The 144,179-nt window shown below is 52.3% G+C and overlaps 2 protein-coding genes and 1 long non-coding RNA gene across 4 annotated transcripts; 2 read left to right on the forward strand and 1 right to left on the reverse strand.

Moving 5' to 3' along the window:
- The first annotated feature begins 2,788 nt into the window (after positions 1 to 2,788).
- Positions 2,789 to 24,340, forward strand: LOC144510461 (uncharacterized). 2 transcript variants are annotated; one of them, XM_078239903.1, is made up of 3 exons: positions 2,794 to 2,904; positions 19,819 to 19,873; positions 22,405 to 24,340. In XM_078239903.1, the coding sequence occupies exon 3, from the start codon at positions 22,512 to 22,514 to the stop codon at positions 23,253 to 23,255; it is 744 nt and encodes a 247-aa protein (XP_078096029.1). In that variant the 5' UTR covers positions 2,794 to 2,904; positions 19,819 to 19,873; positions 22,405 to 22,511; the 3' UTR covers positions 23,256 to 24,340. The 2 variants fall into 2 exon arrangements, with proteins under 2 accessions (XP_078096027.1, XP_078096029.1); XM_078239901.1 differs by lacking the exon at positions 19,819 to 19,873 and having other exon boundaries at positions 2,789 to 2,904.
- On the forward strand, positions 19,818 to 107,394 carry aldh3b1 (aldehyde dehydrogenase 3 family, member B1). The gene is made up of 10 exons (XM_078239900.1): positions 19,818 to 19,873; positions 72,052 to 72,247; positions 72,760 to 72,870; positions 75,306 to 75,426; positions 76,744 to 76,829; positions 78,790 to 78,871; positions 82,076 to 82,462; positions 84,952 to 85,118; positions 88,566 to 88,665; positions 106,747 to 107,394. The coding sequence occupies exons 2-10, from the start codon at positions 72,086 to 72,088 to the stop codon at positions 106,941 to 106,943; spliced, it is 1,413 nt and encodes a 470-aa protein (XP_078096026.1). The 5' UTR covers positions 19,818 to 19,873; positions 72,052 to 72,085; the 3' UTR covers positions 106,944 to 107,394.
- On the reverse strand, positions 25,625 to 109,802 carry LOC144510462 (uncharacterized). The gene is made up of 3 exons (XR_013500634.1): positions 109,442 to 109,802; positions 109,206 to 109,306; positions 25,625 to 25,742 (listed from the first exon to the last, which is right to left on the reverse strand). It is a non-coding gene; the product is annotated as an uncharacterized LOC144510462 (long non-coding RNA).
- Between the last annotated feature and the right edge of the window lie 34,377 nt (positions 109,803 to 144,179).

Genomic DNA, 144,179 nt, shown 5'->3' on the forward strand with positions numbered 1-144,179 from the left:
GGACAGTGAGGTATATTATGATGGGGGTAGTGAGGTACATTATGATGGGGAGCAGTGAAGTACGTTATAATGAGGGCAGTGAGGTACACTTTGATGGATAGGGGAATAGTGAGATACATTAAGATGGATGGGGGGCAGTGAGGTACATTATGATGGATGGGCGCAATTAGGTACATTATCATGGGGTCAGTGAGGTACTTTATGGTGGGGGGCAGTGAGGTACATTAAGATGGATAGGGGAGCAGAGAGGTACACTATGATGAATGGGGGGCAGTGAGGTACATTATGATGGATGGTGAGCAGTGAGGTACATTATGATGGATAGGGGGCAGTGAGGTACAAAATAATGGGGGTGCATCAGTGAGGTACATTATGATGGCGGAGCAGTGAGGTACATTATGATGGAAGGGTGGCAGTGAGGTACATTATGATGGGGAGCAGTGAAGTACGTTATAATGAGGGCAGTGAGGTACATTATGAGGGATGGGGCAGTGAGGTAGGTTATGATGGGAGGGCAGTGAGGTACAATATGATGGATGGGGGGGGGGCAGTGAAGTACATTATGATGGATGGGGGCAGTAATATACAATATGATGGATGGGGAGCAGTGAAATACATTATGATGGATGGGGGCAGTAATATACATTATGATGGATGGGGGCAGTGAGGTAGGTTATGATGGATGCGGGAGCAGTGGGGTTCATTATGATAGATGAGGATCAGTGAGGTACATTATGATGGATAGGGGAGCAGTGAGGTACATTATCATGGGGTCAGTAAGGTACTTTGTGATGGTGGGGCAGCGACGTACATTAAGATGGATGGGGGCAGGGAGGTACATTGTGATAGTTAGGGCAGTGAGGTAGGTTATGATGGCTGCGGGAGCAGTGAGGTACATTATGATGGATGGTGAGCAGTGAGGTACACTATGATGGATGGGGGGCTGTGAGGTTCATTATGATGTGGGGGGCAGTGAGGTACATTATGATGGATGGGTGGCAGTGAAGTACATTATGATGGGGTGCAGTGAGGTCCATTATGATGGGGGGTAGTGAGGTACATTATGATGGGGAGCAGTGAGGTACATTATAATGGGGGCAGTGAGGTATATTATTATGGATGGAGGCAGTGAGGTACATTATGATTGATGGGGCAGTGAGGTGCATTTGATGGGGGGGTAGTGAGGCACATTATAGAACATAGAACAGTACAGCACAGAACAGGCCCTTCGGCCCACGATGTTGTGCCGAGCTTTGTCTGAAACCCAAATCAAGCTATTTCCTCCCTATCATCCCGAAGTACTCCATGTGCCTATCCAATAGCTTCTTAAATAATATACATTATAGTATACATTATGATGGATGGGGGCAGTGAGGTAGGTTATGATGGATGTGGGAGCAGTGGGGTTCATTATGATAGATGAGGATCAGTGAGGTACATTATGATGGATAGGGGAGCAGTGAGGTACATTATGATGAATGGGGGGCAGTGAGGTACATTATGATGGATGGGAGGCAGTGAGGTACGTTATGATGGGGGGCAGTGAGGTACATTATGATTGGGGGCAGTGAGGTACATTATGATGGATGGGGGCAGTTAGGCACATTATCATGGGGTCAGTGAGGTACTTTATGATGGTGGGCAGCGATGTACATTAAGATGGATGGGGGGCAGGGAGGTACATTATGATAGATGGGGCAGTGAGGTAGGTTATGATGGATGGGGGAGCAGTGAGGTACATTATGATGGATGGGGGGCAGTGCGGTACATTATGATGGGGGCAGTGATCTACATTATGATGGATGGGGGCAGTGATGTACATTGTGATGGGGGCAGTGAGGTACATTATGATTGGGGCCAGTGAGGTACATGTTGATGGATGGGGGCAGCGAGGTACGTTATGATGGGGGGCAGTGAGGTACATTATGATGGATGGGGGCAGTTAGGCACATTATCATGGGGTCAGTGAGGTACTTTATGATGGGGGCAGTGAGGTACATTATGATGGAGAGGGAGCAGTGAGGTACATTATGATGGATGGGGGCAGTGAGGTACATTTTGATGGATGAGGAGCAGTGAGGAACATTATGATTGGGGGCAGTGAGGTACATGTTGATGGATGGGGGCAGCGAGGTAAATTATGATTGATGGGGGCAGTGAGCTGCAGCATTACGGGGGCAGTGAGTTACATTATGATGGATGGGGGCAATGAGGTACATTATGATGGGGGGAGCAGTGAGGTACATTATGATGGATGGGGGCAGTGCGGTACATTATGATGGGGGCAGTGAGCTACATTATGATGGATGGGGGCAGTGAGGTACATTATGATGGGGGAGCAGTGAGGTACATTATGATGGGGGAGCAGTGAGGTACATTATGATTGGGGCCAGTGAGGTACATGTTGATGGATGGGGGCAGCGAGGTACATTATGATGGGGGAGCAGTGAGATACATTATGATGTGGGGAGCAGTGAGGTACATTATGATGGATGGGGGCAGTGAGTTACATTATGATGGATGGGGGCTGAGGTACATTATGATGGGGGGCAGTGAGGTACATTTTGACTGATGGGGATCAGCAGGTTTTGAATTCACTTGCGACCACAACAGGGAATTTTCTTGACCTCGCGCACACTGAGTCTCACTGCGGACGCTCTCAACAAGCCCACAAGTTTGGGCATGCGCGGAGACACTGAGAGAGAGAGAGAGACGTGCCTTCTGAGCATGCGCAGTGAGGCTGGGCCGTGCGGGTTGAGCACGCGCACTGAGGCAACTCTGCGCAAAGTGAGCATGCGCAGTGAGTGGTTAAGTGGGAGCGGAAGTGAAGCTGGAGAAGCAGAAAAGAGAAAGCAGCAAATCAGCGTGAAAGATGCGAAAAAGCTGCCGGAGAGGCTGCTGAAGGTGAGTGCACTCTAGCCTCTGTCCCTCGAAAAAAAGTGAAGTAATTTTTGCTTGTCTCCGAAGCCCTGCGTTTCCTGTTACCATGGAGATGCACTATCAGCGCGGAAAGGTCAATTGTAGTGTCAGGGTTCAAAATATCCCAGAAACTGGACAGCAATCACCCTGAGAGAGCCACACTGACCCTGAGAGAGAGCCACACTGACCCTGAGAGAGAGCCACACTGGCCCTGAGAGAGAGCCACACTGGACCTGAGAGAGAGCCACACTGGACCTGAGAGAGAGCCACACTGGCCCTGAGAGAGAGAGCCACACTGGCCCTGAGAGAGAGCCACACTGGCCCTGAGAGAGAGCCACACTGTCCCTGCGAGAGAGCCACACTGGCCCTGAGAGAGAGCCACACTGGCCCTGAGAGAGAGCCACACTGGCCCTGAGAGAGTGCCACACTGGCCCTGAGAGAGAGCCACACTGGCCCTGAGAGAGAGCCACACTGGCCCTGAGAGAGAGCCACACTGGCCCTGAGAGAGAGCCACACTGGCCCTGAGAGAGAGCCACACTGGCCCTGAGAGAGAGCCACACTGGCCCTGAGAGAGAGCCACACTGGCCCTGAGAGAGAGCCACACTGGCCCTGAGAGAGAGCCACACTGGCCCTGAGAGAGAGCCACACTGGCCCTGAGAGAGAGCCACACTGGCCCTGAGAGAGAGCCACACTGGCCCTGAGAGAGAGCCACACTGGCCCTGAGAGAGAGCCACACTGGCCCTGAGAGAGAGCCACACTGGCCCTGAGAGAGAGCCACACTGGCCCTGAGAGAGAGCCACACTGGCCCTGAGAGAGAGCCACACTGGCCCTGAGAGAGAGCCACACTGGCCCTGAGAGAGAGCCACACTGGCCCTGAGAGAGAGCCACACTGGCCCTGAGAGAGAGCCACACTGGCCCTGAGAGAGAGCCACACTGGCCCTGAGAGAGAGCCACACTGGCCCTGAGAGAGAGCCACACTGGCCCTGAGAGAGAGCCACACTGGCCCTGAGAGAGAGCCACACTGGCCCTGAGAGAGAGCCACACTGGCCCTGAGAGAGAGCCACACTGGCCCTGAGAGAGAGCCACACTGGCCCTGAGAGAGAGCCACACTGGCCCTGAGAGAGAGCCACACTGGCCCTGAGAGAGAGCCACACTGGCCCTGAGAGAGAGCCACACTGGCCCTGAGAGAGAGCCACACTGGCCCTGAGAGAGAGCCACACTGGCCCTGAGAGAGAGCCACACTGGCCCTGAGAGAGAGCCACACTGGCCCTGAGAGAGAGCCACACTGGCCCTGAGAGAGAGCCACACTGGCCCTGAGAGAGAGCCACACTGGCCCTGAGAGAGAGCCACACTGGCCCTGAGAGAGAGCCACACTGGCCCTGAGAGAGAGCCACACTGGCCCTGAGAGAGAGCCACACTGGCCCTGAGAGAGAGCCACACTGGCCCTGAGAGAGAGCCACACTGGCCCTGAGAGAGAGCCACACTGGCCCTGAGAGAGAGCCACACTGGCCCTGAGAGAGAGCCACACTGGCCCTGAGAGAGAGCCACACTGGCCCTGAGAGAGAGCCACACTGGCCCTGAGAGAGAGCCACACTGGCCCTGAGAGAGAGCCACACTGGCCCTGTGAGAGAGCCACACTGGCCCTGAGAGAGAGCCACACTGGCCCTGAGAGAGAGCCACACTGGCCCTGAGAGAGAGCCACACTGGCCCTGAGAGAGAGCCACACTGGCCCTGAGAGAGAGCCACACTGGCCCTGAGAGAGAGCCACACTGGCCCTGAGAGAGAGCCACACTGGCCCTGAGAGAGAGCCACACTGGCCCTGAGAGAGAGCCACACTGGCCCTGAGAGAGAGCCACACTGGCCCTGAGAGAGAGCCACACTGGCCCTGAGAGAGAGCCACACTGGCCCTGAGAGAGAGCCACACTGGCCCTGAGAGAGAGCCACACTGGCCCTGAGAGAGAGCCACACTGGCCCTGAGAGAGAGCCACACTGGCCCTGAGAGAGCCACACTGACCCCGAGAGAGCCACACTGACCCCGAGAGAGACCCACACTGACCCCGAGAGAGAGCCAAACTGACCCTGAGAGAGACACACTGACCCTGAGAGAGAGAGAGAGCGAGAGAGCCACACTGACCCTGAGAGAGAGAGAGAGAGAGAGCCACACTGGCCCTGAGAGAGAGCCACACTGGCCCTGAGAGAGAGCCACACTGGCCCTGAGAGAGAGCCACACTGGCCCTGAGAGAGAGCCACACTGGCCCTGAGAGAGAGCCACACTGGCCCTGAGAGAGAGCCACACTGGACCTGAGAGAGAGCCACACTGGACCTGAGAGAGAGCCACACTGGCCCTGAGAGAGAGAGCCACACTGGCCCTGAGAGAGAGCCACACTGGCCCTGAGAGAGAGCCACACTGTCCCTGAGAGAGAGCCACACTGGCCCTGAGAGAGAGCCACACTGGCCCTGAGAGAGAGCCACACTGGCCCTGAGAGAGTGCACACTGGCCCTGAGAGAGAGCCACACTGGCCCTGAGAGAGAGCCACACTGGCCCTGAGAGAGAGCCACACTGGCCCTGAGAGAGAGCCACACTGGCCCTGAGAGAGAGCCACACTGGCCCTGAGAGAGAGCCACACTGGCCCTGAGAGAGAGCCACACTGGCCCTGAGAGAGAGCCACACTGGCCCTGAGAGAGAGCCACACTGGCCCTGAGAGAGAGCCAAACTGGCCCTGAGAGAGAGCCACACTGGCCCTGAGAGAGAGCCACACTGGCCCTGAGAGAGAGCCACACTGGCCCTGAGAGAGAGCCACACTGGCCCTGAGAGAGAGCCACACTGGCCCTGAGAGAGAGCCACACTGGCCCTGAGAGAGAGCCACACTGGCCCTGAGAGAGAGCCACACTGACCCTGAGAGAGGGCCACACTGACCCTGAGAGAGAGCCACACTGACCCTGAGAGAGAGCCAAACTGACCCTGAGAGAGCCACACTGACCCTGAGAGAGAGCCACACTGACCCTGAGAGAGAGCCACACTGACCCTGAGAGAGAGCCACACTGGCCCTGAGAGAGAGCCACACTGGCCCTGAGAGAGAGCCACACTGGCCCTGAGAGAGAGCCACACTGGCCCTGAGAGAGAGCCACACTGGCCCTGAGAGAGAGCCACACTGGCCCTGAGAGAGAGCCACACTGGCCCTGAGAGAGAGCCACACTGGCCCTGAGAGAGAGCCACACTGGCCCTGAGAGAGAGCCACACTGGCCCTGAGAGAGAGCCACACTGGCCCTGAGAGAGAGCCACACTGGCCCTGAGAGAGAGCCACACTGGCCCTGAGAGAGAGCCACACTGGCCCTGAGAGAGAGCCACACTGGCCCTGAGAGAGAGCCACACTGGCCCTGAGAGAGAGCCACACTGGCCCTGAGAGAGAGCCACACTGGCCCTGAGAGAGAGCCACACTGGCCCTGAGAGAGAGCCACACTGGCCCTGAGAGAGAGCCACACTGGCCCTGAGAGAGAGCCACACTGGCCCTGAGAGAGAGCCACACTGGCCCTGAGAGAGAGCCACACTGGCCCTGAGAGAGAGCCACACTGTCCCTGAGAGAGAGCCACACTGTCCCTGAGAGAGAGCCACACTGGCCCTGAGAGAGAGCCACACTGGCCCTGAGAGAGAGCCACACTGGCCCTGATAGAGAGCCACACTGGCCCTGAGAGAGAGCCACACTGGCCCTGAGAGAGAGCCACACTGTCCCTGAGAGAGAGCCACACTGTCCCTGAGACAGAGCCACACTGACCGTGAGAGAGAGCCACACTGACCGTGAGAGAGAGCCACACTGACCGTGAGAGAGAGCCACACTGACCGTGAGAGAGAGCCACACTGACCGTGAGAGAGAGCCACACTGGCCCTGAGAGAGAGCCACACTGGCCCTGAGCGAGAGCCACACTGGCCCTGAGAGAGAGCCACACTGGCCCTGAGAGAGAGCCACACTGGCCCTGAGCGAGAGCCACACTGGCCCTGAGAGAGAGCCACACTGGCCCTGAGAGAGAGCCACACTGGCCCTGAGAGAGAGCCACACTGGCCCTGAGAGAGAGCCACACTGGCCCTGAGAGAGAGCCACACTGGCCCTGAGAGAGAGCCACACTGGCCCTGAGAGAGAGCCACACTGACCCTGAGAGAGAGCCACACTGGCCCTGAGAGAGAGCCACACTGGCCCTGAGAGAGAGCCACACTGGCCCTGAGAGAGAGCCACACTGGCCCTGAGAGAGAGCCACACTGGCCCTGAGAGAGAGCCACACTGGCCCTGAGAGAGAGCAACACTGGCCCTGAGAGAGAGCCACACTGGCCCTGAGAGAGAGCCACACTGACCCCGAGAGAGCCACACTGACCCCGAGAGAGCCACACTGACCCCGAGAGAGCCACACTGACCCCGAGAGAGCCACACTGACCCCGAGAGAGCCACACTGACCCCGAGAGAGACCCACACTGACCCCGAGAGAGAGCCAAACTGACCCTGAGAGAGACACACTGACCCTGAGAGAGAGAGAGAGCGAGAGAGCCACACTGACCCTGAGAGAGAGAGAGAGAGAGAGCCACACTGGCCCTGAGAGAGAGCCACACTGGCCCTGAGAGAGAGCCACACTGGCCCTGAGAGAGAGCCACACTGGCCCTGAGAGAGAGCCACACTGGACCTGAGAGAGAGCCACACTGGACCTGAGAGAGAGCCACACTGGCCCTGAGAGAGAGAGCCACACTGGCCCTGAGAGAGAGCCACACTGGCCCTGAGAGAGAGCCACACTGTCCCTGAGAGAGAGCCACACTGGCCCTGAGAGAGAGCCACACTGGCCCTGAGAGAGAGCCACACTGGCCCTGAGAGAGTGCCACACTGGCCCTGAGAGAGAGCCACACTGGCCCTGAGAGAGAGCCACACTGGCCCTGAGAGAGAGCCACACTGGCCCTGAGAGAGAGCCACACTGGCCCTGAGAGAGAGCCACACTGGCCCTGAGAGAGAGCCACACTGGCCCTGAGAGAGAGCCACACTGGCCCTGAGAGAGAGCCACACTGGCCCTGAGAGAGAGCCACACTGGCCCTGAGAGAGAGCCACACTGGCCCTGAGAGAGAGCCACACTGGCCCTGAGAGAGAGCCACACTGGCCCTGAGAGAGAGCCACACTGGCCCTGAGAGAGAGCCACACTGGCCCTGAGAGAGAGCCACACTGGCCCTGAGAGAGAGCCACACTGGCCCTGAGAGAGAGCCACACTGGCCCTGAGAGAGAGCCACACTGGCCCTGAGAGAGAGCCACACTGGCCCTGAGAGAGAGCCACACTGGCCCTGAGAGAGAGCCACACTGGCCCTGATAGAGAGCCACACTGGCCCTGAGAGAGAGCCACACTGGCCCTGAGAGAGAGCCACACTGTCCCTGAGAGAGAGCCACACTGTCCCTGAGACAGAGCCACACTGACCGTGAGAGAGAGCCACACTGACCGTGAGAGAGAGCCACACTGACCGTGAGAGAGAGCCACACTGACCGTGAGAGAGAGCCACACTGACCGTGAGAGTGAGCCACACTGGCCCTGAGAGAGAGCCACACTGGCCCTGAGCGAGAGCCACACTGGCCCTGAGAGAGAGCCACACTGGCCCTGAGAGAGAGCCACACTGGCCCTGAGCGAGAGCCACACTGGCCCTGAGAGAGAGCCACACTGGCCCTGAGAGAGAGCCACACTGGCCCTGAGAGAGAGCCACACTGGCCCTGAGAGAGAGCCACACTGGCCCTGAGAGAGAGCCACACTGGCCCTGAGAGAGAGCCACACTGACCCTGAGAGAGAGCCACACTGACCCTGAGAGAGAGCCACACTGGCCCTGAGAGAGAGCCACACTGGCCCTGAGAGAGAGCCACACTGGCCCTGAGAGAGAGCCACACTGGCCCTGAGAGAGAGCCACACTGGCCCTGAGAGAGAGCCACACTGGCCCTGAGAGAGAGCCACACTGGCCCTGAGAGAGAGCCTCACTGACCCTGAGAGAGAGCCACACTGGCCCTGAGAGAGAGCCACACTGGCCCTGAGAGAGAGCCACACTGGCCCTGAGAGAGAGCCACACTGGCCCTGAGAGAGAGCCACACTGGCCCTGAGAGAGAGCCACACTGGCCCTGAGAGAGAGCCACACTGACCCTGAGAGAACCACACTGACCCTGAGAGAGCCACACTGACCCTGAGAGAGAGCCACACTGACCCTGAGAGAGAGCCACACTGACCCTGAGAGAGGGCCACACTGACCCTGAGAGAGAGCCACACTGACCCTGAGAGAGAGCCAAACTGACCCTGAGAGAGCCACACTGACCCTGAGAGAGAGCCACACTGACCCTGAGAGAGAGCCACACTGACCCTGAGAGAGAGCCACACTGACCCTGAGAGAGAGCCACACTGACCCTGAGAGAGAGCCACACTGACCCTGAGAGAGAGCCACACTGACCCTGAGAGAGAGCCACACTGACCCTGAGAGAGAGCCACACTGGCCCTGAGAGAGAGCCACACTGACCCTGAGAGAGAGCCACACTGACCCTGAGAGAGAGCCACACTGACCCTGAGAGAGAGCCACACTGGCCCTGAGAGAGAGCCACACTGGCCCTGAGAGAGAGCCACACTGGCCCTGAGAGAGAGCCACACTGGCCCTGAGAGAGAGCCACACTGGCCCTGAGAGAGAGCCACACTGGCCCTGAGAGAGAGCCACACTGGCCCTGAGAGAGAGCCACACTGGCCCTGAGAGAGAGCCACACTGGCCCTGAGAGAGAGCCACACTGGCCCTGAGAGAGAGCCACACTGGCCCTGAGAGAGAGCCACACTGGCCCTGAGAGAGAGCCACACTGGCCCTGAGAGAGAGCCACACTGGCCCTGAGAGAGAGCCACACTGGCCCTGAGAGAGAGCCACACTGGCCCTGAGAGAGAGCCACACTGGCCCTGAGAGAGAGCCACACTGGCCCTGAGAGAGAGCCACACTGGCCCTGAGAGAGAGCCACACTGGCCCTGAGAGAGAGCCACACTGGCCCTGAGAGAGAGCCACACTGACCCTGAGAGAGAGCCACACTGTCCCTGAGAGAGAGCCACACTGTCCCTGAGAGAGAGCCACACTGTCCCTGAGAGAGAGCCACACTGACCCTGAGAGAGAGCCACACTGACCGTGAGAGAGAGCCACACTGACCGTGAGAGGGAGCCACACTGACCGTGAGAGGGAGCCACACTGACCCCGAGAGAGCCACACTGACCCCGAGAGAGCCACACTGACCCCGAGAGAGCCACACTGACCCCGAGAGAGCCACACTGACCCCGAGAGAGCCACACTGACCCCGAGAGAGCCACACTGACCCCGAGAGAGACCCACACTGACCCCGAGAGAGAGCCAAACTGACCCTGAGAGAGACACACTGACCCTGAGAGAGAGAGAGAGCGAGAGAGCCACACTGACCCTGAGAGAGAGAGAGAGAGAGAGCCACACTGGCCCTGAGAGAGAGCCACACTGGCCCTGAGAGAGAGCCACACTGGCCCTGAGAGAGAGCCACACTGGCCCTGAGAGAGAGCCACACTGGACCTGAGAGAGAGCCACACTGGACCTGAGAGAGAGCCACACTGGCCCTGAGAGAGAGAGCCACACTGGCCCTGAGAGAGAGCCACACTGGCCCTGAGAGAGAGCCACACTGTCCCTGAGAGAGAGCCACACTGGCCCTGAGAGAGAGCCACACTGGCCCTGAGAGAGAGCCACACTGGCCCTGAGAGAGTGCCACACTGGCCCTGAGAGTGAGCCACACTGGCCCTGAGAGAGAGCCACACTGGCCCTGAGAGAGAGCCACACTGGCCCTGAGAGAGAGCCACACTGGCCCTGAGAGAGAGCCACACTGGCCCTGAGAGAGAGCCACACTGGCCCTGAGAGAGAGCCACACTGGCCCTGAGAGAGAGCCACACTGGCCCTGAGAGAGAGCCACACTGGCCCTGAGAGAGAGCCAAACTGGCCCTGAGAGAGAGCCACACTGGCCCTGAGAGAGAGCCACACTGGCCCTGAGAGAGAGCCACACTGGCCCTGAGAGAGAGCCACACTGGCCCTGAGAGAGAGCCACACTGGCCCTGAGAGAGAGCCACACTGGCCCTGAGAGAGAGCCACACTGGCCCTGAGAGAGAGCCACACTGGCCCTGAGAGAGAGCCACACTGGCCCTGAGAGAGAGCCACACTGGCCCTGAGAGAGAGCCACACTGACCCTGAGAGAGGGCCACACTGACCCTGAGAGAGAGCCACACTGACCCTGAGAGAGAGCCAAACTGACCCTGAGAGAGCCACACTGACCCTGAGAGAGAGCCACACTGACCCTGAGAGAGAGCCACACTGACCCTGAGAGAGAGCCACACTGACCCTGAGAGAGAGCCACACTGACCCTGAGAGAGAGCCACACTGACCCTGAGAGAGAGCCACACTGACCCTGAGAGAGAGCCACACTGACCCTGAGAGAGAGCCACACTGGCCCTGAGAGAGAGCCACACTGACCCTGAGAGAGAGCCACACTGACCCTGAGAGAGAGCCACACTGGCCCTGAGAGAGAGCCACACTGGCCCTGAGAGAGAGCCACACTGGCCCTGAGAGAGAGCCACACTGGCCCTGAGAGAGAGCCACACTGGCCCTGAGAGAGAGCCACACTGGCCCTGAGAGAGAGCCACACTGGCCCTGAGAGAGAGCCACACTGGCCCTGAGAGAGAGCCACACTGGCCCTGAGAGAGAGCCACACTGGCCCTGAGAGAGAGCCACACTGGCCCTGAGAGAGAGCCACACTGGCCCTGAGAGAGAGCCACACTGGCCCTGAGAGAGAGCCACACTGGCCCTGAGAGAGAGCCACACTGGCCCTGAGAGAGAGCCACACTGGCCCTGAGAGAGAGCCACACTGGCCCTGAGAGAGAGCCACACTGGCCCTGAGAGAGAGCCACACTGGCCCTGAGAGAGAGCCACACTGGCCCTGAGAGAGAGCCACACTGGCCCTGAGAGAGAGCCACACTGGCCCTGAGAGAGAGCCACACTGGCCCTGATAGAGAGCCACACTGGCCCTGAGAGAGAGCCACACTGGCCCTGAGAGAGAGCCACACTGTCCCTGAGAGAGAGCCACACTGTCCCTGAGACAGAGCCACACTGACCGTGAGAGAGAGCCACACTGACCGTGAGAGAGAGCCACACTGACCGTGAGAGAGAGCCACACTGGCCCTGAGCGAGAGCCACACTGGCCCTGAGCGAGAGCCACACTGGCCCTGAGAGAGAGCCACACTGGCCCTGAGAGAGAGCCACACTGGCCCTGAGCGAGAGCCACACTGGCCCTGAGAGAGTGCCACACTGGCCCTGAGAGAGAGCCACACTGGCCCTGAGAGAGAGCCACACTGGCCCTGAGAGAGAGCCACACTGGCCCTGAGAGAGAGCCACACTGGCCCTGAGAGAGAGCCACACTGGCCCTGAGAGAGAGCCACACTGACCCTGAGAGAGAGCCACACTGGCCCTGAGAGAGAGCCACACTGGCCCTGAGAGAGAGCCACACTGGCCCTGAGAGAGAGCCACACTGGCCCTGAGAGAGAGCCACACTGGCCCTGAGAGAGAGCCACACTGGCCCTGAGAGAGAGCCACACTGGCCCTGAGAGAGAGCCACACTGGCCCTGAGAGAGAGCCACACTGGCCCTGAGAGAGAGCCACACTGGCCCTGAGAGAGAGCCACACTGGCCCTGAGAGAGAGCCACACTGGCCCCGAGAGAGCCACACTGACCCCGAGAGAGCCACACTGACCCCGAGAGAGCCACACTGACCCCGAGAGAGCCACACTGACCCCGAGAGAGCCACACTGACCCCGAGAGAGACCCACACTGACCCCGAGAGGGAGCCAAACTGACCCTGAGAGAGACACACTGACCCTGAGAGAGAGAGAGAGCGAGAGAGCCACACTGACCCTGAGAGAGAGAGAGAGAGAGAGCCACACTGGCCCTGAGAGAGAGCCACACTGGCCCTGAGAGAGAGCCACACTGGCCCTGAGAGAGAGCCACACTGGCCCTGAGAGAGAGCCACACTGGCCCTGAGAGAGAGCCACACTGGCCCTGAGAGAGAGCCACACTGGCCCTGAGAGAGAGCCACACTGGCCCTGAGAGAGAGCCACACTGACCCTGAGAGAGAGCCACACTGGCCCTGAGAGAGAGCCACACTGGCCCTGAGAGAGAGCCACACTGGCCCTGAGAGAGAGCCACACTGGCCCTGAGAGAGAGCCTCACTGACCCTGAGAGAGAGCCACACTGGCCCTGAGAGAGAGCCACACTGGCCCTGAGAGAGAGCCTCACTGACCCTGAGAGAGAGCCACACTGGCCCTGAGAGAGAGCCACACTGGCCCTGAGAGAGAGCCACACTGGCCCTGAGAGAGAGCCACACTGACCCTGAGAGAACCACACTGACCCTGAGAGAGAGCCACACTGACCCTGAGAGAGCCACACTGACCCTGAGAGAGAGCCACACTGACCCTGAGAGAGAGCCACACTGACCCTGAGAGAGGGCCACACTGACCCTGAGAGAGAGCCACACTGACCCTGAGAGAGAGCCACACTGACCCTGAGAGAGAGCCAAACTGACCCTGAGAGAGCCACACTGACCCTGAGAGAGAGCCACACTGACCCTGAGAGAGAGCCACACTTACCCTGAGAGAGAGCCACACTGACCCTGAGAGAGAGCCACACTGACCCTGAGAGAGAGCCACACTGACCCTGAGAGAGAGCCACACTGACCCTGAGAGAGAGCCACACTGGCCCTGAGAGAGAGCCACACTGACCCTGAGAGAGAGCCACACTGACCCTGAGAGAGAGCCACACTGGCCCTGAGAGAGAGCCACACTGGCCCTGAGAGAGAGCCACACTGGCCCTGAGAGAGAGCCACACTGGCCCTGAGAGAGAGCCACACTGGCCCTGAGAGAGAGCCACACTGGCCCTGAGAGAGAGCCACACTGGCCCTGAGAGAGAGCCACACTGGCCCTGAGAGAGAGCCACACTGGCCCTGAGAGAGAGCCACACTGGCCCTGAGAGAGAGCCACACTGGCCCTGAGAGAGAGCCACACTGGCCCTGAGAGAGAGCCACACTGGCCCTGAGAGAGAGCCACACTGGCCCTGAGAGAGAGCCACACTGGCCCTGAGAGAGAGCCACACTGGCCCTGAGAGAGAGCCACACTGGCCCTGAGAGAGAGCCACACTGGCCCTGAGAGAGAGCCACACTGGCCCTGAGAGAGAGCCACACTGGCCCTGAGAGAGAGCCACACTGGCCCTGAGAGAGAGCCACACTGACCCTGAGAGAGAGCCACACTGTCCCTGAGAGAGAGCCACACTGACCCTGAGAGAGAGCCACACTGACCGTGAGAGAGAGCCACACTGACCGTGAGAGGGAGCCACACTGACCCCGAGAGAGCCACACTGACCCCGGGAGAGCCACACTGACCCCGAGAGAGCCACACTGACCCCGAGAGAGCCACACTGACCCCGAGAGAGCCACACTGACCCCGAGAGAGCCACACTGACCCCGAGAGAGCCACACTGACCCCGAGAGAGACCCACACTGACCCCGAGAGAGAGCCAAACTGACCCTGAGAGAGACACACTGACCCTGAGAGAGAGAGAGCGAGAGAGCCACACTGACCCTGAGAGAGAGAGAGAGAGAGAGCCACACTGGCCCTGAGAGAGAGCCACACTGGCCCTGAGAGAGAGCCACACTGGCCCTGAGAGAGAGCCACACTGGCCCTGAGAGAGAGCCACACTGGCCCTGAGAGAGAGCCACACTGGCCCTGAGAGAGAGCCACACTGGCCCTGAGAGAGAGCCACACTGGCCCTGAGAGAGAGCCACACTGGCCCTGAGAGAGAGCCACACTGGCCCTGAGAGAGAGCCACACTGGCCCTGAGAGAGAGCCACACTGGCCCTGAGAGAGAGCCACACTGGCCCTGAGAGAGAGCCACACTGGACCTGAGAGAGAGCCACACTGGACCTGAGAGAGAGCCACACTGGCCCTGAGAGAGAGAGCCACACTGGCCCTGAGAGAGAGAGCCACACTGGCCCTGAGAGAGAGAGCCACACTGGCCCTGAGAGAGAGCCACACTGGCCCTGAGAGAGAGCCACACTGTCCCTGAGAGAGAGCCACACTGGCCCTGAGAGAGAGCCACACTGGCCCTGAGAGAGAGCCACACTGGCCCTGAGAGAGAGCCACACTGGCCCTGAGAGAGAGCCACACTGGCCCTGAGAGAGAGCCACACTGGCCCTGAGAGAGAGCCACACTGGCCCTGAGAGAGAGCCACACTGGCCCTGAGAGAGAGCCACACTGGCCCTGAGAGAGAGCCACACTGGCCCTGAGAGAGAGCCACACTGGCCCTGAGAGAGAGCCACACTGGCCCTGAGAGAGAGCCACACTGGCCCTGAGAGAGAGCCACACTGGCCCTGAGAGAGAGCCACACTGGCCCTGAGAGAGAGCCACACTGGCCCTGAGAGAGAGCCACACTGGCCCTGAGAGAGAGCCACACTGGCCCTGAGAGAGAGCCACACTGGCCCTGAGAGAGAGCCACACTGGCCCTGAGAGAGAGCCACACTGGCCCTGAGAGAGAGCCACACTGGCCCTGAGAGAGAGCCACACTGGCCCTGAGAGAGAGCCACACTGGCCCTGAGAGAGAGCCACACTGGCCCTGAGAGAGAGCCACACTGGCCCTGAGAGAGAGCCACACTGGCCCTGAGAGAGAGCCACACTGGCCCTGAGAGAGAGCCACACTGGCCCTGAGAGAGAGCCACACTGGCCCTGAGAGAGAGCCACACTGGCCCTGAGAGAGAGCCACACTGGCCCTGAGAGAGAGCCACACTGGCCCTGAGAGAGAGCCACACTGGCCCTGAGAGAGAGCCACACTGGCCCTGAGAGAGAGCCACACTGGCCCTGAGAGAGAGCCACACTGGCCCTGAGAGAGAGCCACACTGGCCCTGAGAGAGAGCCACACTGGCCCTGAGAGAGAGCCACACTGGCCCTGAGAGAGAGCCACACTGGCCCTGAGAGAGAGCCACACTGGCCCTGAGAGAGAGCCACACTGGCCCTGAGAGAGAGCCACACTGGCCCTGAGAGAGAGCCACACTGGCCCTGAGAGAGAGCCACACTGGCCCTGAGAGAGAGCCACACTGGCCCTGAGAGAGAGCCACACTGGCCCTGAGAGAGAGCCACACTGGCCCTGAGAGAGAGCCACACTGGCCCTGAGAGAGAGCCACACTGGCCCTGAGAGAGAGCCACACTGGCCCTGAGAGAGAGCCACACTGGCCCTGAGAGAGAGCCACACTGGCCCTGAGAGAGAGCCACACTGGCCCTGAGAGAGAGCCACACTGGCCCTGAGAGAGAGCCACACTGGCCCTGAGAGAGAGCCACACTGGCCCTGAGAGAGAGCCACACTGGCCCTGAGAGAGAGCCACACTGGCCCTGAGAGAGAGCCACACTGGCCCTGAGAGAGAGCCACACTGGCCCTGAGAGAGAGCCACACTGGCCCTGAGAGAGAGCCACACTGGCCCTGAGAGAGAGCCACACTGGCCCTGAGAGAGAGCCACACTGGCCCTGAGAGAGAGCCACACTGGCCCTGAGAGAGAGCCACACTGGCCCTGAGAGAGAGCCACACTGGCCCTGAGAGAGAGCCACACTGGCCCTGAGAGAGAGCCACACTGGCCCTGAGAGAGAGCCACACTGGCCCTGAGAGAGAGCCACACTGGCCCTGAGAGAGAGCCACACTGGCCCTGAGAGAGAGCCACACTGGCCCTGAGAGAGAGCCACACTGGCCCTGAGAGAGAGCCACACTGGCCCTGAGAGAGAGCCACACTGGCCCTGAGAGAGAGCCACACTGGCCCTGAGAGAGAGCCACACTGGCCCTGAGAGAGAGCCACACTGGCCCTGAGAGAGAGCCACACTGGCCCTGAGAGAGAGCCACACTGGCCCTGAGAGAGAGCCACACTGGCCCTGAGAGAGAGCCACACTGGCCCTGAGAGAGAGCCACACTGGCCCTGAGAGAGAGCCACACTGGCCCTGAGAGAGAGCCACACTGGCCCTGAGAGAGAGCCACACTGGCCCTGAGAGAGAGCCACACTGGCCCTGAGAGAGAGCCACACTGGCCCTGAGAGAGAGCCACACTGGCCCTGAGAGAGAGCCACACTGGCCCTGAGAGAGAGCCACACTGGCCCTGAGAGAGAGCCACACTGGCCCTGAGAGAGAGCCACACTGGCCCTGAGAGAGAGCCACACTGGCCCTGAGAGAGAGCCACACTGGCCCTGAGAGAGAGCCACACTGGCCCTGAGAGAGAGCCACACTGGCCCTGAGAGAGAGCCACACTGGCCCTGAGAGAGAGCCACACTGGCCCTGAGAGAGAGCCACACTGGCCCTGAGAGAGAGCCACACTGGCCCTGAGAGAGAGCCACACTGGCCCTGAGAGAGAGCCACACTGGCCCTGAGAGAGAGCCACACTGGCCCTGAGAGAGAGCCACACTGGCCCTGAGAGAGAGCCACACTGGCCCTGAGAGAGAGCCACACTGGCCCTGAGAGAGAGCCACACTGACCCTGAGAGAGAGCCACACTGACCCTGAGACAGAGCCACACTGACCCTGAGACAGAGCCACACTGTCCCTGAGACAGAGCCACACTGTCCCTGAGACAGAGCCACACTGACCGTGAGAGAGAGCCACACTGACCGTGAGAGAGAGCCACACTGACCGTGAGAGAGAGCCACACTGACCGTGAGAGAGAGCCACACTGACCGTGAGAGAGAGCCACACTGACCGTGAGAGAGAGCCACACTGACCGTGAGAGAGAGCCACACTGACCGTGAGAGAGAGCCACACTGACCGTGAGAGAGAGCCACACTGACCGTGAGACAGAGCCACACTGACCCTGAGAGAGAGCCACACTGACCCTGAGAGAGCCACACTGACCCTGAGAGAGAGCCACACTGACCCTGAGAGAGAGCCACACTGACCCTGAGAGAGAGCCACACTGACCCTGAGAGAGAGCCACACTGACCCTGAGAGAGAGCCACACTGACCCTGAGAGAGAGCCACACTGACCCTGAGAGAGAGCCACACTGACCCTGAGAGAGAGCCACACTGACCCTGAGAGAGAGCCACACTGACCCTGAGAGAGAGCCACACTGATCCTGAGAGAGAGCCACACTGGCCCTGAGAGAGAGCCACACTGGCCCTGAGAGAGATCCACACTGGCCCTGAGAGAGAGCCACACTGGCCCTGAGAGAGAGACACACTGGCCCTGAGAGAGAGCCACACTGACCCTGAGAGAGGGCCACACTGTCCCTGAGAGAGGGCCACACTGACCCTGAGAGAGGGCCACACTGACCGTGAGAGAGAGCCACACTGACCGTGAGAGGGAGCCACACTGACCGTGAGAGGGAGCCACACTGACCCTGAGAGAGACACACTGACCCTGAGAGAGGGAGAGAGAGAGAGAGCCACACTGACCCTGAGAGAGCGCCACACTGACCCTGAGAGAGAGCCACCCTGACCCTGAGAGAGAGCCACACTGGCCCTGAGAGAGAGCCACACTGGCCCTGAGAGAGAGCCACACTGGCCCTGAGAGAGAGCCACACTGGCCCTGAGAGAGAGCCACACTGGCCCTGAGAGAGAGCCACACTGACCCTGAGAGAGAGCCACACTGACCCTGAGAGAGAGCCACACTGTCCCTGAGAGAGAGCCACACTGACCGTGAGAGAGGGCCACACTGACCGTGAGAGAGAGCCACACTGACCGTGAGAGAGAGCCACACTGACCGTGAGAGGGAGCCACACTGACCCTGAGAGAGACACACTGACCCTGAGAGAGGGAGAGAGAGAGAGAGCCACACTGACCATGTCACTGACTCTGAGAGAGCGCCACATTGACCCCGAGAGAGAGCCGCACTGACCTTGTCACTGACACTGGGGGCGAGCCACACTGACCGTGTCCCTGACCCTGAGGGAGAGCCGCACTGACCGTGTCACTGACCCTGAGAGAGAGCCACACTGACCCTGAGAGAGAGCCACACTGACCCTGAGAGAACCACACTGACCCTGAGAGAACCACAATGACCCTGAGAGGACCACACTGACCCTGAGAGAGAGCCACACTGACCCTGAGAGAGAGCCACGCTGACCCTGAGGGAGAGCCACGCTGACCCTGAGGGAGAGCCAAACTGACCCTGAGAGAGACACACTGACCCTGAGAGATAGAGAGACACACACTGACCCTGAGAAACAGAGCCACAATGACCATGTCACTGACTCTGAGAGAGCGCCACATTGACCTTGTCACTGACCCTGAGGGAGAGCAACACTGACCGTGTCCCTGACCCTGAGGGAGAGCCACATTGACCGTGTCCCTAACCCTGAGGGAGAGCCACACTGACCGGGTCACTGATCCTGAGAGAGAGCCACACTGACCCTGAGAGAGAGCCACACTGACCGCGTCACTGACCCTGAGAGCGAGCTACGCTTACCGCGTCACTGACCCTGAGAGGCGAGCCACACTGACTGCGTTACTGACCCTGAGGGAGAGCCACACTGACCGCGTCACTGATCCCGAGGGAGAGCCGCACTGACCCCGAGGGAGAGCCGCACTGACCCCGAGAGAGAGCCGCACTGACCTCGAAAGAGAGAGCCGCACTGACCTCGAAAGAGAGAGCCACACTGACCTCGAAAGAGAGAGCCACACTGACCTCGAAAGAGAGAGCTGCACTGGCCCCGAGAGAGAGCCACACTGGCCCCGAGAGAGAGCCGGGCAGGGCAGTGTAATGTACAACTTGCATGGGACTTTTCATCGTGTTCAAGGGGGAATTTATTTTCTGTGGTTCAGAGCATACCTTGCTGACTGAGTAACACTCACTATCACAATTATAGTTACAGTAGAAGTCTAAACACTAGAAATCCTACAACACCTGGTCACAGAATTCAGGTATTTGTTTTTGAAGTTATTTTGATTTTTGTTTATATGTATGTCATGTTGGAGAATTCAATATCCCTCACCGTGTAGAACATTTGAACATTTACAGCACTGAAAGAGGCTCTTTGGCTGATTTGTGAGAGTGCGGGTGGAGTAATGCCCCCCCCCCCGCCTCCTCGCTCCTCTTTCGAGCAGTCACTTTAAACCTCTGCCTCCAATTCTTTGCCCTCTCTGTCAATGTAAATAGGTCCTTGTCAACTCAGCTTTGTACGTCTCAATCAAGTCTCCCTGGCTGCCTCTGCCAAAGAGGACAGCTGCAGCCTGTCCATTCCTTCTCATGGCTCCAAGTTTACAATCCTGACAATTCTCCTCCGTACTCTGTCCAATGCAGCAAGTCCGAATATCAGTTCAAAATTTCCATAACTAGGAGCAGGAGCAGGCCATCTGGCCCTTTGAGCCTTCTCCGCCATTCAATAAGATCATGGCTGATCTGTTCGTGGAATCAGCTTCTCTTACCCGCCCGCTCACCATGACCGTTAATCCCTTTACTGTTCAAAAATGTATCTATCCTTGCCTTAAATACATTCAATGAGGTAGCCTCAAGTGCTTCACTGGGCAGGGAATTCCACAGATTCACAACCCTTTGTGCGAAGAAGTTCCCCCTCAACTCAGTCCTAAATCTGCTTCCCCTTATTTTGAGGCTATGCCCCCTAGTTCTAGTTTCACCCGGCAATGGAAACAAGTTCCCTGCTTCTATCTTATCTATTCCCTTCATAATCTTATATGTTTCTATAAGATCTCCCCTCATTCTTCTGAATTCCAATGAGTATAGCCCCAGTCCATACAGTCTCTACTCATAAGCCAACCCTCTCAACTCCGGAATCAACCTAGTGAATCTCCTCTCAACCCCCTCCAGTGCCAGTATATCCTGTCTCAAGTAAGGAGATCAAAACTGTACACAGTACTCCAGGTGTGGCCTCACCAGCACCTTACGCAGCTACAATATAACCTCGCTGTTTTTAAACTCCATCCCTCTAGCAATAAACAACAAAATTCCATTTGCCTACTTAACCACCTGTTGCATCTGCAAACCATCTCCTTGAGATTCCTGCACAAGGACACCCAGGTCCCTATGCACAGCAGCATGCTGCAATTTTTCACCATTTAAATAATAGTCCATTTTGTTGTTATTGCTACCAAAACGGATAACCTCACATTTACCAACGTTGTACTCCATCTGCCAGACCGTCGCCCACTCACTTAGACTATCTATATCGCTTTGCAGACTATCTGCGTCCTCTGCGCACTTTGCTCTGCCAGTCATCTTGGGGTCATCTGCGAATTTTAACACATTACACTTGGTCCCCAACTCCAAATCATCTTATGTAAATCGTAAACAATTGCTGTCCCAACATTGATCCCTGAGGCACACCACTAGTCACTGATCGCCAACCAGAAAAACACCCATTTACCCCCACTCATTGTTTTTTGTTAGTTAAATTCATTTTGCCTTTGCAATGAGCATTTGATAATCTGCTTCAGGGAGGTGAATGGTTAAATCCCTCAACATCCTGAAGGTTACCCATGAGCAGAAACTGAACTGGACTAGCCAGATAAAAACTCTAGTTACCAGCGCAGGTTAAAAGGCTGGGAATCCTGTGGAGAGTAACTCGCCTCCAGACTCCCCAAATCCTGTCCACCATCTACAAAACACAAATCAGGAGTGTGATGGAATACTCTCCACTTGCCTGGATAAGTGAGGCTCCAGCAACACTCCTGACACCATCTAGGACAAAGCAGCCCATTTGATTGTTACCCCTTTCACAAATGATGGTGATGGTATAGAACTGTGGTCTGGAGTTCAGCCAGGGGTGAAATATCATTGTGTTCCGCCTTGACCACCCTCAGGCTGTTGCCCAGGAGAGGGTGGAGGTCAGTCACCAGGGAATAAAGTTGATGTTGGGGATTGAAGACTAGCTTCAATCTGGTCAACATTTGGAGGAAATTTCTGTTCCTCCAGAACTCGATGCCAGATACGTCAGTAAGTGGCTTGAAGGGAAATGTGGAAATGATGGCGTCCGTTTGCACATCCTCCTCTGGTCCTCTAAGAGTTGAGGATTGAGGGTCTCTGGGGTCCTGTCAAAGTTTGAGTTGCGTTTGTGACAAAATGGGATTAGTGTTCCTTTAGTGGTAGATATTGTTGGTGCAAACTCAATGAGCCAAAGGGCCTTTTCTGCAGTATATGTCTCTATAAAATCTCTCCTTCATGCCCTGTTTTGCTCCTACCTCTCTCTCTACATCTCTCTCCCCGCAAATAGAAGCCAGAAACTTATGTAGGTGCAGATTCAGTGGCAGGTTCCCTTTCCTGAAGAAAATCAGCGAAGCAGTTGTATTTTTACGACAATCCACCAGTTTGATGGTCACTGTTTATTTTCACGGTGTTGACCCCACAGATGTTGGGACTCAATCCGTTCAATTTTTTTGATGTTTCAATGGGTTCCTTCATACTCCCTTTCTGTTCCTGTTTTGACTGCATTGCTCAGGGTATCAGATCGGCAGGATTTGCATTCGGGAGCTCTGACGTCACATCAGGATCCAAAGTGGGAGGTCGATCGGCTTCTCGTGAGCTGAACATCGTCGGCTTTTGAACATGGATGGCGGAAACACCATTCACAGTGGGGAGAAACCATACAAGTGTTCGGTGTGCGGACGAGGCTTCAGCCAATCGTCTGCCCTGTCAAGGCACGAACACAACCACTCCAAGGAGAAGCGGTTTAGGTGCACGGACTGTGGGAAGGGATTCAGTTACCCGTCTGTGCTGGAGATTCACCGGCGCATTCACACCGGTGAGAGGCCGTTTGCCTGCTCCGAGTGCGGGAAGGAATTCACTCAGTCGTCCACCTTGCTGATACACCGGCGGGTTCACACTGGGGAGAGACCGTTCACCTGCCCCGAGTGTGGGAAGGGCTTCACCGGGACATCGGACCTGCGGGCGCACCAGCGAGTTCACACCGGGGAGAGACCGTTCACCTGCTCCGAGTGCGGCAAGGGCTTCACGCAGTTCGCCAACCTGCTGACCCACCAGCGGGTTCACAGCGGGGAGAGACCGTTCACCTGCTCCGAGTGCGGGAAGGCTTTCACGGTGCACTCCCACCTACTGGACCACCGGCGGGTTCACACCGGGGAGAGACCCTTCATCTGCTCCGAGTGCGGCAAAGGGTTCGTCAACTCATCTCACCGCCTCAGGCACCAGCGCATTCACACCGGCGAGAGGCCTTTTACCTGCTCCGAGTGCGGCAAAGGATTCACTCGGTCATCCTACCTGCTCAGTCACCAGCAAGCTCACCATTCACCACAGCAATTGGATTGCACTGTTAGTCACACCCAGGACTGAACCCGGCTCAGGCTCTGCTAACGTTAATAAACTCCAGCCCTCAGCCCAGTCCTCTATGTTAATACTCTGGGTGAAACACAAATAAATTAGCTTCATGTTAAACACCCACACAGAAATTTGGAGCAGAAGTAGGCAAATGCAGCCCTTTGAGCCTGCTCCGCCATTTAATCAGATCATGGCTGATCTCTCCCTGCTCTCAAATCCACCTCCCCACCTGTTCCCCATATCCCTTTCACCCATTTTTAAAATCAGGAATATATCAACTCATTCTTAAAACAATTTACACCTACGTAGTGGGACAAATGTTTTTTTTCTAATATCTTTGAAACATGTTGTGTTTGGTTTGCTCTTTCACCTCCCAGATCCCAGCCTATCTTTGCCAGAAAATCATGCTTGATTCCGTCCACTCAGATTTTTATCCCTGAAACGGCCCCAAAGCTTGTCTTCTCAAAGTCCCAATGACAAGCTGTGTCACTCCTGCCAGCTCCTTCTCGAGCTGTCTGCAGCCTTTAACACTGGTTAATCAAACCATCCGCGTCCCAACAGCTTGTTGGTTTGAACATGGAATTTTTAAAAGTGCCGTTTACAGTGGAGAAAAACCGTACACGTGTTGTGTGTGTAGATGAAGCTTCAGCCAATTATTACTCAGCTATTAGCTCAAACACTCTCCGAGCATTCCAATTCAGTGAGAGAAACAAGAACAGCAATCAACTCTTTAATTCGTTCAACAATCTCTCTCTTTATTTACACTTTAGGTACCAGCGCAAACTTAAAAAGCTGCAACACTAACTCTTTTACTGAAGTTAAACTTTAACTGAACACTGATGATAGGGCAGTGGATGTTGTCCACATGGATTTCAGTAAGGCCTTTGACAAGGTCCCTCATGACATACTAGTACAGAAGGTGAAGTCGCACGGGATCAGAGGTGAGCTGGCAAGATGAGTACAGAACTGGCTTGGTCAAAGAAGACCGAGGGTAGCAGTGGAAGAGTGCGTTTCTGAATGGAGGGCTGTGACAAGTGGCGTTCCTCAGGGATGAGTGCTTGGACTTTTGCTGTTTGTAATACATATAAATGATTTGGAGGAAAATGTGACTGGTTTGATTCGTAAGTTTGCAAAGGTTGGTTGATTTGCGGATAGTGATGAGGACCATCAGAGGGACATAGATCAGTTGGAGACTTGGGTGGAGAGATGGCAGATGAAGTTTAATCCGGACAAATGTGAGGTAATGCATTTTGGAAGGTCTAATACAGAGAGGAAATGTACAGTAAATGTCAGAACCCTTAAAAGTATTGATAGGCAGAGGGATCTGGGTGTACAGGTACACTGGTCATTGAAAGTAGGTGGAGAAGATAGTCAAGAAGGCATATGGCATGCTTGCCTTCATTAGCCGTGGCATTCAGTTTAAAAATTGGCAAGTCATGTTGCAGCTTTATAGAACCTTAGTTAGGCCGCACTTGGAATATAATGTTCAATTCTGGTTGCCACACTACCAGATGGATGTGGAGGCTTTGGAGAGGATACAGAAAAGATTTACCAGGATGTTGACTGGTATGGAGGACATTAGCTATGAGGAGAGGTTGGAGAAACTTGGTTTGTTCTCACTGGAACAATGGAGTTTGAGGGGCAACCTGATACAAGTCTACAAGATTATGAGGGGCATGGACAGAGTTGGTAGTCAGAAGCTACTTCGCAGGGTGGAAGTCAATTACTAGGGGGCATTGGTTTAAGGTGCGAGGGCAAGGTTTAAAAGAGATGTACAAGGCACTTTTTTTTTTACACAGAGGGTGGTGGATGCCTGGACCTCGCTGCTGGGGGAGGTAGAAGAAGCAGATACGATAATGACTTTTAAGGGGAGTCTTGACAAGTACATGAATAGGATGGGAATAGAGGGATATGGTCCCCAGAAGGGTAGGGGGTTTTAGTTCAGTCAGGCAGCATGGTTGGTGCAGGCTAGGAGGGCCGAAGAGCTTGTTCCTGGGCTGTAATTTTCTTTGTTCTACCAACTTTAATTATTTAACTGAAAATAGATACTACTGTAGTAGGTAAAAAATACCTCTGAGGCTGGTATGAGTCAAAATATTTCTCATAGGCTTGCAGGAGAACCTGACCCCTTGAAAGCGGAAGCCAAAGTTCTCCCTGAAGACAGAAAAGTGGGGATATATATACAGCATGGCTTCTAATACTGGTCACGAATCAACCCAGACCAGTCACAACTCAAAAATACAATTTACAATTGCTGGTCACGAAGCAAGCTTCCAGACCAACTACAAAAAATACATTGATAGCTTCTTGACCATAAACCAGTGTATCTGGCATTCTCAGCTCATGAAGCGCAGGTCTTCTGTTTCCTGTTCTTCCCGCGCGCGGTTTCCCTTTGAAGTTCCGATGCTCTTCCAGCTGCCCCAGCGGGAGTTCCTCTTCAAACGGCCGTATCGCACTCCACATCTTGTAATGCTTTCTTCCGTTGACATTTACCACGCAAGCCTGTAGAAAAGGTAAGACTTGCATGTCTGCAAACACATTCACATTTACATTTGACTATTTATTGTTATAAGAATAAAAGTTAACTTGTATTAATGTCAGAAGCAGTATAAACAAGGGGATTAGCCATAATGAAGGGTTATGCTTGTGATACATTCTAAGTACAAAGTTCAACCTTTTAGGTACAAAATACATTGAGTAGAAAAAACATTAACCCTTTCCCTTCACTACCAAGTTTAGGGAAAAACCTTGGCCAAAAAATATCCGCGATGTCGCATCTATCTTCCCTCTGAAGAATCCTCCAGGTCACACTTATTACAAAGGTGAATCTCTATAGAGTTGCCATTGCTAAACAAAGGACTGCACATTTCTTTTATCTACAAATTCCTTCACTTGCTTCCCGAAGATTCTCTGTCACCCAGCCAATGATGGAACCAGAAATCAATCACATGGCTCGAACAGCCAATGAAATTACTTGTAAATGACGCCGGTATGCTTAGTTCAAATGGCATGTCCCTCACATAACGGCAATACAATTCGATGCCATTGTGTCTACTCGAAAGTAAACAACTTCCCATATTTGTTGAACACAGGAATCATCAGACCACAGTTCCCAGACCAGATCCATGACTGAGAGTAACTTTATGACCTGCATCTGATTTTAATTAGAAGTTGACCAAAACTCCCAGCATGCTTAACTCTCAGCCACAATAGCCATTTTAAAACCACTATTGCCATTACTGTTGTTAAATTATTGTTGTCGTCGTTCTTTCTCCATCTACACAATCATCTGCCCAGTGGAAATGCAAGGATGTCCAAGGGGCAACATGGTGGCAGAGTGGTTAGCACTGCTGCCTCACAGCACCAGGGACCCGGGTTCAATTCCCGGCTTAGGTCACTGTCTGTGTGGAGTCTATGTTCTCCCTTGTCTGCGTGGGTTTCCTCCGGATGCTCCGGTTTCCTCCCATAGTCCAAAAGACATGCTAAATTCTCTCTTAGTGTGAGGCAACTGGGGCTTTTCACAGTAACTCCAGTGCAGTTTTAATGTAAACCTACTTGTGGCACTAATAAATAAACTTAAACTGCAAATGTGGCGACTGTGGGAAGGGATTCAGTTACCCGTCTGCTGCAGATTCATCAAGGTAGTCACACTGGCGTAGCCAGACATTCACGTGCAAGTGGCTTCTCTTCTGTCTTATGTCCTTATTTCTGATCGTTGAGTCAAAAGATTGCTCTTGTCCCCTCCTCCTCGACAGACTACTACAAGGTTCCCATCATATGAAAACACAGCAACAGTTTTCACATCTGGACATACAAAAGAGGAGGCCATTCAGCGCTTGAGCCTGATTCCCCAATTAATAAGACCTCCCATGTTTCTATGATTCTGTTGTATCACTACAATAAATAGAAATAGGAGTAGGCCATTCAGCCCCTCGAGCCTGCTCCACCATTCAATATGATCATGGCTGATCCGACATTCCTCACTTTCCTGCCCTTTCCCCGTAACCCTTGATTCCCTTCCTGATCAAAAATCCATCTATCTCAGCAGAAAATATACATGAAAAGGTGAATAATCTTACAGGTTTAAGAACCACACAAGCTACTATGGAAAAAAAAGCCGCCTTATAAGAGCCTTCACAGATAAGCACCAAGGCTATTTGTCTGGGCAAAGCTCATTAAATGAGGCAACTGGAACGAGAAAAAGGGAGTGATATTTAAACACCAGCACAAGCTGAGACGATGGTAACTTGTATCAATGATGTGTTAAGGCTTCACGATGATGGATAGTACAATGAGGCAAGCTTAATTGAAGCAAAGTGATTGTGATTGGTAAATGCCAATTACTCTTTAAACTGTCACCGCTCTGTGTTCCTGCTTTTTAAACTGTCACCGCTTTGTGTTCCTGCTTTTTAAACTTCTTTCCCAGTGCACTCTGAGGAAGGGGAAAAAGGGTTCAGTGTTCCATTGGAGCAATTCTTTTTCTTTGTAGCAGTAAGTTATATGGAGGGGATGGAAGTGAAGGCAGTGCAATGTACCTCCTGCAGAATGTTTGAAGTGAGGGACACCGTCAGTGTCCCTGCTGATTACACCTGTGGGAGGTGCACCCATCTGCAGCTCCTCCAAGACCGCGTTAAGGAGCTGGAGCTGGAGTTGGATGAGCTTAGGGTCATCAGGGAGGCAGAGAGGGCCATAGACACAAGCTTCAGGGATATAGTTGCTCCAGGGAATGAAAATAGATGGGTGACAGTAAGAGGGGCTGGGAGGAAGCAGTCAGTGCAGGGATCCCCTGTGGTCGTTCCCCTTAGCAACAAGTATTCCACTTTGGATAGAGGTGAGGGGGGCGACCTACCAGTGGTAAGCCGCAGTGACCAGATCGCCAGCGCTGAGTCCGTCCCTGTGGCTCAGAAGGGAAAGGGGGAGCGCGGTAGAGCTATAGTTATTGGGGACTCGTTTGTTCGAGGGATAGATAGGAGGTTCTGTGGCAACAAGAGAGACTCACGGATGGTATGTTGCCTCCCGGATGCCAGGGTCTGTGACATCATAGAAATCATAGAAACCCTACAGTACAGAAAGAGGCCATTCGGCACATCGCGTCTGCACCGACCACAATCCCACCCAGGCCCTACCCCCATATCCCTACATATTTTACCCACTAATCCCTCTACGCATCCCAGGACACTAAGGGGCAATTTTAGCATGGTCAATCAACCTAACCTGCACATCTTTGGACTGTGGGAGGAAACCAGAGCACCCGGAGGAAACCCACGCGGACACGAGGAGAATGTGCAAACTCCACACAGACAGTGACCCAAGCCGGGAATCGAACCCAGGTCCCTGGAGCTGTGAAGCAGCAGTGCTAACCACTGTGCGACCGTGCCGCCCTTTTTCTTTGTACATCTCCGACCGTGTCTTCAGGATTCTAAAGGGGGAGAGGGAACAGTCACAAGTCGTGGTGCACGTCGGCACCAAAGCCATAGGTAAGAGAAGGGACGGGGATTTAAAACAGGAATTCGGGGAGCTAGGGTGGAGGCTGAGAGCCAGGACAAAACAGGTTGTCATCTCTGGTATGTTGCCGGTGCCACGAGATAGCGAGTTGAGGAACAGGGAGAGAGTGCAGTTAAACACATGGATGCAGGGATGGTGTAGGAGGGAGGGTTTCAGCTATATGGATAATTGGAACACTTTCTGGGGAAGGTGGGACCTGTACCAACAGGACGGGGTGCACCTGAACCAGAGGGGCACCAATATCCTAGGAGGGAAATTTGCGACAGCTCTTCGGGGGGGTTTAAACTAATTTGTCAGGGGGATGGGAAAAGGAGTTGTAGTCCGGAGGTCAGTGAGTGTAGTGAGGTACTGGGAAGGGTATCATGGTCAAAGGTGGGTACCAGCAGACAAGAAAGTGGGTTGAAGTGTGTCTACTTCAATGCAAGGAGCATCCGAAATAAGGTAGGTGAACTTGGGGCGTGGATTGGCACTTGGGACTACGATGTTGTGGCCATTACGGAGACATAGGTAGAACAAGGACAGGAATGGTTGTTGGAAGTTCCGGGGTATAGATGTTTCAGTAAGTGTAGGGTAGCTGGTAAAAGAGGTGGAGGAGTGGCACTGTTAATCAAGGAGAGTGTAACGGCTGCAGAAAGGCATTTCGAAGGGGATCTGCCGACAGAGGTAATATGGGCTGAGGTTAGGAATAGGAAAGGAGCGGTCACGTTGTTAGGAGTTTACTATAGGCCCCCAAATAGTAATAGAGATGTGGAGCAAGAAATTGCTAAGCAGATTATGGATAGGTGTGGAGGTCACAGGGTAGTTGTCATGGGGGACTTTAACTTTCCAAATATTGATTGGAGCCTTTATATGTCGAATAGTTTGGATGGGGCAGTTTTTGTGCCGTGTGTGCAGGAGGGGTTCCTGACACAATATGTGGATAAGCCGACAAGAGGTGGGGCCACATTGGGTTTGGTAATGGGAAATGAACCGGGCCAAGTGTTGGATTTGGTTGTGGGAGAGCACTTTGGAGATAGTGACCACAATTCGGTGTCTTTTGTTATTGCAATGGAGAGGGAGAGGGCCGTACGGCAGGGCATAGTTTACAATTGGGGGAGAGGTAATTATGATGCAATCAGGCGGGAATTAGGAAGCATAGGATGGGAACAAAAATTGTCAGGGAAAGGCACTGATGAAAAGTGGAACTTTTTCAAGGAACAAATACTGCGTGTCCTTGATAGGTATGTCTCTGCCAGGCAGAGAGGAAATGGCCAAGTGAGGGAACCATGGTTCACAAAAGAGGTGGAATGTCTTGTCAAGAGGAAGAAGGAAGCGTCTGCAAGGTTGAGAAAACGAGGTTCAGTTGGCTCGATGGAGGGTTACAAGATAGCAAGAAATGAGCTGAAAAAGGGGCTTAGGAGAGCTAGGAGGGGACATGAGAAGTCCTTGGCGGGTCGGATCAAGGAAAACCCCAAGGCTTTTTACTCTTATGTGAGGAATAAAAGAATTACCAGGGTGAGGTTGGGGCCGGTCAAGGACGGCAGTGGGAATTTGTGCAAGGAGTCAGAAGAGATAGGAGAGGTGATGAATGAATACTTTTCTTCGGTGTTCACCAAGGAGAGGGGCCATGTTTTTGAGGAAGAGAGGGTGTCACAGGCTGATAGGCTGGAGGAAGTAGATGTTCGGAGGGAAGATGTACTTGCAATTTTGAATAAACTGAAAGTTGATAAGTCCCCTGGGCCTGATGAAATATATCCTAGGAGTCTTTGGGAGGCAAGGGATGAGATAGCAGAGCCTTTGGCATTGATCTTTGCGTCCTCACTGTCCACGGGGGTGGTGCCAGAGGACTGGAGAGTGGCGAATGTGGTTCCTCTGTTTATGAAAGGAAATAGAAATGACCCTGGTAATTATAGGTCGGTTCGTCTTACTTCGGTGGTCGGTAAGTTGATGGAAAAGGTCCTCAGGGATAGGATTTATGACCATTTAGAAAGATGCAGCTTAATCCGGGATAGTCAGCACGGATTTGTGAAGGGCAAGTCTTGCCTCACAAATTTGATAGAATTTTTTGAGGAGGTAACTAAGTATGTAGATGAAGGTAGTGCAGTTGATGTCATATACATGGATTTTAGTAAGGCGTTTGATGAAGTCCCCCATGGTCGGCTTATGAAGAAAGTAAGGATGTGTGGGGTTGAGGGAAGTTTGGTCGATTGGATAGGTAACTGGTTGTCTAACAGAAGAAACGGGGTGGTGGTGGATGGAAAATTTTCGGACTGGAAACCGGTTACCAGCGGAGTGCCACAGGGATCAGTGCTTGGTCCTCTGCTATTTGTCATTTTTATAAATGACTTGGAGGAGGGGGCTGAAGGGTGGATCAGTAAATTTGCTGATGACACTAAGATTGGTGGAGTAGTGGATGAGGTGGAGGGCTGCTGTAGGCTGCAAAGAGATATAGATAGGATGCAGAGCTGGGCTGAAAAATGACAAATGGAGTTTAACCCTGACAAATGCGAGGTGATTCATTTTGGTAGGACAAATTTAAATGTGGATTACAGGGTCAAAGGTAGGGTTCTGAAGAATGTGGAGGAACAGAGAAATCTTGGGGTTTATATCTATAGTTCTCTGAAGGTTGCCACTCAAGTGGATAGAGCCGTGAAGAAGGCCTATAGTGTGTTGGCGTTCATTAACAGGGGGTTTGAGTTTAAGAGCCGCGGGGTTATGCTGCAACTGTACAGGACCTTGGTGAGACCACATTTGGAATATTGTGTGCAGTTCTGGTCACCTCACTGTAAGAAGGATGTGGAGACACTGGAAAGAATGCAAAGGAGATTTACCAGGATGCTGCCTGGTTTGGAGGGTAGGTCTTATGAGGAAAGGTTGAGGGAACTTGGGCTTTTCTCTTTGGAGCGGAGGAGGTGGAGAGGAGACTTGATCGAGGTTTATAAGATGATGAGGGGGATAGATAGAGTGAACGTTCAAAGACTATTTCCTCGGGTGAATGGAGTGGTAACTAGGGGGCATAACTATAGGGTTCATGGTGGGAGATATAGGAAGGATGTCCGAGGTAGGTTTTGTACTCAGAGAGTGGTTGGGGTGTGGAATGGACTGCCTGCAGGGATAATGGAGTCAGAAACTTTAGGAACATTTAAGAAGCTATTAGATAGGCACATGGAGTACTTTGGGATGATATGGTGGAAATAGCTTGATTCGGGTTTCAGACAAAGCTCGGCACAACATCGTGGGCCGAAGGGCCTGTTCTTTGCTGTACTGTTCTATGTTCTACTTGTATTCAAAGTTGGAAATATAATTGCTTGTGTATTTCTGAATGCTGCACTCTGGCTGGTTACAGACAATGAGCTATGACGTTTCAGGGTCCGAGCTCTATCGCTGGATTAAAACATCGTTTCACAGAACGCCGCGACTTGGTCTGGTTACTTGAAGTGTAAAGTTGAGATCAATTAAATTTCAACAAGGCCTTTGACAAGGTCCCTCATGGGAGGTTAGTTAGGAAGGTTCAGTTGCTGGGTACACATGTGGAGGTTGTAAATTGGATTAGACACTGGTTCAATGGAAGAAGCCAGAGAGTGGTTGTGGAGGATTGCTTCTCTGAGTGGAGGCCTGTGACTAGTGGTGTGCCGCAGGGAAGGGTGTTGGGTCCATTGTTGTTTGTCATCTATATCAATGATCTGGATGATAATGTGGTAAATTGGATCAGCAAGTTTGCTGATGATACAAAGATTGGAGGTGTAGTGGACAGTGAGGAAGGTTTTCAAATCTTGCAGAGGGATTTGGACCAATACAAAAAATGGGCTGAAAAATGGCAAATGGAATTTAACGCAGACAAGTGCGAGATATTGCACTTTGGAAGGACAAACCAAAGTAGAACGTACAGGGTAAATGGTAGGACTCTGAAGAGCGCAGTTGAAGAGAGGGATCTGGGAATACAAGTACAGAATTCCCTAAAAGTGACGTGACAGGTGGATAGGGTCGTAAAGAGTGCCTTTGGTACATTGGCCTTTATAAATCAGAGTATCGAGTATAAAAGTTGGAGTGTTATGGTAAGGTTATATAAGGCATTGGTGAGGCTGAATTTAGAGTATTGTGTACAGTTTTGGTCACCTAGTCACAGGAAGGATGTAAATAAGGTTGAAAGAGTGCAGAGAAGGTTCACAAGGATGTTGCCGGGACTTGAGAAGCTGAGTTACAGAGAGAGATTGAATAGGTTGGGACTTTATTCCCTGGAGCCGTAGAAGAATGAGGGGAGATTTGATAGAGGTGTATAAGATTTTGATGGGTATAGATAGAGTGAATGCAAGCAGGCTTTTTCCACTGAGGCTAGGGGAGAAAAAAACCAGAGGGCATGGGTTAAGGGTGAAAGGAGAAAAGTTTAAAGGGAATATTAGGGGGGGGGGGCTTCTTCATGCAGAGAATGGTGGGAGTGTGGAATGAGCTGCCGGATAAAGTGGTAAATTTAACATTTAGCATTAAACTTTTAACATTTAAGAAAAACTTGGACGGGTTCATGGATGAGAGGGGTGTGGAGGGATATGGTCCAAGTGTAGGTCAGTGGGACGAGGCAAAAAATGGCTCGGCACAGACAAGAAGGGCCAAAAGGCCTGTTTCTGAGCTGTAATTTTCTACGGTTCTAAAAGGCTGGCATCAAAGCCCACAACAATTCACAAGGGGGTGAATTCCTGCCTGCCACGGGAGTGGGCGAGGGGTGGACCATCAAAAGTTGACCGCGGGTGGGTTTTTCAGGTTTCAGGGCGAGCATGGCCATAAAATCCTGCCCGTGGACTCCGTCCCCCACAGCTCTCTGCGGCAAAGAGTTCCAAAGACTCAACACTCAGAAGAAATTCCTCCACATCTCAGTCTGAAATTGGTGCGACTTTACTCTGAGACTCTGCCCTCAGGTCCGAGACTCTTCTCAGCATTGACCCTGTCAAACCCCCTCTACATTGCCAAATCTTTCAATGACATCACCTCTCATTCTTCTCAAACCCACTGAATAGAGTCCCAGGCTGTTTAACCTTTCCTCATAAGACAACTCCTCCACACTGGGGATCATCCCAGTGAACCTTCTCTGAACTGCTGCCAATGAAATAATATCTTTCCTTAAATAGGGGACCAGTCAGCTAGTGGGAGGACTCCTCCAGTATCCCAGCGTACACCAGTCAGCAGTGGAAGGACTCCTCCAGTATCCCAAGCTGCACCAGTGAGTAATGGGTGCAGCAGTACCCCGGGTTCCACCAGTCAGCCAGTGGGAGGACTCTTTCAGCATCCTAAGCTGCTCCAGTGAGAAATGGGATGACTCCTCCAGTATCCCAGGTTGCGCCAGTCAACCAGTTGGAGGACTCCTCCAACATCCCAGACATTATCTCCATCCTGGCTCCAGAGCTTTCACTTACGTGAGGCCTGGAGCCGGGACGTCCAGAATCGACCGCCTTTACATTTTGAGGGCGCACGTGTCCGGCGTGTCTTCGGCCTCCGTGCGGCTGGTGTCGTGCACGGACCACAGCCTGGTGTGGGCGGACTTTGTTCCGTCTCGCGTTCGGCAGGGGTCCACGTACTGGCACTTTAACAACACGCTGCTGGAGGATGAGCGCTTCCTGGACTCGTTCCGTCGATTCTGGGCGGGTTGGAGAAGGAAGCGGGGAGGCTTCCCCTCCTTGAGGCTCTGGTGGGATGTGGGCAAGACTCACATCCGTACCTTCTGTCCGGAGTACGCGAGGGGGTCGACAAAGGGGCGGAAATCCAGGTTCAAGGAGTTGGAGAAGGAGGTGCTCGACCTGGAGGCACGTCTCAGTCAGCCCGACGCAGACCCGGCCCTGGGGCTGGAGTACAGGGAGAAGGAGGGCGCGCTGCGGGACCTGCAACTTGTCAGGTCTCGTGGCGCGTACGTGAGGTCGCGGCTCCAGTTCCAGGTGGACCTGGACCGTGGCTCCCCCTTCTACTCGCTGGAAAAAGGGCGGGCTAACCGTCAGCAACTCCTTACGCTGCTGGCCGACGACGGTTCCCTCGTCTCGGATCCGGAGGGCATCTGGGCCATTGCCCGGGATTTCTATTCCGACCTCTTCTCTCCGGATCCGTCCAGCGAGGATGCCCGCAGAGTTCTGTGAGAGGACCTGCCGCAGGTCAGCCCGGAGGGCATCGGCCGGCTGGAGGCCAATATTAGCCAGGCTGAACTGACCGGCGCCCTCAATGGCCTCAGTCGGGGCAAAGCCCTGGGGCTGGACGGGCTGACCGTGGAGTTCTTCAGGGCATTCCGGGACATCCTGGGGAACGACTACGCGGGGGTCCTGGGGGAGAACATTGCTACCGGGGAGATGCCCCTTTCGTGGCGCAGGGCCATCATTGCCCTGCTGCCCAAGAAGGGGGATCTCTGCCTACTCAAAAACTGGTGCCCGGTCTCCCTCCTCAGCACGGATTATAAAATCTTTGCCAGGACCATGGCTTCACACCTTGGATCTGTGCTGGACCACATGATCCACCCTGACCAGTCCTACACAGTCCCGGGCCGTTGTATTCACGATAATCTCCACCTCATCCGGGACCTTATCCATCATTCCCAGAGGGCTGGCCTGTCGAGTGCGTTCGACAGGGTGGAGCACGAGTATTTACTGCGCGCATTCGGGTTCAGGACGCATTTTGTCGCCCGGATCCGATTACTGTACTCTGCTGCAGAGTGTCTGATTAAGGTTAACGGGTCCCTCACGGCGCCCCTTCGTTTTGGGAGAGGAGTACGGCAGGGCTGCCCCTTGTCCGGCCAACTGTATTCTATATGCGTGGAGCCATTCCTGTGCCTCTTGCGGTGGAGGTTGTCGGGTTTGGCGCTGCACGGTCCGGACGGAGAGGTGGTCCTGTCGGCTTACGCCGATGACATGCTCCTCATGTTCACTGACTCGGCTGACCTACGGAGAATGCGAGAATGCGGTGTACTCCGCCGCGTCCTCCGCCCAGATCAACTGAGCCAAGTGCTCCGGACTCATTGTCGGTCTGTGGGAGACAGATCCCCTTCCGGAGGAGCACAGGCCTTTCACCCGGCAGGACCAACCTCCTCTACTTGGGGGCCCATCTCTGCCCAGCTGAGGAATCCCGGCCGGCGAACTGGCGGGAGCTGGAGGCCAAAGTCTCCGCCCGCCTGAGTCGCTGGACAGGACTGCTCCGAGTGCGAATTCTCGTCATAAACCAGCTGGTTGCCTCCATGCTGTGGTACTGGCTGGTCCCTTTGACCCCTCCCCCTGGCTTTGTCGCCAAAATCCAGAGAACCCTCGTGCGGTTCTTCTGGGACAACCGACTGCACTGGGTCCCTGCCGCGGTTCTGCATCTCCCGCTTGAGGAGGGCGGACAAGGTCTGGTGTGTCTTCGCAGTCAGATAGCGGCCTTCCACCCCCAGGCCCTGCAGAGGTACCTTTACATTGAGCCCCCTCCACGATGGTGTGCCCTGTGACGTATTTCTTCCGCCAGTGCAGCTCCTGCATATCAATCTGGGGCACGTTTCGTCCTCCTTGCAGGAGTTGCCCGTCTTTTACCAGGTTCTCCTCACTGTCTGGAACACGGTCGCCTCACGACGCAGCTCTCCCCCGTCAGGAGTAGCAGCTCTCGTGCGAGAGCCGCTGCTCAGGAATCCGCTCTTCCAGCCGTATGACTTCAGGTGACTGGCGGAGAGGGGGGCTGTGGACGCCAGGGTGACCAGGATCGGGTACGTACTGGATGGCGGAGGGGCGGGCTGGATGAGCCCCCACGTGCTGGCTGAGCGCGCGGGGGTGTCCGTCCAGTGCGCGGCCAAAGCCATCCAAGACCTTCGGACGGTCATGCTCGGCCCCGAAAGTGCACAAGGTCGCGAGGCGGCGCAGGCGTGCAGTGGGATCCCGCCCAAGCGTTCCCCTGCTCGGACGGAATTCCACATTGGCCCAAAGCCTCAACCCTCCTCCTCGGGTCAGGTGACCCACAGCATGAGCCGCCTCGCGGAAATGTCCTCCGTGCCTTTTTCCGCCGTGCGGAGGCATTTCCTGTACAGCTGCTGCTGCACACCTTCCACTACCGCGTCCTCGCCTGTCGCCCGGGTACACCTTGGCGGGTTTTGTTGCCGTCGGGCGGCGGAGGTCCCTCTACGGGGGGATCTCCCCCAATTACATCGGGGACCTGGGGTGGAGGGTGATGCATGCAGCAGTTCCGCACAACCGTAGGATTCACTGGTTCACGGGCTCCGAAGCTTGCCCCTTCTGTGGTCTTGTGGAATCCGTGGACCATGTCTATGTTTTGTGTCTTAGGTTACACTCCCTTTTTGTTTTCCTAAAGAACCTTTTATTCATGTTTTGTTTGCACTTCAGTCCCACGCTCCTGATCTATGGACACGTGGTGTGGAGAGGGGTGGGTCGGGATGGCGACTTCCTCATGAACCGGCTCCTGGGCCTGGCGAAACGCGCCATTTATAGGTCCAGGCAGCGGGCGATCGAGGGGACCATTCATCCTGACTGTCTGCCCCTCTACCGCGGCTACATTCGTGGCCAGATGTCCCTGGAGAGGGAGCATGCGGTGTCCACGGGCGCGGTTGACGCCTTCCGCACCCGTTGGGCACCACAGGGCTTGGGGTGCATTATCGACCCTAATAATCACATTATAATTTGATGTTTTTAAGTTTCCTTTGTACTTTGATTTTTGTTCGGGCTGTTCCCCCTCCTTTTGGGGAGCTGCCCCTTTTACTTTGTCCTGATTTAACTTGAGTTTGTTTATTTGGTTTGACCTTAAAAGAGGCCCAGACATGCTCCAGGCAGCAATGGGAGGACTCTTCTAGTATCCCAGAGAACACCAATCAGCCAGTTGGAGGACTCCTCCAATATCCCACAGTGCGGCAGTCAACAATGGGAGGACTCCTCCAATATTCCAGGCTGCACCAGTCAGCAGTTGGAGGATTCCTCTAGAATCCCAGAGTGCACCAGTTAGCAAGTGGGAGGAGTCATCCAGTATCCCAAGCTGCACCAGTGAGTAATGGGTGCTGCAGTACCCTGGGTTCCACCAGCTGGCAGTGGAATGACTCCCCCAGCATCCCAGAGTGCGCCAGTCAGCCAGTTGGAGGACTCTTCCAACATCCCAAGCTGCACCAGTGAGCAGTGGGATGACTCCTCCTGTATTCCAAGATGCACCAAGTAAGCAGAAACTGATAGCCAACTTCCGCACACATGAGGACGGCCTCAACCAGGATCTTGGGTTCATGTCACACTATATGTAACCCCCATGACTTGCCTGGGCTTGCAAAATCTCACTAACTGTCCTGGCTGGAGACAATACACACCTCTTTAACTTGTGCTTGGCCCTCTCTCCACTCACTTTGTCTGTACCTTTAAGACTTGATTATCTGTAAAGACTCACATTCCAACCATTATCTTGTAAATTGAGTTTATGTCTTTATATGCCCTGTTTGTGAACACAAGTCCTCATTCACCTGATGAAGGAGCTTGAGACTCCGAAAGCTAGTGCTGCCAAATAAACCTGTTGGACTTTAACCTGGTGTTGTGAGACTTCTTACTGTGCTTACCCCAGTCCAACATCATGTCTCCCAGAGTGCAGCAGTCTCCTGTGGGTGGTCTCTTCCAGCATCCCAAAGTGCAGCAATCAGCAGAGGGAGGACTCCTCCATTATCCCAGAATGCAACAGGAAGCAGTGAAGGGGACTCCTCAATCCCAGAATGCAACAGGACATAGTGGTTGACTCCTCCAGTATCCCTGAGTGCACGAACACCCCATCATAAGGGTAAGTTTGAATTGATTTATTATTGTCATGTGTATTGGTATACATAGAACATAGAACAGTACAGCACAGAACAGGCCCTTCGGCCCACGATGTGCCGAGCTTTATCTGAAACCAAGATCAAGCTATCCCACTCCCTATCATCCTGGTGTGCTCCATGTGCCTATCCAATAACCGCTTAAATGTTTCTAAAGTGTCTGACTCCACTATCACTGCAGGCAGTCCATTCCACACCCCAACCACTCTCTGCGTAAAGAACCTACCTCTGATATCCGTCCTGTATCTCCCACCACGAACCCTATAGTTATGCCCCCTTGTAATAGCTCCATCCACCCGAGGAAATAGTCTTTGAACATTCACTCTATCTATCCCCTTCATCATTTTATACACCTCTATTAAGTCTCCCCTCAGCCTCCTCCGCTCCAGAGAGAACAGCCCTAGCTCCCTCAACCTTTCCTCATATGACCTACCCTCCAAACCAGGCAGCATCCTGGTAAATCTCCTCTGCACTCTTTCCAGCGCTTCCACATCCTTCTTATAGTGAGGTGACCAGAACTGCACACAATATTCCAAATGTGGTCTCACCAAGGTCCTGTACAGTTGCAGCATAACCCCACGGATCTTAAACTCCAACCCCCTGTTAATAAAAGCTAACACACTATAGGCCTTCTTCACAGCTCTATCTATAAAGCTCTATACAGTGAAAAGTGTTATTTCTCGTGCGCTATACAGACAAAGCATACCGTTCATAGAGTACATCGGGCAGAAGGAAAGGAGAGAGTGCAGAATGTGTTAGAGTCATAGCTAGGGTGTAGAGAAAGATCAACTTAATGCAAGGTAGGTCCATTCAAAAGTCTGATGGCAGCAGGGAAGAAGCTGTTCTTGAGTCGGTTGGTACGTGACCTCAGACTTTTCAATTTTTTTCCCGACGGAAGAAGGTGGAAGAGAGAATGCCCGGGGTGCGTGGGGTCCTTGATTATGCTGGCTGCTTTGCCGAGGCAGCGGGAAGTGCAGATGGGCTCAATGGCTGGGAGGCTGGTTTATGTGATGGACTGGGCTAAGTTCACGACCTTTTGTAGTTTCTTGCAATCTTGGACAGAGCAGGAGCCATACCAAGCTGTGATACAAACAGAAAGAATGCTTTCTATGGTGCATCTGTAAAAAATGGTGAGATTCATAGCGGACATGCCAAATTTCCTTAGCCTCCTGAGAAAATGGCGTTGGTGAGTTTTCTTATCTCTAGCGTAGCGTGGAGGGAACAGGACAGGTTGTTGGTGATCTGAACACTTAGAAATTTGAAGCTCTGGACCATTTCCACTTCCATGGTATCGTACTGAATAGCATTATGTACGGAGAGCATGATCCAAATTGCTTTGCTACAGCAACTCTCGTAATCTATCCGGTCACCCTCAAAGACCTATACCCTGTGTAACCATGTGTTTCTGTCTGTTTGCCATTGTAATGTTCCTCCCCACGCCACTGATCTCGATGTCCTTGGCTTCCTATTTTGTTTCAGTAAAGCTCAATGGAAGTTTCTTTCAATTAGACACTGTCTTAACCTTCTGAGCTGAACCCTGAGTTTTGCAGTTTCTGTACCAACAGGAGGGTGTTGAGGCTTGGAACCCTCAACCTGAAAGGTGACGGGACTTCATTCAATCTTCAGATTCAACCCGCTTTACCAGCTGCTCTCTATCATTCTGTCCATGCCCCTTATAATCTTGTACACCTCAATCAGGTCGCCCCTCAGTCTTCTCTGCTCCAACAAAAACAACCCAAGCCTACCCAACCTCTCTTCATAACTTAAATGTACCATCCCACGCAGCATCCTGGTGAATCTCCTCTACACCCCCTCCAGTGCAATCACACCCATTCAATAATGGCAACTAGAACCGCACACAGTACTCCAGCTGTGGCCTCATCAAAGTTCTTGTAATCGATGCCTCAATTGACAAAGGCAAGTGTCCCATATGCCTTTTTCACCACCCCACTCACATGCCCTTCCACCTTCAGAGATCTGTGGACAAACACGCCAAGGTGCCTTTGTTCCTCAGAATAGGGAGAAGGAATCTACAATTGAAGGGTGCGCAGTGTCAGAGGGACCTGAGGCTACAATTGCAGAGGTCGTCCCAACTCAGAATTCCCACATGTTGACATGTTTCCTTTACTGTGCTTGTGTTTTGACAGGCCAGCTGAACCCTGCCCCACAGAACACATTGTGCTTCTTCCTGCTTTCAATGAAGCTTTTTGGTTCCATATTCGAAAGCTGACAGTTTTCAGATCTTGACGGATGTTTTGGTTTGAGTTTGAGGCTCCCCTCCGAACACCTTGTGAAAGGAATTGTAAACAGGATGTGGGAGTGCGAGGCGGATCCACAGAAACTGCCAAGGGCAGCTGGTGAGGTTTAGCCGACTGGGTCTGTTAATTTGGAGAACAGAGGGTGGGCGGAGCTTCTGGGTCCCAATGACCAGGAGAGAAAATGATTGACTCATTTGAGTTCATTCTCAGTCTGTGCACACGGGCTGAGGAACTGAGCCCAGCGAGAGCAGAGGGAGGGTGAACACTTGGAGGAGAGGTGGTGCAATGGAGTTTGGATTTCCCCCTGGCAAGGAGGGAAGGGGTGAGAGACCTGGACTTGATGGAACGAGAGGGGAAAAGCGGTTGGGTGGAAAGCAGAATTTCCTGTTCTGAATTTCTATCCATACTGAACAGCGATGACTTTGTGAACTCATTTGTACAGAATAGCGGATAGAAAGGATGCACAGACGGAAAGCTCGAACCAAAGGCATGATCAAGAATTGACACTCGCCCGATTCATCAGCACCTCAATATCATCAGCCTTTTGAAGGTGGAAGGAGAAATGTTTGTCTGTTCCATTTGTGTGGAAAGATTTCAAAGGTCAGAGGGAATGAAGAAGGCATGTCCGTTACAACTCCCACCAACTTTTACAGATGCACCATGGAAAGCATTCTTTCTGATTGTATCACAGCTTGATATGGATCCTGCTCTGTCCTGGACTGCAACAGACTATAAAAGGTCGTGAATGTAGCCCAGTCCATCACGTAAACCAGCCTCCCATCCATTGACTCTGTCTATACTTCCCACTGCCTCAGAAAAGCAGGCAGCATAATTAAGGACCCCACACACACAGGACATTGTTGTTCTCCTTGGAAAGACGGAGGATGAGGGGAGACTTAATAGAGGTATATAAAATTATGAAAGGCATAGATAGGGTGAACGGTGAGAAGCTTTTCCCCGGGTCGGTGGTGACGTTCATGAGGGGTCATAGGTTCAAGGTGAAGGGGGGGAGGTTTAACACAGATATCAGAAGGACATATTTTACACAGAGGGTCGTGGGGGCCTGGAATGTGTTGCCGGGCAAGGTGGTGGAGGCGGACACACTGGGAACGTTTAAGACTTATCTAGACAGCTATATGAACGGAGTGGGAATGGAGGGATACAAAAGAGTGGTCTAGTTTGGACCAGGGAGCGGCGCGGGCTAATTGTTCTTTGTTTCTTGTCTCAAGGCTTCATTCTATGATCATCTTGCTGGTGCCAGTACAGAGCGAGACCGCGGATAGTTGGGAACCTGTCTCGGGGGCAGGGAATTCAGAGGGTGTTCGTAAAGCAGAAGTGGAAATGAATGGGGTTGGGAAGCATTTTCTGATCAGGGCCAGTGTGATCTCCTGGACTCGTTTCGATCGTCTCAGGGGGTCGGAGAGGAATTTCCCAGATTTTTTTTCCCCATATTGGCCCTGGGGTTTTCACTCTCGGTTTTCGCCTCTCCCTGGAGATCACATGGTCTGGAATGGGGGGGTGGGGGTGAGTTAATAGGTTGTGATGAACAAAGCATCGTAGCTGTGAGGGACAGCTCGGTGGATAGGATATTAGGATGCAGATAGGCTGGAAAATTGGGCGGGGATCCTGGATTCAGGATTCAATCCTGGACCGGGGAGCGGCGCGGGCTTGGAGGGCCGAAGGGCCTGTTCCTGTGCTGTATTGTTCTTTGTTCTCTCATCCACCTTCTTCCGTCAGGAAAAAGATAGAAAAGAAAAGTCTGTGGTCACGTACCAACCGACTCAAGAATAGCTTCTTCCCTGCTGCCATCAGACTTTTAAATGGAACTACCATATATTCAGTTGATCTTTCTCTCCACCCTAGCTATGATAGTAACACTACATTCTGCACCTCTCCTTTTCTTCTCCCCATGTACTCTATGAATGGTATGCTCTGTATAGCGCGTAAGAAACAATACTTTCCACTGTACCCCAATACATGTGACAATAATAAATCAAATCAAAAATATCACAATTTTATTGGAGTAATACATCTCTTCAGAAAGCGTGAGTTTGATTGCAATTTGATTTGATTTTTAAACCCCCCAGTTCCAGGGTGACGGGTGTCAGGTGCTCTGCTGTAGCTTTCATGATGACCTTTCCCACCGCGCTACTCCCTGGGTGCGGGGTGGGGGTGAGACAGATCGGGCTGGGCGTTAGCAGTGAAGGAGCGACAGAGAATTCACAAACCCTTCCCAGCTCCAGCTCACTGTCCCAACGTCACTCAGGATGCCCACTGCCCGGGGTCTTCGAGAGACCCTCAGATCCCCCATCGCCACACGAGATTGAGATGTCAAACCCCCTTTCATCCTCCCTGACCTCTTCAATACACTCTGCACCATCCAGAATATTCCATTCCCCCCCAGCCAGAGCACCACCACAACCCCCACCCAGAGCACACCCATTCCCACCCCCACCCAGAACACCCCCATTGCCCCACAAAATCCCACCCAGAGCACCCCATTCCCCCCCCCAGCACCCCAGCCAGTGCACCCCCATTCCCACCAACAACCCCATCCTCCCGAACCCCTACAGCCTCACCCAGAGCATCCTCTGTGTCTCCAATATATATGTCCTTCATGTCTCCAATATCATACTCCCCCCCGTGTCTCTCCAACATATACGTCCCCATATGTTTCCAATATATACCTCCCTCTGTGTCTCCAATATATAGGTATCTCTGTGCCCCCAATGACCATGTTCCTCACTGCCTCACACAAATGTTCCCCCGACTCCCATTTACACTTTCTCACCTGTATAAAAGATGTAATCAAACTTGAATTGCAGAAGTTTTCTGGTTTCCACTGGCCCACCATTAAAAACAGCAAAACAATCGTGGACAAAGAGAAATTGGATCAGAGACAAGATGAAAGCTCCATCCACACTATTCCCATCAAACACTCCCAGGACAGGTACATCACGGGGTCCAAAGATGTGCGGGTTAGGTTGATTGGCCATGCTAAAAATTGCCCGTTAGTGTCCTGAGATGCGTAGGTTAGAGGGATTAGTGGGTAAATATGTAGGGATATGGGGGTAGGTCCTGGGTGGGATTGTGGTCGGTGCAGACTCGATAGGCCGAATGGGCTCTTTCTGTACTGTCGGGTTTCTATGATTTCTATGAATGTGAGGGGAGTCCGTGGTGGCACAGTGGTTAGTACTGCTGCCTCACAGCGCCGGGGACCCAGCTTCGATTCCTGGCTTGGGTCACTGTCTGCGTGGAGTCTGCACGTTCTCCCCATGTCAGCGTGGGTTTCCTCCGGGTGCTCCGGTTTCCTCCCACAGTCTGAAAGACGTGCTGGTTAGGTACATTGACCCGAACAGGCGCCGGAATGTGGTGACTCGGGGATTTTCACAGGAACTTCATTGCAGTGTCAATGTCAGCCTACTTGTGACTAATAAATAAACTTTAAACTCTGTAAACAAGGCGACAAAACCTTAGGCTGGATTTCCCGGTTCTGGGACGAGCGCGGCCAGAAACTCCCACCCAAGGTCAATGGACCTTTGCATAGTCTATGCCCCCCGCATCTGCAATGATTCTCGTAGCGGGTGGGACGGGAAAACTCCCCCCCCCCCCCCCGAACTTTAGCAGCAGGCCAATCAATGTTGACTTCAGTAAACAATTTCATTGATTTTCCTTCATTTCTCTTTTCAAGTTTATTTTTTCATGGGATGTTTACATCACTGGCTGAGCCAGCATTTATTTCCCACACAACTGGGGCGAGGGCGAGGATGGGGGGTAAATCTGGAACCCCCTCCCTGCACCTTAGGGAGATTTGAAAACTTAGCGATTTTTCGTTAAGGTGATTAAGAGTTTCAGAAAGTAAAATTTGGAAAATGGAGATATGTTATTGATCAGCCTAGATCGCACTGAGTGTGGGAAAAGTCTCGAGGGATGGAATGGCCACATCTTGTTTCTGTGTAACAGGCCAGAGAGGGGCTGACTGGCTTCCTCCTGTTCCTGTCTAACCAGCTGGAGAAGGGGCTGAATGAGGCCTCCTGTTCCTGTGTAACAGGCCGGAAAGGGGCTGAATGGGGTGGCCTCCTGCTCCTGTGTAACATGCTAGAGAAGGGGCTGAATTGCCTCCTCCTGTTCCTTTGCAACAGGCTGGAGAGAGAGGGTGAATAACCATCTGCTCCTGTCTAACAGGCTGGAGAGGGGGCTGAATGACCTCTTCCAGTTCCTGTCTAACAGCCCGGAGAAGGGGCTGAATGGGGCCGCCTCCTGTTCCTGTGTAACAGGCAAGAGAGGGGCTGAATGGTCTCGTTCTGTTCCTGTGTAACAGGCTGGAGATGGGCTGAATGGCCTTCTCCTGTTCCTGTGTAACAGGCTGGAGAAGGGGCTGAATGCGGCCTCCTTCTGTTCCTGTGTAATAGGCTGGAAAAGGGGCTGACTGGGATCTCCTCCTGCCCCTGTGTAACAGCCTGGGGAAGGTGCTGAATGGCCTCCTCCTATTCCCCTGTACAGTCTGGAGAATGGGCTGAATGGCCTCCTCCTGTTGCTGTGTAACAGGCTGGAGTAGGGGATGAATGGGGCCTCTTTCTGTTCCTGAGTTACAGGCTAGAGAAGAGACTGAATGGCCTCCTGTTCCTGTGTAACAGGCTGGGGAAGGGGCTGAATGGGGCTTCCCCCTCCTATGTAACGGGCTGGAGAAGGGGCTGAATGGGGGCTCCTTCTTTTCCGGCCTAACAAGCTGGAGAAGAGTCGAATGGTGCCTCCTCCTGTTCCTGTTTAACAGGCTGGAGAAGGGGCTGAATGGTCTCCTCCTGTTCCTGCGTAACAGGCTGGAGAAAGCACTGAATGGCCTCCTTCTGTTCCCCTGTAGCAGGCTCGACAAGGGGCTGAATGGCCTCCTGTTCCTATGCCACAGGCTGGGGCTGAGGCTGAATGGTCTCCTATCCCTGTGTAACAATTGGAGAAGGGGCTGAATCGGGCCTTCTCCTGTTTCTGTGGAACAGGCTGGGGAAAGTGCTGAATGGCCTCCTCCTATTCCCCTGTACAGTCTGGAGAAAGAGTTGAATGGCCTCTTTCTGTTCCTGAGTTACAGGCTCGAGAAGGGACTGAATGGCCTCCTGTTCCTATGGAACGGGCTGGAGAAGGGGCTGAATGGGGTCCCCTCCTGCTTCTGTGTAACAGGCTAGAGAAGGTGCTGAATGGGGGCTGCTCCTTTTCCGACATAACAAGCTGGAGAAGGGCTGAATGGTGCCGCCTCCTGTTCCTGTTTAACAGGCTGAAGAAGGGGCTGAATGGTCTCCTCCTGTTCCAGTGAAACAGGATGGAGAAGGGGCTGAATGGAGCCTCCTCCTGTTCCTGTATAACAGGCGAGAGAAGGGGCTGAATGGCTTCCTCCTTTTCCTGTGTAACGGGCTGGGAAAGGGGCTGAATGGCCTCATCCTGTTCCCCTGTAACAGGCTGGAGAAGGGGCTGAATGAGGTCTCCGCCTGTTCCTGTGCAAAGGCTGGAAAAGCGACTGAATGGGGCCCTCCTGTTCCTGTATAACACACTGGTGTAGGGGCTGAATAGGGCCTCCTTCTGTTCCTGAGTTACAGGCTCGAGAAGGGACTGAATGGCCTCCTGTTCCTATGGAACGGGCTGGAGAAGGGGCTGAATGGGGTCCCCTCCTGCTTCTGTGTAACAGGCTGGGGAAGGGGCTGAATGGCCTTCTGTTCCTGTGTAACAGGCTGGTGAACGGGCTAAATGGCCTCCTCCGGTTCCTGCGTAACAGGCTGGAGAAGGGGCTGAATGCTCTCCTCCTTTTCCAGTGTATCAAGCTTGAGAAGGGGCTGAATGGCCCCCTCCTGTTCCTGTGTAACCGGCTGGAGAAGGGACTGAACGGCCTCCTTCTGTTCCCATGTAAAAAGCTGGAGAAGGGGCTGAACAGGGACTACTCCTGTTCCCATGTAGGAGGCTGGAGAAGGAGCTGAATGGGGCTGAATGGACTCCTGTTCCTGTGTAACAGGTTGGAGAAGGGGCTGAATGGGGTATCTTTCTATTCCTGTGTTTCAGGCTGGAGAAGGGACTGAATAGCCTCCTGTTCCTGTGTAACAGGCTGGAGAAGGAGCTAAATGGGGCTGAATGGACTCCTGTTCCTGTGTAACAGGCTGGAGAAGGAGCTAAATGTGGCTGAATGGACTCCTGTTCCTGTGTAACAGGCTGGAGAAGGGGCTGAATGGGGCCCCCTGTTCCTGTGTTTCAATCTGTTGAAGGGACTGAATGGACTCCTGTTCCTGTGTAACAGTCTGGAGAGGGGCTGAGTGGGCCCCTTCCCATTGCTGTGTAACAGGCTGGAGAAGGGGCTGAATGGACTCCTGTTCCTGTGTAACTGGCTGGGAAAGGGGCTGAATGGCCTCTTCCTGTTCCTCTGTAACAGGCTCGAGAATGGGCTGAATGGCCTCCTTCTGTTCCTGAGTTACAGGCTGGAGAAGGGGTTGAATGAGGCCTCCTCCTATTCTTGTGTAACAGGCAGGAGAGGGGCCGAATGGGTCCCCTCCTGTTGCCATGTAACAAGCTGGAGAGGTGCTCAAGGGTCTCCTCCTGTTCCTGTGTAACATGCTGAAGAAGGGGCTGAGTGGAGACTCCTCTCGTTCTTGTCTAAGAGGCTGCAGAGTGGCTGAGTGGGCCCCCTTCTGTTGCTGTGTAATAGGCTGGAGAAGGGGCTGGATGGCCTCCTCCTGTTCCTGTGTACCAGGCATGAGCAGGGGTTGACTGGGGCCTCCTCCTGTTCCTGTGTAACAGGCTGGAGAAGGGGCTGAGTGGGGTCTCCTCCTGTAACCGCCTGGAGGAAAGGCTGTATGGAGTCTCCTCTTGTTCCTTCGTAACAGGAAGGAGAAGGGGCTGAATGGGGCATCCTTCTGTTCCTGTGTAACAGGCTGGAGAAGAGGCTGACAGGGGCCTCTTGTTCGTGTGTAATATGTTGGAGAGGTGCTGAATTGTCTACTCCTGTTGCTGTGTAATGGACTGTACAAGGGACTGAATGGGCCTCCTCCTGTTCTTGTGCAACAGGCTGAAGAAGGGGCTGAATGGTACCTCCGCTTGTTCCTGTTTAACAGGGTGGAGAAGGGGCTGGATGCGGCTTACTCTTGTTCCTGTGTAATTGGCTAGAGAAGGGGCTTGAATGACCTCCTCCTGTTCCTGTGTAACAGGCTAGAGAAGGGGTTGAAGGGGGTCTCCTCCTGTTCCTGTGTAACAGGCTGGAGAAGGGGCTGAATGGGGCCTCCTCCTGTTCATGTGTAACAGGCTGGAAAAGGGGCTGAATGGCCCTCTTCTGTTGCTGTGTAACAAGCTATAGAAGGGGCTGAATGACCTCCTCCTGTTCCTGCGGAACAGGCTAGAGGAGGGGCTGAATGGCAACTCCTCCTGTTCTGTATAACAGACTGGAGTAGATGCTGAATGGGGCCTGCTCTTGTTCCTGCGTAACAGGGAGGAGAGGGGCTGAATGGGCCCCCTCCTATTGCCATGTAACAGGTAGGAGAGAGGCTGAATGGCCTCCTCCTGTTCCTATGTAACATGCTGGAGAAGGGGCTGGATGCGGCCTACTCTTGTTCCTGTGTTACAGGCTAGAGAAGGGGCTGAATGGGGTCTCCCCCTGTTCCTGTGTAACAGGCTGGAGAAGGGGTTGAATGGTCTCCTCCTGTTCCAGTGTAACAGGCAGGAGAAGGGGCTGAATGGACTCCTCCAGTTCCTGTGAAAGGGTGGAGAAGGGGCTGGATGGGGCTTCCTCCTCTTCCTTTGTGATAGGCTCGAGAAGGGAGTGAATGGGGCCTCCTCCTGTTGCTGTGTAACAGGCTGGAAAAGAGACTGAATGGGGTCTCCTCCTGTTCCCGTGTAACAGGCTGGAGAGGGGCTGTGGTGGACTTCAGTTGTGCCTTTGTCCTGCCTGGACCACCATTGTGTGTTTGTTATGCCTGGACACATCCCCTGCCGGCTTGGCTCCTCCCCTTGTCACCGAGTATAAAGGTGGCTGTCTCCTCCCCCTTGTTCAGTTCGGGTCGGTTACCTGTTGGGATGTGCTCCTGATTCTGTTATGAATAAAAGCCTACAGTTGTATTGGCACACAAGTAGTCTTTTGCCTAATAGAGAATCAATTTTATTCATAATATTTGACTGACATGGAGCAGCTTTTAAAACCCGACAAGTTAATATTGGACCCGCAAGAGGTCGGAGTCTCCAATAAATTTGACCATTGGCTGGACTGCTTTGAAGCATTCATCAACGCCGCTGCGGTCGTCGACTCCGACGGCGATAAGCTCCACGTGCTCCGCGCCCAGGTAAGCGATGCAGTCTATGGTATCTTCCGGGACGCTACTACATACGTGGATGCTATAGAACTCTTAAAAGGGCAGTTTCGAAAGAGCCCTAACGTGGTCTACGCCAGACATCTCCTGGCTACTCGCAAGCAGCAGCCAGGAGAATCGTGCACCCAATTTCTGCACGCCCTGCGATTCCTAGCTCGAGCTTGCGACTGTAAGGCTGTTTCAGCAGCTCAGAACACAGAGGACCTGATCCAGGATGCCTACGTTGCAGGTGTTGAGTCTACATACATTCGGCAGTGCCTGCTTGAACAGGATGGCCTGGATCTCCAGAAAACGGCCACGATGGCTAAATCGCTAGAAGCGGCCTCCCGCAATCTCGGGGCCTACCCTGCATCCCGTTCCAGCGACGGTTCCACTACGACGGCTGTTCCAGCGGGACCCAAATGCTACTTTTGCGGCCTATCCAAGCACCCTCGGCGTCGCTGCCCGGCGAAGGATGCGATCTGCTCCGAATGCGGTAAGCGAGGCCACTTCGTCAAAGTCTGCCGGGCGAACCCGATCGCGAAGCCTTGGGGCGCCACGTGTGTTCTGCGGGCGCAGCCATCTTTAATACAGTCGCCGGATGCGCGCGAATCGCCATCTTTGATGCAGTCACCGGATGCGCGGGAGTCGCCATCTTTGATGCAGTCAGCGGATGCGCAGGAATCGCCATCTTGGATGCCGTCATCAAGGCGCACCGAGCGGGAGACTTTATCCATGACGTCATCAGACGCGGACGAAGATGGATTCTTACTAGATTCGACGGTGGCATCGATTTGCCTGGACCAGTCGCAGCCTCACCAACTTTCCAAGTCAATAATGGAGATCAAGGTAAATGACCATGCAGACTGCGGGAGCACAGAAAATTTTATACACCCTCGCACAGTGCGTCGATATGCCCTTCCCATGCGGCCCTGGAGACAGACTATCTCCCTGGCTTTGGATTCCCACTCAGTGGAGGTCCTCGGGTGCTGTTTGGTGATGCTGACGGTACAGGGCACAGTCTACGAGCTTTTTTGGCTCCTCGTGCTGCCGTGAGTCTGTGCAGCTGTACTGCTGGGGTTAGATTTCCTCACCCATCATAGGAGCGTCACCTTGCAGTATGATGGCCCTTATCCCCCGCTCTCTGTCTGCCAGGTGCCGTCACTGCAGCGCCCCCCGCGCACCACTTGCAGTCTCTCGACCCTCAAGATTACCCCCCCCCCCCCTGCTTTATCCGATAATCTCACCCCGGATTGCAGGCCTATAGCCACCAAACGTAGGCGCTATAGTGCGGAAGACCGGGCTTTCATTTGGTCCGAAATACAACGTTTGCTCAAGGAAGGGATTATCCAGGCCAGCAACAGCCCCTGGAGGGCGCAGGTGGCCGTAGTTAAATCGGGGGAGAAACACCACATAGTGATTGACTATAGCCAGACCATAAACAGGTATACGCAACGAGATGCGTACCCTCTTCCCCTCATCGCGGACATAGCCAACCGCATCGCGCACTGTAGGGTTTTCTCTACGATTTGATTTAAAATCGGCTTACCACCAGCTCCCTCTCTGCTTGGAGGATCGCCCATATACTGCCACTCTCCTGAATCTGACATATAATTAGGCGAAGTGTGTCTTTCGGACACGCCGCCTCGCCATCCTTGGGTATGTGGTAGAAAATGGTGTCCTTGGTCCCGACCCAGCCCGTATGCGTCCCCTTATGCAGCTTCCCCTCCCTACTACTCTCAAAGCACTGAGGAGATGCCTGGGCTTCTTCTCCTACTATGCCCAGTGGGTTCCCCGTTACGCGGATAAAGCCCGTCCGCTCCTAAAATCAACCTCTTTTCCCCTGACGGAGGAGGCCCGTCGGGCCTTCGACGACATCAAAGCAGACATCGCGAAGGCCGCAATGCATGCTGTGGATGAATCCATCCCATTCCAAGTGGAAAGTGATGTGTCTGACTTTGCCCTAGCCGCCACCCTTAACCAAAGGGGTCTTCCGGTGGCCTTCTTTTCCCGGACCTTACAAGGCCCTGAGATTCGACACTCCTCGGCTGAGAAGGAGGCCCAGGCCATCGTGGAAGCTGTCCGGCACTGGCGCCATTATCTTGCGGGCCAACGGTTTACTTTAATTACGGACCAGCGGTCCGTTGCCTTCCTGTTTAACACCAGGCAGAGGGGCAAGATTAAGAATGACAAGATCTTGCGGTGGAGGATTGAGCTCTCCACCTACAGATATGACATCATGTACCGGCCTGGGAAGCTCAATGAGCCCCCAGACGCCCTGTCCCGTGGAACATGTGCCAGCGCCCAACTGGACCAGCTACAGTCCCTCCATAACGATCTCTGTCACCCGGGTGTCACCAGATCTTTCCACTTTGTCAAAGCCCGTAACCTGCCCTACTCCCTCGAGGACGTCCGGTCGATTACCAGGCACTGCAGGGTCTGCGCAGAGTGCAAAACGCAGTGCTACCGGCCAGGTGCGGCGCACCTTATAAAGGCCACTCGCGCGTTTGAGCGCCTCAGCATTGATTTTAAAGGCCCCCTCCCTTCCTCAAACCGCAATATTTATTTTCTGAATGTCATCGATGAATACTCGCGTTTCCCTTTTGCCTTCCCCTGCCCGGACATGACCACGGCTACCGTGATTCGGACCCTGAACACACTCTTCACCCTGTTCGGTTTTCCATCCTATATTCATAGCGACCGTGGGTCCTCATTCATGAGTGACGGGCTGCGGTAGTACCTGCTCGCCAAAGGCATTACCTCCAGCCGCACCACTAGCTATAACCCCAGGGGTAATGGTCAAGTAGAGCGGGAGAACGTAATGGTCTGGAAGGCTGTTCTGTTAGCGCTACAGTCTAGGGGCCTTCCAGTCAGCTGTTGGCAAGACGACCTCCCAGACGCAATACATTCAATTCGGTCACTCTTGTGCTCAGCGACCAATACGACCCCTCACGAGCGGATGTTCACTTTCCCCAGAAAGTCCTCCTCGGGTACTTCGCTCCCAGCTTGGCTGATGTCCCTGGGGCCCGTTCTGCTTCGGAAGCATATCCGGACCCATAAGGCAGACCTTTTGGTCGAGGAGGTCCAATTGCTCCATGCTAATCCTCAATACGCTTATGTAGTGTACCCTGACGGGCGCGAGGACCCGGTCTCTGTCCACGACTTGGCACCCGCAGGTGCCCCTGAGGCCACCACGTTCCTCTGCCCCACTGTCCCTTGTGTTGTGCGCCCAGAGCCCACTACGGCCCTCCACCCCCCAGCCCCAGTTCCCACTGTTCTCCATACGCCACCAGGGCCACAGCTCACTCCTCTCACCCCTATGTACAGCTCGCTTGAGTCGCTGGTGCCGTCGCCACGCAGTACCCGACCACTGGACGGGACGACGCATGGGTCCGCCTCACACTACCTGGCGCCTCCTCTCGACGCTCACTGCATGGAGCCTGGGTTGACTCCGCTCTCTGCTCAGACAACTCTGCAACCTGCCCTACGATGATCGCGACGTCGGATCAAGCCACCAGATCGTCTGGACTTGTGATATTGTTTCCGCTTCACCCCGTGTTGTTTTTTTGAAAGGAGGGGTGAATGTGGTGGACTTCAGTTGTGCATTTGTCCTGCCTGGACCACCGTTGTGTGTTTGTTATGCCTGGACACATCCCCTGCCGGCTTGGCTCCTCCCCTTGTCACCTAGTATAAAGGTGGCTGTCTCCTCCCCCTTGTTCAGTTCGGGTCGGTTACCTGTAGGGATGTGCTCCTGATTCTGTTATGAATAAAAGCCTACAGTTGTATTGGCACACAAGTAGTCTTTTGCCTAATTGATAGCACATCAGGGTCTGAATGGTTTCCTCCTGTTACTGTGTAACAGGCTGGAGAAGGGGCTGAATGAGCTCCTTCTGTTCCTGTGTAACAGGATGGAGAGAGGCATCATGGGGTCTCCTCCTGTTCCTGTGTAAGAGAATGCACAATGGGCTGAATGGGGACTCCTCCTGTTCCTGTGAAACAGGCTGGAGAAGGGGCAGAATAGGGCCCCCTCTTGCTCTTTTGTAACCGGCTGGAAATGGGACTGAATAGTCTCCTGTTCCTCTGTAACAGGCTGGAGAAGGGGCTGAATGGGGCCTCCGCCTGTTCCTGTGTAAGAGGCTGGAGAAGGGGCTGAATGGGGGCTCCTCCTATTCCTGTGTAACAGGCTGAAGAGTGACTTAATGGTGCCTCCTCCTGCTCCTGTGTAAGAGAACGCACAATGGGCTGAATGGGGACTCCTCCTGTTCCTGTGAAACAGGCTGGAGAAGGGGCAGAATAGGGCCCCCTCTTGCTCTTTTGTAACCGGCTGGAAATGGGACTGAATAGTCTCCTGTTCCTCTGTAACAGGCTGGAGAAGGGGCTGAATGGGGCCTCCGCCTGTTCCTGTGTAAGAGGCTGGAGAAGGGGCTGAATGGGGGCTCCTCCTATTCCTGTGTAACAGGCTGAAGAGTGACTTAATGGTGCCTCCTCCTGCTCCTGTGTAAGAGAACGCACAATGGGCTGAATGGGGACTCCTCCGGTTCCTGTGTAACTGGCTGGAGAAAGGACCCGTTGACCCGTTAGAGAAAATCTCCATTACAAGAGAGGAAGTGTTAGGTTTTTTAGGGAATATAAAGACTGACAAATCCCCAGGGCCTGATGGAATCTATCCCAGGCTGCTCAGGAAGATGAGAGGTGAAATCGCTGGGCCTCTGATGCAAATCTTTGTCTCGTCACTGGACACAGGTGAGGTCCCAGAGGACTGGAGGATAGCTAATATGGTCCCGGTATTTAAGAAGGGTAGGAAGGATAACCCGGGAAATTATAGGCCGGTGAGCTTGACGTCCGTGGTCGGGAAGTTGTTGGAGAGGATTCTTAGAGATAGGATGTATGCGCATTTAGAAAGGAATATACTCATTAACAATAGTCAGCATGGTTTTGTGAGAGGGAGGTCATGCCTCACTAACCTGGTGGAGTTTTTTGAAGAAGTGACTAGAATAGTTGACGAGGGAAGGGCCGTGGATGTCGTCTATATGGACTTTAGTAAAGCGTTTGACAAAGTCCCTCATGGTCGGTTGGTGCAAAAGATTGGATCTCATGGGATAAAGGGGGAGGTGGCTAGATGGGTGGAGAACTGGCTTGGTCACAGAAGACAGAGGGTGGTAGTGGAAGGGTCTTTTTCCGGCTGGAGGCCTGTGACTAGTGATGTTCCGCAGGGCTCTGTATTGGGACCTCTGCTGTTTGAGATTTATATGAACGATCTGGAAGAAGGTGTAACTGGGGTGATCACTAAGTTTGCGGACGACACGAAAATGGCTGGACTTGCAGATAGTGAGGAACATTGTCAGAGGCTACAGAAGGATATAGATAGGCTGGAAATTTGGGCAAAGAAATGGCAGATGGAGTTCAATCCAGATAAATGCGAAGTGATGCATTTTGGTAGAACTGACGTAGCGGGGAGCTATACGATAAATGGCAGAACCATAAAGGGTGTAGATACGCAGAGGGACCTGGGTGTGCAAGTCCACTGATCCGTGAAGGTGACGTCACAGGTGGAGAAGGTAGTGAATAAGGCATATGACATGCTTGCCTTTATAGGACGGGGCATAGAGTATAAAAGTTGGGGTCTGATGTTGCAGTTGTATAGAACGTTAGTTTGGCCGCATTTGGAATACTGCGCCCAGTTCAGGTCACCACACTACCAGAAGGACGTGAAGGCTTTAGAGAGTGTGCAGAGGAGGTTTACCAGGATGTTCCCTGGTATGGAAAGGCTTAGTTATGAGGAGAGATTGGGTAAACTGGGGTTGTTCTCACTGGAAAGACAGAGGATGAAGGGTGACCGAATAGAGGTGTATAAAATTATGAAAGGCATAGATAGGGTGAACGGGGAAACTTTGGGAACCTGTCTCGGGGGCAGGGAATTCATATGGTGTTCATGGAAGTGGAAATGACTAGGGTTGGGAAGCATTTTCCGATCAGGGCCATTGTGATCTCCTGGACTCGTTTCGATCGCCTCAGGGGGTCGGAGAGGAATTTCCCAGATTTTTTTTTTCCCCATATTGGCCCTGGGGTTTTTCACTCTGGGTTTTCGCCTCTCCCTGGGGATCACATGGTCTGGAATAGGGGGGTGGGGGTGAGTTAATAGGTTGTAATGAACAAAGCATCGTAGCTGTGAGGGACAGCTCGGTGGATAGGATATTGGTATGTAGATAGGCTGGAAAATTGGGCGGGGATCCTGGATTCAGGATTCAATCCTGGACCGGGGAGCGGCGGGGGCTTGGAGGGCCGAAGGGCCTGTTCCTGTGCTGTATTGTTCTTTGTTCTTCTTTGTTCTTTGTTCACTAGGGGTCATAGGTTCAAGGTGAGGCGGGGGAGGTTTAACACGAACATCAGAAGGACGTATTTTACACAGAGGGTGGTGGGGGCCTGAAATGCGCTGCCGGGCAAGGTGGTGGAGGCAGACATACTGGGAATGTTTAAGACTTATCTAGATAGCCACATGAACAGAGTGGGAATGGAGGGATACAAAAGAATGGTCTAGTTTGGACCAGGGAGCGGCGCTGGCTTGGAGGGCCGAAGGGCCTGTTCCTGTGCTGTATTGTTCTTTGTTCTTTATTGACTGAATGGCCTCCTCCTGTTCCTGTATAAAGGCTGGAGAAGGGGTTCAATGGGGCCTCCGCCTGTTCCTGTGTAAGAGGCTGGAGAAGGGGCTGAATGGGGGCTCCTCCTGTTCCTGTGCAAAAGCTGCAGTTGGGGCTGAATGGGCCACATCCAGTTCCTTTGTAACAGGCTAGAGTATGGGCTGAATAGGGCCTCCTCCTGTTCCTGTGTAACAGGCTGGAGAAGGGGCTGAATAGTGTCTCCTCTTGTTCCTGTGGAACAGGCTGGAGAAGGGGCTGACTGGCCTCAGCCTGCTCCTGTGTAACGGGCTAGATAACGGGCTGAATGGCCTCCTTCTGCTCCTGTGTAACGGGCTAGATAACGGGCTGAATGGCCTCCTCCTGTTCCTGTGTAACGGGCTGAGAAGGGGCTGAATGGGGACTTTTCCTGTTCCTGTGTAACAGTCTGGAGGAGGGGCTGAATGGGGCCACCTCCTGTTCCTGTGTAACAGGTTGGTGAAGGGGCTGAATGGGATCTCCTGATCCTGTGTAACAGGCTGGAGAAGGGGCTGAAAGGGGCCTCCTCCTGCTCCTGTGTGAGACCGCACAAGGAGCTGAATGGGGACTCCACCTGCTCCTGTGTAACGGGCTAGATAATGGGCTGAATGGCCTCCACCTGTTCCCCTCTAACAAACTGGAGAAGGGGCTGAATGGACTCCTCCTGTTCCTGTGTAACAGGCTGGAGGAGGGGCTTGATGGGGCCTCCACCTGTTGCTGTGTAGCAGGCTGGAGAGGGGCCTGAATGGCCTCCTCCTGTTCCTGTGTCACAGGCTGGAGAGGGTCTGAATGGTCTCCTCCTGTTCCTGTGCAACAGGCTGGAGAAGGGGCATGAATGGAAAAGGGGCTAGGTGGGTTCTCCTCCTGTTCCTGTGTAACAGGCTGGAGAACGGGCTGACTGGAGCCTCCTCCTGTTCCAGTGTAACAGTCTGGGGCGGGGGCTGAATGGCCTCCTCTTGTTCCCCTGTAACAGGCTGGAGAAGGGGCTGAATAGGCCACATCCAGCTCCTGTGTAACAGGCTAGAGTATGGGCTGAATAGGGCCTCCTGTTCCTCATAGAAACCCTACAGTGCAGAAAGAGGCCATTTGGCCCATCGAGTCTGCACCGACCACAATCCCACCCAGGCCCTACCCCCATATCCACTCGCTATCCCTCTAACCTACGCATCTCAGAACACTAAGGGGCAATTTTAGCATGGCCAATCAACCTAACCCACACATCTTTGGACTGTGGGAGGAAATCAGAGCACCCGGAGGAAACCCACGCAGACACGAGGAGAATGTGCAAACTCCACACCGACAGTGACCCAAGCTGGGAATCGAACCCAAGTCCCTGGAGCTGTGAAGCAGCAGTGCTAACTACTGTGCTCCCGTGCCGTTCCTGTGTAAAAGGCTGGAGAAGGGGCTGAATGGGATCTCCTCCTGTTCCTGTGTAACAGGCTGGAGAAGGAGCTTAATGGTCTCCTCCTATTCCTGTGTAACCGGCAGGAGAGGGGCTGAATAGTATCCTCCTGTTCCTGTGTCACAGGCTGGAGAGTGTCTGACTGGTTTCCTCTTGTTCCTATCTAACAGGCTGGAGAAGGGGCTGAAAAGGCACCCTCCTGTTCCTTTGTAACAGGCTGGAGAGGGGCTGAATGGTCTCCTCCTGTTCCTGTGTAACAGGCTGGAGAGTGGGCTGAACGACCTCCTCCAGTGCCTGTGTAATGGGCTGGGGAAGGGGCTGAATGGCCTCCTCCTGTTCGTCTGTACAGGCTGGAAAAGGGGCTGAATGGCCTGTTCCTGTGTAACAGGCTGGAGAAGGTACTGAATGGCCTCCTCTTGTTCCCCTGGAACAGGCTGGAGGAGGGGCTGAATGGCCTCCTACTGTTCCTGTGTAACATACAGCACAAGAGGCTGAATGGGGACTTCTCCTGTTCCTGTGTAACAGGCTGGAGATGGGGCTTAATGGTCTCCTCCTGTCCCTATGTAACCGGCTGGAGAGGGGCTGAATGGTATCCTCCTGTTCTTGTGTCACAGGTTGGGGAGGGTATGAATGGTCTCCTCCTGTTTGTGTCTAACAGGCTGGAGAAGGGACTGAATGGGCCTCCACCTGTTGCTGTGTAACAGGCTGGAGAAGGGGCTGAATGGGGCCTTGTCTTGTTCCTGTGTAACAGGCTGGAGAAGTGGCTGAATGGGGCCTTGTCTTGTTCCTGTGTAACAGGCTGGAGAAGGGGCTGAACGCGGCCTCCTCCTGTTCCTGTGGAACGGGCTGGAGAAGCAGCTGAATGGGGTCTCCTGCTGTTCCTGTGTAACAGGCTGGATAAGGGGCTGAATGGGGCCTCCTTCTGTTCCTGTGTTACAGGCTGGAGTACGGACTGAATGGCCTCCTGTTCCTGTAGAACAGTCTGAACGGTCTCCTCCTGTTCCATGTAAGAGGCTGGAGAGGTCACAGAGTCACAGAAGTTTACAGCATGGAAACAGGCCCTTCGGCCCAACTTGTCCATGCCGCCCTTTTTTTAAAAACCCCTAAGCTCGTCCCAATTTCCTGCATTTGGCCCATCTCCCTCTATACCCATCATGCCCATGTAACTGTCTAAATGCTTTTTAAAAGACAAAATTGTACCCGCCTCTACTACCACCTCTGGCAGCTTGTTCCAGACACTCACCACTTTTTGTGTGAAAAAATTGCCCCTCTGCATCCTTTTGTATCTCTCCCCTCTCACCTTAAACCTATGCCCTCTAGTTTTAGACTCCCCTACCTCTGGGAAAAGATATTGACTATCTAGCTGATCTGTGCCCCTCATTATTTTATAGATCTCTATAAGATCACCCCTCAGCCTCCTACGTTCCAGAGAAAAAAGTCGCAAGTCTATCCAGCTTCTCCTTATAACTCAATCCATCAAGTCCCGGTAGCATCCTAGTAAATCATTTCTGCACTCTTTCTAGTTTAATAATATCCTTTCTATAATAGGGTGACCAGAATTGCACAGTATTCCGAGTGTGGCCTTACCAATGTCTTGTATCACCAGCTGTCTTGTCTGGAGACAATACACATCTTTTTAGCCTGTCTTGATGCTCTCCCCACTCCCATTGTTTTGTTTCTTAAAGACTGGATTAGTTGTAAGTATTCGCATTCCAACCATTATTCATGTAAATTGAGTCTGTGTCTTATAAGTTCTGTTTGTGAACAGAATTCCCACTCACCTGAAGAAGGGGCTCAGAGCCTCGAAAGCTTGTGTGGCTTTTGCTACCAAATAAACCTGTTGGACTTTAACCTGGTGTTGTTAAACTTCTTACTGTGTTTACCCCAGTCCAACACCGGCATCTCCACATCATGACTACCATAGACACCGCAAACTGCCGGCTCCAAGTGGAGAGGATCGCCAAGAAGATCGCGCATATCGACACAGACATCAAGTTTCTACAAAGATGCAAGAAAGCAGACAAGATACCGAAAGGACTACAGATCACGAACCCACTCAGGTCAACCTATAACACAGACTACGCTGAGAGACTTTGCCGTCGCACCTCTCTCACCCTCCTCAACCACCTCATACACCAACTCTACAGCAAACGCCGCAGCCTGGAAACCAAGATCGAATCCATATTCTCAACTTGCGCTCAGGACGCAGACCAGCTGCGAAACTCTGCCAAGCAGACGAGACAAAGGAACTACACCATCTACATGCACACCAAGAACAGGAAACTTGAGAAACTCGGCATCACCACCAGCAGCAACCAAGCCTCCCCCGGTACCACAGTAGGAAACAGTCCCACTGCAGGGAAGTCCATTGTCAACTTGTCCGACTACACACTTCAACCAGATGAAATCGAAGTTCTCAGCCGAGGGCTTAATTTTTGCCCCACCACCAAAATAGACCCCATCAGTCTCGCAGCAGACACAGAGGAATTCATCAGGCGAATGAGGCTGAGGGAGTTCTTCCACAAACCCCAAGAGGCCAACAACGAACACAATGAGACAGCCAATGAACTGGAACAGCCGACAGAGAGATCCGCAGTGCATCCGAAGAGGAAAGAGTCGAATTGGACTCCTCCGGAAGGCCGCTGCCCTCGACTTGACATGTATGCCCAAGCCGTCAGGAGGTGCGTCAACACCAAATTCATCAGCCGCACTCACAAGACAGCCCCGAACATCACCCAAGCACAACGTAACGCCATCCACGCTCTCAAGACCAACCGCAACATTGTCATCAAACCAGCAGACAAAAGAGGGGCCATCGTCATACTGAACAGAACGGATTACTGCAAAGAAGTGTACCGACAACTCAACAACGAGGAACACTACAGACAGTTACCTGCAGATCCGACCAAAGAACACACCCGTCAACTCAACACTCTGATCAAGACCTTTGATCCGGACCTTCAGAACACCCTCCGTGCTCTCATCCCACGTACTCCCCGCGTTGGAGATCTCTACTGCCTCCCGAAGATACACAAGGCAAACACACCCGGCCGTCCCATCGTATCGGGCAATGGGACCCTGTGCGAGAACCTCTCCGGCTATGTCGAGGGCATCCTGAAACCCATTGTACAAAGAACCCCCAGCTTTTGTCGCGACACGACGGACTTCCTACAGAAACTCAACACACATGGAGCAGTTGAACCAGGAGCACTCCTCGTCACAATGGATGTCTCAGCACTCTACACCAGCATCCCCCACGACGATGGCATTGCTGCAACGGCCTCAGTGCTCAGCGCCAACAACTGCCAGTTTCCAGATGCAATTTTACATCTCATCCGCTTCATCCTGGACCACAATATCTTCACCTTCAACAACCAGTTCTTCATCCAGACACACGGAACAGCCATGGGGACCAAATTCGCACCTCAATATGCCAACATCTTCATGCACAGGTTCGAACAAGACTTCTTCACCGCACGGGACCTTCAACCGGTGCTATACACTAGATACATCGATGACATTTTCTTCCTTTGGACTCATGGTGAACAATCACTGAAACAACTCTATGATGACATCAACAAGTTCCATCCCACCATCAGGCTCACCATAGACTACTCTCCGGAATCGGTTGCATTCTTGGACACGCGCATCTCCATTAAGGACGGTCACCTCAGCACCTCACTGTACCGCAAGCCCACGGATAACCTCACGATGCTCCACTTCTCCAGCTTCCACCCTAAACACGTTAAAGAAGCCATCCCCTACGGACAAGCCCTCCGTATACACAGGATCTGCTCGGATGAGGAGGATCGCAACAGACACCTCCAGACGCTGAAAGATGCCCTCATAAGAACAGGATATGGCGCTAGACTCATTGATCAACAGTTCCAACGCGCCACAGCGAAAAACCGCACCGACCTCCTCAGAAGACAAACACGGGACACAGTGGACAGAGTACCCTTCGTTGTCCAGTACTTCCCCGGAGCGGAGAAGCTACGGCATCTCCTCCGGAGCCTTCAACATGTCATTGATGAAGACGAACATCTCGCCAAGGCCATCCCCACACCCCCACTTCTTGCCTTCAAACAACCGCACAACCTCAAACAGACCATTGTCCGCAGCAAACTACCCAGCCTTCAGGAGAACAGTGACCAAGACACCACACAACCCTGCCACAGCAACCTCTGCAAGACGTGCCGGATCATCGACACAGATGCCATCATCTCACGTGAGAACACCATCCACCAGGTACACGGTACATACTCTTGCAACTCGGCCAACGTTGTCTACCTGATACGCTGCAAGAAAGGATGTCCCGAGGCATGGTACATTGGGGAAACTATGCAGACGCTGCGACAACGGATGAATGAACACCGCTCGACAATCACCAGGCAAGACTGTTCTCTTCCTGTTGGGGAGCACTTCAGCGGTCACGGGCATTCGGCCTCTGATATTCGGGTAAGCGTTCTCCAAGGCGGCCTTCGCGACACACGACAGCGCAGAGTCGCGGAGCAGAAACTGATAGCCAGGTTCCGCACACACAAGGACGGCCTCAACCGGGATATTGGGTTTATGTCACACTATTTCACATAAATATTTCTGCTTTTTTCCTCCTGAGTCTTTATCATGCGATCCTAGAATCAGAATTTATGTCACACTATTTGTAACTCCCACAGTTGCGTGGACCTGCAGAGTTTCACCGGCTGTCTTGTCTGGAGACAATACACATCTTTTTAGCCTGTCTTGATGCTCTCCCCACTCCCATTGTTTTGTTTCTTAAAGACTGGATTAGTTGTAAGTATTCGCATTCCAACCATTATTCATGTAAATTGAGTCTGTGTCTTATAAGTTCTGTTTGTGAACAGAATTCCCACTCACCTGAAGAAGGGGCTCAGAGCCTCGAAAGCTTGTGTGGCTTTTGCTACCAAATAAACCTGTTGGACTTTAACCTGGTGTTGTTAAACTTCTTACTGTGTTGTACAACTTCAACAAGGCGTTCCAACTCCTGTATTCAGTGTTGTGACTGATGAAACCAAGCATGCCGAATGCCTTCTTCACCACTCTGTCCACCTGTGATTCCACTTTCAAGGAGCTATCTATGTACCCCGAGATCTCTTTGTTCTGTAACTCTCCCCAACACCCTACCACTAACTGAGTAAGTCCTGCCGTGGTTCAATCTACCAAAATGCATCACCCCGCATTTGTCTAAATTAAACTCCATCTGCCATCCGTCAGCCCACTGGCCCAATTGATCAAGATCCCGTTGCAATTGGAGAAAACGTTCTTCACTGTCCACTATGCCACCAATCTTGGTGTCATCTGCAAACTTACTAACCATGCCTCCTATATTCTCATCCAAATCATTAATATAAATGACAAATACCAGTGGACCCAGCACTGATCCCTGAGGCACACCGCTGGTCACAGGCCTCCAGTTTGAAAAACAACCCTCCACAACCACCCTCTGGCTTCTGTCAAGAAGCCAATTTTGTATCCATATAGTTACCTCACCCTGGATCCCGTGAGATTTAGCCTTATGCAACACCTACCATGCGGTACCTTGTCAAAGGCCAAAGGTGCTGTATTGTCTACTCCTGTTCCTGTGTAACAGGCTGGAAAGGGGCTGAATGGCTTCCCGTTGCTGTGTAACAGGCTGGAGAAGGGGCTGAATGGGGCCTCCTTCTGTTCCTGTGTTACAGGTTGGGGAACAGGCTGAATGGGGTCTCCTCCGGTTCCTGTGTAGCACACTGGAGAAGGGGCTGAATGGGGCCTCCTCCTGTTTTTGTGTAACAGGCTGGAGAAGGGGCTTAATGGTCGCCTTCTGTTCCTGTGTAACCGCCTGGTGAGAGTCTGAATGGTCACCTTCTGTTCCTATCTAACAGGCTAGAGAAGGCGCTGAATGGGCCTTCTGAGGAAGAGGATGGAGGATGGGCTGAATGGGATCTCCTCCTCTTACTATGTAACACACTGGAGAAGGCGCTGAATGGGGCTTCATTTTGTTCCAGTGGAACAGGCTGGAGAAGGGGCTGAATGGCCTCCTGTTCCTAAATAACAGGCTAGAGAAGAGGCTGACTGGCCTCCTCCGGTTCCTTTGTAACAGTCTGGAGAAGGAGCTGAATGGGGCCTCCTCCTGTTCCTGTGAAACAAACTGTACAAGGGGCTGAATGGCCTCCTCCTATTCCTGTGTATCAGACTGGTGAAGGGGCTGAATGGCTTCCTCTTCCTGTGTAAGAGGCTGAAGATGGGTCTGAATGGCCTCCTGTTCCTGTATAGCAGCCTGGAGAAGGGGCTGAATGGCCTCCTGTTCCTGTGGTGGGTGCAGTCAGGATTCCTGCTCTCACTCACCTGGTCCAGGTACTTGGGAATGAGTTTCCCGAGCAGCGCCGCGGTGTTTGCTGTCACTTCTGAGGGTTTGAGGACAACACAATTCCCAAAAGATTAGAAATACAAAGAGGATTAGACCAGAAAATTCCAACTGATTCGATTTGATTCGATTTATTATTGTCACATGAATCAGGATGCAGTGAAAAGTATTGTTTCTTGTGCGTTGTACTGACAGAGCATACCGTTCATGGAGTACATAGGGGAGAAGGAAAGGAGAGGGTGCAGAATGTAATGTTACAGTCACAGCTAGGGTGCAGAGAAAGATCAACTTAATAAAACTGTTTCTGCAGCGTCTATCAAACAAAACCTGTCCGCTGGGCAGAAATCAGCAACACTGCCCCCTGTAAACTAGTCATGTTGTTTTGTTTCTTAAAGACTTGATTAGTTGTAAGTATTCGCATTCCAACCATTATTCATGTAAATTGAGTTTGTGTCTTTATATGCTCTGTTTGTGAACAGAATTCCCACTCACCTGAAGAAGGGGCTTGCAGCTCCGAAAGCTTGTGTGGCTTTTGCTACCAAATAAACCTGTTGGTTAAGGTACATGGCGACATAGGGAACATGAGCAAATGTTTTTAATGTGGACAGTGGCTAGGACCTGGAAGGTATCGCGGGGGGGCCAGGAATGTGGGGTTAAGGTTACAATCTGATCAACCATGATCTTATTGAATGGGGGAGCAGGGTCGAGGGGCCGAGTGGCCTACTCCTGCTCCTAATTCGGATGTTCGTATGCAAGGAGGAAACTTTAATATTTACCTAACTCCCATTTTGTGATTGTCCTGGGAATATCTGATGACAGTAAGAGTTTTAACAACACCATTCATGGTCCAACGGGTTTATTTGGTAGCAAATACCATTAGAGTTTTAACAACACCATTCATGGTCCAACAGGTTTATTTGGTAGCAAATACCATTATAGCTTTCGGAGCGCTGCTCCTTCGTCAGATGGTGTGGAAATGTGCTCTCAAACAGGGCACAGAGACACAAAATCAAGTTACAGAATACTGATTAGAATGCGAATGCCTACAGCCAACCAGATCTTAAAGATACAGACAATGTGGGTGGAGGGAGCATTAAGCACAGGTCAAAGAGATGTGTATTGTCTCCAGACAGGATAACCCACAAGTCCAGAAGGCAAGCTGTGGGGGTTACTGATAATGTGACATAAATCCAACATCCCGGTTTAGGCCGTCCTCATGTGTGCAAAACTTGGCTATCAGTTTCTGCTCAGCGACTCTGCGCTGTCGTGTGTCGTGAAGGCCGCCTTGGAGAACGCTTACCTGAAGATCAGAGGCCGAATGCCCGTGACTGCTGAAGTGCTCCCGCACAGGAAGAGAACAGTCTTGCCTGGTGATTGTCGAGCGGTGTTCATTCATCAGTTGTCATAGCGTCTGCATGGTTTCCCCAAGTACCATGCCTCGGGACATTCTTTCCTGCAGGGTATCAGGTAGACAACGTTAGCCGAGTTGCAAGAGTAGGTACCGTGTACCTGGTAGATGGTGTTCTGAGGTGAGATGATGGCATCCGTATCGATGATCCGGCATGTCTTGCAGGGTTGTGTGGTGTTGTGGTCACTGTTCTCCTGAAGGCTGGGTAGTTTGCTGCAGACAATGGTCTGTTTGAGGTTGCGCGGTTGTTTGAAGGCAAGAAGTGGGGGTGTGGGGATGGCCTTGGCGAGATGTTCGTCTTCATCAATGACATGTTGAAGGCTCCGGAGGAGATGCCGTAGCTTCTCCGCTCCGGGGAAGTACTGGACGACGAAGGGTACTCTGTCCATCGTGTCCCGTGTTTGTCTTCTGAGGAGGTCGGTGCGGTTTTTCGCTGTGGCGCGTCGGGACTGTCGATCGATGAGTCGAGCGCCATATCCTGTTCTTATGAGGGGATCTTTCAGCATCTGGAGGTGTCTGTTGCGATCCTCCTCATCCGAGCAGATCCTGTGTAGGGGATGGCTTTTTTAACGTGTTTAGGGTGGAAGCTGGAGAAGTGGAGCATCATGAGGTTATCCGTGGGCTTGCGGTACAGTGAGGCTGGAGAAGTGGAGCACTTGATTTTGTGTCTCTGTGCCCTGTTTGAGAACACATTTCCACTCCATCTGACGAAGGAGCAGTGCTCCGAAAGCTAATGGTATTTGCTACCAAATAAACCTGTTGGGCTTTAACCTGGTGTTGTTAAAACTCTTACTGTGTTCACCCCAGTCCAACGCCGGCATCTCCACATCAATATCTGATGAAACAGAGAAAGTATATTTTGTGTGTTTCTAACCCCCTTGTGTATATGGTCATGGGACAATTCCGATGGAGATTTATTCTGTGTCCCTGGGATTTAGAAGGTTCTGGTGTGAGTTCATTAAAGTTGCCATGGTAATAATTACTGAGAATACTGGAAAGTGTTTCCTCTCCGTGCCTATCACTCAATCACCATCTCCACTTCCACCAGCCTCGTAGACCGTGTGTCCAAGCTCATTCCCAATCTCTGTGTAAAAAACAATTCTTCCTCTTACATTCTCGGCTCCTGAAACATTAAATAGTCTCACCCGTCATCCTTGTCCTGGGAGTGTTTGATGGGGACAGTGTAGAGGGAGCTTTACTCTGTACCTAACCCCGTGCTGTACCTGTCCTGAGAGTGTTTGATTGGGACAGCGTAGAGGGAGATTTACTCTGTATCCAACCCCTACCTGTTGACTATCTAGCTGATCAATGTCCCTCATTATTTTATAGACCTCTATAACATCACCCTTAAGCCTCCAATGCTCCAGGGAAAAAAGTCCCACTTTATCCAGCCACTCCTTATAACTCAACCATCAAGTCCCGGTGGAATCCTAGTAAATCTTTCTGCATTCTTTCTAGTTGAATAATATCCTTTCTATAATATGGTGACCAGAACAGTACACAGTATTCCAAGTGTGGCCTTACTAATGTCTTGTACAACTTCAACAAGGCGTCCCAACTCCTGTATTCAATATTCTGACCAATGAAACCAAGCATGCCGAATGCCTTCTTCACCACCCTGTCCACCTGTGACTCCACTTTCAAGGAGCTATGAAATTTACCCCTCGATCTCTTTGTTTTATAACTCTACCCAACGCCCTGTCATTAACTGAGTAAGTCCTGCCCTGGTTCAATCTACCAAAATGCATCACCTCGCATTTATCTAAATTAAACTCCATCTGCCATTCGGCAGCCTACTGGCCCAATCGATCAAGATCCCATTGCAATCCTAGATAACCTTCCTCACTGTCCACTATCTTGGTGTCATCTGCAAACTTACTAACCATGCCTCCTATATTCTCATCCAAATCATTAATATAAATGACAAATAACAGTGGACCCAGCACTGATCCCTGAGGCACATCGCTGGTCACAGGCCTCCAGTTTGAAAAACAACCTTCGACAGCCACCCTCTGTCGGCTGTCATCGAGCTAATTTTGAATCCATTTAGTTACCTCACCCTGGATCCCGAGAGATTTAACCTTATGCAACAACCAATGCGGTGCATTGTCAAAGGCCTTCCGAAAGTCCATGTAGACATCAACTGCACTGCCCTCATCTACCTTCTTGGTTACCCCTTCAAAAAACTCAATCAAATTCGTGAGACATGATTTTCCACTCAGAAAGCCATGCTGACTGTCCCTTATCAGTCCTTGCCTCTCTAAATGCCTGTAGAGGCATTTAATTTGATGCAGACAGCGTACTTGGCAATGGGAAAGAGTGGGCACTGTGATTAGTTTGGGGATTGACACAGGGCTATGGGGAGAGAGTAGGGCAGTGGGATTATTTTGGGGATTGATACAGGGCTATGGGGAGAGAATGGAGCAGTGGGATTAGTTTGGGATTGACTTAGGGCCATGGGGAGAGAGTGGGATTTGTTTGGGGATTATACAGGGCTATGGGGAGAGAGAGGAGTAGTGGGATTAGTTTGGGATTGATACAGGGCTATCGGGAAAGAGTGGCCCATGGAATTATTTTGGGATTGAAACAGGGCTTTGGGAAGAGATTGGGACATGGGATTAGTTTGGGATTGATACATGACTATTGGGAGAGAGCAAGGCACTGGGATTAGTTTGAGAATTCATACAGTGCCATGGGGAGAGAGCGGGATTTGTTTGGGGATGATACAAGGCCATGAAGAGAGAGCGGGGCAGTGGGATTAGTTTGGGATTGATACTGGGCTATGGGGAGACAGCGGGGCAGTGGGATTTTTTTTGTTTATATCCAATTCAATCCAATTAAAGTCCAATTCAAAGTCTCAACAAGTGAGACATTCCAGATCCAAGCTGACAAGACAAAGTCTCTTCCTGTCTTGGGTTTGATCTATATGATTCAAGCTGACTGCAGCAGGCAATGTACCTCCTCCAAGGCTTGATCTCATTTGCATCTTAGCCAAAAGGCCCAGATGCTGTTTTTAAAAATTGCTTCAAATGAAGCCTCAGTGTAACCTCATGACTTCAACCAAGTGCAGCACATCAAAACTACACTTGATCTTCGCCAAAAGGCCGAGAAGCAAGATGAGTTTGGGGATTGATACAGGGCTATGGGGAGAGAGTGGGGCAGTGGGATTAGTTTGGGCATTGGTACAGAACTATGGGGAGAGAGCGGGACAGTGGATTAGTTTGGGGATTGATACAGGGCTATGGGGAGAGAGCGGGACAATGGGATTAGTTTGGGCATTGGTACAGAGCTATGGGGAGAAAGCGGGACAGTGGGATTAGTTTGGGGATTGATACAGGGCTATGGGGAGAGTGCGGGGCAGTGGGATTAGTTTGGGGATTGATACAGGGCTATGGGGAGAGAGCGGGGCAGTGGGATTAGTTTGGGGATTGATACAGGGCTACGAGGAGAGAGCGGGACAGTGGGATTAGTTTGGGGATTGATACAGGGCTATGGGGAGAGAGCGGGGCAGTGGGATTAGTTTGGGGATTGATACAGGGCTACGAGGAGAGAGCGGGACAGTGGGATTAGTTTGGGGATTGATACAGGGCTATGGGGAGAGCAGGACAGTGGGATTAGTTTGGGGATTGATACAGGGCTATGTGGAGTGGAACTGGGAGTTGAAGATGTGCAGGAATTTCACAGTTGTATTCACACAATACGAACAGCAATGTATCTTATATTTTGATAATGCTGCAAATGTTATTAAGCGCAGTACACAGGGTACCTTAATGTTGCAATATTTCTCTGAAACTGTCATCCCACAGGGTCAACATTTCTATATAATGTGATATAATCTTCAGTTAAAGTAATTCAGGTTATTTAAAGTAACCTAGAAGCAGTTTCCATTGAGAGCTTCCTGCATTCTGGAAATGTGTGTGATCTATTCAGAGATCGCAAATGGATTGATGCATCATAAAGGGGCAGTTTTTTGTTAATGACATGAGATTGCGACCCTCGAAGATCCACAAATTCCATGTGCTCGGAGAAAGGAATGATGAAGCAATGTCTACAATTTAAATTCTTTAGACAAGTGAAAAGCAAGAGAGAGACAGAATACACAAACACTGACACAGGCAACTGTATTCAGAGCTTAAACTTCATGTTTGAATGTGAAGGGCTGATTGAGATAAACAAGAGTCCACACTGGGATGCTGAACAATTTGATTCCTAAACATGAACAAAAATATCTGTAAGGAGTGTAAGGGAGTGAGGATACAGCCTTGTGGGGCATCGGTGTTGAGGATGATCGTGGAGGAGGCGTTGTTGCCTATCCTTACTGATTGTGGTCTGTGAGTAAGCAAGTCGAGGATCCAATCGCAGAGGGAGGAGCCAAGCCCAAGGCCTTGGTGTTTGGAGATGAGTTTTGTCGGAATAATGGTGTTGAAGGATCAGTTAGATAGTCAATACCTTTTCACAAAGATAGGGGAGTCTAAAACTAGAGGGCATAGGTTTAAGGTGAGAGGGGAGAGATACAAAAGGGTCCAGAGGGGCAATATTTTCACTCAGAGGGAGGTGAGTGTCTGGAACAAGCTGCCAGAGATAGCAGCAGAAGCGGGTACAATTTTCTCTTTAAAAGGCATTTAGACAGTTACATGGGTAAGATGGGTATGGGCAATTGGGATTAGCTTAGTCATCAAAAAAAGGGCTGCATGGACAAGTTGGGCTGAAGGGGCTGTTTCCATGCTGTAAACCTCTATGACTCTCTGATGACTGAGCCAAAGTCAGTAAATAGGAATCTGACCTGGTATCTTTGTTATCAAGGTTTTCCAGGGTTAATTGTAGAGCCAGGGAGGTGGCGTCTGCTGTGAACCTATTGCAGCGATTGGTGAACTGTAGTGGATCCAGGCAGTCCGGGAGGCTCGAAGCACTTCATAATGTTGGGTGTCAGAACCACCGGATGACAGTCATTAAGGCACGCTGACTGACTTTTCTTCTGTACTGGGATAATAGCCGTCTTCTTGAAGCAGATAGGGAACTAAAATTGTTGTAAAGAGAGGTTGAAAATGTCTGTGAACACCCCCGCCAGCTATCCGTGCAGGATCTGAGTGCTCGTCCGAGTACCCCATCCGGGCCAGTCGCTTTCCGTGGGTTGACCTTTGAGAAGGCTGATGTCTGTGATGGTGACCTTGGATACCAGGTTCGTCTCCGAGCCTTACGGGATGCAGGGCATGCTCTCGGTGGCAGAGAATGCATTGAGCTCATCAGGGAGGTGTGCATTGGAGCCAGCAATTTTACATGCCTTCGTCTTGTAGCCTATAACGTCTTGTGGACCTTGCCATAGTCGACAGGAGTCGGTGTGGCTAGCCCGGGACTCCAGCTTGGTCCGGTATTGCCTTTTGGCATCTTTGATGGTTCTCTGTAGGTCATATCTGTCTTTCCTGTATAGGTCAGGGTCGCCTGACTTGAGTGCCTCAGACCTGCAGTGGATATCCATGCTCATCCATGGTTTCTAGTTGGGAAACACACGGATTTGCTTCTTTGGCGCACGGTCTCCTACACACGCCCTTTTTTTTTTAAACATCTAAGCTAATCCCAATTGCCTGCATTTGGCCCTCTATACCCATCTTACCCATGTAACTGTCTCAATGCCTTTTAAAAGGCAAAATTGTACTCGCCTCTACTACTACCTCTGGCAGCTGGTTCCAGATATTCACCACCCTCTGTGTGAAAAAATTGCCCCTCTGGACCTTTTTGTATCTCTCCCCTCTCACCTTAATCCTATGCCCTCCAGTTTTAGACTCCCCTACCTTTGGGAAAAGATATTGAGTATCTGGCTAATCTGTGCCTTTCTATTATTTTATGGACCTTGATAAGATCACCCCTCAGCCTCCTACGCCCCAGAGAAAAATGTCCAGTCTCTCCAGCCTCTCCTCATAACTCAAACCATCAAATCCCGGAAACATGCGAGTAAATCTCTTCTGCACTCTTTCTAGTTCAATAATATCCTTTCTATAATAGGGTGACCAGAGCTGGACACAGTGTTCCAAGTGTGGCCTTACCAATGTCTTGTACAACTTCAACAAGACTCCAAGCAGTCCCGCAGGAGGTCATCCGATGCCTCAGACCAACATTGCACCCCTCTCTTGGATGGATTCTCCCATTTTACATTGTTCACCCCGCTCGCCCTTCACCCCCCCTCGCCCTTCACCCCCCCTCGCCCTTCACCCCCCCTCGCCCTTCACCCCCCCTCGCCCTTCACCCCCCCTCGCCCTTCACCCCCCCTCGCCCTTCACCCCCCCTCGCCCTTCACCCCCCTCGCCCTTCACCCCCCCTCACCCTTCACCCCCCCTCGCCGTTCATCCCCCCCTCGCCGTTCATCCCCCCCTCACCGTTCACCCCCCCTCGCCGTTCACCCCCCATCGCCGTTCATCCCCCCCTCGCCGTTCACCCCCCTCGCCGTTCATCCCCCCCTCGCCGTTCACCCCCCCTCGCCGTTCACCCCCCCTCGCCATTCACCCCCCCTCGCCATTCACCCCCCCTCGCCCTTCACCCCCCCTCGCCGTTCACCCCCCCTCGCCCTTCACCCCCCCTCGCCCTTCACCCCCCTCGCCCTTCACTCTCGCTCGTCCTTCAACCCCACCTCGCCCTTCACCCCCCCTCGCCCTTCATCCCCCCTCGCCCCTTCACCCCCTCGCCCTTCACCCCCCCTCGCCCTTCACCCCCCCTTGCCCTTCACCCCCCTCGCCCTTCACCCCCCCTCGCCCTTCACCCCCCCTCGCCCTTCACCCCCCCTCGCCCTTCACCCCCCCTCGCCCTTCACCCCCCTCGCCCTTCACTCCCACCTCGCCCTTCACCCCCCCTCGCCCTTCACCCCCCCTCGCCCCTTCACCCCCTCACCCTTCACCCCCCCTCGCCCTTCACCCCCCCTCGCCCTTCAACCCCCTCGCCCTTCACCCCCCCTCGCCCTTCACCCCCCCTCGCCCTTCACCCCCCTCGCCCTTCACCCCCCCTCGCCCTTCACCCCCCCTCGCCCTTCATCCCCCCCTCGCCGTTCACCCCCCCTCGCCGTTCATCCCCCCCTCGCCGTTCACCCCCCCTCGCCATTCACCCCCCCCTCGCCGTTCACCCCCCCCTCGCCGTTCACTCCGCTCTCTACCCTTCTTACAGATTTCTCTGGGTTTATTCACACTGCCGCTCTCCAATGACCACCTTTGCCGATTCGTTGCTGAGATTACGGAACGCCTTTCTGAGTGGGAAGAGTCGCCCAGTGGAGTTTCGAATCAATCAACTGAACTTCCTGATCCGATTACTGCAGGAGAATGAAGCTGCCCTTCTCAATGTTCTGTATATGGATCTGCACAAGGTGAGGGAGAATCACTGCGGGCATTAAACTCCTGGATCTACCTCACCTGCTGGCTGGGCCTGTCGCCCAGTGGGCAAGCCTGTCACCCAGTGGGCAAGCCTGTCACCCAGTGGGCAAGCCTGTCGCCCAGTGGGCAAGCCTGTCGCCCAGTGGGCGGGCCTGTCGCCCAGTGGGCGGGCCTGTCGCCCAGTGGACGGGCCTGTCGCCCAGTGGACGGGCCTGTCGCCCAGTGGACGGGCCTGTCGCCCAGTGGACGGGCCTGTCGCCCAGTGGACGGGCCTGTCGCCCAGTGGACGGGCCTGTCGCCCAGTGGACGGGCCTGTCGCCCAGTGGACGGGCCTGTCGCCCAGTGGACGGGCCTGTCGCCCAGTGGACGGGCCTGTCGCCCAGTGGACGGGCCTGTCGCCCAGTGGACGGGCCTGTCGCCCAGTGGACGGGCCTGTCATCCAGTGGGCAAGCCTGTCCACACTCTGGGATGTTGAATTGTTGAATATAAGTTTTGGTTTTTGCAGAGTCGGTTCGAGGCGATGATTGCTGAGATTGGATTTGTTAGAAATGAGGCGATTTACACTCTGAACAACATCAAGAGCTGGATTGAACCCGAGATGGTGGAGAAATCATTTGTAGGTATCCATAGCGACTCTCTCTCGCTTTCTCCATCTCTCAATCTCCATCTCTCAATCTCCATCTCTCCGTCAGTCTCTCAATCTTCCTCTCGGACTATCTATCTCTTCCCATTTGTGTCTCTCTTTCTCTGACTCTCTCTTGTTCACCTGTTGTCTCTCTGGAGTGAGATCTCAGTAATTCTCAGTGTCCCTGTGAGGTTTAGTGAGATCTCAGTAATTCCTAGTGTCACTGTGAGGTTTACTGAGCTCTCAGTAATTCTCAGTGTCTGAGAGGTTCAGTGAGATCTCAGGCATTCTCAGTGTCTGTGAGATTTCGTGAGATTTGTCATTCTCAGTGCCTGTGAAGTTTAGTGAGATCTCAGTAACTCTCAACAAGTTTACTGAGATCACAATCATTCTCAGTGTCCGTGAGGTTTTGCATATCATAGAATCCTACAGTGCAGAAGAAGGCCATTCGGCCCATCGAGTCTGCACCAACCACAATCCCACCCAGCCCCTATCCCCATGCATTTACCCTAGCTAGTCCCCCTGACACTAAGGGGCAATTTAGCATGGCCAATCTCCCTAACCTGCACATCTTTGGACTGTGGGAGGAAACCGGAGCACCCAGAGGAAACCCACGCAGACACGGGGGGAACATGCAAGCTCCACACAGACAATGACCCAAGCCAGAAATTGAATCCAGGTCCCTGGCGCTGTGAGGCAGCAGTGCTAACCACTGTGGCACCATGCCACCGGGTTTAGTGAGATCTCAGTCATTCTCAGCATCTGTGAAGTTTAGTGAGGTCTCAGTAATTCTCAGCATTGTTAAGTTTAGTGAGATCTCAGTGATTCTCAGGTCTGTGAGGTTTAGTGAGATTCTCAGTCATTCTCAGTGTCTGTGATGTTCAGTGAGATCTCAGTCATTCTCAGTGTCTGTGACGTTTAGTGAGATCTCAGTCATGCTCAGTGTCTGTGAGGTTCAGTGAGATCTCAGTAATTCCCAGAGCCTGTGAGGTTTAGTAAGATTACAGTATTCTCAGTGTATGTGAGGTTTAGTGAGATCTCAGTGATTCTCAGCGTCTGTGAGGTTTAGTGAGATCTGAGTCATTCTCAGTGTCTGTGAGGTTGAGTGAGATCTGAGTCATTCTCAGCGTCTGTGAGGTTTAGTGAGATCTCAGTGATTCTCAGTGATTTCAGCAAGGCCTTTGACAAGGTCCCTCATGGGAGGTTAGTTAGGAAGGTTCAGTCGCTAGGTATACGTGGGGAGGTAGTAAATTGGATTAGACACTGGCTCAATGGAAGAAGCCAGAGAATGGTTGTGGAGGATTGCTTCTCTGAGTGGAGGCCTGTGACTAGTGGTGTGCCACACGGATCGGTGTTGGGTCCATTGTTGTTTGTCATCAATATCAATGATCTGAATGATAATGTGGTAAATTGGATCAGCAAGTTTGCTGATGATACAAAGATTGGAGGTGTAGTGGACAGTGAGGAAGGTTTTCAAAGCTTGCAGATGGATTTGGACCAACTAGAAAAATGGGCTGAAAAATGGCAAATGAAATTTAACGCAGACAAGTGTGACATATTGCACATTGGAAGGACAAACCAAAGTAGAACGTACAGGGTAAATGGTAGGACTCTGAAGAGTGCAGTTGAACAGAGGGATCTGGGAATACAGGTACAGAATTCCCTAAAAGTGACATCACAGGTGGATAGGGTCGTAAAGAGTGCCTTTGGTACATTGGCCTTTATAAATCGGAGTATCGAGTATAAAAGTTGGGAGTGTTATGGTAAGGTTATAGAAGGCATTGGTGAGGCCGAATTTAGAGTATTGTGTCCAGTTTTGGTCACCTAGTTACAGGAAGGATGTAAATAAGGTTGAAAGAGTGCAGAGAAGGTTCACAAGGATGTTGCCGGGACTTGAGAAGCTGAGTTACAGAGAGAGATTGAATAGGTTGGGACTTTATTCCCTGGAGTGTAGAAGATTGAGGGGAGATTTGATAGAGGTGCACAAGATTTTGATGGGTATAGATAGAGTGAATGCAAGCAGGCTTTTTCCACTGAGGCTAGGGGAGAAAAAACCCAGAGGGCATGGGTTAAGGGTGAAAGGAGAAAAGTTTAAAGGGAATATTGGGGGGGCTTCTTCACGCAGAGAATGGTGGGAGTGTGGAATGAGCTGCCGGATAAAGTGGTGAATGCGGGGTCACTTTTAACATTTAAGAAAAACTTGGACGGGTTCATGGATGAGAGGGGTGTGGAGGGATATGGTCCAAGTGCAGGTCAGTGGGACTAGGCAAAAAATGGTTCGGCACAGACAAGAAGGGCCAAAAGGCCTGTTTCTGAGCTGTAATTTTCCATGGTTCTTTCTATGGTATGTGAGGTTTCGTGAGATCTGAGTCATTCTCAGCTGCAGCTGAGGGGGAGACTTCTTAATTGCTCCTCGTGTTTCTCAGGTGACCAAGTTGGACAACTGTTTTATCCAGAAGGAACCGTATGGACTGACGCTGATCATCGCGTCCTGGAGTCATCCGGTGCAACTGGTACTGATGCCTCTGATTGGAGCCATCGCTGCAGGTCAGAGCTGAGTCACATCCTGAGCACAACAGCCAGCAGCAGGAGCCCAAATCCACCCTGAACCTCACACAGGAACAGCAAGATCCCAGTCCCCATCTCAATTCCCCACACCCAACAAACACAGCAAGATCCCAGTCCCCATCCCGATTCCCCACACCCAACACGCACACAGCAAGATCCCAGTCCCCATCCTGATTCTCCGCACCAAACACACAGCAAGATCTCAATCCCCATCCCGATTCCCCACACCACACACACAGCAAGATCCCAGTCCCCATCCCGAATCCCCTGACCAAACACACACAGCAAGATCCCGGTCCCCATCCCGATCCCCCACACGAAACACACACAAGATCCCAGTTCCCATCCCGATCCCCCACCCGAAACACACACAGTAAGATCCCAGTCCTATCCCAATTCCCCACACCAAACACACACAGCAAGATCCCAGTCCCCATCCCGATTCCCCACACCATGAGTACACAGCAAGATCCCAGTCCCCATCCCGATCCTCACACCATGAGTACACAGCAAGATCCCAGTCCCCATCCCGATTCCCCACACCTAACACACACAGCAAAATCTCAGTTCCCAACCAGATTCCCCACACCAAACACATACAGCAAGATCCCAGTCCCATCCTGATTCTCCACACCACAGGTACACATCAAGATCCCAATCTTGATGTCAAATGTCAAAGACCAAAGAACAATAAAAAGTATGGCACAGGAACAGGCCCTTGGGTCCTCTAAGCCCGTGCCATACATGATGCCTTAACTAAACTAAAAAATAAATCTCCTGCCCTTACTCGATCTGTATCCCTCTATTCCCTCCCTATTTATGTACCCATCCAGATGCTTCTTAAATGTTGCTAATGTGTCTGCTTCCACCACCTCCTCTGGCAGCGCGTTCCAGGCACCCACCACTTTCTGCGTGATGAACATCCCCCGCACATCTCCCTTAAACCTGCCTCGCTGCTGTTGCTGAGCTGTTTGGCTATTCTGTGTTTTCTGCATAGTTTACAGGAAGCAGTGTTGCTGATTTCTGCCCAGCGGACAGGTTTGGTTTGATAGACGCTGCAGAAAGTTTCATTGAGTTGATCGTTCTCTACACCCTAGCTGTGACTGTAACACGACATTCTGCACCCTCGCCTTTCCTTCTCCCCTATGTACTCTATGAACGGTATGCTTTGTCAGTACAGCACGCAAGAAACTATACTTTTCACTGCATCCCGATACATGTCACAATAATAAATCGAATCAAATCGAATCAGTTGGAATTTTCTGGTCTAATCCTCTTTATGTTTCTAATCTTTAGGGAATTGTGTTGTCCTCAAACCCTCGGAAGTGACAGCAAACACCGCGGCGCTGCTCGGGAAACTCATTCCCAAGTACCTGGACCACGTGAGTGAGAGCAGGAATCCTGCCTACACCCACCACAGGAACTGCAGGACATTCAGACTCTCCTCCAACCTGTAACAGGAAGCCATTCAGCCCCTTCGCGAGCCTGTTACACAGAAAAGGAGGCGTCCCCATTCAGCCCCTTGTGCAGTCTGTTACACAGGAATGGGAGGCCATTCAGCCCCTTCTCCAGCCTGTTACACAGGAACAGTAGGAGACCCCATTCAGCCCCTTCTCCAGCCTGTTACACAGGAACAGGAGGAGGCCCTATTCAGCCCCTTATCCAGCCTATTACACAGGAACAGGAGGGGTCCCCATTCAGCCCCTTGTGCAGTCTGTTACACAGGAACGGGAGGCCATTCAGCCCCTTCTCCAGCCTGTTACACAGGAACAGTAGGAGACCCCATTCAGCCCCTTCTCCAGCCTGTTACACAGGAACAGGAGGCCATTCAAGTCCTCCTTCAGCCTGTTACACAAGAACAGAAGGAGGCCCCATTCAGCCTATTCTCCAGTCTGTTACACAGGAACAAGAGGAGGCCATTCAGCCCCTTCTCCAGCCTGTTACACGGGAACAAGAGACCATTCAGCCTCTTGAGCCTACTCCCACACACAGGACGATCTGGGCTGATCCAGACCATAACTCTGGTTTCCACATTTTACTTTCTGTAACTCTAAAAGAAAACTCGTAAAGAAAAATCAATCAGTTTTCAAATCTCCCTGAGGTGCAGAATCAGTCACTTCCTGCAGGGAGCGGGTTCCAGATTTAAGCCCCCCCCGCCCCTCCCGTCGTCGCTCCCGTTGTGTGGGGAATAAATGCTGGCTCAGCCAGCGATGGAAACATCCCGTGAAAAAATAAACTTAAAAAGGGAAATGAAGGAAAATCAAAGAGATTGTTCACTGAAGTCAACATTGGCCTGCTGCTAAGGTTCGGGGGGGAGTTTTCCCGTCCCACCTGCCACGGGATTCAGAGCAGGTGGGAGGCATAGACCTTGCAAAGGTCCATTGACCTCAGGTGGGATTTTCTGGCCGCGCTCGTCCCAGAACTGGGAAATCCAGCTCGAGGTTTTGTCGCCTTGCTCACAGATTTCAAAGTTTATTTATTAGTCACAAGTAGGCTGACATTAACACTGAATAAAGTTACTACGAAATTCCCCTAGTCGCCACACTCTGACGCCTGTTCAGGTACACTGAGGGAGAATTTAGCATGGCCAATGCACCTAACCAGCACGTCTTTCGGACTGTAGGAGGAAACTGGAGCATCCGGGGGAACCTACGCAGACACGGGGAGAATGTGCAAACTCCACACAGACAGTGACCCAAGCCGGGAATCGAACCCGGGTCCCTGGCGCTGTGAGGTAGCAATGCTGCTCACTGTGCCACCGCGGACTCCCCTCACATTGGAACTCATTTTCCTTCAAGCGACCCTCCCGAATCCATTCATCATCTGCAATACCTTCACTAGGTCACCCTGACATCGATTGAACAGCTCGCGAGATAAAGCTCGTCCCGGCAATCCTGGTCTTTGTTATTTCAATGTTGAACTCTGGCTGCTGGTGGGATCCACACAGAACTGTGTCCAGACGCAGCATTGCCTCCTGCTGCTCCTGTCCCTGCCCCGGAGGGAAATGCCAACAACCCGGTCACCTTCTCCATGAGTATTTCACCTTGTCAGCGCCGTTTAACAATTCCTGTACTTAAATATCTGCTGCGGTGCACTGTCTCCCTGCTCTTCCTAACTCAGTGCACATCCATCCTGGGAGTGATTGATGGGGACAGTGTAGAGCGAGCTTTATTCTGTATCTAACCCCGCGCCATACCTGTCCTGGAAGTGTTTGATGGGGCAGTGTAGAGGGAGCTTTACTCTGTATCTAACCCCGTGCTGTACCTGTCCCGGGAGTGTTTGATGGGGAAGAGTGTGGAGGGAGCTTTAATCTTGTCTCTGATCCTATTTCTCTCCATCTAGGATTGTTTTGCTGTTTTTAATGGTGGGCCGGTGGAAACCAGGAAACTTCTGCAATTCAAGTTTGATTACATCTTTTATACAGGTGTGAGAGTGTAAATGGGAGCGGGGAGAACATTTATGTGAGGCAGTGAGGGACATGGTTATTGGGAGCACAGAATTACCTATATATTGGAAACACAGAGGGAGGTATATATTGGAGACACGGGGGACGTATATATATTGGAGACACGGGGGACATATATATTGGAGACACGGGGGATGTATATATTGGAGACACGGGGGACGTATATATTGGAGACACGGGGGACGTATATATTGGAGACACGGGGGACGTATATATTGGAGACACGGGGACGTATATATTGGAGACACGGGGGACGTATATATTGGAGACACGGGGACGTATATATATTGGAGACACGGGGGACATATAGATATTGGAGACACGGGGGACGTATATATTGGAGACACGGGGGACGTATATATTGGAGACACGGGGGACGTATATATTGGAGACACGGGGGACGTATATATTGGAGACACGGGGGACGTATATATTGGAGACACGGGGGACGTATATATTGGAGACACGGGGGACGTATATATTGGAGACACGGGGGACGTATATATTGGAGACATATGGGGACGTATATATTGGAGACACGGGGGACGTATATATTGGAGACACGGGGACGTATATATATTGGAGACACGGGGGACATATATATATTGGAGACACGGGGACGTATATATTGGAGACACGGGGGACGTATATATTGGAGACACGGGGGACGTATATATTGGAGACACGGGGGACGTATATATTGGAGACATATGGGGACGTATATATTGGAGACAAGGGGGACGTATATATTGGAGACACGGGGACGTATATATATTGGAGACACGGGGGACGTATATATATTGGAGACACGGGGGACGTATATATTGCAGACACGGGGGACGTATATATTGGAGACACGGGGGACGTATATATTGGAGACACGGGGGATGTATATATTGGAGACACGGGGGACGTATATATTGGAGACATATGGGGACGTATATATTGGAGAGACGGGGATGTATATGTTGGAGACACAGGGGAGGCATATATTGGAGACACACAGGGGACGCTCTGGATGGGGCTGTGGGGAGGGGTTCAGTGGGAATGGGGGTTCGGTGGGAATGGGGGTGCTCTGGGTGGGGGTTGGGGTGAGGGTGTGGAAATGAGGGTGCTCCGGGTCGGGGTTTTTGGGGGAATGGGGGTGGTCTGGGTGGGTGTTTTGGGGGGGCAATGAGGGTGCTCTGGGTTGGGGTGGGAATGGGGGTGCTCTGGGTGGGGGTGGGAATGGGGGTGCTCTGGGTGGAGGTGGGAATGGGGGTGCTCTGGGTGGAGGTGGGAATGGGGGTGCCCTGGGTGCGGTTGGGAATGGGGGTGCTCTGGGTGGGCCTGGGAATGGGGGTGTTCCGGGTGGGGGTGGGAATGGGGATGCTCTGGGTGGGGGTGGGAATGGGGGTGCTCTGGGTGGGTTGGGAATGGGGGTGCTCTGGGTGGGGTTGGGAATGGGAGTGCTCTGGGTGGGCCTGGGAATGGGGCTGTTCTGGGTGGGAGTGGGAATGGGGGTGTCCGGGTGGGGTTTTTGGGTACGAATGAGGGTGGTCCGGGTGGGAATGGGAATGGGGGTGCTCCAGGTGGGGGTGGGAATGGGGGTGCTCCGGGTGGGGGTTTTGAGTGGGAATGGGGGTGCTCTGGATGGGGGTGGGGATGGGGGTGGGAATGGGGGTACTCTGGGTGGGGGTACGATGGGTGGGGGTATGCTGGGTGTGGGCCCTCTGGGTGGGGGTCCTCCGGGTGGGGGTCTTGGGGGGAGTGGAATGTTCTGGGTGCTGCAGAGTGCATTGAGGAGCTCAGGGAGGATGAAAGAGGGTTTGACAAGGTCCCTCATGGGAGGTTAGTTCCGAAGGTTCAGTCGCTAGGTATACATTGGGAGGTAGTATATTGGATTAGACACTGGCTCAATGGAAGAAGCCAGAGAGTGGTTGTGGAGGATTGCTTCTCTGAGTGGAGGCCTGTGACTAGTGGTGTGCCGCAGGGATCGGTGTTGGGTCCATTGTTGTTTGTCATCTATATCAATGATCTGGATGATAATATGGTAAATTGGATCAGCAAGTTTGCTGATGATACAAATATTGGAGGTGTAGTGGACAGTGAGGAAGGTTTTCAAAGCTTGCAGAGGGATTTGGACCAACTAGAAAAATGGGCTGATAAATGGCAAATGGAATTTAACGCAGACAAGTGTGAGATATTGCACATTGGAAGGACAAACCAAAGTAGAACGTACAGGGTAAATGGTAGGACTCTGAAGAGTGCAGTTGAATAGAGGGATCTGGGAATACAGGTACAGAATTCCCTAAAAGTGACGTCACAGGTGGATAGGGTCGTAAAGAGTGCCTTTTGTACATTGGCCTTTATAAATCGGAGTATCGAGTATAAAAGTTGGAGTGTTATGGTAAGGTTATATAAGGCATTGGTGAGGCTGAATTTGGAGCATTGTGTACAGTTTTGGTCACCTAGTTACAGGAAGGATGTAAATAAGGTTGAAAGAATGCAGAGAAGGTTCACAAGGATGTTGCCGGGACTTGAGAAGCTGAGTTACAGAGAGAGATTGAATAGGTTGGGACTTTACTCCCTGGAGCGTAGAAGATTGAGGGGAGATTTGATAGAGGTGTATAAGATTTTGATGGGTATAGATAGAGTGAATGCGAGCAGGCTTTTTCCGCTGAGGCTAGGGAAGAAAAAAACCAGAGGGCATGGGTTAAGGGTGAAAGGAGAAAAGTTTAAAGGGAATATTAGGGGGGGCTTCTTCACGCAGAGAATGGTGGGAGTGTGGAATGAGCTGCCGGATAAAGTGGTAAATGCGGGGTCACTTTTAACATTTAAGAAAAACTTGGACGGGTTCATGGATGAGAGGGGTGTGGAGGGATATAGTCCAAGTGCAGGTCAGTGGGACTCGGCAAAAAATGGTTCGGCACAAACAAGAAGGGCCAAAAGGCCTGTTTCTGAGCTGTAATTTTCTATGGTTCTAATCCGGTATGGCGATGGGGGATCTGAGGGTCCCTCGAAGACTCCAAGCAGTCAACGTCCTGGGTGACATTAGGACAGTGAGCGGGAGCTGGGAATTGTTTGTGAATTCTCTGTCGTTCCTTCACTACTGACACCCAGCCTGATCTGTCTCCCCCCTCTCTCTTCCCCCCACCCCTCGCTCCCCCTCCCCGCACCCAGGGAGCAGCGCGGTGGGAAAGGTCATCATGAAAGCCGCGGCGGAGCATCTGACACCTGTCACCCTGGAACTGGGGGGTAAGAACCCCTGTTACATCGACCAGAGCTGTAACCTGGAGAGCACGGCCCACCGCCTGACCTGGGGTCGTTTCTTCAACTCGGGCCAGTCCTGTGTGGCTCCCGATTATATCCTGTGCACCAAGGAGGTGCAGGAGCAGCTGGTACCGGCCATCGGGCAGTGTCTGCACAGCTTCTACGGGAAGGAGCCGAAGGAGAGCCCCGATTATGGGCGCATCGTCAACGACAATCATTTTAAACGTCTCCAAAAGCTCCTGAGCTCAGGCGGAGTGGCCATCGGGGGTGAGAGCGATGACCAGGATCGTTATATTGGTGAGTATTGGCACTCAGTATTCACAGGAAATAAATCCTATTCAGAACATATCTGAAAGGTTGCAGCAAAGCCTTTCCAAATGGCCCTCACACTCCGTCTACACTTCCCGCTGCCTCGGAAAAGCTGCCGGCATAATCAAGGACCCCACGCACCCCAAACATTCTCTCTGCCACCTTCTGCCGTCGGGAGGAAGATACAAAAGTGTGAGGTCACGTGCCGACCGACTCGAAAACAGCTTCTTCCCTGCTGCCATCAGACTTTTAAATGGAACTCCTGCATATTAAGTTGATCTTTCTCGACACTCTAGCTATGACTGTAACACTACATTCTGCACTCTCTCCTTTCCTTCCTCCCATGTACTCTATGAACGGTATGCTTTGTAAATAATAAATAATAAAACAATAAGTCAAATCAGAGCGCAATAAAATTCACGATTTTTAAAGCGATCTCATTGCAATCTGAGGTACTCTGATAAATTGTAATATTTTTGATTTGATTTATTATTGTCACATGTATTGGGATACATTGAAAAGTATTGTTTCTTGCGCACTATACAAAGTATACCGTTCATAGAGTACATGGGAAGAAGGAAAGGGGAGGGTGCAGAATGTAGTGTTACAGTCACAGCTAAGGTGTAGAGAAAGGTCAACTTAATATATGGTAGGTCCATTCAAAAGTCTGATGGCAGCAGGGAAGAAGCTGTTCTTGAGTCGGTTGGTACGTGATCTCAGACTTTTGTATCTTTTTCCCAATGGAAGAAGGCGGAAGAGAGTATGTCTGTATGCGTGGAATCCTTGATTATGCTGGCTGCTTTTCCGAGGCAGCGGGAAGTGTAGACAGAGTCAATGGATGGGAGGCTGATTTATGTGATGGACTGGGCTACGTTCACGACCCTTTGTAGTCTCTTGCAGTGCAGGACAGAGCAGAAGCCCTCCCAAGCTGTGATACATTTGGAAAGGATGCTTTCTGAGAAAGTTGAGGCATTGGTGGACTTTCTTAACTATAGCGTTGGCGTGGAGGGACCAGGACAGTTCTTGGTCAGAGCAGGAGCCATACTAAGCTGTGACACATCTGGAAAGGATACTTTCTATGGCGCATCTGTAAAAATATGCGTAACATCCACCATCCATTCAGTACGAGTCAGTCAGCCCACAGTACCCCCTGGGATACAAAGCACTAAACTAGGGGAAGGCTGATTTTAATAAGATCAGGTTTGAATTGGCCAGAGTGGACTGGGAACAGACACGGTTCGGTAAATCTGTGACGGAACAGTGAGACACTTTCAAGAAAAAAATAGGGAGACTACAGAGCCAACATGTTCCAACAAAGACAATGGTTGCAACCAAATCACGGCAGCACAGTGGTTAGCACTGCTGCCTCACAGCACCAGGGACCTGAGTTCGATTCCTGGCTGGGTCACTGTCTGTGTGGAGTTTGCACATTCTCCTCGTGTCTGCGTGGGTTTCCTCCGGGTGCTCCGGTTTCCTCCCACAGTCCAAAGATGTGCGGGTTAAATGGATTGGCCATTTTAAATTGCCCCTTAGTGTCAGAGGGAAGTCTGCACCGACCATAATCCCACCGGCCCTAACCCCATCACCCATGCATTTACCAGAGAGGCGTCGGAGGACTGGAGGACAGCTAGTGCGGTGCCATTATTCAAGAAGGTAGATAGGGATAAAGCAGGAAACGACAGGCCAGTCGATCTAACCTCAGTGGTGGGGAAACTATTGGAAGCAATTCTGAGAGACAGAATGAATTTGCATTTGGAGAGGCAGGGATTGATCAAGATCAGTCAGAATGGTGTTCAGGGTTTTTGTATTCATTCGTAATACTGGGCGTTGCTGGCTGGCCAGCATTTATTGCCCATCCCTAGTTGCCCTTGCTCAGAGGGGAGTTGAGAGTCAACCACATTGCTGTGGCTCTGGAGTCACATGTAGACCAGACCGAGTAAGATTTCCTACCCTAGAGGACATTAATGAACCAGATGGGTTTTTCTGACAATGGTTTCAGGGTCACCAGTAGATTCTTAATTCCAGAAATGTTTTTTATTGAATACAAATTCCACCACCCGCTGTGGCAGGATTCGAACCCAGGTCCCCCAGAACATTAACTGAGTTTCTAGATTAATAGTCTCGCCAGGATAACACTGGGCCATCGCCTCCCCGCGTGGCTGAACAACTTGGTTGAATGTTTCGAAGAGGTGATCGGTGTGCAGATACACTTGGCGTAGTCTGCTTGGACTTCAGCAAGGCTTTTAACAAGGTCCCATGTGGGAGACTCATAGTGAAGGGCAGAGCCCGTGGGATCCAAGGAAATTTGGCAAATTGGATCCAGGATTGGCCGAGTGGCAGGAAGCAGAGAGTGATGGTCGAGGGGTGTGTTTCGGACAACGAGGCTGTGTCAATACTAATCCCTACAATGTTGACGATAATTTTAATACATTTTGTATTCTGTAAATATTCACTGTTTGTGCCCCTCTTGCTCCCAGCACCGACTGTCCTGGTCGATGTGAAGGAATCGGACCCAGTGATGCAGGAGGAGATTTTTGGTCCCATTTTACCCATCATCATCATTAGCTGCATGGAGGAAGCCATTGGATTCATCAACAGGCGGCAGAAACCTCTGGCACTTTATGTTTATGCTACAAACAATAAGGTCTGGAATGTTCTAAACCCAGCTCCCTGTGTCTGTCACCAGAGCTGACGTGGCTGCCCCCAGTGAGTAAGATCCGGGATGTTCCGGACCAGCTCCCTGTGTCTGTAACCAGAGCTGGAACCCCAGACCCTGGACAAGGCACTATTGGTCAGTGTAGCCTGAACGAGGCCTCGCTATTGGTCAGTGTGGCCTGAACGAGGCCTCGCTATTGGTCAGTGTGGCCTAAACGAGGCCTCGTTACTGGTCAGTGTGACCTGAACGAGGCCTCGCTATTGATCAGTGTGGCCTGAACTAGGCCTCGCTATTGGTTAGTGTGGCCTGAACGAGGCCTCGCTATTGATCAGTGTGGCCTGAACGAGGCCTCGCTATTGGTTAGTGTGGCCTGAACGAGGCCTCGCTATTGATCAGTGTGGCCTGAACGAGGCCTCGCTATTGGTTAGTGTGGCCTGAACGAGGCCTCGCTATTGGTCAGTGTGGCCTGAACAAGGCCTTGCTATTGGTCAGTGTGGCCTGAACGAGACCTCGCTATTGGTCAGTGTGGCCTGAACGAGGCCTCGCTATTGGTCAGTGTGGCCTGAACGAGGCCTCGCTATTGGTCAGTGTGGCCTGAACAAGGCCTTGCTATTGGTCAGAGTGGCCTGAACGAGACCTCGCTATCGGTCAGTGTAGCCTGAATGAGGCCTCGCTATTGGTCAGAGTGGCCTGAACGAGACCTCGCTATTGGTCAGTGTGGCCTGAATGAGGCCTCGCCATTGGTCAGTGGGGAGTGACTGAGTCCCTGGTTTGATGCTGCCAGTGGTCAGTGTGTCCCAGAGTGAACCATCTGCACCAGGACCATCACACGCTGTGTCTGTGATGCCCTGCACAGTCAAATAGCCCGTCTGCAACCTGCCACAGGCTCGGAGGCCTCTCTCACCCTCTACCTATCTGCCTCATTTTCTCTGCCTTTCTTTGATGCTGTTCCCATCTCTCCCTGTCACTCTCTCTCCCTGTCTCACACTCTGTATTTCTCTCTCTCAATCATTCTCTTTATTTCTCTCTCTCTCTCCTTCTCTGTATTTCTCTCCCTGTCTCTCTCTCTCTCCCTGTCTCTCTCTCTCTCCCTGTCTCTCTCTCTCCCTGTCTCTCTCTCTCCCTGTCTCACACTCTGTATTTCTCTCTCTCAATCATTCTCTTTATTTCTCTCTCTCTCTCCTTCTCTGTATTTCTCTCCCTGTCTCTCTCTCTCTCTCTCCCTGTCTCTCTCTCTCTCTGTATTTCTTTCTGTCTGTCCCTTTTTCTCTCCCTGACTCCATCTCTTTCACCTTTTCCCTCTCTGAGTTTCTACCTCCCTCTTTCTACATTCCCCCTCTCTAACACTTCCTATTTTTCTATCTCTCTTTCCATCGAATCCCTACACTGCAGAAGGAGACCATTCAGCCCATCGAGTCAGCACTGGCTCTCCAGCAGAGCATCTTATGCAGACTAACCCTACCTATCCTTGTAACCCTGCATGTTTATCATTCAGGTGAATTGGCCATGCTAAATTGTCCCTTAGTATCCAATGATATGTAGGTTAGGTGGATTGGCCTTGCTAAGTTGCCCCTTAGTGTCTAAAGATGTGTAGGTTAGGTGGATTGGACATGTTGAGAACAAAGAACAATACAGCAAAGGAACAGGCCCTTCGGCCCTCCAAGCCCGTGCCGCTCCCTGGTCCAAACGAGACCATTCTTTTGTATCCCTCCATTCCCACTCCGTTCATGTGGCTATCTAGATAAGTCTTAAACGTTCCCAGTGTGTCCGCCTCCACCACCTTGCCTGGCAGCGCATTCCAGGCCCAAACCACCCTCTGTGTAAAATATGTCCTTCTGATATCTGAGTTAAACCTCCCGCCCCCGCCCTTCAACTTGAACCTATGACCCCTCGTGAATGTCACCACTGACCTGGGGAAAAGCTTCCCACCGTTCACCCTATCTATGCCTTTCATAATTTTATACACGTCTATTAAGTCTCCCCTCATCCTCCGTCTTTCCAGGGAGAACAACCCCAGTTTACCCAATCTCTCCTCATAACTAAGCCCCTCCATACCAGGCAACATCCTGGTAAACCTCCTCTGTACTCTCTCCAAAGCCTCCACGTCCTTCTGGTAGTGTGGCGACCAGAACTGGACGCAGTATTCCAAATGCGGCCGAACCAACGTTCTATACATCTGTAACATCAGACCCCAACTTTTATACTCTATGCCCCGTCCTATAAAGGCAAGCATGCCATATGCCTTCTTCACCACCTTCTCCACCTGTGACGTCACCTTCAAGGATCTGTGGACTTGCACACTCAGGTCCCTCTGCGTATCTACACCCTTTATGGTTCTGCCATTTATCGTATAGCTCCTCCCTACATTAGTTCTACCAAAATGCATCACTTCGCATTTATCAGGATTGAACTCCATCTGCCATTTCTTTGCCCAAATTTCCAGCCTATCTATATCCTTCTGTAGCCTCTGACAATGCTCCTCACTATCTGCAACTCCTGCCAATTTTGTGTCGTCCGCAAACTTACTGATCACCCCAGTTACACCTTCTTCCAGATCATTTATATAAATCACAAACAGCAGAGGTCCCAATACAGACCCCTGCGGAACACCACTAGTCACAGGCCTCCAGCCGGAAAAAGACCCTTCCACTACCACCCTCTGTCTTCTGTGACCAAGCCAGTTCTCCACCCATCGAGCCACCTCCCCCTTTATCCCATGAGATCCAACCTTTTGCACCAGCCGACCATGAGGGACTTTGTCAAACGCTTTACTAAAGTCCATATAGACGACATCCACGGCCCTTCCCTCGTCAACCATTCTAGTCACTTCTTCAAAAAACTCCACCAGGTTAGTGAGGCATGACCTCCCTCTCACAAAACCATGCTGACTATCGTTAATGAGTTTATTCCTTTCTAAATGCGTATACGTCCTAACTCTAATTGTCCCTTAGTGTCCAAAGGTGTGTGGGTTAGGTGGATTGGTCATGCCAAATTGTCCCTTAGTGTCCAAAGATGTGCAGGTTAGGTGGATTGGACCTTGCCAATTTATCCACTTAACCTACACATCTTTGGTTACTAAGGAGCAATTTAGCATGGCCCATGCACCTAACCAACACATCTTTGGACACTAAAGGGCCATTTAGCATTGCCAATCTACCTATCCAGCACATCTTTGGACTGTGGGAGGAAACCGGAGCACCCAGAGGAAACCCACGCAGACACGAAGAGAATGTGCAAACTCCACATAGACAGTGACCCAAGCCAGGAATCAAACCCAAGTCCGTGGAGCTGTGAAGCAGCAGTGCTAACCACTGTGCTCCCTTGCTGCCCATCAGCTGTAGGGTTTGTGAGATGGATAATTTTTGGGTGAGGTTTGATGAGCTGATTGGAACACGGCGAGACAGCGGGCTCTCTGACTCTTTGCTGTGGTTCCAGGTGGTGAATGAAATGTTGGAGAAAACCAGCAGCGGTGGCTTCTGTTCCAACGACAACCTGGTGCAGATGACCCTCAACACATTGCCATTCGGAGGCATCGGTAAGTCTGGCAATGGGACAGGGACACACACAACACCGAGGCTCAGGCTCCCTCAGCCGATCTGTCCCCCACAAACACACATCGCAGGAAACACCCAGGCTTCAAACCCGGCTGGTGTCTCACACACAGACAGTGCAGCACTCTCTCAGCACTGTCCCTCTGACAGTGCAGCACTCCCTCAGCACTGTCCCTCTGACAGTGCGGCACTCCCTCAGCACTGCCCCGACAGTGCGGCACTCCCTCAGCACTGCCCCGACAGTGCGGCACTCCCTCAGTACTGACCCACTGACAGTGCGGCACTCCCTCAGGACTGACCCACTGACAGTGCAGCACCCTCTCAGCACTGCCCCTGACAGTGTAGCACTGCCTCAGTACTGACCGTTCGACAGTGCAGCACTCCCTCAGCATTGTCCCTCTGACAGTGCAGTCCTTCCTCAGTACTGACCCTCTGACAATACAGCACTCCCTCAGTACTGACCCTCTGACAGTGCGGTACTCCCTCAGTACTGACCCTCTGACAGTGCAGCACTCCCTCCGTCCAGACCCCCTGACAATGCGGCACTCCCTCAGTACTGACCCTCTGACAGTGCGACACTCCCAGTCCTGAACCGCTGATAGTGCAGCACTCCCTCTGTACTGACCCTCTGACAGTGCAGCACTCCCTCAGCACTGACCCTTGGACAGTGCGGCACACCCTCCGTCCAGACCCTCTGACAGTGCGGCGCTCCCTCAGTCCTGACCCTCTGACAATGCGACACTTGCTCTGTACTGCCCCTCTGACAGTGCGACACTCCCTCAGTCCTGACCCTCTGACAGTGCAGCTCTTCCTCAGTACTGACCCTCTGACAGTGCAGCACTCCCTCAGCACTGACCCTCTGACAGTGCAACTCTCCCTCAGTACTGACCCTCTGACAGTGCAGCTCTCCCTCAGTACTCACCCTCTGAAAGTGCGACACTCCCTCAGTCCTGAACCTCTGAGAGTGCAGCACTCCCTCAGTACTGACCCTCTGACAGTGCAGCACTCACTCAGCACTGACCCTTCAATCGTGCAGCACTATCTCAGGTCTGACCTTCTGACAGTGCAGCGCTCCCCCCGTGCTGACCCTCTGACAGTGCGGCGCACCTTCAGCAGTGACCCTCTGACAGTGCAGCATTCCCCCCGTGCTGACCTGCTGACAGTGCGGCGCACCTTCAGCAGTGACCCTCTGACAGTGAGGCACTCCCTGAGCACTGCCCCTCTGACACTGTGGCACTCCCTCAGTGCTGACCTTCTGACAGTGCGGCACTCCCTCCGTCCTGACCCTCTGACAGTGCGACACTTCCTCAGTCCTGACCCTCTGACAGTGTAGCACTCCCTCAGTACTGACCTTCTGACAGTGCAGTACTCCCTCAGTACTGACCCTCTGACAGTGCAGCACTTTCTCAGCACTGACCCTCTGACAGTGCAGCACTCCCTCAGTACTGACCCTCTGACAGTGCAGGGCACCCTCAGTACTGACCCTCCGACAGTGCAGCACTTTCTCAGCACTGACCCTCTGACAGTGCAGCACTCCCTCAGTACTGACCCTCTGACAGTGCAGGGCACCCTCAGTACTGACCCTCCGACAGTGCAGCACTCCCTCAGTACTGATCCTCTGACAGTGCAGCACTCCCTCAGTACTGACCCTCTGACAGTGCAGGGCACCCTCAGTACTGACCCTCCGACAGTGCAGCACTCCCTCAGTACTGACCCTCTGACAGTGCAGCACTTTCTCAGCACTGACCCTCTGACAGTGCAGCACTCCCTCAGTACTGACCCTCTGACAGTGCAGGGCACCCTCAGTACTGACCCTCCGACAGTGCAGCACTCCCTCAGTCCTGATCCTCTGACAGTGCAGCACTCCCTCAGTACTGACCCTCTGACAGTGCAGGACACCCTCAGTACTGACCCTCTGACAGTGCAGCACTCCCTCAGCACTGACCCCCTGACAGTGCAGCACTGCCTCTGTACTGACCCTCTGACAGTGCAGCACTCCCTCAGCACTGACCCTCTGACAGTGCAGCACTCCCTCAGCACTGACCCCCTGACAGTGCAGCACTCCCTCAGCACTGACCCCCTGACAGTGCAGCACTCCCTCAGCACTGACTCTCTGACAGTGTGGCACTCCATCAGCACTGACCCTCCGACGGTGCAGCACGCCCCCAGTACTGACCTTCTGACAGTGCGGCACTCCCTCAGTACTGACCCTCTGACAGTGCAGCACTTTCTCAGCACTGACCCTCTGACAGTGCGGCCCTCCCTCCGGCCTGACCCTCTGACAGTGCAGCACTCCCTCAGTGCTGACCCTCTGGCAGTGCAGCACTTTCTCAGCACTGACCCTCTGACAGTGCAGCACTCCCTCAGTACTGACCCTCTGACAGTGCAGGGCACCCTCAGTACTGACCCTCCGACAGTGCAGCACTCCCTCAGTACTGACCCTCTGACAGTGCAGCACTCCCCACATACTGACCCTCTGACGGTGCGGCACTCCCTCAGTACTGACCCCCTAACAGTGCAGCACTCCCTCAGTCCTGACCCTCTTACAGTGCGGCGCTCCCTCAGCGCTGACCCTCTGACAGTGTGGCACTTCCCCAACATTGACCCTCTGACAGTGCAGCACTCCCTCAGTACTGACCCTCTGACAGTGCAGCACTTTCTCAGCACTGACCCTCTGACAGTGCAGCACTCCCCACATACTGACCCTCTGACGGTGCGGCACTCCCTCAGTACTGACCCCCTAACAGTGCAGCACTCCCTCAGTCCTGACCCTCTTACAGTGCGGCGCTCCCTCAGCGCTGACCCTCTGACAGTGTGGCACTTCCCCAACATTGACCCTCTGACAGTGCAGCACTCCCCTCGTACTTACCCTCTCACAGTGCGGCACCCCCTCAGCACTGACCTTCTGACAGTGCGGCACTCCCTCAGCACTGTGCCTTTGACAGTGCAACACTCCCTCAGCACTGAGAGTCCGACGGTGCAGCACGCCCTCAGTATTGACCCTCTGACAGTGCGGCACTCCCTCCATCCTGACTCTCTGATAGTGCGACACTTCCTCAGTCCTGACCCTCTGACAGTGCAGCACTCCCTCAGTACTGACCCTCTGACAGTGCAGCACTCCCTCAGTACGGATCCTCTGACAGTGCGGCACTCCCTCAGTACTGACCCTCCAATAGTGCAGCACTCCCTCAGCACTGACCCTCTGACAGTGCAGCACTCCCTCAGCACTGACCCTCTGACAGTGCCGCACTGCCTCAGCACTGACCCTCTGACAGTGCAGCACTCCTTCAGCACTGACTCTCTGACAGTGCAGCACTCCCCCCGTGCGAACCGGCTGACAGTGCAGCACTCCCTCAGCACTGCCCCTCTGATGGTGCAACACTCCCTAAGCGCTGACCTTCTGACACTGCGGCACTCCGTCAGCACTGACCCTCCAACAGTGCGGCACTTCCTCAGCACTGACCCTCTGACAATCTGGCACTGCCTCAGTACTGACCCTCGGACAGTGCGGCACTCCCTCCGTCCTGACCCTCTGACAGTGCGCACCCCCTCAGTACTGACCCTCTGACAGTGCGGCACTCCCTCCGTCCTGAACCTCTGACAGTGCAGCACTCCCTCAGCGCTGACCCCCTGACAGTGCAGCACACCTTCTGCACTGACCGTCTGACAATGCAGCACCCCCTTAGCACTGACCCTCTGACAGTGCAGCACTCCCTCAGCGCTGACCCCCTGACAGTGCAGCACACCTTCAGCACTGACCTTCTGACAATGCAGCACTGCCCCCCCCCCGTGCTGACCCGCTGACAGTGCGGCGCTCCCCCAACATTGACCCTCCGATGGTGCAGCACTTCCCACGTACTGACCCTCTAACAGTGCGGCGCTCTCTCAGCAGTGACCATCTGAGAGTGAGGCACTCCCTGAGCACTGCCCCTCTGACAGTGCGGCACTCCCTCAGTACTGACCCTCTAACAGTGCAGCGCTCCCTCAGTACTCACCCTCTAACAGTGCGGCACTCTCTCAGTCCTGACCCTCTGACAGTGCAGCACTGCCTCAGGACTGACCCTCTGCCAGTACAGCACTCCCTCAGTCCTCACCTCTGACAATGCGGCACTCTCTCAGTCCTGGCCCTCTGCCATAAGAACATAAGAAATAGGAGCAGGAGTAGGCCATCTGGCCCTTCGAGCCTGCCCCGCCATTCAACAAGATCATGGCTGATCTGAAGCGAATCAGTTCCACTTACCCGCCTGCTCCCCATAACCCCTAATTCCCTTATCGATCACAAAACTATCTACCCGTCATTTAAACATATTCAACGAGGAAGCCTCCACCACTTCAATGGGCAGAGAATTCCAGAGATTCACTACCCTCTGAGAGAAGAAGTTCCCCCTCAACTCTGTTCTGAACCGGCCCTCCCTTATTTTGAGGCTGTGCCCTCTAGTTCTGGTTTCCCTTCTAAGTGGAAAGAATCTCTCCACCTCTACCCTATCCAGCCCCTTAATTATCTTATATGTCCCTATAAGATCACCCCTCATCCTTCTAAACTCCAACGAGTACAGACCCAGTCTGTTTAATCTCTCCTCATAAGCCACACCCCTCATCTCCGGTATCAACCTGGTGAACCTTCTCTGCACTCCCTCCAAGGCCAATATATCCTTTCGCAAATAAGGGGACCAAAACTGCACACAGTACTCCAGTTGCAGCCTCACCAGTGCCTTGTACAGGTTGCAGCAAGACCTCCCTGCTTTTATATTCTATCCCCCTCGCGATAAAGGCCAACATTCCATTCGCCTTCTTGATCACCTGCTGCACCTGCAGACTGAGTTTTTGCGATTCGTGCACAAGGACCCCCAGGTCCCTCTGCACAGTCGCACGATGTAATTTTTCTCCATTTAAATAATATTCCAATTTCCTATTATTTCTTCCAAAGTGGATAACCTCACATTTGCTAACGTTATATTCCATCTGCCAGATCCTCGCCCACTCGCTCAGCCTATCCAAATCTCTCTGCAGACTTTCCGCGTCCTCCACGCAATTCGTTTTCCCACTCACCTTCGTGTCATCAGCAAACTTGAATACCCAACATTCAGTCCCCTCCTCCAGATCATCTATGTAAATGGTAAACAAATGAGGCCCCAGCACCGATCCCTGCGGCACGCCACTGGTCACCAACTGCCAACCAGAAAAGCACCCATTTATCCCAACTCTCTGCTTCCTCTTAGATAGCCAATCCCCAATCCACGCCAACACCTTACCCCTAACTCCGTGTACCCCAATCTTCTGCAGCAACCTTTTGTAAGGCACCTTATCGAACGCCTTCTGGAAATCTAAAAACACCACATCCACCGGTTCCCCTCTGTCAACCGCACTAGTGACATCTTCATAAAAGTCCAGTAGATTCGTCAAACACGACTTTCCCTTCATGAATCCATGCTGCGTCTGCTTGATCGAACCATTCTTATTCAGGCGCCCTGTTATTTCCTCTTTAATAATGGACTCTAGCATCTTCCCAACTACGGACGTTAAGCTAACCCGCCTGTAGTTACCCGCCTTTTGTCTACTTCCTTTTTTAAACAGCGGCGTAACAGTAGCTGTTTTCCAGTCAGCCGGCACTACCCCAGAGTCCAGTGAATTTTGATAAATTACTACTAACGCATCTGCTATTACCTCAGCCATTTCTTTCAGTACCCTGGGATGCATTCCATCCGGGCCCGGGGACTTGTCTACCTTCAGTCCTATTAGTCTACCAAGCACCACCTCCTTAGTAACAGTAATTGTATTAAGGACCTCCCCTCCCACCAACTCTCGATCTCTAATATTCGGCAAACTATTTGTGTCTTCCACCGTGAAGACCGACACAAAGAACTTATTTAAAGTCTCAGCCATTTCCTCGTTTTCCACTATTAAATCCCCCCTCTCATCTTCCAAGGGTCCAATATTCACTCTAGCCACTCTATTCCTCTTTATATACTTGTAAAAACTTTTACTATCATTTTTTATATTTTGAGCTAGTTTAGTTTCATAATCTATCTTTCCTTTCTTAATCGCTTTCTTAGTCGTTCTTTGTTTTTCTTTAAAGCTTTCCCAATCCACTAATTCTCCACTATTTTTGGCCACTCTGTACGCATCTGATTTTATTTTAATACTCTCCTTTATTTCCTTCGTTATCCACGTCCGGTTATCCTTTTTCTTACAGTCCTTCTTTATCACCGGAATATATTTTTGCTGAGTACTTAAAAAAATCTCCTTAAAAATCCTCCACTGTTCCTCAGCTGTCCTACCTACCAGTCTGCTCGCCCAGTCTACATTAGCCAATTCCACCCTCATCCTATCGTACTCCCCTCTGTTCAAGCAGAGGACACTGGTTTGGGACCCTACTTTCTCACCCTCCATCTGTATCAGAAATTCCACCATATTATGATCACTCATCCCAAGAGGATCCTTCACACGAAGATCCTTAATCCTACCTGTCTCATTGCACAGAACCAGATCCAAGATAGCTCGCTCTCTCGTAGGTTCTGTAACATACTGTTCAATGAAACAATCCCGACAGCATTCCAAGAACTCTTCCTCAAGCCCTCCACGTCCAATTTGAGTCGACCAATCAATATGTAGGTTAAAATCCCCCATGATTATTGCCGTTCCACTTTTGCACGCATCCATTATTTGCTTGTTTATAGCCCTCCCCACCTCTAAGTTATTATTTGGGGCCTATAGACCATGCCTACCAGTGTCTTTCTCCCCCTACTCTTCCTTATCTCCACCCACAACGATTCCACGTTTTGCTCCTTAGAACCTATGTCGTCTCTCACTACCGTCCTGATATTATCCTTTATTAACAAAGCTATCCCACCTCCTTTTTCTACCTGTCTATCCTTCCTAAATGCCTGATAACCCTGTATATTCAGTTCCCAGTCCCGGTCACCCTGCAACCACGTTTCTGTGATGGACACTAGATCATATTCATTTGTATGGATTTGTGCCATCAACTCATTTACTTTGTTTCGAATGCTTCGTGCATTCAGGCAAAGTGTCTTTATGCCAGCCTTTATCTGGACCCGGTTTGTTGAAGCGCTACTAACATCTCCCAAGCCCTCTCCTGACAGTGCAGCACTCCCTCAGTATTGAGCCTCGGACAGTGTGGCACACCCTCAGTCCTCACCTTCTGACTGCGCACCACTCCCTCAGCACTGACCCTCCGACAGAGCCGCACTCCCTCAGCACTGACCCCCTGACAGTGCAGCATACCTTCAGCACTGCCCCTCTGACAGTGCAGCACTCCCTCAGCACGGACCCTCTAACAGTGCCGCATTCCCTCAGCGCTGACCCCCTGACAGTGCAGCATACCTTCAGCACTGCTCCTCTGACAGTGCAGCACTCCCTCAGCACTGACCCCCTAACAGTGCCGCATTCCCTCATCGCTGACCCCCTGACAGTGCAGCACACCTTCAGCACTGACCCACTGCGGCACTCCCTCAGCACTGATCGTCTGACAATGCGGCGCTCCCTCAGTACTAATCCTCTGACAGCGTGGCATTCCCTCAGCACTGACCCTGTGACAGTGCAGGACTCCCTCAGCACCGACCCGCTGAAAGTTCCGCACTCCCTCAGTGCTGACCCTCTGACAGTGCACCATCCCCTCAGTACAGACTCTCTGACAGTGCGGCATTCCCTCAGTACTGACCCTCTCACTATGCAGCACCCCCTCAGCACTGACCCTTTGACAGTGCAGCACCCCCTCAGCACTGACCCTCTGACAGTGTGGCACTCCATCAGCACTGACCTTCCGACGGTGCAGCACGCCCTCAGTACTGACCCTCTGACAGTGCAGCACTCCCCCCGTACTGACCCTCTGACAGTGCGGCGCTCCCTCAGCAGTGACCCTCTGACAGTGAGGCACTCCCTGAGCACTGCCCCTCTGACAATGCAGCACTCCCCCCGTACTGACCCTCTGACAGAGCGGCGCTCCCTGAGCAGTGACCCTCTGACAATGAGGCTCCAAGAACACTGACCCACTGACAGTGCAGCACTCCCTCAGTACTGAACCCTCTGACAGTGCAGCACTCCCTCAGTACTCACCCTCTGACAGTACGGCACTCGCTCAGTGCTGGTCGTCTGACAGTGCAGCACTCCCTCAGTACTGACCCGCTGAAAGTGCGGCACTCCCTCAGTGCTGACCCTTGGACAGTTCGGCACACCCACCGTTCTGACCCTCTGACAGTGCGGCACTCCCTCAGTACTGACCCTCTGACAGTGCGACACCTCCTCAGTCTTGACCCTCTGACAGTGCAGCACACCTTCAGCACTGACCCTCTGACAGTGCAGCACTCCCCCCGTGCGAACCCGCTGACAGTGCGGCGCTCCCTCAGCCCTGCCCCTCTGATAGTGCAGCACTCCCTCAGCGCTGACCCTCTGACACTGCGGCACTCCCTCAGCACTGACCCTCTGACACTGCGGCACTCCCTCAGCACTGACCCTCTGACAGTGCGGCACTCCCTCAGTACTGAGCCTCTGACAGTGCAGCACTCCCTCAGCACTGACCCTCCGACAATGCAGCACACGCTCAGTACTGACCTTCTGACAGTGCAGCACTCCCTCAGCACTGACCCTCTGACAGTGCAGCACTCTCTCAGGGCTGACCCTCTGACACTGCAGCACTCCCCTCAGTACTAACCATCTGACAGTGCAGCGCTCGCCACGTAATGACCCTCTGACAGTGCGGCGCTCCCTCAGCACTGACCCACTGACAGTGCAGCAGTCACTCAGTTCTGACCCTCTGACAGTGCGGCACTCCCTCAGCACTGACCCACTGACAGTACGGCGCACTCTCAGTCCTGACCCTCTGACAGTGCAGCATTCTCTCAATCCTGACCATCTGACAGTGCAGCACTCCCTCAGGACTTAGCCTCTGACAGTACAGCACTCCCTCAGCACTGACTCTCTGAAAGTGCACCACTCCCTCAGCACTGACCCTCTGATGGTGCTGCACTCACTCAATACTGATCCTCTGACAGTGCAGCACCCCAACAGTACTGACCCTCTGACTGTGCGGCACTCCCTCAGCACTGCCCATCTGACAGTGCAGCACTGCCCCTCTGAAAGTGCAGCACTCCCTCAGCGCTGACCCTCTGACACTGCGGAACTCCCAGAGCACTGACCCTCTGACCATGCGGCACTCCCTCAGCATTGACCCTCTGACGGTGTGGCACTCCCCCCGTACTGACCCTCTGACAGTGCAGCACTCCCTCAGTACTGACCCTCTGACTGTGTGGCACTCCCTCCATCCTGAACCTCTGACAGTGCAGCACTCCCTCAGCGCTGACCCCCTGACAGTGCAGCACCCCCTCAGCACTGACCCTCAGACAGTGCAGCACCCCCTCAGCACTGACCCTTTGACAGTGTTGCACTCGCTCAATGCTGATCCTCTGATAGTGCAGCACCCCCTCAGTACAGACTCTCTGACAGTGCAGCACTCCCTCAGTCCTGACCCTCTGACTGTGCGGCTCTCGCTCGAAGAGTAAAGAACAAGAAAAGTCCAGCACAGTAACAGGCCCTTCAGTCCTCCAAGCCTGTGCTGACAATGATGCCTGCCAAAATCGAACCGTACGCACTTACAGAGTCCGTGTCCTTCCATTCCCACCCTATTCACGTATTTGTTCAGTTGCTCCTTAAATGCCGCTATCGTACCGGCTTCCACCATCTCCCCGGGCCGCTTGTACCGGTACTCAGTACCAACCCTCTCATTCCTGATCCTTTGACGGTGCAACGCTCCCTCAGCACTGACCCTCTGACAGTGCGGCACTCCCTCAATACTGACCCACTGACAATACAGCACTCCCTCAGCACTGCCTCTCTGACAGTGCAGCACTCCCTCAGCACTGCCTCTCTGACAGTGCAGCATTCCCTTAAAGAACAATGAACAAGAAAAGTACAGCACTGTAACAGGCCCTTCAGCCCTCCAAGCCTGTGCTGACAATGATGCCTGCCAAAATACAACCGTATGCACTTAGAGTCCGTGTTCTTCCATTCCCACCCTATTCACGTATTTGTATAGTTGCTCCTTAAATGCCGCTATCATAATGGGTCCCACCAACTCCCCGGGCAGCGTGTTCCAGTACTCAGTACCAACCCTCTCATTCCTGATCCTTTGACGGTGCAACGCTCCCTCAGCACCGACCCTGTGACAGTGCGGCACTCCCTCAGCATTGAACCTCTGACTGAGCATCACTCCCTCAGTACTGACCCACCGACGGTGCAGCACTCTCTCAGTACTGACCCTCTGACAGTGCGGCACTCGCTCACGACTCACCATCCAACTGTGCAGCACCCCCTCAGCACTGAACCTGCGACAGTGCAGCACCCCCACAATACTGACCCTCTGACAGTGCAACACTCCTTCCGCACTAACCCTCCAACAATGCAGAACTCACTCTGTACTGACCCTCCAACAGTGCAGCACTTCCTCAGTACTGAACCTCTGACAGTGCACCACTACTTCAGTGCTAACCCTCCGACAATGCAGCATTCGCTCAGCACTGACCCTCCGACAGTGCAGCACTCCCTCAGTACTGACCCTCCAACAGTGTAACACTCCCTCAGCACTGACCCTTTGACAGTGCAGCACTCGCTCAGCACTGACCCTCTAACAGTGCAGCACTCCCTCAGTACTGACCCTCCAACAGTGTAACACTCCCTCAGCACTGACCCTTTGACAGTGCAGAACTCGCTCAGCACTGACCCTCTGACAGTGCAGCACTCCCTCAGCACTGACCCTCTGACAGTGCAGCACTCCCTCAGTACTGCCCCTCTGACAGTGTAACACTCCCTCAGCACTGACCCTTTGACAGTGCGGCACTCCCTCAGCACTGACCTTACAACATTGCAGCACCCCCTCAGTAGTGACCCCATGACAGTGCAGCACTCGCTCAGCACTGACCCTCTGACAGTGCAGCACTCGCTCAGCACTGGCCCTCTGACAGTGTAGTACTCCTTCAGTATTGCCCCTCTGACAGTGCGGCACTCCCTCAGTCCTGACCCTCTGACAGTGCGGCACTCCCTCGAGGAACAAAGAACAAGAACAATACAGTATGATAACAGGCCCTTCAGCCCTCCAAGCCTGCACCAACCAAGATGCCTGCCTAATCTAAAACCGTTTGCACTTACAGAGTCCGTGTCTTGCATTCCCACGCTATTCATGTATTAGTTCAGTTGCTCCTTAAATGCAGTTATTGTACCGGGTCCCACCTCCTGTCAGATGTGGGCAATTAGGGAGCAATCTAGTCTCCCTGACAACTTTGGCTGCAAGAAGTGTGTCCAGTTGCAGCTCCTCACTGACCGCATTGTTCGGTTGGAGCGGCAGGTGGATGCACTGCGGAGCGTACAGGAGGCAGAGAGTGTGATAGACACTAGTTACAGGGAGGTTGTCACACCACAGGTTCAGACAGGTAGACAGGTGACTGCCAGGAGAGGCAGGCAGGTAGTGCAGGAGTCTCCTGTGCCTATTCCCCTTTCAAACAGGTATATCGTTCTGGATGTTGAGGGGGGTAGCCTGTCAGGGGGAGATACCTGCAGCAGCCAGGCCTGTGACACCACAGCTGGTTCTGCTGTGGGGGAGGGTCGGACAAAGAGCAAGCGAGCGGTAGTAATAGGGGACTCATACGGGACTAGACAGGCGTTTCTGTGGCCGCAATTGAGACTCCAGGATGGTGTGATGCCTCCCTGGTGCCAGGGTCAAGGACGTCTCTGAGCGATTGCAGGACATTCTGAAGGGCAGGGGTCGTTGTACATATTGGTGTCAACGACATAGGTAGAAAAAGCGATGAGGTCCTGAAGTGTAATAAAGAGAGTTAGACAGAAGGCTAAAGTGCAGGACCTCGAAGGTAGTAATTTCAGGACTACTACCACTGCCACGTGTGAGTGAGAGTATGAATAGGAGGATTCGGCAGATGAATGTGTGGCTTGAGAGCTGGTGCATGGAGCAAGGATTTAGATTTTTGGATCATTGGGATCTTTTCTGGGGAAGGGCTGATCTGTTCAAGAGGGACGGGTTACACCTTAACTGGAGGGGGACTAACATCCTGGCAGGGAGATTTGCTAGAGCCACTCAGGAGTGTTTAAACTAGTTTGGCAGGGGGGTGGGATCCAAAGCAGTAGGGAGACAGAAGAGAACTTTGAGAACAGCACAGAAGTTAAAGAGAGCACATTAAGTAGTAAAGGCAGTGTCAGTAATCCTAGTGCCAGACAGATCAGGCAAAAGCAAGACAGAGAGCAAGGGAAGTCCAGATTAAACTGCATTTATTTCAATGCAAGAGGCCAGACGGGCAAGGCAGATGAACTCAAGGCATGGATGGGTACGTGGGACTGGGATATTATAGCAATTACTGAAACATGGCTAAGGGAGGGACAGGACTGGCAGCTTAATGTTCCAGGGTACAGATGCTATAGGAATGATAGAACAGGAGGTAAGAGAGGAGGGGGAGTTGCACCTTTGATTAGGGAAAACATCACAGCCGTACTGAGAGGGGATATATCCGAGGGTCCGGCCACTGAGTCTATACGGGTAGAACTGAGAAGTAAGAAGGGGGAAATCACTTTGATAGGGTTAGAACATAGAACATAGAAAAGCTACAGCACAAACAGGCCCTTCGGCCCACAAGTTGCGCCAAACATGTCCCTACCTACTAGGCTTACCTATAACCCTCTATCTTACTAACTTCCATGAACTTATCCAAACGTCTCTTAAAAGACCCTATCGAATCCGCCTCCACCATCACTACCAGCAGCCGATTCCACTCACCCACCACCCTCTGAGTGAAAAACTTACCCCTAACATCTCCTCTGTACCTACTTCCCAGCACCCTAAACCTGTGACCTCTTGTGGCAACCGTTTCAGCCCTGTGTAAAAGCCTCTGAGAATCCACTCTATCAATACCCCTCAACATCTTATACACCTCTATCAGGTCACCTCTCATCCTTCGCTTCTCCAAGGAGAAAAGACCTAGCTCTCTCAACCTATCCTTATAAGGCATGCCACCTAATCCAGGCAACATCCTTGTAAATCTCCTCCGCACCCTTTCTATGGCTTCCACATCCTTTCTGTAATGAGGCAACCAGAACTGGGCACAGTACTCCAGGTGGGGTCTGACCAGGGTCCTATACAGCTGCAGCATTATCTCCCGATTTCTAAACTCAATTCCTCTATTGATGAAGGCCAGTATTCCATACGCCTTCTTAACCACAGCCTCCACCTGCGACGCTGATTTGAGCGTCCTATGAACCCGGACCCCAAGATCCTTCTGATCTTCCACACTGCCAAGCGTCTTACCCTTAATATTATTTTTTTCATCCTATTCGACCTGCCAAAATGAACCACCTCACACTTATCTGGGTTGAAGTCCATCTGCCACTTCTCCGCCCAGTCTTGCATCTTATCTCTGTCTCGTTGCAACTGCTGACATCCCTCTACGCTATCCACAACACCACCAACCTTTGTGTCATCAGCAAACTTGCCAAGCCATCCTTCCACTTCCTCATCCAGGTCATTTATAAAAATCACAAAGAGCAAGGGTCCCAGAATAGATCCCTGGGGCATTCCACTGGTGACCGACCTCCATGCTGAAAAAGGCCCACCTGCAACCACTCTTTGCTTCTGTGGACAAGCCAGTTCTGAATCCACAAGGCAATGTCCCCTTGTATCCCATGCCCCTTCACTTTCTCAACAAGCCTTGCATGGGGCACCTGATCAAACGCCTTGCTGAAATCCATATAAACTACATCTACCGCTCTTCCCTCGTCTATGTGTCTAGTTACATCTTCAAAAAATTCAGTTAGGCTCGTAAGGCATGATCTGCCTTGGACAAAGCCGTGCTGGCTATTTCTGATCATACTATTCCTCTCCAGATGTTCATAAATCCTGCCTCTCAGGATCTTCTCCATCAACTTACCAACCACTGAGGTTAGACTCACTGGTCTATAATTTCCCGGGCTATCTCTTCTCCCTTTCTTGAATAACGGAACCACATCTGCAATCCTCCAATCCTCCGGAACCTCTCCCGTCTCCATTGATGACGCAAAGATCATCACCAGAGGCTCAGCAATCTCTTCCCTCGCCTCCCACAGTAACCTGGGGTACATCCCCTCCGGTCCCGGCGATTTATCTAACTTGATGCTTTTCAAAAGCTCCAACACATCTTCTTTCATAATGTCCACATGCTCAATCCTCTCAGTCCAATGCAAGTCTGCACTGCAACTACCAAGATCCTTTCCCACTCTGAATACTGAAGCAAAGTATTTATTGAGTACCTCTGCCATTGGGTTGTACTATAGGCCCCCAAATAGTCGGCGGGAAATTGAGGAGCAAATATGTAAGGAGATTACAGATAGCTCCAAGAAAAATAGGGTGGTAATAGTTGGAGATTTTAATTTTCCCAACATTGACTGGGACAGCCATAGTATTAGACGGTTGGATGGCGAGAAATTTGTTGAGTGTATTCAGGAGGAATTTCTCATTCAGTATGTGGATGGCCCGACTAGAGAGGGGGCAAAACTTGACTTCCTCTTGGGAAATAAGGAAGAGCAGGTGACAGAAGTGTTAGTGAGGGATCACTTTGGGACTTGTGACCATAATTCTGTTGGTTTTAAGATAGCTGTAGAAAATGATAGGTCTGGCCCAAAAGTGAAAATTCTAAATTGGGGCAAGGCCAATTTTGATGGTATCGGGCAGGAACTTTCAAAAGTTAATTGGGGGAGTCTGTGGGAAGGCAAAGGGACATCTGGTTCGTGGCACGCTTTCAAAAGTGTGTTAACCAGGGTTCAGGGTAAACACATTCCTCTTAGAGTAAAGGGCAAGGCTGGCAGAAGTAGGGAACCCTGGATGACTCGGGATATTGAGGCCCTGGTCAAGAAGAAGAAAGAGGCAGATGACATGCATTGGCAGCTGGGATCAAGTTAATCCCTTGAAGAGTATAGGGAGTGTAGGAGTAGAGTTAAGAGAGAAATCAGGAGGGCAAAAAGGGGACACGAAGTTGTTTTGGCAGCTAAGGCAAAGGAGAATCCAAAGAGCTACAAATACATAAAGGGCAAAAGAGTAACAAGGGAAAGAGTAGGGCCTCTTAAGGATTAACAAGGTCATCTATGTGCGGATCCACAAGAGATGGGTGAGATCCTAAATGAATATTTCTCATCACTATTTACTGTTGAGAAAAGCATGGATGTTAGGGAACTTGGGGAAATAAATAGTGATGTCTTGAGGAGTGTACATATTACAGAGAATGAGGTGCTGGAAGTATTAAAGCGCATCAAGATAGATAAATCCCCGGGACCTGATGAAATGTATCCCAGGACATTGTGGGAGGCTAGGAAGGAAATTGCGGGTCCCCTAGCCGAGATACTTGAATCATCGATTTTCACGGGTGAGGTGCCTGAAGATTGGAGAGCGGCAAATGTTGTGCCTTTGTTTAAAAAGGGCTGCAGGGAAAAGCCTGGGAACTACAGGCCAGCAAGCCTCACATCTGTGGTGGGTAAGTTGTTGGAAGGTATTTTGAGAGACAGGATCTACAGGCATTTAGAGACACAAGGATTGATTAGGGACAGTCAGCATGGCTTTGTGAGTGGAAAATCATGTCTCTCAAATTTGATTGTGTTTTTTGAAGGGGTAACCAAGAAGGTAGATGAGGGCAGTGCAGTTGATGTTGTCTACATGGACTTTAGCAAGGCCTTTGACAAGGTACCGCATGGTAGGTTGTTGCACAATGTTAAATCTCACGGGATCCAGGGTGAGGTATCTAAATGATACAAGAGTTGTTTTTCAAACTGGAGGCCTGTGACCAGCGGTGTGCCTCAGGGATCAGTGCTGGGTCCACTGTTATTTGTCATTTATATTAATGATTTGGATGCGAATATAGAAGGCATGGTTAGTAAGTTTGCAGATGACACTAAGATTGATGGCATAGTGGACAGTGAAGAAAGCTATCCCCAATTGCAACGGGATCTTGATCAATTGGGCCACTGGGCTGACGAATGGCAGATGGAGTTCAATTTAGACAAATGCGAGGTGATGCATTTTGGTAGATTGAACCAGGGCAGGACTTACTCAGTTAGTGGTAGGGCGTTGGGGAGAGTTACAGAACAAAGGGATCGAGGGGTACATGTTCATAGCTCCTTGAAAGTGGAGTCACAGGTGGACAGAGTGGTGACGAAGGCAGTCGGCATGCTTGGTTTCATCAGTCAGAACATTGAATGCAGGAGTTGGAATGTCTTGTTGAAGTTGTACAAGACATTGGTAAGGCCACACTTGGAATACTGTGTGCAATTCTGGTCACCCTATTATAGAAAGGATATTATTAAACTGGAAAGAGTGCAGAAATGATTTACTAGGATGCTACCAGGACTTGATGGATTGAGTTATAAGAAGAGGCTGGATAGACTGGGACTTTTTTTTTCTCTGGAGCATAGGAGGCTGAGGGGTGATCTTATCGGGGTCTATCAAATAATGAGGGGCACAGATCAGCTAGATAGTCAATATCTTTTCCCAAAGGTAGGGGAGTCTAAAACTAGAGGGCATAGGTTTAAGGTGAGAGGGGAGAGATACAAAAGTGTCCAGAGGGGCAATTTTTTCACAGAGGGTGGTGAGTGTCTGGAACAAGCTGCCAGAGGTAGTAGTAGAGGCGGGTACAATTTTGTCTTTTAAAAAGCATTTAGATAGTTACATGGGTAGGATGGGTATCGAGGGATATGGGCCAAATGCAGGCAATTGGGGTTAGTTTAGGATTTTTTTTTAAAAAAGGGCAGCATGGAGAGGTTGGGCCGAAGGGCCTGTTTACTTGCTGTAAACTCTATGACTCTAACCATCTGGGCAACACATTTCAGAACTCAATACCGATCTGCTGACAGTGCAGCACTCCCTCAGCATTGACCCTCAGACAGTGCGGCACTCCCTCAATACTGACTCACCGACAGTGTGGCACTCCCTCAGTACTGTCCCGTCGACAATGCGGCACTCCCTCAGCACTGACCCTCTGACAGTGCAGCACTCCCTCAGCACTGACCCTCTGACATTGCGGCACTCTCTCAGTACTCATCCTCTGACAGTGCAGCACTCCCTCAGTACTGACCCTCTGACAGTGCGGTGCTCCCTTAGTAGTGACCAGCCGACAGTGCGGCACTCCCTCAGTACTGATGCTCTGACAGTGCGGCACTCCCTCAGTACTGACCCTCTGACAGTGCGGCACTCCCTCAGCATTGACCCTCTGACAGTGCGGCACTCCCTCAGCACTGACCCTCTGGCAGTGCGGTGCTCCCTCAGTAGTGACCAGCCGACAATGCACCACTCCCTCAGTACTGATGCTCTGACAGTGCAGCACTCCCTCAGTTCTGACACTGACAGTGCGGCACTCCCACAGTACTGACCCTCTGACAGTACGGCACTCCCTCAGGGCAATCATTTGCAGAAACTTATTAAATTCTAACAGGATTCGACATGATAGATTCAGAAAGAATGTTTCTGATGGTGGGGAAGTCCAGAAGTAGGAGTCATAGTTTGATTCCTGGTATGGCAGGTCTGTCATATGAGGGGAGACTAAGTCGGTTACAATTGTATTCATTGGAATTTAGAAGAGTGAGAGGGGATCTCATAGAAACATATAAAATTCTAACAGGGTTAGACAGGGTAGATTTAGAAAGAATGTTCCCGATGGTAGGGAAGTCCAGCACTAGGGGTCACAATTTGAGGATAAGGGGTAAACATTTTAGAACTGAGGTGAGGAGAAATTTCTACACCCAGAGAGTGATGAATGTGTGGAATTCACTCCCAACGAAAGTAGCTGAGGCCAAAACATTATGTGATTGAAAAGAAATTAGAAAAAGCTCTTGGGGCTAAAGTGATCAAGGGATATGGAAGGAAGGGGGGATCAGGATATTGAATTTGATGATCAGCCATGATTAGAATGAATGGCGGAGCAGGCAGGAAGGCCGAATGGCCCACTACCTTTTGTGTGTTTCAAAAGCAGAAACTTTGATAGTGTGGTGGTGATTGCGAGAGTTGACGGTGCCTCTTTTTTGAATGTCTCCAGGGTTCAGTGGCCTGGGGATGTACCACGGCAAGTTCAGTTTCGACACCTTCTCCCACCGGCGTGCCTGCGTTCTGAAGAGTTCGGGAATGGAGAAGATCAACTCCACTCGGTACCCCCCCTACAACGACCACAAACTCAGCTGGCTGCTGTGGGCCACTGACGTCAAGAAGCGAGATTGCAACTGTCGCCTCCTGTAGGTGCTGGAGCCTGACCCAGAGACAGTTCACGTGTTGGCTTCAACCGTCTCCCCACACATCCAAACCTCTTCCCGCATCCATCGCCCTCGATATTAGTTTAATACCAGTTACAATCAACCATGATTCAATGGCCTGATTCTGCTTCTATATCTTGTGGTCTACATTCTCCCCCGTCGCCCCCTCTTCATCTCACAGTGGAACTGTATCCTTTGCTTCTCTTTCTCCCCCCAGTTCACTCTTCAGAGCAATCGCACAGCACGACTCCACGCTGTGAAACCACTCGGGAAATACGTTGCTTTGCCAGTTTGGAAGTTCTCGTTGAGTTGACTGAGCCGTAATAATGTTATTTTCTTTCTTCCTGTCTCTGAGCAGTTTCAGACGCAGGGCAACGCAGTTCCTGTTAGATTCAACTGCCTCCCCCCCCCACCCATTAAAGTTGTTAAACTCTGAGACTGGCGAGTGCTTGTCAATGTTTCTTCTCGAAGCTGACTGGGAGTTTAGGGGGTCCGTGATGGGATGGAGGGCATCCCAGTCTCTGAGCCGGAAACACCGGATTCAAATGCCACTCCTGGATTTGATGGTCAATGGAATTCTGTTCAGAACCCGACTGAACAGCGCCAATGTCGACAAATAAACCCTTCAACAGGGAAGAGCAGGAGTGATTCCCATCAGCACACACACTCTCATACACACACTGAACAAAGAACACCAAGGAACCGTATAGCACAGGAACAGGCCCTTCGGCCCTCCAAGCCCGACACCTGCACTACTCCCACCGACACTCAGACTCACACTCTGTTCTGTTTTGTTCTTTCGATGATCTGAGAGAATGTTAGCTAAGAGACAGGCTGGAATTATAATCTCTGAACTCTGATAATGGTTCATTGAAAGATAGTAAATAATATGAAACAAACACAAGCAGCGAGTCTCGCGCCCTTTTGCCCGTCTGGTCTGGAGCTCAAGTGGTCCCAGCACCGTTCACGATCCCGGTCCGAGCTGAAGTCCAACGTACTCAGATCGAAGCCCCCCTTTTACAGCATGGCACAGACAACTTGTGTGTGAGACTTGGGATAAACATACAGGCTTGGAACAGAAGCAAATCAATTTGACCGGTGATTACAGTGATACTATCACATGGTGCAAAACACAGCCCCATCCCTTCCTGAAATTCCCACAGCCTGGCTGTCGCTCCGCTGCCTGGCCAATACATTAACTCTTTACTATCGATGTTGATGGGCTAAACGGCCTTTCTGGGCCTGGCCTTTTTCTCTCTGCTTCCTGAGGGCCCTATCGCTGGGCGGGATGGGGGAAGGAGCTGGTTTCTCATCAGAAACAAGGAGGAAGGGGGCAAACATTGAGATGAAGTTGAGCGATGCTGAGACAGGGAGAGGAGTGAAGAGCAGGGAGCAGCATTGCAGCTTCTCCCCCATTCAAACTTGGATTGTTGCTCCATCTGCCGCACCATCCCACCCACGCCCACAGGGGGCAATCTGGGCAATGAGCTGCACGAGGGTAGGGGGTGGGCGGGGGGGGTGACCTCAATGTGCCTGCACGCTCATGCTCTGAGCCTCAAGGCCCAGAGGGGAAACAGCAACAAGGCGCAGAGTCTGCCCAGTTGCTGCCATTGACATCTGATCATTCACAGGAACTTGTCATCTGCAAGAAAGAGAAACTTTGTCCCAGGCTTGCATCCTAGAGTATGGGCGGGGTATTTGGGGGGAGGGGGGGGGGCGGTGGTTGTTACTAACTCACTGGTACATCCTCCATGGCAACAATTCCACCAATCAATCAACCTCCCGTCCAGTCCGCTCTGTCCCCAGCTGAAGTCTCAATCTTTGCTCCCTTTGAAATTTGGCATTCCTGCATTTGTCCCAATGATTGATCCAAATGAAATGTTTGACCAGGTGTCTCTTTTTCAGTGAGGCAGACGATTATGTGGGAGATACGGCTCAGAATCAGACCATTCAGCCCAAGTCTGCACAGTGTTTCTGTTCCATCCAGGCTTTCCTCCCAACTTTCCTCCACCAATTTAAGCCTCTATCCCACTCTCCCTTGTCTGATCATCGCATTTCTGATTAAATATATCTGCAGCGTTGCCTCTGACATTTTAAAGCCCTTTTACCCAGCAAAAAGCCCAGGATTTCCCTCTCTCCCCATGGGAGAGGGGGTGGAGAGTGAGACGCCATCGAGGGAGAACATATTGTTGTGGGCAGACTGTTTCTATCTCTACTCTCTCCCACGCGATCGCCGCCCCAGACTGACCTTGCTGAGCTCCAGACTGGCGACATTAAGCAACTCTGGTGGGGAGGACAATGCGTTTTAAACCAAGCTGATTTATTTGACACCGATCGCTGACCATGAAGCTGCAGACAAAGAACAAAGAAAATTACAGCACAGGAATAGACCCTTCGGCCCTCCAAGCCTGCACCGACCAGGCTGCCCGACTTAACTAAAACCCCCGAAAAGAACAAAGAAAATAAAAAAAAAAGCCCCGTTACTTAAACCAGCAGAGACGAGTCACCGGTGATCTGAAGGAAGCTGCTTTAGTCTTGGATGAGGAGGGCAGGATCCGGACCCGGTTGCTGCGTGTGGATGTGCTGGTGTTTCAGCAGCTTGTTGGACTGGCCGAATTCCTTGCTGCGGACCAAGCAGATGAACGGTCGTTCCCCACTGTGACAGCGCCGGTGAACCAGCAGCTTCCACTTGCTCTTCAAGCTCTTCCTGCAGTCCCCGCATTGGGAGAGTCTCTGATTGCTGTGGACCAGGTGGTGAGCAGCGAGGCTAGATAATTGAACGAAGGCCTGCCCGCACTCCGAGCAGGCGAAGGGCCTTTCACCGGAGTGCGTGCGCCGGTGGCTCAGCAGGTCAAATGAGGCAGCGAATCGCTGTCCGCAGTCGGGGCAGGGGAATGGCCGCTCCCCCAGTGTGAAACCTCTGGTGCCTCAGCAGCTGGGACGGCTGAACAAAGGCCTTGCCACACTCCAAGCAACGAAGGGCCTCTCACTGGAGTGCGTGCGCCGGCACCTCAGCAGCTCCTTGCTTGAAGCGTTTGTCACAGTCCGGGCATGGAAACAGCCTGTCGTCCGAATGAACCCACCGGTGGTTCACAACTTGGGATGTGGTGCTGAAGCGCTTCCCACAGTCAGAACAGGCAAACGGCCTCTCGCCCGCATGGATCCACCGCCGGTGGGTCAGGAGAGTGCACGACGGCGCCAATCCCTTCCTGCACACCCATCAGGGGAATGCCTTCTCCCCCGGTGTGGCTGCGCCAATGGCTCTCCAGCTCGTAGGGGGAAATTGTACCCCTTCCCACAGTCCCCGCATTTCCACGGTTTCTCCATGAATCGGCTGCCCTCGCACCTCTCCAGGTTGGGCAATCAGTTGAAGCCTTGTCCACGCACGGGACCCGTGTCCAGCTACTCCCCGCTGCAAATGGTCTGAGCTTTATTCAGGCTGCGGAACTGATTAAAACTCTTTCCCATCAGTTCATTGGTACACAGTGCGCAATCCTTCTCCTCTCCCTCTGACCTTTGAAATCTTCCGCCAAGGACGGAACAGACAAACATTTCACCTTCCATCTTCAAAAGGCTGATGATATTGAGGTGCTGATGAATCGGGCGAGTGTCAATTCTTGATCATGCCTTTGGTTTGAACTTTCCATCTGTGAATCCTCTCCATTCACTATCCTGTACAAAGGAGTTCACAAAGTCATCGCTGTTAGGTATGGGTATGAATTCAGAACAGGAAATTCTGCTTTCCACCCAACCGCTTTTCCCCTCTCGTTCCATCAAATCCGGGTCTCTCACCCCTTCCCTCCTCGCCGGGGTGAAATCCAAACTCCATCGCACCATCTCCTCTCCGAGTGTTCACCCTCCCTCTGCTCTGGTTGGGCCCAGTTCCCCAGCCCATGTGCACAGACTGAGAATAAACTCAAATGAGTCAATCATTTTCTCTCCTGGTCACTGGACCCAGAAGCCCACCCTCTGTTGCCCAAATTAACTCAACAATGTGTCGACTTGTGGGAATTCTGAGTTGGGACGACCTCTGCAAATGTAGCCTCAGGTCCCTCTGACATTGCGTACCCTTGAATTGTAGATTGCTTCTCCCTATTCTAAAGACAAAGGAACCTTGGCGCTTTCTGTCGATCCGCATTGCACACCCACATCCTGTTTTCATTTCCTTTCACAAGATGTTGGAGGGGAGCCTTTGAAGATGGGAGACTCAAACCAAAGGGGGCAGCACGGTGGCACAGTGATTAGCACTGCTGCCTCACAGCTCTGGGGATCCAGGTTTGATTCCTGGCTTGGGTCACTATCTGTGTGGAGTTTGCACATTCTCCTCATGTCTGTGTGGGTTTCCTCCGGGTCCTCCGGTTTCCTCCCACACTCCAAAGATGTGCGGGTTAGGTTCATTGGCCATGCAAAATTGACCCGAGTGTCAGGGGATTGGCAGGGTAAATATGTGGAGATATGGGAATAGGGCCTGGGTGGGATTGTGGTTGGTGCAGACTCAGTGGGCCGAATGGCCTCCTTCTGCATTATAGGGATTATATAATTCAAACATCTGTCAAGATCTGAAAACTATCAGCATTCAAACATGTAACCAAAGAGCTTCATTGACAGCAGGGAGAAGCACAATGTGTTCTGTGGGCGAGGGTTCAGCTGGCCTGTCAAAACACAAGCACAGTAAAGAAAACATGTCAATGTGTCGACTTGTGCGAATTCTGAGTTGGGACGACCTCTGCAAATGTAGCATCGGGTCCCTCTGACATTGCGCACCCTTGAATTGTAGATTGCTTCTCCCTATTCGAAGGAACAAAGGCACCTTGGCGTGTTTGTTCACAGATCTCTGAAGGCAGAAGGGCATGTTAGTGGCGTGGTGAAAAAGGCCTTTACCAATTGAGGCATAGATTACAAAAGCAGAGAAGTCAGGTTGGGGTTATATTGAACTTTGTTGAGGCCACAGCTCACGCACTGTCTGCAGTTCTGGTCACCACATTATAGGAAGGATGTGATTGCACTGGAGGGGGTGCAGAGGAGATTCACCAGGATGCTGCCTGGGATGGAACATTTGAGTTATGAAGAGAGGTTGGGTAGGCTTGGGTTGTTTTCGTTGGAGCAGGGAAGACTGAGGGGCGACCTGATTGAGGTGTACAAGATTATGAGGGACATGGACAGAGCGGATAGAGAAGAGCTGTTCCCCTTAGTTGAAGGGTCAGTCTTCAACTAACCTCCTGCCCCTCACCTTGAACCTACGAGGGGACATACGTTCAAGGTGAGGGGCAGGAGGTGAGGAAAAACATTTTTTTTGCCCAGAGAGTGGTGACGGTTTGGAATGGGCTGCCTGGGAGGATGGTTGAGGCGGGTTGCCCCATATCCTTTATGGATGAGCACTTGGCTCATGGGAATGGAAATTTCCTCCAAATGTTGGCGAGATTGAAGACTGGCTTTAGTTTCCAAGATCAACTTTATTCCCTGGCCACCGACCTCCACCTACTCCTGGGCAACAGTCCAAGGCTGGGCAAGGCTGCTCACAATGATATTTCACCCCGAGCTGACCTCGAGGCCACAGTTCTATACCATCACCATCATTTGTGGAAGGGGTAACAATCAAATGGGCTACTTTGTCCGAGATGGTATCAAGAGTGTTGCTGGAGCCTCACTCATCCCAGCAAGTGGAGAGTATTCCATCACACTCCTTCCTGACTTGTACCTTGTAGATGATGGAGAGGCTTTGGGGAGTCAGGAGGTGAGTTACTCTCTATAGGATTCCCACCCTTTTAACCTGCTCTGGTGACCAGAGTATTTATCTGACTAGTCCAGTTCAGTTTCTGCTCAATGGTAACCTTCAGAACGTTAGGGGAATTTAACCATTCACCTCCCTGAAGCAGATTTTCAAATGCTCACTGCAAAGGCAAAATGAATTTTGAACTAACATTAGGACTTGCTGCATTGGACAGAGTACGGAGGAGAATTGTCAGGATTGTAAACTTGGAGCCATGAGGAAGGATTGGACAGGCTGCGGCTGTCCTCTTTGGCAGACACAGTAAGAAGTTTAACAACACCAGGTTAAAGTCCAACAGGTTTATTTGGTAGCAAAAGCCACACAAGCTTTCGGAGCTCTTAGCCCCTTCTTCAGGTGAGTGGGAATTCTGTTCACAAACAGAGCTTATAAAGACACAGACTCAATTTACATGAATAATGGTTGGAAAGCGAATACTTACAACTAATCAAGTCTTTAAGAAACGAAACAATGTGAGTGGAGAGAGCATCAAGACAGGCTAAAAAGATGTGTATTGTCTCCAGACAAGACAGCCAGTGAAACTCTGCAGGTCCACGCAACTGTGGGAGTTACAAATAGTGTGACATGAACCCAATATCCCGGTTGAGGCCGTCCTCGTGTGTGCGGAACTTGGCTATCAGTTTCTGCTCAGCGACTCTGCGCTGTCGTGTGTCGCGAAGGCCGCCTTGGAGAACGCTTACCGAATGAGGCCGAATGCCCGTGACCGCTGAAGTGCTCCCCACCAGGAAGAGAACAGTCTTGCCTGGAGATTGTCGAGCGGTGTTCAATCATCCGTTGTCGCAGCGTCTGCATAGTTTCCCCAATGTACCATGCCTCGGGACATCCTTTCTTGCAGCGTATCAGGTAGACAATGTTGGCCGAATTGCAAGAGTATGTACCGTGGACCTGGTGGATGGTGTTCTCACGTGAGATGATGGCATCTGTGTCGATGATCCGGCAGAGGTTGCTGTGGCAGGGTTGTGTGGTGTCATGGTCACTGTTCTCCTGAAGGCTGGGTAGTTTGCTGCAGACAATGGTCTGTTTGAGGTTGTGCGGTTGTTTGAAGGCAAGAAGTGGGGGTGTGGGGATGGCCTTGGCGAGATGTTCGTCTTCATCAATGACATGTTGAAGGCTCCGGAGGAGATGCCGTAGCTTCTCCGCTCCAGGGAAGTACTGGACAACGAAGGGTACTCTGTCCACTGTGTCCCGTGTTTGTCTTCTGAGGAGGTCGGTGCGGTTTTTCGCTGTGGCACGTTGGAACTGTTGATCAATGAGTCTAGCGCCATATCCTGTTCTTATGAGGGCATCTTTCAGCGTCTGGAGGTGTCTGTTGCGATCCTCCTCATCCGAGCAGATCCTGTGTATACGGAGGGCTTGTCCGTAGGGGATGGCTTCTTTAACGTGTTTAGGGTGGAAGCTGGAGAAGTGGAGCATCGTGAGGTTATCCGTGGGCTTGCGGTACAGTGAGGTGCTGAGGTGACCGTCCTTAATGGAGATGCGTGTGTCCAAGAATGCAACCGATTCCGGAGAGTAGTCTATGGTGAGCCTGATGGTGGGATGGAACTTGTTGATGTCATCATAGAGTTGTTTCAGTGATTGTTCACCATGAGTCCAAAGGAAGAAAATGTCATCGATGTATCTAGTGTATAGCATCGGTTGAAGGTCCCGTGCGGTGAAGAAGTCTTGTTCGAACCTGTGCATGAAGATGTTGGCATATTGAGGTGCGAATTTGGTCCCCATGGCTGTTCCGTGTGTCTGAATGAAGAACTGGTTGTTGAAGGTGAAGATATTGTGGTCCAGGATGAAGCGGATAAGATGTAAAATTGCATCTGGAAACTGGCAGTTGTTGGCGCTGAGCACTGAGGCCGTTGCAGCAATGCCATCGTCATGGGGGATGCTGGTGTAGAGTGCCGAGACATCCATTGTGACGAGGAGCGCTCCTGGTTCAACTGCTCCATGTGTGCCGAGTTTCTGTAGGAAGTCCGTCGTGTCGCGACAAAAGCTGGGGGTTCTTTGTACAATGGGTTTCAGGATGCCCTCAACATAGCCGGAGAGGTTCTCGCACAGGGTCCCATTGCTCGATACGATGGGATGGCCGGGTGTGTTTGCCTTGTGTATCTTCGGGAGGCAGTAGAGATCTCCAATGCGGGGAGTACGTGGGATGAGAGCACGGAGGGTGTTCTGAAGGTCCGGATCAAAGGTCTTGATCAGAGTGTTGAGTTGACGGGTGTGTTCTTTGGTCGGATCTGAAGGTAACTGTCTGTATTGTTCCTCGTTGTTGAGTTGTCGGTACACTTCTTTGCAGTAATCCGTTCTGTTCAGTATGACGATGGCCCCTCCTTTGTCTGCTGGTTTGATGACAATGTTGCGGTTGGTCTTGAGAGCGTGGATGGCGTTACGTTGTGCTTGGGTGATGTTCGGGGCTGTCTTGTGAGTGCGGCTGATGAATTTGGTGTTGACGCACCTCCTGACGGCTTGGGCATACATGTCAAGAGAGGCAGAGGCAGAGGCAGCCAGGAGATTTGATTGAGATGTACAAAGCTGAGTTGACAAGGGCCTATTTACTTTGACAGAGAGGGCAGAGAGTCGGAGGCAGAGGTTTACAGTGACTGCTAGATAGAGGAGAGAGGGCAGTGGGGAAAATCGATTCTTCCACAGTGTTGTGGGCGTGGGGGGTGCTGGAACTCATCGCTTGAAAGGGGAGCAGATGCAGAAATCCTCAACTCATTTAATAGGTGCCTGACTTTTCACCGCAAGCGTTGTAAACTGCAGGGTTAGGGAGCAATTGCTGGAGAGTAGGATTAGGCTGGATGGTGCATTACTCCATCCACACTCTCACAAATCAGCCAAAGAGCCTCTTTCAGTGCTGTAAATGTTCGAATGTTCTACACAGTGAGGGATATTGAATTCTCCTACAGATCACACGTATAAACAAAAATAAAAATAACTTCAAAAACAAATACCTGAATTATCAGTGACCAGGAGTTGTAGGATTTCTAGTGTTTACTCCTCCTGATACTGACCATATTCAGTAGGCAAAGTATGCTCTGAACTGCAGAAAATAAATTCCCCCTTGAACACGATGAAAAGTCCCATGCCAGTTTTACTTTACGCTGACCTGACAAATGGACTCTTCATTCTCCAGGGCCCAGTCCACAGTTATTCTCTGCTCCCAATGCCTTCATAGACATATAGAAATCATAGAAACCCTACAGTGCAGCCGGAGGCCATTCGGCCCATTAAGTCTGCACCCAACAGTCCCACCTCGGCCTTATCCCCATAACCCCACATACACGGCACTGTAGCACAGTGGTTAGCACTGCTACTTCACAGCTCCAGGGACCTGGGTTCGATTCCCGGCTTGGGTCACTGTCTGTGTGGAGTTTGCACATTCTCCTCATGTCTGCATGGGTTTCCTCCGGGTGCTCTGGTTTCCTCCCACAGTCCAAAGATGTGCGGGTTAGGTTCATTGGCCATGCTAAAATTGCCCCTTAGTGTCCTGGGATGCGTAGATTAGAGGGATTAGCGGGTAAAATATGTAGGGATATGGGGGTAGGGCCTGGGTGGGATTGTGGTCGGTGCAGACTCGATGGGCCGAATGGCCTCTTTCTGTACTGTCGGGTTTCTATGATTTCTATTATTTACCCTGCTAATCCCTCTAACCAGGACACTATGGGGCAATTTAGCATAGCCAATGCACCTAACCCGCACATCTTTGGACTGTGGGAGGAAACCCACGCAGACACAGGTAGAATGTGCAGACTTCACACAGATAGTGACCCAAGCTGAGAATCGAAGCCGGGCCCCTGATGTTGTGAGGCAGCAATGCTAACCACTGCGCCACCGTGCCTTACTTCCCTTTACTCCAAGCAATTAACACCTAATCCCAGAACTAACTTTCACTGTGAGAGTTACACTGGGGATTACTGCTGCTAACAAACCAGGCAATGTCCCATCATCTGTTCAGTTTTCACAAGCCCAGTGTCTTTGATGAGAGTGTGAATTCACTGGTGTGAGTGTAACACAGTCAGTGTGGCTCTCTCTCAGGGTCAATGTGGCTCTCTCTCAGGGCCAGTGTGGCTCTCTCAGGGTCAGTGTGGCTCTCTCTCAGGGTCAGTGTGGCTCTCTCTCAGGGTCAGTGTGGCTCTCTCAGGGTCAGTGTGGCTCTCTCTCAGGGTCAGTGTGGCTCTCTCTCAGGGTCAGTTTGGCTCTCTCAGGGTCAGTGTGGCTCTCTCTCAGGGTCAGTGTGGCTCTCTCTCAGGGTCAGTGTGGCTCTCTCAGGGTCAGTGTGGCTCTCTCTCAGGGTCAGTGTGGCTCTCTCTCAGGATCAGTGTGGCTCTCTCTCAGGATCAGTGTGGCTCTCTCTCAGGGTCAGTGTGGCTCTCTCTCAGGGTCAGTGTGGCTCTCTCTCAGGATCAGTGTGGCTCTCTCTCAGGGCCAGTGTGGCTCTCTCTCAGGGTCAGTGTGGCTCTCTCTCAGGGTCAGTGTGGCTCTCTCAGGGTCAGTGTGGCTCGCTCTCAGGGTCAGTGTGGCTCTCTCTCAGGGTCAGTGTGGCTCTCTCTCAGGGTCAGTGTGGCTCTCTCTCAGGGTCAGTGTGGCCCTCTCAGGGTCAGTGTGGCTCTCTCTCAGGGTCAGTGTGGCTCTCTCTCAGGGTCAGTGTGGCTCTCTCAGGGTCAGTGTGGCTCTCTCTCAGGGTCAGTGTGGCTCTCTCTCAGGGTCAGTGTGGCTCTCTCTCAGGATCAGTGTGGCTCTCTCTCAGGATCAGTGTGGCTCTCTCTCAGGGTCAGTGTGGCTCTCTCTCAGGGTCAGTGTGGCTCTCTCTCAGGGTCAGTGTGGCTCTCTCAGGGTCAGTGTGGCTCTCTCTCAGGGTCAGTGTGGCTCCCTCAGGGTCAGTGTGGCTCTCTCTCAGGGTCAGTGTGGCTCTCAGGGTCAATGTGGCTCTCAGGGTCAGTGTGGCTCTCTCTCAGGGTCAGTGTGGCTCTCTCAGGGTCAGTGTGGCTCTCTCTCAGGGTCAGTGTGGCTCTCTCTCAGGGTCAGTGTGGCTCTCTCTCAGGGTCGGTGTGGCTCTCTCTCAGGGTCAGTGTGGCCCTCTCAGGGTGATGTCTCAGTTTGTGATATTTTGAACTCTGACACTGCAATGACATTTTATTGACCTTTCCCTGCTGACAGCCTATCTCCATGCTAACAGGAATCACAGGGCCTCATATCCATATCCTCTCCCCTAGCCCTCACAGTGCCAGGGACCTGGGTTCGATTCCCGGCTCGAGTCACTGTCTGTGTGGAGTTTGCACGTTCTCCCCGTGTCTGTGTGAGTTTCCTCTGGGTGCTCCGGTTTCCTCCCACAGTCTGAAAGACGTGCTGGTTGTGGTCAACCACTGTTAGCTTATTACCTGTACATGTGACATGCCTGGACACATCCCTGCCAGCCCTACCCGAGGCTCCTCCCCCCCCAGTCCAGGTATAAAGGCGACTGCTCCCCACCCCCCTGCCTCAGTCTGGGCCAGTTCATCGGCATGGGTGTGGTCCAAGTCTTTTGCTAATAAAAGCCTATTTGTTCTTGCATACAAACTAGTCTTTGCTCGATTGATGGTGCATCAATTTTATTAGCAGAAGTTTTGGGATGGAGCAGAGACTGAAACCTGACAAACTCGAACTGGACCCTCAAGCTGCAGGAGCCTCTAACAGCTTCAATCACTGGCTGCGCTGTTTCGAAACTTTCCTCACCTCCTCCTCCGTCGTCTGGACTGAAACCGACAAGCTACACGTGCTCCACGCCTGGGTAAGCGATCAAGTATTCTCGATGGTTCGAGACGCTGAAACTTACAAGGATGCGATCGAACTTTTAAAAGGCCAGTACAACAAACAGTCCAATGAAATCTACGCCAGACATCTTCTATCCACTCACAGACAACAACCAGGAGAATTGGGTGATCAATTCCTGCGTGTGTTGCGAGCACTTGGCAGGGCCTGCAACTGCAAGACCGTAACAGCCGCCCAAAACACTGAGGACTTAATCAGCGATGCCTATGTCATGGGTATCAGGTCAAACTATATCCAACAACGACTGCTGGAACAGGGTGGGCTGGACCTACAAAAGACTGTGGCGCTTGCCGACTCGTTAGAGGTGACCTTCCGTAATCTCGAGGCCTACACCACCGACCACGCGGGCACATTGTGGACACCGCGGCCGCCGCCACCTCTGTACTCGGGAGAGCCGCAGGCCTACGCCACGCCATGTCCCACCAATGACCTGACTGCTGCGGCAGTCTCCGGAGGCCTGAGGTGCTAGTTCTGCGGCCTGGGGAAGCACCCCCGACAACGCTGCCCGGCGAAGGATGCGATCTGCTCCGGGTGTGGAAAGAAGGGCCATTACGTGAAGGTATGCAGAGCGAAATCGAACTCCAAGCCCAGTAGCGCCATGTGCGACCCACGGGGGCCGCCATCTTGGGCGCCGGTAGCCGCGTGTGGGCCGTGCGGGCCGCCATCTTGGATGCCATCAGCCGCGTGTGGGCCATGCGGGCCACCATCTTGGACACAATCAGCCGCATGTGAACCGTGCGGGCCACCATCTTGGACGCCGTCAGCCACGTGCGACTACTTGCAAAATCCAAAGGTGGCTTCGATTACGCTGGACCAATCCAGGCCTCACCAATTCACCAGGTCCATGATGAACATCGAGGTAAACGGTCGCATTACAAACTGTTTGTTTGACTGTGGGAGTACGGAGAGCTTTATTCACCCTAACACAGTGAGTCGCTACGCCCTTTCAGTACTGCCAGTGAAGCAAACGATCTCCATGGCTTCAAAGTCCCACTCGGTGGATGTCTTCGTGTACTGCGAGGCGACCCTGACTGTACGGGGCACAGTGTACAAACATTTCAGGCTCCTCGTGCTGCCACGACTCTGCGCTGCCATACTCCTGGGGCTAGATTTCTTGAGTCACCTGAAGAGTGTCACCATGGAGTATAATGGGCCTTTCCCCCACTCTCCGTTTGCAATCAGCAGTTCTTAGATCGCCCACCGCGCACCAGCTGCAGCCTCTCGACCCTTATAGTCGCCCCTCCCTCACTGTTTGAAAATCTCACCCCCGACTGCAAGCCCATCACCACCAAGAGCAGACGGTACAGTGCTGGAGACAGAGCTTTTATCAGGTCCGAAGTGCAACGGCTCCGAGGGGAGGGGATCATCGAGGCCAGTACCAGCCCCTGGAGAGCCCAAGTAGTAGTTGTTAAAACTGGGGAGAAACATCACATGGTCATTGACTTCAGTCAGAGCATTAACCGATACACGCAGCTGGATGCGAACTCCCTTCCCCGCATATCTGACATGGTTAATCAGATTGCGCAATATCGGGTGTTCTCCACCATCAACTTAAAATCTGCATACCACCAGCTCCCTTTCCGCCCGGAAGACCGCCAATATACTGCCTTCGAGGCGGAAGGCCGCCTCTATCACTTCCTTAGTGTCCCCTTCAGCGTCACCAACGGGGTCTCGGTTTTCCAGCATGAGATGGACCGAATGGTAGACCAGAACGGGCTGCGGGCCACCTTCCCGTACCTGGATAATGTCACCATCTGCGGCCATGATCAGCAGGACCACGACGCCAATCTCCTCAAATTCCTCCACACCGCTACACTCCTAAATCTGACCTATAATAAGGAGAAGTGCGTATTCCGCACACACTGCCTCACCATCCTTGGTTGTGTTGTGGAAAACGGAGTCATCGGTCCCGATCCCGACCGCATGCGTCCCCTCCTGGAACTCCCCCTCCCCACCAGCCCCAAAGCACTGAGGAGATGCCTGGGCTTCTTCTCGTATTACACCCAGTGGGTCCCCAATTATGCGGATAAAGCCCGTCCGCTCATCAAATCCACCTCTTTTCCCCTGACGGCAGAGGCCCGCCTGGCCTTCGACCGCATCAAAGCAGACATCGCGAAGGCCACGATGCATGCTGTAGACGAATCCATCCCGTTCCAGGTGGAGAGCGATGCGTCTGACTTTGCCATAGCCGCCACCCTTAACTAGGTGGGCAGACCCATGGCCTTCTTCTCACGAACCTTCCAAGGCCCTGAAATTCGACACTCCTCTGTCGAAAAGGAGGCCCAAGCCATAGTGGAAGCTGTACAGCACTGGCGCCACGACTTAACTGGTAAAATATTCACCCTACTCACGGACCAACGGTCAGTTGCATTCATGTTTAATAACACACAGCGGGGCAAGATCAAAGACGATAAAATATTGAGGTGGAGAATCGAGCTCTCCACCGACAATTACGACATGTTATACCAGCCCGGGAAGCTCAATGAGCCCCCAGACGCCCTGTCCCGGGCAATATGTGCCAGCGCACAAATAGACCAATTGCAGACTCTCCACAACGACCTCTGCCACCCGGAGGTCACCAGGTTTTTTCACTTCATTAAAGCCCGTAACCTGCCCTACTCCATTGAGGAAGTCAGGTCTATAACCAGACACTGCCTGGTCTGCGCAGGGTGCAAGCCGCACTTCTATCGGCCAGACAGAGCACACCTCATAAAAGCCACCCGCCCTTTCGAACGCCTAAGCGTCGACTTCAAAGGTCCCCTCCCCTCTTCTGACCGCAACATATACTTCCTCAACGTCATTGACGAATATTCACGTTTCCCCTTCGCTATTCCCTGCCCTGCACAGCCTCTTCACCCTGTTCGGTTTCCCTAGCTATATCCATAGCGACCGGGGATCCTCCTTTATGAGTGATGAGCTGCGACAGTACCTGCTCTCCAAAGGCATAGCCTCGAGTAGGACCACCAGCTGCAACCACAGGGGGAACGGACCGGTAGAGAGGGAGAACGCGACAGTCTGCAAGGCCGTTTTACTAGCTCTGAGATCTAAAGGTCTTCCAGTCATCCACTGGCAAGAGGTCCTCCCTGATGCACTACACTCGATTAGATCACTCCTTTGCTCAGCTACCAATGCTACCCCTCATGAAAGAATGTTTGTTTTCCCCAGAAAGTCCTCCTCGGGGACCTCACTACCGTTGTGGCTGACGTCTCCAGGCCCTGTCCTGCTCCGGAAGCACGTGAGGACCCATAAGTCGGACGCCCTGGTGAAAGGGTCCAACTCCTCCACGCCAACCCCCAGTACGCCTATGTGGCGTACCCCGACGGGTGGGAGGACACGGTCTCTATTTGAGACCTGGCACCCGCAGGTGCCCCAGGGACCACTACAACCCGCAACCCCACACCCCCAACCCCCAACGTTGTCCATACAGCACCAGGGCCACAGCACGCTCCCCAAGACCCCGTATACAGCACGCCTGAGCCCCAGGAGCCACCACCACGCACCCGACAATCTGAAGGGACTACAGACGACTCGAGCGACAATGACCTGGCGCCTGAACCAACACCGCGGCCACCGGAACCGACACCACAACTGGCACTACGGCGATCGCAGCGGCAGATCAAGCCCCCAGAGAGACTAAATTTGTAATTCTGTAAATATCGTTCCACCCACCTCACCCCCGCCGGACTCTTTTTTAAACAGGGGGTGAATGTGGTAAACCACTGTTAGCTTATTACCTGTAAATGTGACATGCCTGGACACATCCTTGCCGGCCCTACCCGAGACTCCTCCCCCCCCCTGGTCCAGGTATAAAGGCGACTGCTCCCCACCCCCCTGCCTCGGTCTGGACCAGTTCATCGGCATGGGTGTGCTCCGAGTCTTTTGCTAATAAAAGCCTATTTGTTCTTGCATACAAGCTAGTCTTTGCTCGATTGATGGTGCATCACTGGTTAGGGTGGATTAGGTGCCTGAACAGGTGCCGGAGTGTGGCGACTAGGAGAATTTCACAATAACTTCATTGCAATGTTCGTGTTCATCTACTTGTGACGATCTCGGATAAACTTTGAACTGAAGTTACCATGTTTTAGAGGATAACTCGGACAGAATGAAGGCTGAAGTGAACTCGCCTTTTCACACCTTTGCTGCTCACTTGCTGCTTCCCCCCCAGGCTGGCCTCATTGCGCATGCTCCGCTCTCGCCATCTAGCGTCACTGCGCATGCTCCGCACACTGCACACTTTCAAAAGTGTGTTAACCAGGGTTCAGGGGAAACACATTCCTTTTAGAGTGAAGGGCAAGGCTGGCAGAAGTCGGGAACCCTGGATGACTCGGGATATTGAGGCCCTGGTCAAGAAGAAGAAAGAGGCACATGACATGCGTAGGCAGCTGGGATCAAGTGAATCTCTTGAAGAGTATAGGGGGTGTAGGAGTAGAGTTAAGAGAGAAATCAGGAGGGCAAAAAGGGACACAAAATTCTTTTGGCAGATAAAGCAAAGGAGAATCCAAAGAGGTTCTACAAATACATAAAGGGCAAAAGAGTAACAAGGGAGAGAGTAGGGAATCTTAAGGATCAACAAGGTCCTCTATGTGCGGATCCACAAGAGATGGGTGAGATCCTAAATGAATATTTCTCATCAGTATGTACTGTTGAGAAAAGCATGGATGTTAGGGAACTTGGGGAAATAAATAGTGATGTCTTGAGGAGTGTACATATTACAGAGAAGGAGTTGCTGGAAGTCTTAAAGCGCATCAAGGTAGATAAATCCCCGGGACTTGATGAAGTATATCCCAGGATGTTGTGGGAGGCTAGGGAGGAAATTGCGGGTCCCCTCGCCGAGATATTTGAATCATCGATAGTCACGGGTGAGGTGCCTGAAGATTGGAGAGTGGCAAATGTTGTGCCTTTGTTTAAAAAGGGTTGCAAGGAAAAGCCTGGGAACTGTAGGCTGGTGAGCCTCACATCTGTAGTGGGTAAGTTGTTAGAAGATACTTTAGCAAGGCCTTTGACAAGATACCGCATGGTAGGTTGTTGCATAAAGTTAAATCTCACGGGATCCAGGGTGAGGTATCTAAATGATACAAGAGTTGTTTTTCAAACTGGAGGCCTGTGACCAGCGGTGTGCCTCAGGGATCAGTGCTGGGTCCACTGTTATTTGTCATTTATATTAATGATTTGGATGAAAATATAGGGGGCATGGTTACTAAGTTTGCAGATGACGTCAAGATTGGTGGCATAGTGGACAGTGAAGAAAGTTATCTCCAGTTGCAACGGGATCTTGATCAATTGGGCCAGTGAGCAGATGGAGTTTAATTTAGACAAATGCGAGGTGATACATTTTGGTAGATTGAACCAGGGCAGGACTTACTCGGTTAATGGTAGGGTGTTGGGGAGAGTTACAGAACAAAGAGATCTAGGGGTACATGTTCATAGCTCCTTGCAAGTGTAGTCACAGGTGGACAGTGTGGTGAAGAAGGCATTCGGCATGCTTGGTTTCATCGGTCAGAACATTGATTACAGGAGTTGGGACGTCTTGTTGAAGTTGTACAAGACATTGGTAAGGCCACACTTGGAATACTGTGTGCAATTCTGATCACCCTATTACAGAAAGGATATTATTAAACTAAAAAGAGTGCAGAAAAGGTTTACTAGGATGCTACCGGGACTTGATGGATTGAGTTATAAGGAGAGGCTGAATAGACTGGGACTTTTTCCTCTGGACCGTATGAGGCTGAGGGGTGACCTTATAGAGATCTATAAAATAATGAGGGGCATAGACAAGGTAGATAGTCAATATCTTTTCCCAAAGGTAGGGGAGTCTAAAACTACAGGGCATAGGTTAAAGGTGAGATGGGAGAGATACAAAAGTGTCCAGAGGGGCAATTTTTTCACACACAGGGTGGTGAGTGTCTGGAACAAGCTGCCAGAGATAGTTGTAGAGGCAGGTACAATTTTATCCTTTAAAAAGCATTTAGATAGTTACATGAGTAAGATGGGTGTAGAGCGTTATGGACCAAATGTGGGCAATTGGGATTAGCTTAGGGGTTTAAAAAAAAGGCGGCATGGAAAAGTTGGGCCGAAGGGCCTGTTTCCATGCTGTAAACCTCTATGACTCTATGGCTGCCTGATCCAGAGGCACATATTCGGCGCTCACCATCCAGCCTCATTGCTGCCAGTCCTCAGTGTGCATGCCCCGCTCCCACATCCAGCATCACTGCACATGCCCCGCTCCCACCAACCACCATCACTCCACATGCACAGCTAATATGGGGCTGTAAATAAATCCAGGAAAAACATTTAATCATAAAATGTACCTCACTGCACCCCATCATAATGTACCTCACTGCCCCCATCATAATGTACCTCACTGCCACATCCATCGTAATGTACCTCACTGCACCCCATCATAATGTACCTCACTGCCCCATCCATCATAATGTACCTCGCTGCACCCCATCATAATGTACCTCACTGCCCCCATCATAATGTACCTCACTCCCCCATCCATCATAATGTACCTCACTGCCCCCATCATAATGTACCTCAGTGCTCCCCATCATAATGTACCTCACTGCCCCATCCATCATAATGTATCTCACTGCCCCCATCATAATGTATCTCACTGCCCCCATCATAATGTATCTCACTGCCCCCATCATAATGTATCTCACTGCCCCCATCATAATGTACCTCACTGCACCCCATCATAATGTACCTCAATGCCCCCATCATAATATACCTCACTGCCCCCATCATAATGTACCTTACTGCCCCCATCATAATGTACCTCACTGCCCTCATCATAATGTACTTCACTGCCCCCATCATAATGTACCTCACCGCTCCCTCTATCATAATGTACCTCGCTGCCCCCATCATAATGTTCACAGAGGAGAAGGATCTGGGTGGATGTACTGCGGGCTTGCGGTGGACTGAAAAGATTGAGTATGTGGACTTTAACAAAGAGGATGTGCTGGAATCTTTGAATGGCATCAAGATAGATAAGTCGCCGGGTCCGGATGGGATGTACCCCAGGTTACTGTGGGAGGCGAGGGATCTTTGCATCGTCGATGGAGACAGGAGAGGTGCCAGAGGATTGGAGGATTGGATGGATGGATGGATTCCTGGATTCCTGATCGGTAAGGGAATTAAGGGTTATGGGGATCAGGCGGGTAAGTGGTACTGATCCACGTCAGATCAGCCATGATCTTATTGAATGGCGGGGCAGGCTCGAGGGGCTAGATGGCCTACTCCTGCTCCTATTTCTTATGTTCTTATGTTCTTATGATTGCGGATGTGGTTCCTATTTTCAAGAAGGGGAATAGGGATAGCCCAGGAAATTACCGACTGGTGAGTCTAACCTCGGTGGTTGGTAAGCTGATGGAGAAGATCCTGAGGGACAAGATTTATGAGCATTTAGAGAGGTTTAGTATGCTCAAGAATACTCAGCATGGCTTTGTCAAAGGCAAATCGTGCCTTACAAGCCTGGTGGAGTTCTTCAAAAATGTGGCTAAACACATTGACGAAGGAAAAGCGGTAGATGTGGTTTATATGGATTTCAGCAAGGCGTTCGATAAGGTCCCCCATGCAAGGCTTCTAGAAAAAGTGAGAGGGCATGGGATCCAAGGTGCTGCTGCCCTGTGGATCCAGAACTGGCTTGCCCAAAGGAGGTAGAGAGTGTGTATAGATGGGTCTTTTTCTAAATGGAGATCAGTCACCAGTGGCGTGCCCCAGGGATCTGTTCTGAAACCCTTGCTGTTTGTCATTTTCATAAATGACCTGGATGAGGAAGTGGAGGGATGGGTTGGTAGGTTTGCCGAAGACATGAAGGTTGGTGGGGTTGTGGATAGTCTGGAGGGATGTCAGAAGTTACAGAGGGACATAGATAGGATGCAAGACTGGGCGGAGAAGTGGCAGATGGACTTCAACCCAGATAAATGCGTAGTGGTCCATTTTGGCAGGTCAAATGGGATGAAGGAGTACAATATAAAGGGAAAGACTCTTAGTACTGCAGAGGATCAGAAGGACCTATATCAATGATCTGGATCTATATCAATGAGCTGGATGATAATGTGGTAAATTGGATCAGCAAGTTTGCTGATGGTACAAAGATTGGAGGTGTAGTGGACAGTGAGGAAGGTTTTCAAAGCTTGCAGAGGGATTTGGACCAACTAGAAAAATGGACTCAAAAATGGCAAATGGAATTTAACGCAGACAAGTGTGAGATATTCCATTTTTGAAGGACAAACCAAAGTAGAACGTACAGGGTAAATGGTAGGACTCTGAGGAGTGCAGTTGAACAGAGGGATCTGGGAATACAGGTACAGAATTCCCTAAAAGTGACGTCACAGGTGGATAAGGCCGTAAAGAGTGCCTTTGGTACATTGGCCTCTATAAATCGGAGTATCGAGTATAAAAGTTGGAGTGTCATGGTAAGGTTATATAAGGCATTGGTGAGGCCGAATTTGGAGTATTGTGTACAGTTTTGGTCACCTAGTTACAGGAAGGATGTAAATAAGGTTGAAAGAGTGCAGAGAAGGTTCACAAGGATGTTGCCGGGACTTGAGAAGCTGAGTTACAGAGAGAGATTGAATAGGTTGGGACTTTATTCCCTGGAGCGTAGAAGATTGAGGGGAGATTTGATAGAGGTGTATAAGATTTTGATGGGTATAGATAGAGTGAATGCAAGCAGGCTTTTTCCGCTGAGGCTAGGGGAGAAAAAAAACAGAGGGCATGGGTTAAGGGTGAAAGGAGAAAAGTTTAAAGGGAATATTAGGGGGGGCTTCTTCACGCAGAGACTGGTGGGAGTGTGGAATGAGCTGCCGGATAAAGTGGTAAATGCGGGGTCACTTTTAACATTTAAGAAAAACTTGGACGGGTTCATGGATGAGAGGGGTGTGGAGAGATATGGTCCAAGTGCAGGTCAGTGGGACTCGGCAAAAAATGGTTCGGCACAGACAAGAAGGGCCAAAAGGCCTGTTTCTGAGCTGTAATTTGCTATTCTATGGACCTTGGGGTCCGGGTCCATAGGACTCTAAAATCGGCCCCGCAGGTGGAGGAGGTGGTTAAGAAGGCGTATGGTGTGCTGGCCTTTATCAATCGAGGGATTGAGTTTCAGAGTCTAGGGATAATGTTGCAGCTATGTAAGACCCTCATCAGACCCCACTTGGAGTACTGTGCTCAGTTTTGGCCGCCTCATTACAGGATGTGGAAAAGATTGAAAGGGTGCAGAGGCGATTTACAAGGACGTTGCCTGGATTGAGTGGCATGCCTTATGAGGATAGGCCGAGGGAGTTCGGTCTTTTCTCCTTGGAGAGACGTAGGATGAGAGGAAACCTAATGGAGGTATATAAAATGTTGAGAGGCATCGATCGCGTGGACTCTCAGAGGCCTTTTCCCAGGGTGGAAATGGCTGCTACGAGAGGATAGAGGTTTAAGTGCTGGGGGCTCGGTACACGGGAGATGTTAGGGAGAAGTTTTTCACACAGAGGGTGGTGGGCGAGTGGAATCGGTTGCCGTCAGTGGTGGTGGAGGCAAATTCAATAGGGTCTTTTAAGAGACTCCTGGATGAGTATATGGGACTTAATAGGATGGAGGGTTATAGGTAGGCCTAAAAGGTAGGGATATGTTCGGCACAACTTGTGGGGCCGAAGGGCCTGTTTTGTGCTGTAGTTTTTCTATGTTTCTACTTCACTGCTCCACCCATCATAATGTACCTCACTGCCCCTATCATAATGTACATCATTGCTCCCCATCATAATGTACCCTACTGCTCCCCATCATATAGTACCTTACTGCACCCAACCAATAATAATGTACCTCACTGCGCCCCATCACAATGTACCTTACTGCACCCATCCATCATAATGTACCTCACTGTGCCCCATCACAATGTACCTCACTGCGCCCCATCATCATAATGTACCTCACTGCCCCCATCATCATAATGTACCTCACTGCCCCATCATAATGTGTCTCACTGCCCCCCCATATAATGTACCTCACTGCTCCCCATCATAATGTACTTCACCGCCCCCATCATAATGTCGCTCACTGCTCCCCATCATAACGTACCTCACAGCCCCCCATCGTAACGTACCTCACAGTCCCACATTATCACAATGTACCTCACTGCCCCCATCATAATGTACCTCTCTGCCCCCCATCCAGCATTAAGTACATCCCTGCCTCCCATCATCATATTCCTCACTTCCCCTATTCATCACAATATACCCCACTGCCCCCATCCATCATAATGTACCTCACTTCCCCCATCATAATCTACCTCACTGCCCCCCATCATAATCTACCTCACTGCTCCCCATCATAATGTCCCTCACTGCTCCCCATCCATCATAATAGTGCAACTCATTGCCCCCTGCAGACAGGGGTTTCCTCTTGAGGCTATGTATTTGCTCAGACTGAAGCTAAGCCAAGGACTCAAAATGCAGTGTACTGATTTTTAAGATGTGACTTTATTTAACCAAAAGATCAAATGGAAGAGGAAGCCCTGCATTCAAGGTATAGAATGTGGGCCTTCGGATATCAGTCTGAAGAACAATGCCACCGTGAAGGTAATTAGACATTTACCAAATTATATTCCTCAACTTTCTGATGGGCATTATCCAGTAAACATTAATATAATGCATTTTGGTGGGAATAATGTAGGGAGGAGCTACACGATAAATGGAAGAACCATAAAGGGTGTAGAGACGCAGAGGGACCTGGGTGTGCAAGTCCACAGATCTTTGAAGGTGACGTCACAGGTGGAGAAGGTGGTGAAGAAGGCATATGGCATGCTTGCCTTTATAGGACGGGGCATAGAGTATAAAAGTTGGGGTCTGATGTTGCAGATGTATAGAACGTTGGTTCGGCCGCATTTGGAATACTGCGTCCAGTTCTGGTCGCCACACTACCAGAAGGACGTGGAGGCTTTGGAGAGAGTACAGAGGAGGTTTACCAGGATGTTGCCTGGTATGGAGGGGCTTGGTTATGAGGAGAGATTGGGGAAACTGGGGTTGTTCTCCTTGGAAAGACGGAGGATGAGGGGAGACTTAATAGAGGTGTATAAAATTATGAAAGGCATAGATAGGGTGAACGGTGGGAAGCTTTTCCCCGGGTCGGTGGTGACGTTCACGAGGGGTCATAGGTTCAAGGTGAAGGGGGGGAGGTTTAACACAGATATCAGAAGGACATATTTCACACAGAGGGTCGTGGGGGCCTGGAATGTGTTGCCGGGCAAGGTGGTGGAGGCGGACACACTGGGAACGTTTAAGACTTATCTAGACAGCTATATGAACGGAGTGGGAATGGAGGGATACAAAAGAGTGGTCTAGTTTGGACCAGGGAGCGGCGCGGGCTAATTGTTCCTGGTTTCTCGTTTCAAGGCTTCATTCTATGATCATCTTGCTGGTGCCAGTACAGAGTGAGACTGCGGATAGTTGGGAACCTGTCTCGGGGGCAGGGAGTTCGTGTGGTGTTCGTGGAAGTGGAAATGACTAGGGTTGGGAAGCATTTTCCGATCGGGGCCATTGTGATCTCCTGGACTCGTTTCGATCGCCTCAGGGGGTCGGAGAGGAATTTCCCAGATTTTTTTTCCCCATATTGGCCCTGGGGTTTTTCACTCTGGGTTTTCGCCTCTCCCTGGAGATCACATGGTCTGGAATGGGGGGGTGGGGGTAAGTTGGTGGGTTGTGATGAACAAGGCATCGTGGCTGTGAGGGACAGCTCGGTGGATGGGATATTGGTGTGTGGATGGGCTGGAGAGTTGGGCGGGGATCCTGGATTTGGGATTCGGTCCTGGACCGGGGAGCGGCGCGGGCTTGGAGGGCCGAAGGGCCTGTTCCTGTGCTGTATTGTTCTTTGTTCTTTGTTCTATAAATGAGTCAATAACTGTGGGCGGCACGGTAACACAGTGGCTAGCACTGCTGCCTCACAGCACCAGGGATCCAGGTTCGATTCCCGGCTTGGGTCACTGTCTGTGTGGATTTCCTTTGCACATTCTTCCCGTGTCTGCGTGGGTTTTCTCCGGGTGCTCCGGTTTCCTCCCACAATCTGAAAGATGTGCTGGTTAGGTGCATTGACCTGAACAGGTGCTGGAGCGTGGCGACTAGGGGAATTTCACAGTAACTTCATTGCACTGTTAATGTAAACCTTACTTGTGACTAATAAATAAATAAATAACTTCTATCATGAAATCCAGCCAGTAAGAATACACATCCTGACCTCATGGGATTTCATCTGTCATAAATTATGGACATTGCCTCCCTTCTGTTGCCTAACAATATGGGACACTGGACAGTGAATTGGGAGAATGATTCCCACCGAGTTGAACGCATGTGACTCTCGTCTGATCCTGAGAAATTCTTTATGTCTGTTCGCCACCTGCATTTTCGCTCTGAGTTGTATGACCCTATTCATAAGTCTAGCATTGGTAGCCATCTTGTTCCCGACCACTGCTGATAGCATTACTGCCTTCAGTTGATCTGTTGGTCCTTACCTTTCCCCCCTGCTGTATTTTGTCACTGACTGAAGTTTCACAAAATGTAACCAAAAGCAAGACACATCCACCTTGTAAATTCAAAATACATGTTTTATTTGAGAAATATCTGTTAATCATACAGAGCTGTCTTTATGGTAACAGCTCTGGCTGGCTTACATTCTCATAGTCCAAGATCATTTATTCTAAAGCTCGTATCGTATTAGTGTCCCTAAATCTTTGACTGTGTGTTTATGAGCTTATTAGCCCCCCCCCCCCCCACCCCCCCCCCAACCCCCCCCCCCCCCCACCGCCACGTCATTCTCCCCTTTTGGCCATTGACCAAGGACCAACTAAGGCTACTAAATTGATGTTTCTAAGTAACTAATCTTCATCCTGACTAAGTATTTCAATTTTCAAAATCTCTTCTTCCTTACCCTACCTGCCGTGACTGATGCTGTTCTTGCTGAGAAAACTGCGCACTTCCAGATTTGATCAGGCATGTAATTACTACTAACACTAGGAGCACAATGAAGTTATATAATCCTTTTTAGTGTCGATGTTCCCTATCGAGGAGTAAGGAGCATCCAGGAGGGTTTCTTGAAACAGTATGTAAATAGCCCAACTCGGGAAGGAGCCGTGTTCGACCTGGTATTGGGGAATGAGTCCGACCAGGTGACCGAAGTTTCAGTAGGAGAGCATTTCGAGAACAGTGATCATAATTCCATAAGTTTTAAGGTGCTTGTGGATAAGGACAAGACTGGTCCTCGGGCAAAGGTGTTAAATTGGGGGACGATGAACTACAACATTAGGCAGAATCTGGAGAATGTAGACTGGGGGAGGCTGTTTGAGGGTAAAGCAACATCTGACATATGGGAGTCTTTTAAATGTCAATTGATTGGAATTCAGGACCGCATGTACCTGTGAGGATGAAGAATAAATGTGGCAAGTATCGGGAACTCTGGATAACGAGAGATATTATGAGCCTTGTCAGAAAAAGGAAGCATTCGTAAGGTCTAAAAGGCTTAGGACAGATGAAGGCCTTGAAGAATATAAAGAAAGAAGGAAGGAACTTAAAGAAGGAGTTAGGAGAGGCGGCGCAATGTTAACACTGCTGCCTCACAGGGCCAGGGACCTGGGTTCGATTCCCGACTTGGGTCACTGTCTGTGTGGAGTCTGCACGTTCTCCCCGTGTCTGCATGGGGGCACTTCCAATTGGCTTGGTCACTCCTAATTGACAGGGATCACTTGTAATTGACAGGGGTCACTTCAAATTGACAGGGGGCACTCCCAATTGAGAGGGGGCTCTCCTAATTGATGCGGCATTCCTAATTGAGATAGGGGTCACCCCCAATTGACTGGCGGCATTGATACTTAACAGGGGGCACTGCTAATTGAGATTTGAGGCACTTGTAATTGACAGAGGGCACTCCTATTTGATGGCGGGCGCTCCTAATTGGCAGGGGCACTCCTAATTGATTGCGGGTGTTCCTAATTGGCAGGGGCACTCCTAATTGACAGGGGCATTTCTAATTGAGTTGGGGGCACTCCTAATTGAAAAGGGGCACTCGTAATTGAAAAGGGGGCACTCCTAATTGACAGGGGACACTACTAATTGACAGGAGCGCTACTATTTGACAAGGGGCACTTCTGATTGACATGAGTGCTCCAACTGACAGGGCATTCCTCTAATTGACAGGGGGCACTCATAATTGACGGGGGGCACTCCGAATTGACAGGGGGTTCACCCTATTGGCAAGGGAACTCCTAATTGAGATAGGGGCACTTCTAATTGAAAGGGGGCACTCCTAATTGAGATGGGGGCACTCCTAATTGAGATAGGGGACACTCCTAAATGACAGGGGACACTCCTACTTGACAGGGGGCACTGCTAATTGGCAGGGGGCGCTCCTAATTGATGGGGAACGCTCCTAATTGACAGTGAGCTCTCCTAATTGACAGGGGGCACTCCTAATTGACAGGGGCAATCCCAAATGACAGAGGGCACTCCTAATTAATGGGAGGCGCTCCTAATTGACGGAGGCACTCCGAATACACATGGCATTCCGAATTGAATTTGGGGGCTCTCCTAATTGACAGGGGACACTCCCAATTGACAGGGGGCTCTCCCGATTGACGGCGGGCTCACCCGATTGACGGGGGGCTCTCCCCATTGACAGGGGGCTCTCCCGATTGACGCGGGGCTCTCCCGATTGACAGGGGGCACTCCTGATTGACAGGGGGTACTCCTGATTGACAGGGGGCACTCCTGATTGACAGGGGGCTCTCCCGATTGACAGGGGGCACTCCTGACTGACAGGGGGCTCTCCCGATTGACAGGGGGCACTCCTGATAGAAAGGGGGCTCTCCTGATTGACAGGGGGCACTCCTGATTGACAGGGGGCTCTCCTGACTGACAGGGGGCTCTCCTGATTGACAGGGGGCTCTCCTGATTGAGAGGGGGCACTCCTGACTGACAGGGGACTCTCCTGATTGACAAGGGGCTCTCCTGATTGAACGGGGGCTCTCCTGATTGAAAGGGGGCTCTCCTGATTGGCAGGGGGCGCTCCTAATTGACAGGAAGCGCTCCTAATTGACAGAGGTCACTCCACATTGACAGGCGTCAGTCCTAATTGACAGGAGGAACTCCTAATTGACAGGGGGCACTCCTAATTGACAAGGGCATTTCTAATTGACATAGGGGGCACTCCTAATTGAAAAAGGGCACTCCCAATTGACAGAGGACCCTCCTAATTGGCAGGGGCACTCCTAATTGACAGGGGGCACCTCTAATTGACAGGGGCACTCCTAATTGACAAGAGGAACTCGTAATTGACAGGGGACACTCCTAATTGACAGGGGCAGGGGACTCTCCTAATTGACAGGGGCACACCTAATCGACAGGGGACACTCCTAATTGACAGGGGCAGGGGACACTCCTAATTGACAGGGGCACTCCTAATTGACAGGGAACACTCCTAATCGACAGGGGGCACTCCTAATCGACAGGGGCACTCCTAATCGACCAGGGGCACTCGGAAATGACAGGGGCACCCCTAATTGACAGAGGGCACACCTAATTGTCAGGAAACACTCCTACTTGACAGGGGGCACTCCTAATGAAGCGGCACTCCTAATTGACCCGGGGGCTCCTAATTGACAGGGGGCGCTTCTAATTGACAGGGGGCGCTCCAATTTGAAGTGGCACTCCTAATTGACCCGGGTGCTCCTAATTGGCAGGGGGCGCTCCTAATTGACAGGAAGCGCTCCTAATTGACAGAGGTCACTCCTAATTGACAGGGGGCTCTCCCGATTGACGCGGGGCTCTCCCGATTGACAGGGGGCACCCCCGATTGACAGGGGGCAGTCCCGATTGACAGGGGGCTCTCCCGGTTGACAGCGGGCACTCCTGATTGAAAGGGGGCTCTCCTGATTGACAGGGGTCTCTCCTAATTGACAGGGGGCACTCCTGATTGACAGGGGTCTCTCCTGATTGACAGGGCGCACTCCTGACTGACGGGGACTCTCCTGATTGACAGGGGGCTCTCCTGATTGAAAGGGGGCACTCCTGATTGAAAGGGGGCTCTCCTAATTGACAGGGGGGCTCTCCTGATTGACAGGGGGGCACTCCTAATTGAGATAGCGGGTACTCCTAACCAACATTGGGCGCTCCTAATTGACAGGGGCATACCTAATTGACAGAGGGCACTGCCAATTGACAGAGGGCACTCCTAATTGACAGGGGCACTCCTAATTGACAGGGGACACTCCTAATCGACAGGGGGCACTCCAAATCGACACAGGAACTCCGAATTTACACGGGCACTCCTGATCGGAAGGAAACGCTCAAAATTGACAGAGGGCACTCCTAATTGACAGGGGCATTCCTAATTGACAGGGGCACTCCTATTTGACAGGGGGCACTCCAAATCGACAGGGGCCACTCCAAATCGACAGGGGGCACTCCTAATCGACAGGGGGCACTCCTAATCGACAGGGGCACTCGGAAATGACAGGGGCACCGCTAATTGACAGAGGGCACACCTAATTGTCAGGGGACACTCCAACTTGATAGGGGACACTCCTAATTGAAGGGGCACTCCTAATTGACCCGGGGGCTCCTAATTGACAGGGGGGGTCCCAAACTGGCAGGGGGTGCTCCTAATTGACAGGGAGGGCTCCTAATTGACAGGCGGCGCTCATAATTGACAGGGGGTGCTCCTAATTGACCCGGGGGCTCCTAATTGACAGGGGGCGCCCCAAACTGGCAGGGGGTGCTCCTAATTGACAGGGAGCGCTCCTAAATGACAGGCGGCGCTCCTAATTGACAGGGGGTGCTCCTAATTGACAGGGAGCGCTCCTAATTGACAGAGGTCACTCCTAATTGACAGGGGGCACTCCTAATTGGCAAGGGCACTTCTAATTGAGATAGGGGGCACTCCTAATTGAAAAAGGGCACTCCCAATTGACAGAGGGCACTCCGAATTGACAGGGGACACTCCTAATTGACAGGAGGCACCTTTAGTTGACAGGGGCACTCCTAATTGACAGGAGGAACTCCTAATTGACAGGGGAAACTCCTAGTCGACAGGGGCACTCCTAATTGACACGGGCACTCCTAATTGACAGGGAACACTTGTAATCGACATGGGGCACTCCTTATTGACACGGGCAATCCTAATCGACAGGGGCACTCCTAATCGAGAGGGCACTCTGAAATGAAAGGGGCACCCCTAATTGACAGAGGGCACACCTAATTGTCAGGGGACACTTCTACTTGACAGGGGGTACTCCTAATTGAAGGGGCACTCCTAATTTACCCGGGGACTCCTAATTGGCAGGGGGCGCTCCTAATTGACAGGAAGCGCCCCTAATTGACAGAGGTCACTCCAAATTGACAGGCGTCAGTCCTAATTGACAGGAGGAACTCCTAATTGAAAAGGGCATTTCTAATTGACATAGGGGGCACTCCTAATTGAAAAAAGGGCACTCCCAATTGACAGAGGACCCTCCTAATTGGCAGGGGCACTCCTAATTGACAGGGGGCACCTCTAATTGACAGGGGCACTCCTAATTGACAAGAGGAACTCGTAATTGACAGGGGACACTCCTAATTGACAGGGGCAGGGGACTCTCCTAATTGACAGGGGCACTCCTAATCGACAGGGGGCACTCCTAATTGACAGGGGCACTCCTAATCGACCAGGGGCACTCGGAAATGACAGGGGCACCCCTAATTGACAGAGGGCACACCTAATTGTCAGGAAACACTCCTACTTGACAGGGGGCACTCCTAATGAAGCGGCACTCCTAATTGACCCGGGGCTCCTAATTGACAGGGGGCGCTTCTAATTGACAGGGGGCGCTCCTATTTGAAGTGGCACTCCTAATTGACCCGGGTGCTCCTAATTGGCAGGGGGCGCTCCTAATTGACAGGAAGCGCTCCTAATTGACAGAGGTCACTCGTCATTGACAGGGGGCTCTCCCGATTGACGCGGGGCTCTCCCGATTGACAGGGGGCACCCCCGATTGACAGGGGGCAGTCCCGATTGACAGGGGGCTCTCCCGATTGACGCGGGGCTCTCCCGATTGACAGGGGGCACCCCCGATTGACAGGGGGCAGTCCCGATTGACAGGGGGCTCTCCCGATTGACAGCGGGCACTCCTGATTGACAGGGGGCACTCCTGACTGACGGGGGCTCTCCTGATTGACAGGGGGCTCTCCTGATTGAAAGGGGGCACTCCTGATTGAAAGGGGGCTCTCCTGATTGACAGGGGGGCTCTCCTGATTGACAGGGGGCACTCCTGATTGACAGGGGGCTCTCCTGATTGACAGGGGGGCACTCCTAATTGAGATAGCGGGTACTCCTAACCAACATTGGGCGCTCCTAATTGACAGGGGCATACCTAATTGACAGAGGGCACTGCCAATTGACAGAGGGCACTCCTAATTGACAGGGGCACTCCTAATTGACAGGGGACACTCCTAATCGACAGGGGGCACTCCAAATCGACACAGGAACTCCGAATTTACACGGGCACTCCTGATCGGAAGGAAACGCTCAAAATTGACAGAGGGCACTCCTAATTGACAGGGGCATTCCTAATTGACAGGGGCACTCCTATTTGACAGGGGGCACTCCAAATCGACAGGGGCCACTCCAAATCGACAGGGGGCACTCCTAATCGACAGGGGGCACTCCTAATCGACAGGGGCACTCGGAAATGACAGGGGCACCGCTAATTGACAGAGGGCACACCTAATTGTCAGGGGACACTCCAACTTGATAGGGGACACTCCTAATTGAAGGGGCACTCCTAATTGACCCGGGGGCTCCTAATTGACAGGGGGGGTCCCAAACTGGCAGGGGGTGCTCCTAATTGACAGGGAGGGCTCCTAATTGACAGGCGGCGCTCATAATTGACAGGGGGTGCTCCTAATTGACCCGGGGGCTCCTAATTGACAGGGGGCGCCCCAAACTGGCAGGGGGTGCTCCTAATTGACAGGGAGCGCTCCTAAATGACAGGCGGCGCTCCTAATTGACAGGGGGTGCTCCTAATTGACAGGGAGCGCTCCTAATTGACAGAGGTCACTCCTAATTGACAGGGGGCACTCCTAATTGGCAAGGGCACTTCTAATTGAGATAGGGGGCACTCCTAATTGAAAAAGGGCACTCCCAATTGACAGAGGGCACTCCGAATTGACAGGGGACACTCCTAATTGACAGGAGGCACCTTTAGTTGACAGGGGCACTCCTAATTGACAGGAGGAACTCCTAATTGACAGGGGAAACTCCTAGTCGACAGGGGCACTCCTAATTGACACGGGCACTCCTAATTGACAGGGAACACTTGTAATCGACATGGGGCACTCCTTATTGACACGGGCAATCCTAATCGACAGGGGCACTCCTAATCGAGAGGGCACTCTGAAATGAAAGGGGCACCCCTAATTGACAGAGGGCACACCTAATTGTCAGGGGACACTTCTACTTGACAGGGGGTACTCCTAATTGAAGGGGCACTCCTAATTTACCCGGGGACTCCTAATTGGCAGGGGGCGCTCCTAATTGACAGGAAGCGCCCCTAATTGACAGAGGTCACTCCAAATTGACAGGCGTCAGTCCTAATTGACAGGAGGAACTCCTAATTGAAAAGGGCATTTCTAATTGACATAGGGGGCACTCCTAATTGAAAAAAGGGCACTCCCAATTGACAGAGGACCCTCCTAATTGGCAGGGGCACTCCTAATTGACAGGGGGCACCTCTAATTGACAGGGGCACTCCTAATTGACAAGAGGAACTCGTAATTGACAGGGGACACTCCTAATTGACAGGGGCAGGGGACTCTCCTAATTGACAGGGGCACTCCTAATCGACAGGGGGCACTCCTAATTGACAGGGGCACTCCTAATCGACCAGGGGCACTCGGAAATGACAGGGGCACCCCTAATTGACAGAGGGCACACCTAATTGTCAGGAAACACTCCTACTTGACAGGGGGCACTCCTAATGAAGCGGCACTCCTAATTGACCCGGGGCTCCTAATTGACAGGGGGCGCTTCTAATTGACAGGGGGCGCTCCTATTTGAAGTGGCACTCCTAATTGACCCGGGTGCTCCTAATTGGCAGGGGGCGCTCCTAATTGACAGGAAGCGCTCCTAATTGACAGAGGTCACTCGTCATTGACAGGGGGCTCTCCCGATTGACGCGGGGCTCTCCCGATTGACAGGGGGCACCCCCGATTGACAGGGGGCAGTCCCGATTGACAGGGGGCTCTCCCGATTGACGCGGGGCTCTCCCGATTGACAGGGGGCACCCCCGATTGACAGGGGGCAGTCCCGATTGACAGGGGGCTCTCCCGATTGACAGCGGGCACTCCTGATTGACAGGGGGCACTCCTGACTGACGGGGGCTCTCCTGATTGACAGGGGGCTCTCCTGATTGAAAGGGGGCACTCCTGATTGAAAGGGGGCTCTCCTGATTGACAGGGGGGCTCTCCTGATTGACAGGGGGCACTCCTGATTGACAGGGGGCTCTCCTGATTGACAGGGGGGCACTCCTAATTGAGATAGCGGGTACTCCTAACCAACATTGGGCGCTCCTAATTGACAGGGGCATACCTAATTGACAGAGGGCACTGCCAATTGACAGAGGGCACTCCTAATTGACAGGGGCACTCCTAATTGACAGGGGACACTCCTAATCGACAGGGGGCACTCCAAATCGACACAGGAACTCCGGATTTCCACGGGCACTCCTAATCGGAAGGAAACGCTCAAAATTGACAGAGGGCATTCCTAATTGACAGGGGCACTCCTATTTGACAGGGGGCACTCCAAATCGACAGGGGCCACTCCAAATCGACAGGGGGCACTCCTAATCGACAGGGGGCACTCCTAATCGACAGGGGCACTCGGAAATGAAAGGGGCACCGCTAATTGACAGAGGGCACACCTAATTGTCAGGGGACACTCCAACTTGATAGGGGGCACTCCTAATTGAAGGGGCACTCCTAATTGACCCGGGGGCTCCTAATTGACAGGGGGCGTCCCAACCTGGCAGGGGGTGCTCCTAATTGACAGGGAGGGCTCCTAATTGACAGGCGGCGCTCATAATTGACAGGGGGTGCTCCTAATTGACCCGGGGGCTCCTAATTGACAGGGGGCGCCCCAAACTGGCAGGGGGTGCTCCTAATTGACAGGGAGCGCTCCTAAATGACAGGCGGCGCTCCTAATTGACAGGGGGTGCTCCTAATTGACAGGGAGCGCTCCTAATTGACAGAGGTCACTCCTAATTGACAGGGGGCACTCCTAATTGGCAAGGGCACTTCCAATTGAGATAGGGGGCACTCCTAACTGAAAAAGGGCACTCCCAATTGACAGAGGGCACTCCGAATTGACAGGGGACACTCCTAATTGACAGGAGGCACCTTTAGTTGACAGGGGCACTCCTAATTGACAGGAGGAACTCCTAATTGACAGGGGAAACTCCTAGTCGACAGGGGCACTCCTAATTGACACGGGCACTCCTAATTGACAGGGAACACTTGTAATCGACATGGGGCACTCCTTATTGACACGGGCAATCCTAATCGACAGGGGCACTCCTAATCGAGAGGGCACTCTGAAATGAAAGGGGCACCCCTAATTGACAGAGGGCACACCTAATTGTCAGGGGACACTTCTACTTGACAGGGGGTACTCCTAATTGAAGGGGCACTCCTAATTTACCCGGGGACTCCTAATTGGCAGGGGGCGCTCCTAATTGACAGGAAGCGCCCCTAATTGACAGAGGTCACTCCAAATTGACAGGCGTCAGTCCTAATTGACAGGAGGAACTCCTAATTGAAAAGGGCATTTCTAATTGACATAGGGGGCACTCCTAATTGAAAAAAGGGCACTCCCAATTGACAGAGGACCCTCCTAATTGACGGGGCACTCCTAATTGACAGGGGGCACCTCTATTTGACAGGGGAACTCCTAATTGACAAGAGGAATTCGTAATTGACAGGGGACACTCCTAATTGACAGGGGCAGGGGACTCTCCTAATTGACAGGGGCACTCCTAATCGACAGGGGACACTCCTCATTGACAGGGGCAGGGGACACTCCTCATTGACAGGGGCACTCCTAATTGACAGGGGCAGGGGACACTCCTAATTGACAGGGGCACTCCTAATCGACAGGGGGCACTCCTAATTGACAGGGGCACTCCTAACCGACCAGGGGCACTCGGAAATGACAGGGGCATCCCTAATTGACAGAGGGCACACCTAATTGTCAGGAAACACTCCTACTTGACAGGGGGCCCTCCTAATGAAGCGGCACTCCTAATTGACCCGGGGGCTCCTAATTGACAGGGGATGCTCCTATTTGAAGTGGCACTCCTAATTGACCCCGGTGCTCCTAATTGGCAGGGGGCGCTCCTAATTGACAGGAAGCGCTCCTAATTGACAGAGGTCACTCCTAATTGACAGGGGCTCTCCCGATTGACGGGGGGCTCTCCCGATTGACAGGGGGCACTCCTGATTGACAGTGGGCACTCCTGATTGACAGGGGGCACTCCTGATTGACAGGGGCACTCCTGACTGACAGGGGGCTCTCCTGATTTACAGGAGGCTCTCCTGATTGAAAGGGGGCTCTCCTGATTGACAGGGGGCTCTCCTGATTGACAGGGGGCACTCCTAATTGAGATAGCGGGTACTCCTTACCAACATTGGGCGCTCCTAATTGACAGGGGGCATACCTAATTGACAGAGGGCACTGCCAATTGACAGAGGGCGCTCCTAATTGACAGGGGCATTCCTAATTGACAGAGGGCACTCCTATTTGACAGGGGGCACTCCTAATTGACAGGGGACACTCCTAATCGACAGGGGGCACTCAAAATCGACACAGGAACTCCGGATTTACACGGGCACTCCTAATCGACAGGAAACGCTCCTAATTGACAGGGGACACACCTAATCGACATGCGGCACTCCAAATCGACAGGGGGCACTCCTAATCGACAGTGGGCACTCCTAATCGACAGGGGCACTGGGAAATGACAGGGGCACCCCTAATTGACAGAGGGCACACCTAATTGTCAGGGGACACTCCAACTTGATACGGGGCACTCCTAATTGAAGGGGCACTCCTAATTGACCCGGGGGCTCCTAATTGACAGGGGGCGCCCCAAACTGGCAGGGGGTGCTCCTAATTGACAGGGAGCGCTCCTAATTGACAGAGGTCACTCCTAATTGGCAGGGGGCACTCCAAATTGACAAGGGCATTTCTAATTGAGATAGGGGGCACTCCTAATTGAAAAAGGGCACTCCCAATTGACAGGGGCCACCTCTAATTGACAGGGGCACTCCAAATTGACAGGAGGAATTCCTAATTGACAGGGGAAACTCCTAGTCGACAGGGGCACTCCTTATTGACACGGGCACTCCCAATCGACGGGGGCACTCCTAATTGACACGGGCACTCCTAATTGAAAGGGGCACTCCTAATCGACAGGGGCACTCGGAAATGACAGGGGCACCCCTAATTGACAGAGGGCACACCTAATTGTCAGGGGACACTTCTACTTCACAGGGGGCACTCCTAATTGAAGGGGCACTCCTAATTGGCAGGGGGCGCTCCTAATTGACAGGAAGCGCTCCTAATTGACAGAGGTCACTCCTAATTGACAGGGGTCAGTCCTAATTGACAGGAGGAACTCCAAATTGACAGGGGGCACTCCTAATTGACAGGCGGCGCTCCTAATTGACAGGGGGCGCTCCTAATTGACAGGGGGCGCTCCTAATTGACAGAGGTCACTCCTAATTGACAGGGGGCACTCCAAATTGACAAGGGCATTTCTAATTGAGATAGGGGTCACTCCTAATTGAAAAAGGGCACTCCCAATTGACAGAGGGCACTCCTAATTGACAGGGGACACTCCTAATTGACAGGGGGCACCTCTAATTGACAGGGGCACTCCTAATTGACAGGAGGAACTCCTAATTGACTGGGGAAACTCCGAGTCGACAGGGGCACTCCTAATTGAAAAAAGGGCACTCCCAATTGACAGAGGACCCTCCTAATTGACAGGGGCACTCCTAATTGACAGGGGGCACCTCTAATTGACAGGGGAACTCCTAATTGACAAGAGGAAATCGTAATTGACAGGGGACACTCCTAATTGACAGGGGCACTCCTAATTGACAGGGGACACTCCTAATTGACAGGGGGCCCTCCCGATTGACGCGGGGTTCTCCCGATTGACAGGGGGCACTCCTGATTGACAGGGGGCACTCCTGATTGACAGGGGGCTCTCCTGATTGACAGGGGGCACTCCTGACTGACAGGGGGCTCTCCTGATTGACAGGAGGCTCTCCTGATTGAAAGGGGGCACTCCTGATTGAAAGGGGGCTCTCCTGATTGACAGGGGGGCACTCCTGATTGACAGGGGGCTCTCCTGAATGACAGGGGGCGCTCCTGATTGACAGGCGGCGCTCCTAATGGACAGGGAGCGCTCCTAATTGACAGGGAGCGTTCCTAATTGATAGGGGGCGCTCCTAATTGACAGGGGGCGCTCCAAATTGACAGAGGTCACTCCTAATTGACAGGGGGCACTCCAAATTGACAAGGGCATTTCTAATTGAGAATGGGGTCACTCCTAATTGAAAAAGGGCACTCCCAATTGACAGAGGGCACTCCTAATTGACAGGGCACACTCCTAATTGACAGGGGGCACCTCTAATTGACAGGGGCACTCCTAATTGACAGGAGGAACTCCAAATTGACTGGGGAAACTCCGAGTCGACAGGGGCACTCCTAATTGAAAAAAGGGCACTCCCAATTGACAGAGGACCCTCCTAATTGACAGGGGCACTCCTAATTGACAAGAGGAACTCGTAATTGACAGGGGACACTCCTAATTGACAGGGGCAGGGGACTCTCCTAATTGACAGGGGCACTCCTAATCGACAGGGGACACTCCTAATTGACAGGGGCAGGGGACACTCCTAATTGACAGGGGCACTCCTAATTGACAGGGAACACTCCTAATCGACAGGGGGCACTCCTAATTGACAGGGGCACTCCTAATCGACCAGGGGCACTCGGAAATGACAGGGGCACCCCTAATTGACAGAGGGCTAACCTAATTGTCAGGAAACACTCCTACTTGACAGGGGGCACTCCTAATGAAGCGGCACTCCTAATTGACACGGGGGCTCCTAATTGACAGGGGATGCTCCTATTTGAAGTGGCACTCCTAATTGACCCGGGTGCTCCTAATTGGCAGGGGGCGCTCCTAATTGACAGGAAGCGCTCCTAATTGACAGAGGTCACTCCTAATTGACAGGGGGCTCTCCCGATTGATGCGGGGCTCTCCCGATTGACAGGGGGCACTCCTGATTGAAAGGGGGCTCTCCTGATTGACAGGGGGCTCTCCCGATTGACAGGGGGCACTCCTGATTGAAAGGGGGCTCTCCTGATTGACAGGGGGCTCTCCTGATTGACAGTGGGCACTCCTGATTGACAGGGGGCTCTCCTGATTGACAGGGGGCTCTCCTGGTTGAAAGGGGGCACTCCTGATTGAAAGGGGGCTCTCCTAATTTACTCGCGGTCTCCTAATTGACAGGGGGCGCCCCAAACTGGCAGGGGGTGCTCCTAATTGACAGGGAG

The sequence above is a fragment of the Mustelus asterias genome, chromosome 23, assembly GCF_964213995.1.
Source record: "Mustelus asterias chromosome 23, sMusAst1.hap1.1, whole genome shotgun sequence".
Lineage (NCBI taxonomy): Eukaryota > Metazoa > Chordata > Chondrichthyes > Carcharhiniformes > Triakidae > Mustelus > Mustelus asterias.

Bases quoted from the DNA above. Each gene is read 5' to 3' on its own strand.
- LOC144510461 (XM_078239901.1), top strand. From the start codon at position 22,512: ATGGATGGCGGAAACACCATTCACAGTGGGGAGAAACCATACAAGTGT.
- aldh3b1 (XM_078239900.1), top strand. From the start codon at position 72,086: ATGACCACCTTTGCCGATTCGTTGCTGAGATTACGGAACGCCTTTCTG. The intron at 76,830-78,789 runs GTGAGTGAGAGC...CTCTCCATCTAG, and splicing joins TTCCCAAGTACCTGGACCAC to GATTGTTTTGCTGTTTTTAA. The intron at 82,463-84,951 runs GTGAGTATTGGC...TCTTGCTCCCAG, and splicing joins TGACCAGGATCGTTATATTG to CACCGACTGTCCTGGTCGAT.